General features: G+C 42.0%; 1 protein-coding gene across 1 annotated transcript; it reads right to left on the bottom strand.

Moving 5' to 3' along the window:
- Positions 1-546: 546 nt before the first annotated feature.
- LOC124606515 lies at positions 547-114,537 on the bottom strand. Its single transcript, XM_047138499.1, has 3 exons — positions 114,266-114,537; positions 113,625-114,175; positions 547-674 (listed from the first exon to the last, which is right to left on the bottom strand). Exons 1-3 carry the CDS (start codon positions 114,535-114,537, stop codon positions 547-549), a joined length of 951 nt encoding a protein of 316 aa, XP_046994455.1.
- Between the last annotated feature and the right edge of the window lie 29,642 nt (positions 114,538-144,179).

The following is a 144,179-nucleotide window of genomic DNA, read 5'->3' on the forward strand; positions in this document are numbered from 1 at the left end:
AACATTTTACCCGATTTCGTGATAACAAGCTTACTACTTCGTATTGGTTCAGGGATATTCACCTGCCTCGAGATGACTGGGTGTTTGTGTTGTCCTCATCATTTCATCATCATTCATGACAGTGACGAGACTGGACTGAGAAAAGTTTGGGACTTTGTACGGGCGCTGATAACCGCGCAGTTGAGCGCCCCGAAAACCAAACATCATCATCACTGCTTCTTACTGGAACGTAGCTGTATTCACTCACCACTCACGTGACCAAGCTTGCCCCTCTCCGCACTGGTCCACGTTTCACTTTGTCGAGAAACTCGCGACTGTTCTCGATAGCTCATAATTTACGTTCCGCGGGAACAGGACTCCAATGAGATAACAACTCTGAGGAATAGACCGCGAAATGCGTGCTTCCGTGTTAAACGTACGGCGAGCAGAGCACAGCTGAGCCCCGGCGTCGCCGTGCGCTGGTATACGTCCACTGCAGCGCGTGTGCCTGCCGTAATTGAGGCATTCTTGCAACAAGCTGTCTAATTGCCGCGCCTCGGCCGCTAATTAGGAGCGCGCCCCCTGCCCCCCGCCCCCCTCTTTCCCTCGTCGGCAGGCGGCCCTTGTAATGAGTCGCATTCCTGCGCCGTGTCCCGGGACGACACGGAGAGCGACGCTGCCCGCTAAACGGCCGCCTGTGGACAGCAGGAAGCAGGCGCGCACAAAAAAGGGAAAAGGGAAAAGGGTCGAGGCCGGGGGCAGATAGACATCTCCGCAGGGCCCGCTCCCCTATACCTGCCAACCGTTTTATTAGCCCTCTATGAGCCTAATCAATCGGCCCCGGCGCAGCGCGGCGCAGCCAGATGTTAAATCAACACCGTGTTTATTAGGGCGGTGATTCCCCACGCCACATGTTGCCCGTTCCCACAGCCGACTCCTCCGGTCTCCGACCCCGCTGATTTACAAAGTTCTTGGCGCCCCTGAGATTGACTCCCGTTTGCCATCAAGACGATGAGCTTGGAACGCTCACATTCTGTCCTCGTCCTCCATCTTTTGAATGAAATGCTAGAATCTAGAGGACGTATTCCACGGCAGATAAAGGTTTCAATGGGAGAACTGTTTTGCTGTTAAACTACTGTATGAACTTCGGTCCATGTATTACGCAAAAAAGCGGCGCCACTTTGACCCAAGAGGGGAAACTTCCTTCAATCTCTGAAAAAAGATTCAATTCTGCCTAGCATCCATTCTAACAAAAAAACATGTTGGAACAGTTTTGATTCTGTCCAACAGTTAACAGTTTCTTCTAGCTCATATGGTTGAGTTTTCTGCTACTCGCTATCTTGCATATTTTCTACCAACGAATTCTGTACTGTCTTTTTGAAGGAGTTTTTGTCAAAGAGAGGCAACAGCCTTGCCGCAGTGAATACACCGCTTCCCGTGAGATCACCGAAGTTAAGAGCTGTCGGGCGTGGCCGGCACTTGGATGGGTGACCATCGGGGCCGCCATGCACTGTCGCCATTTTTCGTGGTGCACTAAGCCTCGTGATGCCAAATGAGGAGCTACTCGACCGAATAGTAGCGGCTCCGGTCAGAGAAAACCATCGTAACGACCGGGAGAGCGGTGTGCTGACCACACGCCCCTCCTACCCGCATCCTCAACTGAGGATGACACGGCGGTCGGATAGTCCCGATGGGCCACTTGTGGCCTGACGACGGAGTGCTTTTTTGTCAAGGACAATTGGTATTTTGCTACCAGGAAACTAGATAAACAGAAAGCAAATTACATTCATTTATGTTGAAACACGTATGTAACGCAGCAGCGATGGCGAGGCATTGTAGCATCTGTGACCAGAGAGTATGCGCTTGACCGCGCGAGTGTTGCGAGCGGTTCTCAGTCTGTTAGTAGTAGTGGTTGCGAGTCAGTCTGTCGTTGCGAGTCTGTCAGTTTAGTCGTTGCGAGTCTGTAGCTCTGTCTAGTTGAGAGCAGTACTCAGTCTGTAGTCGTCATGCAGAGCGGTCGGTCAGTAGTAGCAGCCCAGTGCGGTTGTGTGATGTAGGCGGTCGGCAACACTGGTCAAGATGAGGAATAAGGTATACTGTTAATTAATATAATCATTAGATAATGAAAAATTTTATTTATTGTAATTATTCTCCAACAAGTCTCCCAATAATAATTTTTTTATTTCAAAAGCATTTTCTCAAAAATTTAATTTTTTATTGAACTCAAGATTTCGTTGCATTTCCCATTTCATTCCACTTCTTTTGAAGAAAAATTCCACTAAAATCACAAAAAAAGAGAATATTATTATTTGCAATGCAGCTCCTCCAAGCGTTGCGCAACAACAAGAGCAGATATGTGACATCCATTTATTCTGAGGTAAGACTTTAATTCTGATTGTTTTACACAGGGCCAAAGACCGATATTTCGGTTTAATTGAATTTCCTTATCACTGAATGGACTTTAATTTTTCATGAGGAATTTATATTTGAGTCAGATTGCGAATTTCACGTTTTTTGTTGCCATTGTCAGTACATTTCATTGTGGGCAGGTTACGCATAGAGCAATGTCCATTAGCATCCCTAAATAATATTGTCAATTATTATAAATTTTGCGGGGAGGTTACACTCGGCTCCCATTTGTATTAAGTATTGTCTTTTCTTTTTCTTTTAAATTACGGTGGGGAGGTTACACTTGGCGACACCCAGTCCAGGATCGAATTTCGTTGAGAGTCTTTTGAGCGACAGTCAGATATCTGCTCTTGTTTGCTTAGATATAATTAGGATTTAGCGCAACGCTTTTAATAATATTGTGACTTTCTCTCTACAGGTCAACGGCAATTTGTTGCTTTGTTGTATTTGTGTGTTGCTTTTGCATTGTGTTGATTTGTTTTGTGAAAAATTTTGACTATTGTAAAAATGCCGCGAAAGACTGTGAATAGTGTATCGCGAAGTATTGTGAATGAAATTACCGACTTAAACAACGTGACCGATAGTAATTGTGATACGCAACGTAATGATGACAATCCTGCGTTCACTAACAATCAGTGCATTCCAACCACTAATGATGACTTTCACCTTAATGATGAACAAACGAACTCAATTGTCTCGTCTGTTAATTTGACGACAATCGATGACGCGGGACGCTCTATTGTAATGAGCGCTGCCCAGCTTAATACACGCGATTTGGAAAATTCAAGTAACGTACAGACAAATTTGTCTAGTGAAAATGAACAATGTACCGAAAGTAGGACGGATTTATTTAATTCCGAAACAATGACTGATAGTATACATTTGACTGACAAACCTTTTTCTAAATCTCAGAATAACCAAATGGTTAAAGTAAGCGAGAAAGTTCCAAATCCACCACTAAACAGCACAGAGAATATAGTAGGTGGTGTTACTAAGAATGAAATTAGAGTATTGGCACAACAAATGGGTAATGTTACTGAGGCTCAAGCTATCGCATTTTTACTACAACTCAGTGAAGAACTAAATAAAATGTTCAAACAACAAAATGAAAATTTTAGACAACTTAGGGAAGGTAACAAACAAAAGAACGAAAAACTAGACAAACTTAGTGAGCAGTATAAACAACTTAATAAAAAACTTGATGAGCAGAACAAACGACTGGAAGAAGAAAACAAACAATTTAGAGAACGGAACAAACAATTTTCTGAAAGTATTAAACAGCCGAGAGAAAAACACGATAATGTTAATGAACAGAACAAACAAGTTAGGGAAGAGATTACAGCTGTTACCGTTCAATGTCAGGACAGTAAAGAACAATTACATGCGGATACTAAGGCTTGTGCTAATAACAGTAATGAAGAAGTTGGCACTGTTGCACAAGGCTTAGATAATTCAAATGCAACACAGATCCACGAAATTAATGCAGTCACTGAAGAATGTCCTAAAAACGAAGTACAGATTCGCGACGAAGTTAATTTAGAGTCAGTGGAAGTTTCATACACTCCGAATACGGAAGTTGACGAGAAAAGTGAACGACACAATAACCAGATTGACGAAAGTATTAAAGTAACAGAATTAACAATTATTTCAGTCACCAATACGTCACAGAATCTGCCACTTTGCGAGCATTTGTCAGAGTCACGCAGCGCGTATCATGTGAGCAATTTACAGAGACTACGAGACGTAAAATCCGAAAAGCCACGCGACTTAAAATCTGAAAAGCTACGTAACTTGAAATCCGGAATGACACAGACGAACAGATTCACACACAAACCCGAACGTGTTTTCAAATTCAATGACGAGAACGTAGATTACGAGCAATTTTTATCCGCCAGAAAATGTAAAGAAAGTAATAATGACAGCGTACAGGCACACGCTTTGCACTGTATACGACAATTTATCTTTGTACATTCACCGCTATTACCTGTAATGAAGAAACTAACTTTGAAACTGAGGCGACAATTAGCTATAGCATTTTCATCAGCATTGCCTGTAATGAGGAAATTTGAATTAATATGGATACAACTATTTGCTCTTGAATTTTTACCGCTATTGCGTGCAACGCGAAAGCTAAAATTTATTTGCAGTGCGTAAAAGACCTCAGGGGATTCATTACGCTTTAATGAATATGTGCCGTAGCGAGCATAGGGCCCCGAGCTGTAGTAGTGCTGTTTCGTCTTTAGTTTTCTGCACTGCTGCCTTCTCTTCTACTATCCTTTATATCTATCAAAATAGCTCTTTAACTATTGCTCTACCTAGGATTAAGAATTTGTAAAGAAAACCCGATGTGACAAATTTTTACCGAATGTGACAATTTTCATTAGGCACTCCAGAATCACGAGAACTTAAATAACAGATAAAAATCGTAATCATCAGTATGTGTAAAATTAACAGCAAACGCATTTTTTTGGTAACAATAGACCTTTTCACCGCAACAGCATGAAAGTCAGCCGCTTAGCACACGTAACCAACAATGACGTCTACAAGGTCAACCAAACTTTAATGTTTCGCCGCGTGCACGTATAGTCCTAGCTCCAACAAATAGTAACGCATGGCAGCAAAGAAATAACTACGTACAGATAACACACTATTTCAACTCGTATCGCAATGCGCCGTATAGAAATTACTATCATGACAGACGTAAAAAAATGATGAGCACAATTTTCAGCGTACATTTAATAACAGTCGATCTTATGAGCAGCAACAACATCAGCAACAACAAATAATCATGAATGAAACAGACAATAGGTGTCATCCATAGCGTAACACGTCAGTAAGAAATAACAGAACAGTTCATATAGTGGATATGCCACAGCATCCTCCCGTAAATAATAACACGTACGATAAATTTTAACCAGATACAGCACAGATTGCATATTATAGTAACGCAAACATTACTTTTGACACGCAGAATTTTGTTCACGAGAATGTTATTTGAAACATGCTCTGTTGAATGCACCACTTTTATCGCACCCAGATCTTACTAGAAATTTTTCCATTGCCACCGACAGTTCCAACACCGCCTTAGGCGTACATATTTTTCAGGAAATTGAAGAAGATGGTTCAATAGTAATCAAAAACATCGCATTTGCAAGCCGCATTTTGTCACCCGCTGAACGAAATTACTCTGTTACAGAATTGGAAACATTATGTGTTGTATGGGCTTTTACGAGATTTAGGCATTTTCTTTATGGCAGACATACCACCGTCTACACAGACCACAGAGCTATACAATTTTTGCTTTCGGCTAAATTTACTCACGACAGGTTAAGTAGATGGAAACTATATTTACAGGAATTTAATTTTACGATTGTTCACATTCCCGGCACACAAAATGTTATAGCAGACGCACTATCGCGTTCTCTCAGCAACAATCAGCAAGACGTAGCAACCCACTTCTGCAAAGCAAATTTCAGTGTCATGTACATTCAGCAAGTTGCATTTGAAAATTTTATTTCATCGTCATTACAGGACATAGCACAAGAACAAAACAAAGACAATGTGTGGAAAGAAATTAAACAGCTTTGGCAAGATAAGAATAATGTTACGATTAGAAACCACTACACTGTACGCAATGACATTCTGTTTCGCCGCTCTCATCCTGACAGCAACAATTGGTTATTATGCATTCCTGACGAACTGGTTAACAAACTAATTTGGTACACTCATTTAAGTTACGCACATTACGGAGCAAGAAAATGTTTTCTTATACTGAGACAGAACTGTTATTTTGCCAACATGGAGAAACGTATACGACGAGTTTTAGCGTCTTGTAAAATTTGCCAGAAAGCTAAATCAGACACCACTTCACATATTCCTCCTTTATATCCCATTATACCTGTTAAATTAAGACACATGGCCGCAGTAGATATTTTTGGTCCGATTCCCAGAACTAACAGAGGTTTTTGCTACATATTTGTCGCTGTTGAGCTCACTTCAAAATTTGTTACTTTCACTCCGTTACGCAAAGCTACTGCTAAAACTGTTTCGAAAGCATTTGCAAAACATTTTCTATCTCATGTAGGGCATGTAATGAAAGTAATTTCTGATAATGGATCTCAATTTCGTAGTAGTGTATGGACACGCATGTTACGAGCTAGAAACATTTCTCCGATCTATATATCCAAGTACCACGCTTCTTCGAACCCCTGTGAAAGATTAATGAAGGAAATTGGTAAACTGTGTAGAATATACTGCCACAAAAGACATATTGATTGGGATACACACATACTCTCATTCCAAGATGTAATTAATTCCATTCCAAATGAATCCACTATGCTATCTCCGACTGTTATACTGAAAAACGTTGAACCACCGAACAAAATTAAAGAATTAATAGAATTCCCCAAAAATCGTCGCCTACGACACCACGAAATAATTGACATTGCGCTGAACAACATCAAACGTGCCGCAGAGCGCCGGAGAAGACAGCAAAAACAGGTTTGTACACGCCGCGACTTTCACGTTGGACAGAAGATACTAGTACGTACACACTATTTATCCAGCAAATTAAAAGGTAAGTGCAGTAAATTTGAACTTCTATACGCAGGTCCGTATCGGATTCGCAGCATCCCTCACCCCAATGTTGTACACGTCGAAACTTTGAGAACCAGAAAATCGAAAGGCAATCACCATATATCAAACATTAAACCGTTTATTGAGTGAAACCACTGTATGATTCAACACACTATGATGCCATTTACTAAAGCAATTATATTTATGTGACTACTTATTGATGATTATCGTATTTTTTCTTGGCAAGTGCCCGGCAAGGTAAGGTTAGCAGGTCGCTCTTCTTGTCGTTACACATCAGACCGTGCATATTTTTCCAGATGAATTTACACATTTATGACTATTTTTGCAATTATATTTATGTGACTACTTATTGATGATTATCGTATTTTTTCTTGGCAAGTGCCCGGCAAGGTAAGGTTAGCAGGTCGCTCTTCTTGTCGTTACACATCAGACCGTGCATATTTTTCCAGATGAATTTACACATTTATGACTATTTTTGCAATTATATTTATGTGACTACTTATCGATGATTATCGTGTTTTTTTCTTGGCAAGTGCCCGGCAAGGTAAGGTTAGCAGGTCGCTTTTCTTGTCGTTACACATCAGACCGTGCACATTTTCCATTTTTTTTGTGTATATGACTGTACTCCAGTTTTGTTTGTATGCACTATGAAATAGTTAAGATATAACACACACCAGTCGACTTTGACATTTTTTTTTGCCTTATGACATCTCAACATCGTGACTGTTTCACATTTTTTTTTGCTGCTGCATTGTATTATTCTGTGTATATCTTTGTTTTTGAACACTGTCAATGTTTTTGACATATTACGTTTTCTGTCATGTTATGCTGTAGGGTTAATTATGTTACCATAAACCAGTCATTATCTAGAGGGTATATGATTTAAATGCAGGACATTAATCTTTGTTCATCAATTTCAGAAAGGAATGATGATTCTAAGAAATAAATTTAACATAAATGGGAATTTCACCTACGGAATAAACGAAAGGAGATGCAATAACTTTATGAGGAAGAGTAAATGGATCAGGATTAACAAACATTAACAAGAATATACAATACTCATCACAGAATAGCAGTCTTAACTAATTTTTTCTTTCAGAATACAAGGTGATTGATGCAGGCTGTCAGAGAGAACTACACATCTTAGTTTTAGTGATGAAATATGCTAGAGATAAGGAATAGTTGTATAATGAGTAATGAAGTGATTTTTTTTTGCAGATGATAATGAATACTGATGAATAATGATGAAGGATATGGTATTATGAATAATGGTTTTTCTTTACAGGTGATGATAATGGTGAAGTTATGATGATATGGATAATGAAGTTTTTTTCTTTACAGATGAGGATAATGTTGAAGTTATGTATTTATGCTACGTAGTTATTTAAGTATTTGTTGCAGTTTGCTTTGACAGCAGGTGTTACATTGCATAGTAGGATGACTGAAAGTTTTGGAAAGGACAGCTATGGAACACATTTTTATACACACTTCACTGCCTGTTAATTCGAAGTTCACTACTTTTCAGCATAGTGTGCGTTTCTTCTTTCAGGTCAATAATCCGTTTTTGTATTTTTTCCAGGAGAAGTTTTTCATGACACTTACTAAACGTGTTAGTTATTATACCTGTTCTAGTACTTGCATTTTTATATTTTACCCATTTGTGTTTATCACTTCTAAATGTGATCACATGTACTGCCTTGTTACATAATCTTGCTACAGCTGACTCATGACGAATGACGTTACCTATCCTCATTTGCTGCAATAGGTCAAAAGCAAATAGTGTTATGTTTCAGCAATTAATTATCGATCCCAACGCAATGCATTGCTGACAAAAAAAAAAAAAAAAAAAAAAAATAAAATGTATTAACAGTCCCAAATAGTGATACCAGTTTGAGAAAATTCTGAATAATACTGATCAACTCTGAATAGCATGTCACTTGAGTAATGACCTCTTAATGAGACTATATTCAAAATAATGCTTTGTCACTAGCTAATAACTGCCACTGTTTATTGTAATGATACCACTTATAATGCCTGTGATTATTAATGATTTGACTGTAATTAACTGATTTTAATAATGACTTTGTAATGGTCTGAATACTACTGAAGGAGGAACACTGTTTATTGTAATGATACCACTTATAATGCCTGTGATTATTAATGATTTGACTGTAATTAACTGATTTTTAATAATGACTTCGTAATAATCTGAATAATACTGAATGATGATTCTATTCAATACTTGCTGGCCACTGAGTGCCAATAATTAATGTCACTCCACGAATTGTGATTAATTATGCCATTGATTAGCTCTTGTTTCCAATGTTGATACTTTGTAACCAGAAAAGAATGTGACTGTTTAATAATGCTTTGTAATTAGAAGAAGGCTAATGATTCTTAATAGATTGGAATGACAAATGATTAATTAACTGTCATTAGGATGTTTTGTAATTAGAAGGCTAATGAATCTTAATTACTGTTTAATAATGCTTTGTAATTAGGAGAAGGGTAATAATTCTTACTACATTGGAATGACACAATTAATTAGCTATGGTACTGTTTACTAATGCTTTGTAATTAGGAGAATACTAATGATTCTTACTATATTAGAATGACAAATGATTAATTAACGACAAATGATTAATTAATTGTAATTATACAAATGATTAATTAACTGTAATTAGACAAATGATTAATTAACTGTAATTAGACAAATGATTAATTAACTGTAATTAGACAAATGATTAATTAATGACAAATGATTAATTAACTGTAATTAGGAAAAGGCTAATGATTCTTAATTATACTCTGTAACTGGAAAAGAATGCGATTATTTAATAATGCTTTGATACTAGGAAAAGAAGATTACTGATTCTATGTAAAACAATTAATGAACATTTTTCTGTAATACTACATACATGGTACAGAAATGTTCAATAACTGGGCTATGAATGCCGCACACTACTACTGTAATTGACAATATTATGTGACTTAATGTCCTTCACCTTATGAGCTAACTACCCTGAATTACTGCAATGTCCATTTGTCCTGTTTATCCTAGTGATCATGGAGCACTATCTTTGGTTTTGCACTAATTCTACGTTGGTGTGCCTTGTAAGAGTGTGGTGTTGACACGACATGCTGTCCACCACCGTGAGCAATGAAGACGTTATTATGGTCCCACTGTTTGGTGTACCTAATGTACTGCCAAAGTGAAAACATGGAACATTACTACGACAGTTCAGTGTCTTTGCTACACTGATGAATTCTGATGGGAAAAGATCTTCAAGTTGTGTCACTTGGTGTTGTACTTCTGTGGAAAGATATGGACTTTCAGAGCAGCTGTGTGCAATCTAAAGTGCTACAACCATGATGCAATCCTTCCCTTTCCTATCCTGATTCTTGTCACATAAAGAAAAAATTTTTTTGGTAACATCATTTATGTTCATAGGTTATACATTTTCGATTCGCTGAACTCCAATGCGAGTACACTTATGTCACTTGTCAACATAATATTTTTTGCCAGTCTGTTTATTTGTTCTGAATATGCTAAAGAATTTTTTCAGTGCCTGTGCACTTTATCTGTTAAATAATTTGTATATACTTTTCTGATTTGCTACTATGTTTTGTACTCACATTTTGTCTTTGTCTGATATATTTTGTACTTAGTGCGTGTGCACAACATATACTTTATGTACTACATCTAATTATTCTCGCCAGTCTGTTTATTTGTTCTGAATATGCTAAAGAATTTTTTCAGTGCCTGTGCACTTTATCTGTCAAATAATTTGTATATACTTTTCTGATTTGCTACTATGTTTTGTACTCACATTTTGTCTTTGTCTGATATATTTTGTACTTAGTGCGTGTGCACAACATTTAAAATACTCTGTAAGTTGTAGAATTTTGTTAATTAAAGAAAAATTTTGCCGCGCTTGGCAAGTCCAAATGACTCACCATCGCTGCCAAATTTTTGCCCCCCCAGTGGAGGGTTATGAAACACGTATGTAACGCAGCAGCGATGGCGAGGCATTGTAGCATCTGTGACCAGAGAGTATGCGCTTGACCGCGCGAGTGTTGCGAGCGGTTCTCAGTCTGTTAGTAGTAGTGGTTGCGAGTCAGTCTGTCGTTGCGAGTCTGTCAGTTTAGTCGTTGCGAGTCTGTAGCTCTGTCTAGTTGAGAGCAGTACTCAGTCTGTAGTCGTCATGCAGAGCGGTCGGTCAGTAGTAGCAGCCCAGTGCGGTTGTGTGATGTAGGCGGTCGGCAACACTGGTCAAGATGAGGAATAAGGTATACTGTTAATTAATATAATCATTAGATAATGAAAAATTTTATTTATTGTAATTATTCTCCAACAAGTCTCCCAATAATAATTTTTTTATTTCAAAAGCATTTTCTCAAAAATTTAATTTTTTATTGAACTCAAGATTTCGTTGCATTTCCCATTTCATTCCACTTCTTTTGAAGAAAAATTCCACTAAAATCACAAAAAAAGAGAATATTATTATTTGCAATGCAGCTCCTCCAAGCGGTGCGCAACAACAAGAGCAGATATGTGACATCCATTTATTCTGAGGTAAGACTTTAATTCTGATTGTTTTACACAGGGCCAAAGACCGATATTTCGGTTTAATTGAATTTCCTTATCACTGAATGGACTTTAATTTTTCATGAGGAATTTATATTTGAGTCAGATTGCGAATTTCACGTTTTTTGTTGCCATTGTCAGTACATTTCATTGTGGGCAGGTTACGCATAGAGCAATGTCCATTAGCATCCCTAAATAATATTGTCAATTATTATAAATTTTGCGGGGAGGTTACACTCGGCTCCCATTTGTATTAAGTATTGTCTTTTCTTTTTCTTTTAAATTACGGTGGGGAGGTTACAATGTGTAGAAATTAATTACTCGGTAAATAATATCCACAAAGTTGTAATCAGAACGTTATTTGTCACTGTATCATCGACAGCAGCCGTGAGGATTATTTTCTGGGAAAAATGGACAACTTTACTCCACTAACAAAGTGGATCAAAGTAGTTCCAAGTATTTTCGTCACTTTGTTGTAGATCTGATAGAGCTTGGGATGAATCTTATTACAATCCAAATGAGTACCGCTAAGAGATTAATGTTGTTTTAGATTGGTACATGTGTAAACGGGAACTAGGACCTCACTAACAAGCAGTTTACAACACTGACCGTCTGAGAGAAAGCCTGGAATCCATAAGAAATGGAACAGTTGCTTGAAACGTTCCAGAGTGCTTCTAAACAAGTGACAGGTACTAGTAAACAACTTAAGAAGAGAAAAATCCAGACAGTGCTTTATTATTATAAAAATGGTTCAAATGGCTCTGAGCACTATGGGACCTGACTTCTGAGGTCATCAGTCCCCTAGGACTTGGAACTACTTAAACCTAACTAACCTAAGGATATCACACACATCCATGCCCGAGGCAGGATTCGAACCTGCGACCGTAGCGGTAGCGCGGTTCCTGACTGAAGCGCCTAGAACCGCTCGGTCACTCCGGCCGGCTATTATTTTAGTGATGAAAGCCTAGTAGAAGACTGGGAAACATAGAGAATAAATCAAATGGAATTATTAGCAACATGTACCGAGAATGATGAGAGCCTATCGAAACGAAAGGAAAAAAAGATGCCAATCAGCAAAGTAGACTGGCTGCTTGTGGTTACGCAATATGAAAATAAACATCACCCTGATGTTATCGGAAAGATGGTGCAACCATAAATACCATGATGGCAATCTTGATAACTGTAAATGGCCTGTAAATAAGTATGTACTTTTTGACAAATGGGATGACATAGTTGAAGGTATAAACCGCCAAAACGCTTAACCGAAAGAGGCATTTTCTCAGTGCCAGAGTTCGTTGATGATGATGAATTTGTGCAGAATATTTTCCTGATGAAATCACTGATATTCTGACACAACAACATAGCTAATGAAACATAGGACTTTTAATAATGAATTAAGAATAGGTCCACCTTTTCTTTCAGAACAATACAAACCTAAATTTTGATGAAGTTTGTTACTTTTTTTACATATTAAGTAAAAAAGTTGCACTACCCTGATTTTTATTATTTTTGTTCCTTTAATACGGAAAATTATGTAAATGTTGGTTTACTATGGCGCTATACGATAACACAATAAATTTTAAAGAGGATAACAGCGGCTCAAGCTAGTGTTTATGTTAAGTGGCACGAAGTAGCCGGCACCAGGCAATTTTTAAGGTATTACAAAATTTCAAAAACAAGTCTCTGATGCCTTTGTATATTAATAGATGATTTTTACATCGTTTTAAAACAGATAAAACTTATTTACAAAGTTGTTTTGCAAAACTATTATGCATTACGTGACTATGTTTGAAAAACTGTCCATAGTGGATCAAAATAATCCCCATTTACTTCGTAAACTTTCCTTGGAGATTAATCTGCGATTCTCTTCTCGAGATTGACGATATTCAACAACACCATCGTCTCGCCTAAAGATGACGGCCAGGATGATCGTCGAAACATTGTGTCAACTTGCCGTGAAGATTCGACTCGAAACTCGAAAAAACTTTTTTCGAATATTTGTGCCTTCTTCATTGGGTACTTTTATTGAGTCGATAAAATACAAACATTTTTATGCAGCAACTATCGGAACGAAAATTAGGCCTAAAATTACTTTGTGTTGCGATTGTTACCGGTACTTTATTATTGGTAGCATGGTTCTATAGATCCTTCTTTATGTTACCATAGCTTGCCATCTGCAACAAAAAGATGTTTCTGTAAGGCTGGGTGCCAATTAGCAAATCATTTTATCTTCAAACATGATTATCACACTGAAATTTTAAACTATGTTCCTATACTTGCAGACTTCAACCGTGTCCGCCTTCTTCCAAGTGCAATTTTTTTTCTTTAATCCCAAACATGGTTCAAATGGTTCAAATGGCTCTGAGCACTATGGGACTTATCATCTGAGGTCATGAGTCCCCTGGAACTTAGAACTACTTAAACCTAACTAACCTAAGGACATCACAAACATCCATGCCCAAGGCAGGATTCGAACCTGCGACCGTAGCGGTCGCGCGGTTCCAGACTGAAGTGCCTAGAACCGCTCGGTCACAACGGCCGGCCTTCCAAACATGTTTCACTAAAGTTGCGGCACCCTCGATATTTTTGTTTCCTTTCATTGTTTCTGAAATAATATACATACAAATCTTAGGTAGATTAGGAACATATTGACATTAGTTTTGTTTTTGTTTAAATCACACATGTACCTTTCTAGGGTTTCGCACCTCAGTCGGCCATCTGTCTGGCTGTCTGGCTGTCTGCCGGTCTGATCGTCTAATAAGACCCTATTTTCTTAGGAACGGGTAAACGTATCAAGTCGAAATTCATGTCACATACTAAGGTGTATGGTCTCTTTGCGATGTAAAGAAGTTAAGGTACTACGTCAATGCAATCGAAAGATAACGTCATTTATATAATTTTGATACCTTGCACGTATTGACATTGATAACGGGCAAAAATCGTCGAAGTTGTTGATTCCCAGGATTGATGAACTTTCTCTATACGTACTTAAATTTGTACAGAAAACACGTTGCACGAGTCCTACTCGATTTTATCTGGATTTTTATAACTGTTTGTGTCCATGGCTACTTACAGAAATCAGTCAAAGTCTAAATTAACACACAATATAATCTGTAACACACGCTTGTTAGGACAAAGTCTGAAATGGTTTCTTGTTTCGAATATAATGTTTAAACTAGATTTTTCGGTAAAAGTTTGCATATGCCACTTTTTGGGTCATGTCACTGCTGTATGTGACTTGTCCTAAGATGCCTTGTTTTTAATTTGCCTTAGTAAATGTGTTTTTATTGTTGTTTTTATATTGAGATTTACCTGTGGAGAGAGGTAAAATTTTTTGAGGCTTCGGTTTGGAAAATGAGTACTCTTTGATTACTGATGACCTTTTTGCCCTGTATGATAGCTTTTTGGATGTGGTAATTTTCTTCTATTGTTAATAAGTGGTGCAGGTTGTTACATTGTTTTAATATCTAGAGTTGTTTTTATGGCACTGAAGTGGTAGTCGGGTTCATTGAGGTGGATTGCACGGCATAGAACGTGCGCTGTCAGTTTACTTTATGTTAACTGGTACATACCTACAATGCTGAATTTATCTGTAGTAACGTTGCGTGATGTTAATCTTTCCTGTAGTGTACTGTTTGTTCTGAATGTCACACGTATTTCTTGTTTTGTCATAATTTTTCCTATTCTGTGGGTTATTTTGTCGGCAAATGTCAGTTTCTGTTGTGTTTTCCTGTTATTTGTCGTTTTTTCATCTTGTGTGCTTTGTATGTTTTCTGCAGTGTGTATTTGATGACCGTTTTTCTTTAAATTTTGGGTCTAATTTAGTTAAATTTGACCAAAAGTTTTCAAACTAAACGCAGTAAGCAAATTAGACCAAAAGTTAAAAAAAAAACATACATCAAATACATACAGCAGTATTACAGCGTAACACACTGGTAGTGATCGCACTGTAAAAAACACACAAAGCACACAAGATGAAAAAACGACAAATAACAGGAAAACATGAGAGAAACTGACATTTGACGACAAAATAACCCACAGAATAGGAAACATTATGACAAAACAAGAAATACGTGACATTCAGAACAAACAATCCACTACCAAAAAAAAATGTTCAAATGTGTGTGAATTTCTAAGAGGCCAAACTGCTGAGGTCATCGGTCCCTAGACTTCCACACTAATAAGACTAACTTATGCTAACAACAACACACACACCCATGCCTGAGGGAGGACTCGAACCTCCGGGGGGAGCGGCCGCGCAATTAGTGACATGACGCCTCTAACCGCGCGGCAAGACACTACAGGAAAGTCTAATTTCACCCAACATTACAACAGATAAATTCGGTATTGTAGGTATTTTCTATGGTAGTCTGATTATGTTTAATTCCAGTGCATAGCTATCTTTCTTCACCGGAATTCTGTTTAGTGTGTGTAGTATGTATTTGAGGAAAGTTTGTGTGCTGCAGGATCGTTAGATCTGTTGCGTATTTTCTTATTGGTTACTGTAGATTTTTTGTACATTGATAATCGGATTTTTGTCTCTAGCGTGACGTCGAAGAAGCGTATTTTTGGTCTGTTTCGGTTTCCAGTGTGAAGTGGGTGTCAGGATGGGTAGTATTGACCTCTATGTGTATCTGCAATATGCGGTAATGTGTTTTATCTACCAAGCAAATTACGCTATCAACACAGCAGTGCCAATGTACTATTTATGTTTTATTATTTCTTCAAAGATTTTGTTTTCAAGATTGTTACGGAAGATACTGGCCAGTAAGCCGCTTATGGGCGATCCAATGGCGGGTCTCCCTTTTGGGTGTAGAATTCATCTTTAAACTTGATATAACTGGGTACTGCAGTTACTTCCAAAATGGCTGAGACTTCTTGTGCCTGTATTTCTGATATAATTCACGTCTTTCAACTATTTTCATTGTTTCTTCAGTTGGTGCGTGGGTGTGCTCTGACGTGATGTCGAATGAGGGCCGTGTAGCCGTGTCAGCTATATTCATGTTATTTTCAATAAATACAAACAAACACACAACAAAAATACACTTATCAGGAAAATGAAAACCAAGTGCAGTTCAGGACAAGCCAAACACAACAAAGCATCAAAAATGGCATTTGCCAATATTTTACCGGAATGTATAGTTTAAAGGTTATATTCTTAACAAAAATTCAATCTAGATATTAAACTAAGCTCCATGTGTTGCAGATGACTTTGTGTTCTAATTTGGAATTTGACCGATTTGTGTTGCCAGCTATCGGGTGCACACAGTGTAAAACAGAAGTACATATGTAATCTAAACAACAGAATTTTACGTCAACATATTGATAACCTGCATTACCTGCATATGTGTAGACAGTGGTCGGAAATCCCCATTACAAACTTCAAGGACTTGTAGAGGGGAATGAGCACAAAATATTTTGAATAGGAAACCCAAGTTCGAATACGCACCATCTCCGTGCTACAGCCGTTTGAAAACGTGTTTGCTTGGTAGATATGCAACAGAGTAGCCATAATGAGGGATGGTTACGTCGGGGATGTCATTTGACGCCTATGCTACATCTCTGACCTGGTTCTAGCCTCACTTCCGTGTCTGTGAGTGCTAAATCAACATGGTTAAGCTGTACGTGAGCAATTTCTTTGGTACTAATGAGTGGTACTGTAAAACAAACGATGTAGTGGGTCACTCCTGATCAATTACTTGAAAAAGTGGTCGAGTTACCAATATGTTTTAAAAGACTGACGTATCATGGAAACGGTACATTTCCGGACATGGGTTCCAATTCAAATCTACTCATTTCCCTCTTCAAGTTCTAGAAGTTGTAATGGGGATTTCCGAACACTCTGTATGTTTCAGAAAAAATAAAAGGAAAAATAAACACGTTGGATGCAACAGAAATCGTGTTCTTGCAAGAAGGCAGGTACTGTTTAAATCATTATTATGTTACACGTAATGAAAAGATGCTCCTACTGAACCTGACATCCTGATGAATCAGGTAACACAGTGGAATCTCGTTAATGTTGCTCTCACTAACCCGCATCGGTGTTTTATCCGAATCGTTGTTTTTTTACGGTAATTGTAGAATATTTGATATCCCGAAGATAATAACTGAGTTAAGCGCCACTCACGTATACTGATCGAGTAACAAGTTAACACTGAGTTAGTTGTACAATGCTGTATTGCTACCATTTATTGGAACTGCAGAAGACACCAAGTAGAAAAAGGCAGTAATATACACGGACAGAAAGTTGCATTCACTGCATAGCAAAGATAAAGGAGCAATACTGGAAAATATTGCAGGTCAATTTGATGTTCAAATTTGAACCATGTCCTGTCACTAGAATGAGCGGGGTGAAATTCAAGGCTTTTGTTTCAAAATGATGATTTGTAATGAAATTATAGCCGTTTGTTAATTTGCAGGCAATAACGATAGCGATGAAGAATTAGCTGACGAATTTGGCACTCAGTCTTGCGGCAGTGACACATGCTGGACAGAATAATAGCTTATCTGGAACGCTAGGTGCAAACAATTATTTCGACCGAACTAACGCTGGTGGAACGGCTGCGTTATCGTCATGCACAAAAAGGACATACGAATACGGCGTAGAACGATCTTACTGATTATTATAGTGTCTAAATATATTTCGATGTCTGATCGTGATTTACGTGAAAATAGTGTAAAATGATAGAGCTTGCGTGAAAAAAAAAATACAGGACGTGATGTTTAACCCATGTCATTCTAGTTTTTTTCTGAAACTGTGGATTTTCCGAATTTTCGATCATCCGAATAAACAGGGTTGCACTGTAATCGGAGTAGGCATAAAATGCTTAGGCCTAACTTTCTTTATAATAATTACAACTAAAAAAATTTCTATTTTACAGACCTGAGTGAAAGGGCCCTCTGATGATGGCACAAATATGCCGAAACACGTATGGAAAACGAAAACATTAGTTGTTCGCGTAAAGTGTGTACCTGAATTCCCATAAATTAGTTTGCAAGCACGACTCGGTTAGATCTTTAAAACAAACAGCTGGTGGTACGTTTCACTTATACTGCCCATCATCATTCCTACTAGCTTCACATCTTCCCCTTCAGGATACTATGCAAGAGACGTTACGAAGTGTGACGTATGTTTCGCGCACCACTACAATTCTCCCTCCCCCCTCCCCACCCAAGGCCCCTCTCCCCGGTTCCATTCGTGGACGGTGAACACAAAGAACGACTATCGTGGAGACTGTGTATGAGCCGGAAGTACTCTTAATCATATGGCCGTGGTCATATAGAGAAATGTATACGGAAGGAAGTAATTTGCAGCTGGCTCTTCTTCGAAAGGACTCACTCAGAATTTCAACAGTAAACCTCTCCGCGATTGAGAATGCCAACGATGCAACAACTGCCACTGCGGTATTTTGACCATGTTCGTAATGCTCTCGCTCTTGCTAAACAAGCGGAATCCACATGTCTTGTTTAGATATTCTACAACTCCGGTAGTAACACTACCAGGTATGGGACCCAGAAAGGCGAGTAATACTCTATAACCTGTCGTCGAACAGGTTTCTTGTAAATTTCTTCCTTCATGGGTGCATTACGTTTCCGTAGGGATATTCCAATGACTCTCAACCTCCCATCTGATTCTCCTGAAAATTAGTTTTAAGTGCCCGCCTAACTCTTCTCCTTACAAATTTGATCTTGTCGTACATTTCAGTAGATGATCCAAATGCTGTACGTGCAAAAACTCTAACGCCAAACGAAACCACTGAGAAAGCTAACAGTGTGGCACACAACTACTGGCGGTCAAATGTGCCTGAAACGTGAGACTATTGGAAGACTAAGCACAAAGAGTACGGTTCATCTCTAACATGCAGATAGAAATATATTTGGGGAATGATTTACGATCGAAGTTTTCACTGAACACACGTTCAACCGGACGCCCAACAAACATCCAGACAATAGTCAAACTCATATCCCGCTTTTTCATGTCTGTAGTTAATGCATTTACCACTGCTGCAGTACGGCGTCGGATTTCACTCAAAGCTCTTACAGCTATACGCCCTTGCGACGTATCTGTGGTTAAGCGGTACTCTCAACGAAAATCACGCCACACAGTTGTAACTGAACGGCAGCTGTTGAAAAGAAGAACACGAAACGCTTCCTGTTCGTGTGCTGTCGTCATCTCAACTCGACACACACCAGGCAACCAAGCTGACTGCGCCAGAGAGACACACACACCCACAACCACACGAGCTGGCAGTTTACACACGGCGCCAAGTTAAACTTTCAGCTTCGATGGGTAAGTTATTTCTGTCTTCATTTATGTAAAATACACAGTTTTGTGATATTGTATGGATGTTATGTCAGAATTCGATAGTGGCAGGATCATCGTGTATGGAGATTGCATTTTATCGTTCCCGTATATTGCTGGTCGCGTTGGCTGCGATGTCACCACTGTTACGCAAATATGAAACGATCAGTTCAGGAGCGCCATATTCAACGCCACGCAAGATCTGAACGACCCCACTACTGGCCATTAACTTTGCTACACCACGAAGATGACGTGCTACAGACGCGAAATATTACCTACAGGAAGAAGAAGCTGTGATATGCAACTGATTAGCTTTTCAGAGCATTCACACAAGGTTGGCGCCGATGGCGACACCTACAACGTGCTGACATGAGGAAAGTTTCGAACCGATTTATCATACACAAACAGCAGTTGACCGGCGTTGCCTGGTGAAACGTTGTTGTGATGCCTCGTGTAAGGAGGAGAAATGCGTACCATCACGTTTCCAATTTTGATAAAGGTCAGATTGTAGCCTATCGCGACTGTGGTTTATCGTATCGCGACACTGCTGCTCGCGTTGGCCGAGATCCAATGACTGTTAGCAGAATATGCCAGCGGTGAGTTCAGGAGGGTAAAACGGAACGCCGTCCTGGATCAAAGCGGCCTCGTATCGCTAGCAGTCGAGATGACAGGCATCTTATCCGCATGGCTGCAACGGATCGTGCAGCCACGTCTCGATCCCTGAGTCAACATATGGGGACGTTTGCAAGACGACAACCATCTGCACGAGCCTGGGTGCACCAATGGCAAAACGTCATTTTTTCGGATGAATCCAGGTTCTGTTTACACCATCATGAACGCACATTGCAAGCGGGTATTCGTCATCGCCATACTGGCATGTCACCCGTCTTGATGGCATGGGGTGTCATTGGTTTCACGTCTCGGTCACCTCTTGTTCGTATTGACGTCACTTTGAACAGTGGACGTTACATTTCAAATGTGTTACGACCCGTGGCTCTACCCTTCGTTCGATCCCTGCGAAACCTTACATTTCAGCAGGATAATGCACGACCCCATGTTGCAGGTCCTGTACGGGCCTTTCTGGATACAGAAAGTGTTCGACTGCTGGTCTGGCCAGCACTTTCTCCAGATCTCTCACCAATTGAAAACGTCTAGTCAATGGTGGCCGAGCTACTGGCTCGTCACAATACGCCAGTCACTGCTCTTGATGAACTGTGGTATCGTGTTGAAGCTGCATGGGCAGCTGTACCTGTACACGCCATCCAAGCTCTGTTTCACTCAATGGCCAGGCGTATGAAGGCTGTTATTACGGCCAGAGGTGGTTGTTCTGGGCACTGATTCCTCAGGATCTATGCACCCAAATTGCGTGAAAATGTAATCACCTGTCAGTTCTAGTATAATATATTTGTCCGATGAATACCCGTTTATCATCTGCATTTCTTGCTGGTGTAGCAATTTTAATAGCCAGTAGTGTAAAAACAAAACAAGAAATCTCTGCAGGTCATACAGTTTACACAAGCGAAACAGTGGGCGCTAAGCTAGTGTAATATATAAATAGGGGAAGTTCTTACCAAATGTCTTGCAAAGCCTCGGGCATGGATGTGTGTGATGTCCTTAGGTTAGTTAGGTTTAAGTAGTTCTAAGTTCTAGGGGACTGATAACCACAGCAGTTGAGTCCCATAGTGCTCAGAGCCATTTGAACCATTTTGTCTTGAAAAATTCTTGACCAATTTACTTCACATTTTTACTCGATTTCTCTAATGGACATTTGGGCGGAGAATTGCTATATTTTTCACAATATTTGGAATATATAAATATGTATGGAATATATAGAAGGGAAATGCTGTCAACAGAAGTTTCGAAACGCTGTTGACCATTTTACATCGAATTTTTACACGATAAACTAACAGACATTCAGACGTACATAAACTCTGTACAATATTTTGTAAACGATAATGTGCTGATTTTCTGTTAAAAGAGACTGCAAGAAAGAAAACGCTGTACGATGCCGTGAAAATGTTTTATTTCCTGCAGTCACTTTCAACTACGATAGCAAGATTTGTAAACCATTTCTCACATATACGTATATGCATAATTTAAAACTAAAAATGTATGCACTATAACGTTCCGGTTTGTTTTCTCCTTTGCCGTAGATTTTACAGAAAACAGGAAAGGTCTATTTATGGCTTATCGGTTTATGATTATTATCTCACTAAGAAATTTGAATCAACCAGAACTTTGTAGACCCTCCCATTTGCAGGTGAAAACTATGCGAGAAACTGTTGTTGAAGGGACTGTTCTCACAAATCCAGTGTCTGGAGAGGTCTCTCTCACATTCCGTATACCAACGATCCCAAGAGATTTACCCATTCAGTTCTAGCGACTGCAGTTCCCAGTGATGGTTTTGTTTGCAATAATAATGGCTCAAGGTCAGAGAGAAGTGCAAGAGGACAGAAACGGGGGGAGAGAGGTAGGCGGCGGGTGGAAATGGACGTAGAGAGGGGGGAGGAGGGAGGAGCTAATGTATAGTGAGAGGGCGAGGAGGAGGGGGAGGTGGACAAAGAGAGGGAGGAAGAGGAGATGGGCAGAGAGAGGGGGGAAGGAGTTTAGGTTGTATATCCAATTCACATACATATTTAGCAATTGTGAAACATTACCGGGTTCGCTAGTTTCCTGTAATTTCCATCTGTATATCGTTAGGAAACAACTCACATACTGGCACAGCCCACTACTTTCTTCATAACGATCATGTCTTCCTTACAGCTTCCTTCAATTCATTGTTGATAATTCTTCCGGGTTATATGGCCGTGGTCCATGGAATTCTTCTACTCCTAACGTTTCGTCCAATACTACGGTGGACAACCTCAGAGGTATGGGTGGTCCTGCTGGGTCCTGTCGACTAACTAAGGTGGAGAGAAAGGCCCTCAGGGATTTAAATGCGGACGAAGGAATAGTTGTTCTTCCATCTGATAAAGGCAATGCCACTGTGGTTATGAACAAAGAGGACTGCAGAAGTAAGATTTTGGATCTATTAGTGGCGGGACATTACAATAAACTTAGAGGAGACCCGACGGCTGTTATTGTGAGGAAAACTAATACGTTGATAAAGTCTTCTACTTCCATTCCACAGAAGGATAAAAAAGTTTTGCTAAGGAGTGAAGCTAAGTGTCCCAGACATTATGGTTTACCTAAAGTTCACAAAATAAATCTCCATCTGAGACCCATTGTTAGTGCAGTTGATTCCCCTACTTATCGAATATCTAGGTATCTAGCTACTCTTCTACAACCATACATTGGTAAGACTGATTCTTATGTGAGGGATTCACGTCATTTTATTGAGAAAATTGAAGGTCTAACCTTGGCTCCTGAAGGCATTCTGGTCAATTTTGTATCTCTGTTTACTATGATTCCGGTCAATGAAGTTATGATTTACATAACGGAAGTTTTCCCTAAACATTTGACCGCTCTGTTTAGACACTGTCTCACATCTAGCCAGTTTCAGTGGGATGAGGAGTTTTATGAGCAAGTGGATGGTGTTGCCATGGGTAACCCGTTGAGCCCTGCGATTGCCAATTTTTATGTGGAGAAATTTGAACAATTAGCGTTGAATAAAGCAAATAAGAAACCATGTTGTTGGTACCGTTATGTAGGCGACACATTCGTGGTTTGGACACACGGTAAAAAGCCTTAGACGAATTTTTTGATTATCTTAATAGCATAAACCCTAAAATTCAGTTTACCATTGAAGTGGAGAAAGACCAGGCTATTTCGTTTCTCGATGTGCTAGTCATGGGACAGACCGATGGCAGTCTAAAACATAAAGTGTTTCGGAAGAGGACATATACTGATAGATACTTAAATAAGAACTCCAATCATCACCAACAACAAAAAAGAGGTGTAATCAAAAGTTTAGTGGACAGGGCAAATCGTATTTGTGCACCGGAACATCTGGATACGGAACTGAATCATCTGAAACAGGCCTTAGAAAAGAATGGGTACTCAAACAAAGAAATTAATAGAGTTTTAAGACCTAATTACAGCAGGCCAAAGGACAAGGATGGTACACCGCAATGGAAGAACAAGGTGTCTTTGCCTTTCATTAGTAAGGTTACAGATCGAATCGGCAAAATTTTGCTGAAACATAAAGTAAAACCAGTATTCAAACCTACCAGAAAAATAGGACAAGTATTTCGTTCTCTTAAAGATAGAATGCCACCATTATCATCTAGCGGTGTGCATAAAATTCCGTGTACTTGTGGCAAGATCTATATTGGTACTACGAAAAGAAGTGTGGATACAGGGATAAAGGAGCATAAAAGTCTTTGCCGACTGGGAAAAATAAATAAATCGGCCGTTGCGGAACATGCACTTCAGTCAGGTGACCATGTAGTTAAGTTTTCTGAAACTACAGTTTTAATTACTACCACGAACTATTAACCACGACTGTGTAGGGAGGCTATTGAAATTTATAAACATGAAGATAATTTTAATAGAAAAGAAGAGGCCTTGAAATTAAGCGAGATATGGACAGTGGCGTTACAGAATCGATAAGTGATTCTTATCTATGATGGACTATTAGCGATAGTTACATTTTATCTTTGACTAGTTTTCTCTCTGCTACTATGTGCAAGCTAGACCACGCCCACTTTCCTCAGTATTTAGGCCGCTCTCCGACGTCCGACTCGTCAGTCGACAGGACTCAGCAGGACCAGCCATACCTCTGAAGATGTCCAACGTAGTATTGGACGAAACGTTAGGAATAGAAGAATTCCATGGACCACGGTCATATAACCCGGAAGAATTATCAACAACAGTACCATCCGGTCGTGAAAGCCTTCATTGTATGATTCCTTCAATTTGACCTGTTCTACAATTCCGTCACTGCCGGTTTCCCCTCGCTGCTTGAAAATAGATCATACTTATATCTGTAGCTGAACCATATTCACTAAGAAGGGAAAATATGTAATTCCGTTCCATGTCATCAAAAGCTTTCTCTAAATCTTTTATCTAAGGGGAAAAATTTCTCGGAGGAACACTGTCAGATCAGTAGTGACATACAAAACGGTGAGAAATGTGCTTTAATTTGTCTCTGCAGCATTGAGGATGTATAAAGCAATCGTGGCGACGGTGGTCAGCAATGTGAGTCGGAGATGCCCGCATTATAAGCATGGTTCAATTTCAAGAGCGTTTCAATCATCGCTCGTAGCTGCATGTCCGCAGCAGACGGTGTTTGGAATAAATAACAACGGTGATGCAGCTTTTCTCACTGTCGGTCCCCCCTCCAGCGGCTTGTCGGATTCATATACATATACGGTACGTCACTGAGCGGACTTCCACGAATCTTCAAACCCTTGCAGGCAGTATCCCATCTGTCCATGACAGAGCCCCGATGATTTCAGCCTTTGATTATCGTACCAGACGTCTCTGAAAATAATCTCTTCGCAGTTAGTGAACCGCAGTTTCTTTTCCGAATTACGTCTTAAAAATTCAAAACACGTAATGCGGGGTGTTTCAAAATGATACACCAGTTTCACTAGTTTAAACCTTCTACTTGTCGGGCGTGATGACCTAGCGGTAAAGCGCGTGCCCGGAATACGAAAGATCGATGCGCAGAGTCCAGGTCGCATCAAAGGAATTTTCAGTCTGTCTTCAATCCAGCCTTCCCCTCTCAGCGATGCGAGGACTCACCAAAAAATACGTGTAGTTTGGATTCCACGTTAAACTTTCCCTCGTTCGATAATTGGGATAGAATAGGGTCACGCAAGTGGCCTAAGTAGAATCGAAGTGAAAGGCCTGCACTTGTCCATTCAGCTACACGAAATTATCATCACCTTCTACACGAATGACGTTAGAAACTTGAGGTAAATTTCGGGTTACACAAAAGAGTACTGATTTTTATTTTCAAAAGAATCCTAAGATACTGTCGGAAAAAATAATTAATGTAGAGTAACGAAATTTCGGGAATAAATTTGTCTAGTTGAAATATTAAATTGGAAGATCATAGGTTACTGTAAGTACGAGATAAGCCATTGCAAAGGTGAAACAAATAACCGTTGTAACCGAAAGAATACAAACATGTAAACGTGCATGCATTGTGTTGCACAGGTGCCGGATGTCAGTTAGTGGGTTGGAGTTCCATGCCTGTTGCACTTAGTCGGTCAATACGGGGACGCTTAATGCTATTTGTGGATGATGCTGGAATTCTCGTCCGATGATGTCCCATATGTGCTCGATCGGAGACAGAGCTTGTGCTCGAATAGGCCAAGGCAGCATGTTGACAATCTGTAGAGCATGCTGGGCGGCAACAGCGTTATGTGGGCGAGCGGTATCCTGCTGGAAAGCACCTTCTGCAATGCTGTTCGTGATTGGCAATACAACAGGCCGAATCATAAGACTGACGTACAAACTTGAGTCGGAGGGCGTGGGATAACCACGAGAGAGCTCCTGCTGTCATACGAAATGAAGCCCCAGCCATAACTCCAAGTGATAGGTCCAGCGTGTTGAAATAAAACAACCCCTTGTTTTACATTCCTTTTTGGATATCCTAATAAAAACTCTCCGAAGAGCCAATTTATTGAAAGATCTGGAATTCCAGTTGTATCTAGTATACCAGAACAAAATAAGCGATTTCGTCTAATACATTGCTGTTGTTGTGGCCTTCAGTCCAGAGCCTGGTTTGATGCAGCTCACACAACCACACGAACTGGCAGCTTACACACGGCGCCAAGTTAAACTTTCAGCTTCGTTGCGTTAGTTATTTCTGTCTTCATTTATGTAAAACACGCAGTTTTGTGATATCGAATGACTGTTATGTCAGAATTCGATAGCGGCAGGGTCGTCGTGTATCGAGATTAAATTTTATCGTTTCAGTATATTGCCGGTCGCGATGGCTGGGATGTCACCACTGCCACGCGAAAATAGAACGATGAGTTCAGGAGCGCCATATTCAACGACACGCAAGATCTGAACGGCCCCACGCAACTACACTACTGGCCATTAAAATTGCTACACCACGAAGACGACGTGCTACAGACGCGAAATTTAACCGACAGGAAGAAGATGCTGTGATATGCAAATGGTTAGCGTTTCAGAGCATTCACACAAGGTTGGCGCCAGCGGCGACACCTACAACGTGCTGACATCAAGAAAGTTCCCAACCGATTTCTCATACACAAACAGAAGTTGATCGGCGTTGCCTGGTGAAACGTTGTTGTGATGCCTCGTGTAAGGAGGAGAAATGCGTACCATCACGTTTCCGACTTTGGTAGAGGTCGAATTGTAGCCTGTCGCGATTGCGGTTTATCGTATCGCGACATTGCTGCTCTCGTTGGTCGAGATCCAATGACTGTTAGCCGAATATGGAGGGTAATACGGAACGTCGTGCTGGATCCCAACGGCCTCGTATCAGTAACAGTCGAGATGACAGGCATCTTATCCGCCTGGTTGTAACGGATCGTGCAGCCACGTCTCGATCCCTGAGTCAACAGATGGGGACGTTTGCGAGACAACAACCATCTTCACGAACAGTTCGACGACGTTTGCAGCAGCATGGACTATGAGCTCGGAGACCATGGCTGCGGTTACCCTTGACGCTGCATCACAGACAGGAGCGCCTGCTATGGTGTACTCAACGATGAACCTGGGTGCACGAATGGCAAAACGTCATTTTTTCGGATGAATCCAGGTTCTGTTTACAGCATTATGATGGTCGCATCCGTGTTTAGCGACATCGCGGTGAACGCACATTGGAAGCGCGTATTCGTCATCGCCATACTGGCGTATCACCCGGAGTGATGGTATGGGGTGCTATTGGTTATACGTCTCGATCACTTCTTGTTCGCATTTACGTCACTTTGAACAGTGAACGTTACATTTCAGATGTGTTACGACCCGTGGCTCTGCCCTTCATTCGCTCCCTGTGAAACCCTGCATTTCTGCAGGATAATGCACGACCGCATGTTGCAGGTCCTGTACGGCCCTTTCTGAATACAGAAAATGTTCGACTGCTGGCATGGCCAGCACATTCTCCAGATGTCTCACCAAATGAAAACGTCTGGTCAATGGTGGCCGAGCAACTGGCTTGTCACAACACGCCAGTCACTACTCTTGGTGAACTGTGGTATCGTGTTGAAGCTGCATGGGCAGCTGTGCCTGTACACGCCATCCAAGCTCTGTTTGACTCAATGCCCAGGCTTATCAAGGCCGTTATTACGGCCAGAGGTAGTTGTTCTGGGTACTGATTTCTCAGGATCTATGCACCGAAATTGCGTGAAAATGTAATCACATGCCAGTTCTAGTATAATATGTTTGTCCAATGAATACCCGTTTATCATCTGCGTTTCTTCTTGGTGTAGCAATTTTAATGGCCAGTAGTGTAGGATCTGAGAGAATAGACTGATTTTTCGCTCGGCCGTTACAATAGCCATGGGACAGTGATATGCTCATACACAGATGGTGGTAGTATCTCGTACACAAGGTATAAAACGGCAGTGCATTGGCGAATCTGTCATTTGTACTCTGGAAACTCATGTGGAAAGGTGTTCGACGTGATTATGGCCGCACGGCGTGAATTAACAGACTCTGAATGCGGCATAGTAGTCGAAGCTAGACGGATGGGAAATCGTTAGGGCACTCAATATTCAGTGATCCACCGTGACAGAAAGTGCCGACAATTCCAAATTCCACACGTTACGTCTGACCACTGACAACGCAATGACCGAAGGCGTTGACGACCGAGAGCAGTGGCGGTTTTGTATTCAGTGCTAACAGACGAGCAACGCTGCGTGAAATAACCGCAGAAATCAATGTAGGAATTTCGACTAACGCATGCGCTAGGACGGTGCGGCGAAATTTGGCGCAAACGGGCAGTGGCAGCAGACAACCGACGCGAGTGCCTTTGCTAACAGCACGACATGGCGTGCAGCTCTTTTCCTGGGCTCGTGAACATACCGGTTGGAAGCTAGACGACTGGAAAACCGTGATCTGGTCAGATGAGTCCCGATTTTAGTTGGTAAGAGCTGGTGGTAGGGTTTGAGTGTGGCGCAGATCCCACGAAGCCATTGACTCAAGTTGTCAACAAGGTATCTGGTGGTGGCTCAATGACGGTATGAGGCATGCTTACATGGAATGAGCTGGGTACTCTGGTCAAACTGAACCGATCATTGACTGGAAATGGTTATGTTCAGCTACTTGGATACCGTCTGTTGCCATTTGCGATGGAATTTTTATGGATGACAATGCGCCATGTCAGTGTTCCACAGTGATTCGGGACAGAGTCGAAGAACATTCTGGACAATTCGAGAGAATGATCTGGCCACACAGATCGCCCGACATGAATCCTATCGAACATTTATGAATCATAATCGAGAGGCCAGTTCGTGCACAAAATCTTGCAAAGGCATGACCTTCGTAATTCTGGCTCACTATTTCTGCGGGAGAATTGTTGAGTCCGTGTCACGTCAAGTTTCTGCATTACTCTGGGAAAAAGGAGGTCCGACAAGATATCAGGAGGTATTCCATGACTTATTTCATCTTAGTTTACATCCGCATCACTTACCTTCAGTCAGCAAGGCAACGAGCCCGACGGACGATGTCTGGAACACCGCAGAGTGTCAGCAGGGTGAACACTGATACGGCTCCCGTTGACGCGGCAGCACAGGATGGAGCGCCTAGAGTGATGCTCCCAATGACAACAATGGACATAAGACTCGCCCCACGAAGTCTTTTCAGGCCACTTGCGGCTCTCCGTACAGCATCACGGTAGAGGCATCCGAGTCTGGAGGCACCAGAGAGAGCCAACTTTGTCAGATTGCGTTCGTTATCGTCTTACGAACCCGGGGCATGTCGTGATGGTATTGGATGCTATGGGATAAATGACACTGCCACCTCTGGTTTGCATAGTCATTAAGTCAGACAGCAGGCTGTGCCGTATCTTTGATGTCACTGTGACATAATGCAAGAACAGATCACGCAAGACTGTATGTTCCTGCGTGCATTACGTGTTCCTACCACCATCGTATGAGAGTACGTTCAGCACTGTCGAAAAAATGGTTCAAATGGCTCTGAGCACTATGGGACTTAACATCTTAGGACATCAGTCCCCTAGAACTTAGAACTACTTAAACCTAACTAACTTAAGGACATCACACACATCCAGGCCCGAGGCAGGATTCGAACCTGCGACCGCAGCGGTCGCGCGGTTCCACACTGAAGCGCCTAGGACCGCTCGTCCACAGCGGCCGGCTCAGTACTGTCGAACATGACCCTTTTGGTGGTCCTGGTGTTATGGGGTGGGGAGCCATAATAATCCATGGGCGCACTGGCCTCTAAATCCATGAAGCAGGTGCTCTACATCTATATCTACATCCGTATCTACATTCTGCAAACCACTGCGAAGTGCACAGCAGAGGGTACATCCCATTGTACCAGTTATTAGTGTTTCTTCCTGTTACATTCTCGTACGGAGCGGGGGAACAATGATTGATTGTATTGGTCTGTGCGTACCGTAATTATTCTAATCTTATCCTCACGTCCCTATGTGAGCAATACCTAGGGGCTTGTAGTATGTTCCCAAAGAATCCTTTAAAGCCGGTTCTTGAAAATTTGTCAATAGACTTCTCGGGATAGTTTACGTCTGTCCTCAAGAGTCTTCCTGTTCAGTTCCTTCAATATCTCTGTGACACTCTCCCACGGATCAAGCAAACGTGTGACTATCGTGCTACCGTTCCTTCTATTAATTCAATATCCCCTGTTAGTCCTATCTGATGCGGGTCCCACACACTTGAGCAATATTCTAGTACCGGTCGCACGAGTGATTTTTATGCGATCTCCTTCGTAGACTACTGCACTTCCCCACTGTTCTACCAATAAACCGAAGTCTACCACCTGCTTTACCCCGACTGAACCTATGTGATCAATCCACTTCATGTCCCTACAAAGTTTTACACCCAGGCATTTGTTTGAGTTGGCCGATTCCAACAGTAACTTATCGATGTTGTAGTAATAGGTTACTACGTTTTTTCGTTTTGTGACGTGCACAATTTTACACTTCTGATAATTTAAAGCAAGTTGTCGATCTCTGCACCACTTTGAAATCTTGGCAGCATCTGACTGAATATTTATGCAGCTTCTTTCAGATTTTACTTCATAACAGATAACAGCATCATCTGCAAAAAGCCTTATTTTACTATTAACATTGTCTGAAAGATCACTAATATACACCATGAACAGCAGGGGTCCCAACACACTTCCTTGGGGCACACCCGAAGTTACTTCTGCATCTGACGATGACTATAATATCCTCACTCCCACAAAGTCCTCACTCCAGTCACAAATTTGACTTGATACCCCATATGATCAAATTTTCGACAATAAGTGAAGGTATGGTTCTAAGTCAAATGCTTTTAGGGAATCAATAAATGCGGCATCTACTTAATGGCATTGATCCAAAGCTTTTAGTATGTCATGTGAGAGAAGTGCTACTTGGGTTTCACATTATCGGTGTTTTCGAAATCCATGCTGGTTGGCATTGAGGAGGTGATTGTGTTGAAGATACCCGATTATGTTTGAGCCCAGAATATGTTCTAAGATTCTACAACAAATCGATGTCAAGGATACTGGACGATAGTTTTGTGGGTCACTTCTACCATCATTCTTATAGATGGGCGTGACTGTGCCTTTTTCCAATAACTGATGACTGTTTTTTATTCAAGGGATCTACGATAGGTCACAGTTAGAAGAGGGGCTAACTCAGCCGAAAATTCAGTATGGAATCATACAGGGTTTTCATCGCGTCCTGGAGCTTTGTTCAGTATTAACGATTTTAGCTGTTTCTCAATATCGCTGACACTAATACTTATTTCATTCATCTTTTCGGTGGTACGAAGATTAAACTGGGACAATTCCCCTGAGTTTTCCTTTGTAAAAGAACATTTGGAAATGGAGTTAAGCATTTCAGCTTTTGATTTGCTACCCTCAATTTCAGCTCCTGTCTCATTCACTAGGGTCTGGACACTAATTTTGGTGCCACTAACAGCCTTTACATACGACCGGAATTTCTTTGGGTTCTGTGAAAGGACAATATTCTGCTACGGTAGTCATTGAAGGCATCATGCATTGCTCTCTTGACAGCTATACACGTTTCATTCAGAATCTCTCTATCTACACATGTATACTTTGTTTTATATCTGTTATGCAGTAATCTCTGTTTCTGTAGAAGTTTCTTTGCAGTGACTGTATACCATGGAGGTTCCCTTCCATTATGAACTGTTCTGCTGGGTACATATCTATCCAGTGGAAATGGAAATGAGCGTTTGGCGTCATTGGCCTGAAAGCCAATGACTGGGGCAGGTCCGTCCTCCTTGCTACAGGTCTTATTACATTCGACGCTACACTGGACGACCTGCGCGCCCTGTGGGGATGAAATGATGATGAAGACAACACAATACCCAGTCCCTGAGCGGAGAAAATCCCCGACCCAACCGGGAATCGAACCAGGGGCCCTTAGGCGGCAGTCCGTCACGCTTACCATTCAGCTATCGGGGCGGACATCTATCCAGTGCAAGGTCAACTATTCTTTTAAACTTGAACCAGAGATCCTCTACATGCCCCTGCCCTGTGCTGAAAGTTTCGAGTTCCTCATTGAGATATGACAACAATGATTTTTGTCTAGTTTCCACAAGTGCGTCGTTTCATGGGGTGCATTCGGCCCTGACTTAATTTTATGGATGACATTATTGACCGCAGTGAACAGCTCAGGTGGAAGAGCTTTTGTAAGCAGAGGATATTCGGCGGATGAACTAGCCTGCTCGTTTCCCTGACTTAAGTTAGGGAGACGTATTGCAGCAGGGCCGTGTGCAGTGCACCAACGACGATCCAGCGTTGTCAACTGCGCTACTGAAGGAATGGAACGCCCCACCGCAACAACTGCATAGCAGCCTCGTAGCGAGTATGGGAGCACGTTGCAGAGCATACAACGCCGCCCGTGCCGGCCGCGGTTTTTTATAGGCGCGCAGTCCGGAACCGCGCGACTGCTACGGTCGCAGGTTCGAATCCTGCCTCGGGCATGGATGTGTGTGATATCCTTAGGTTGGTTAGGTTTAAGTAGTTCTAAGTTCTAGGGGACTGATGACCACAGATGTTAAGTCCCATAGTGCTCAGAGCCATTTGAACCATTTGAATGCCGCCCGTGGGGCTCACACTCTCTATTAAGAACCGCGTTCTTCTCTTGTAATATCCAGGCGCCCGTCATGCATTGCGATGACTTCATCGTAATTATTGTCTTTCTATAAAAGAGCCATTGCTGTTCGTCTACAAATGATCATGCTTGACAATCATGGACATTTCCACACAAGGCGAGATGCCGGAACACGCAATGCCCCCAGGCACCGTGTGGAACGTGATAGTTTTGATGGTCCAGGAGTTATGATATGGGCAGGCATAATGTTACGTGGGTGTACTGCGCCACTTTTGTTGGGTAATGCCCTTAGCGTTGGACGACATGTGTAACTTACTCTCTAAAGTCCCTACGTACTGCTAAAATTGCACTCTGCAGCCTACCTTATGGTGTGTGGCAGAGGCATCTCTCCTTTCCTGTTTCAGTTACGAATGGTCAGCTGGAAGAACCATTGTCGGTGAGCGTCCGTGTGAGCTCGAATTATTTCTAAAGTAGGAACTTAGTGGTACTCCGTCTCCTTTTCCTATTGAACCTAAATCGCCAACATCCATCTTTTTTGTGCAAATAGAATTAACTGAAGGGTAGCATAATGGAAAAATCTGACTTGAAAAATAAGAGCCATCCTACTATCGAAACTGAAGGCGCAGTTAGTATGAGTTGGAACTTAACTAGACGAATAGAACAAGGTGTTCTGCTAGCCGCAAAGGAATACAAAGGGGTACGTCATAGAATGAATCGTCGATTTCTCTACTCATTGCCAACTTAAATATTACACTGAAGAGAACATTTTACTCCTAGTGAAACGTCCCCTTTTGAACAATTGTACAAGACTGTGCTTAAACTCACACACAATATTTTTAGCGCAACGCAATCTGACTTTCAATAATCCCTACAAAAGAATGGCCCTGACTAACATTAACCTATACCTTTCACAAATCACTTACCTCACAAAAATCTTCGTTACTCGAACTACTGCAATACAGCGAGTGCCACTACTGCCAGCTAAAGAAAAGATTCAAACTACGGAAGGCACTAACTACTGATAGACATAGTTAGCAAATGAAAGATTTTAATAGAGAACAAAAAATGTATTTACCTTAATAGTGTTGGAAACTGCCCAGCGCTACGCGCTGTTAACATCCAACTGCCCAACACTACAATGGCAGACAACAATCCAAACTGGCCACAGACTGCACACAGCACAGGCAGTGATTTTCATACAGAGTGCTACATAACATTGCCAATAAGAAAACATAAACAGCCTACTTACATAGCCCCCACGCTCCCCACAAAAAATTTTACAAATTGTTTTGGGCAGTGGCCAATAGTGATTTGATAAAACTTTTCATAATTACAATAACAAAGATATCAAATGCACACACTTATTGATACAATGTTGGTCAAAAGCTAAAATTTTCTCACAGTCCATAAAGACAGTCCTGATCATTCATCACAGTAAAATTGCAGTGTTTTTTTTCTCAAAGTCTGAGCAGTAAAAGAAAATGCACACGGAAGTAGTGGATTTCCATGCAATCTTGAAGAAGTAGTGTTGTCCTTCCAACGGAAAGATAGTGCTGACTCTTGACATGCAGACAGGTAATGGGCCACCACAGAGCAAACCCACAGCAGAGTCAGTCGAAATTTTGAACAGTATTGGTAGGTAGGTCAATACAGAGCACACCTCCTGTAATCCTGGTAGAGATTACGGTATTGGTGGGCCACCAGAGGTGCAGACCCACTGCAGTTCTTGTAGAAATAATGGTACTGGTGAGTCAGCAAAGGTGTAGACCCACTGTAGTCCTTGTAGAGATAATGGTATTGGTGGGTCATCAAAGATGCAGACCCACTGTAGTCCTTGTAGAGATGGCCAGCAGCCATCTGTTGTGACTGTGCAGGTGCACAATCACCATTGAAGAGTCTTGCGGATAATATAGAAAGTCTATAACCACCACTTGTGCACTCACAAAGTTTTTGGAATTGTCCTTAGAACCAGCAATACTGTTATCCAGTCCCTTGCTGAATTATTAATACACATACAAACACTAACAGTCCCTACTTCTCACATATTGTCCATATACTACGACCAACAGAAATGTGTGCAGTGAAATGTAACTTACAAGTTAATAATATGATGAACTGGTATCAATTACAATTTTATAACATAAGAATACAACAACAACGGTACATAATACATCATTAAAAACATAATAATACAGATAACATTTGTAGTAATTGGGGCTTTACAAAAGAATAGGAATAAACATATACATCAGTGTTACAGGAATTATGACATAAGTAAATACATAAAAGATCAGAGTAACTTTCGAAACAACAACTTCACACCTGAGCATTAAAACAGAACAGAATTAATAATGTCTAACATCTTTACAAAGTAAATAACATATTATTAATGCAAATTATATTTGAGGATAACAGTATTCCTCATCATAGTAAATGTAGCTTAGTACTAGAAAAATTCTACAACATAAATTTTATTGGCTAAACACATAAAGACAGGAAAAACACAAAAATGCAAGAGTACACAAACACATAGCAGAATAACACAGGGGGAAAGGACAGGGCTTGTTTTCAGTGTAACATTTGGTACTGCAGTATTTTGCAAACAAAACCTTTTTTTTCTTGGAGATCTCCCTTCATTAATGATTATTCCCAAAAGGTCCTATCTATACCTGCTTTCTGTACTTTTTTCGTATAACTTCTCAATGCATTTCTTCCAATTCATTGCAACTCATTCTCTTATATAGTCTACCCCCTCTTAAGCTAACTTAAATCTACTGAGCTCAGATGCTAAACTAAGGGTCGAGGCAATGCAGCAGTACAAAACAATTAACACAAACAGCAATGACAAAATATTCAAATTTGCCAAGCAAGCAGCAATATTACAACTAATATAACGCAATGAGCAGCAAACAATAGAAATAAATCAGTAGTAAAACTGGCTTAACAGAGTAATGTAAAGTGAAATTTAGTAGCACTATGCCTGGCAAACAGCAGCAGCAAATGCAATAAATTATATCTAAATATGACAAAGCTCAAGCAGAAAAATATTACAGTAAAGACATCAATGCAGATAAGGGAAATGTCTATTCACATCTTAATGTCTATGTAATTAAAGTGGTGCACCACAACTTATTCTACAAAATAAATTACCAAGTACTTGAAAAGAAAATTATGAATGCAGTTCCTGTGAAGGTAAATGTCTTTTTGTGCTCCCTCATTTTTTTGAAAAAAATTATTATTTACTCGATCTGTAGACAGAAAATATTTATATTAGTACATCTATAAATTTTATTTTAACCAGTGCTGCAGTGCAGCTAGAAACTAGATATTAATCAAATTGAGTAAATAAATACATAAAGCAAGCCATATGGCATTTCTCTCAACTAGCAAGACAATAGCCATGAAATGTTTCTCGTCATTTCATTAGGCAATTTAGTAAATATCATAAATTAAGAGCTCCACAGTGTAATCATATGTTTTCAATTTCGACCTTGTCGTTTTTGCGATGCTTTCTACAAAGGAATGTCAATAGCGAGGATAATGGCATCTTTTTTTCTCCACCTGTGCCTCTGAAAGGCACTCGCTAATGGCTTCTTTCCAGGCGACAGTCGCCCATCTGGGTGCCCACGACGCATTACGTGAAGGTCACTTAACTTTCTTACCGAAATATTTACGACACCAGTTTGCACAACAGTGACAGTCTCACATAAAAAATTTCACAGGTCGAGAATTAGCATTGCAAATGTGTAGAAACAAAATCCTATGAATATAAAAGTGTCCAAAAAATTTTCAGTGGCATTGTGATACATTCACACATGTACACACATTTCATAATTCTAAAGTATGATTCTTGGTTTCCAACATCCTTTTCCACAAATCAGAGTCCCTAACCACTACTCATTATTCCTTACTTCATTAAACATATACATATTCATCGACACTTCTTCAATATTTCATCATGAGAAATACGTAGCATAATAAACATTCCTCAACAACATAATACACATTGTCGTCATAATAATAGCAACATAACAGATCAATCATATCTCAAAATCGTCGTAGCTTTCTGAATATTTTAAAACCTACAAAAAATTCTCTGCTCATTTCAAAAGTGTCATCTACTTCAAACGTACTTTAAGAATCATGCTCCCTTACCAAATACATCATTCAAAGCTCTCATAGTATCACAATGGTTCCAATAAAATATGAACAGTTCACAAAGTACAGACAAAATACAATTTCATAAGTGTGAAGTTACCCAACTGTGTAATTGCGTAGACATGTGTCACTGATGTAGTAAAAAAATGTTTGTTTCTCTGTTAAATAATCAGGTAGCTGTGTAATTCTGTGTTGGAGAAATATGGTACCAATGTGTAAAGTCGTATAAGCAAATACCATATTAGCTAGGGCTCCTTGTGCTTGCCACACTCATGGTACACAAAGTAAGCGTGTACCCCCCTGAGGATTAATGTAATTATACCCTCAGGTGTTACAGATTCCAGCAATGGAATGAAATGTATCATGGAAAACTTTCTTTGTAATTCAAAAATCTTGAAAAATAAATGGCTTAAGTACAAAATTAATCTCTCAAATGTGTGTCCTGTAGCGCTAAATGTGCGTCTTGCTGTAAGATAATTCTGTGGAAGTGTCGTAGTTATCGTCCTCTGTAAGTAAAGTTCTGCTGAAGTCAATATACTTACCTCATCATAAACGAAAGTGAAATGCTTTGCGTATGGATACCGTATTTATTACGTACCTTACCATGATCAAGAAAGTATTATAATGTAACGTATTGTTGTGCTACGAAAAAGGCTGTCTCATTGTAGCTATACCACAAAAGTTACTACTAAAACATGTTTTACTTTCCAGAATAATACAGAAAAACTGTGCAGAAATAAAACAGAAACACTGCAAAAGCAACATTGTATATAGTCACTCATTAGTAGCGTCGTGATAAAATCGTGTAGCTGCCACATAAACTTACCACTGTGTCATCTGGTATCTCACAGAAAGTACTTTAAATCCAGAATGTATCTTCAAGTAAACCAAAATGTTGCATTAAAATCTCATTAGCAGTACTGGTAAATGTTCTAAGTATGTAAGCCTCATAGTCGTTACATAATCGTGCAACTAACAAGCAAGAATGTACACACACAATAACACTGTGACGTCTGTTCACTATAACAATGTATTCGTAATTTCTGTTTAAATAAGCTCTCTTGGTTCTTGATTGGGTATTTAACTTCAAACATTGTTGCATGGTAACAGTATCTAAGTCTGACAATGCATACTAGAAATGTGAAGTGAAGAGTTTTATGGCAAAGACAAAGTTAAAAAGTAGATTATCTTTCAATAAACGGTTTTACATGTGAAATGTGGTGTAAACCTTTACTCTTCCTAGTACGCTGAGTTTCAACTTCAATGCAATTATCATGCAGTATACGTCCATTGTAAACTAGAAAGAATTTGTGACTCAAGTGTTTCTTCTTATGTGACAATGACTGAGCTTTAATGAGAACTTTCTGACCAATATATAATTTCTTTGCATTTGCTTTACGGTGTAGTTTACTCCTTTTGTCTGCTGCAGAATTTATATTTTTAAGAGCCAAGTCAATTATGTCTTTGTGTCTAAGTTTACGTGTATTCGGGAAAGGTACAAGCTCTCTGATTCCGTTTGGTGGTTCTTCATTCTTCAGTACAAGAGTAGGTGGTAAAGCAGTGGAGTCATGAGACATTTCATTCAGCACGTTTTGAAATAAGTGTAAATATCTGTCCCAATGCTGATGCTTTCTGTGACAATAAAGTCTGCAAAGCTTATTGATTTCTTTCATAATCCGTTCGGAGGGGTTACAATGTGGTGAGTACAATGAAATAAAAACAGGTTTGATTTTATGATTCCGAAGCATGCGTGACCAAACAGCAGATCTGAATTGCGGTCCGTTATCTGAAATGACTTTACTAACGTGTCCAACTTCACGTAAGAAATTTTTAACAAAGGCGTTGGGTACAGACCGTCCAGTGGCTTTACGTAACGGAGTGAAAGAGACAAATGTTGAAGTAAGTTCAACAGGCGACTAGAACGTACGAAAATCCATTAGATGTTCTGACAAGCGGTCCCAAGAGATCAACAGCAGCAAATTCTTTTAATTTAGAAGGAATGATAGGAAACAGCGGAGCACGATGGGAGATAGTAGATGGTTTCGCCTTTTGACAAAGTTTACAAATAGACAAGACTCTTCGAATTCTCTTTTCCATATTGTTAAAATAACAAGTCGTCCGAAGAATATGATAACATTTTCGTGGACCAAAATGTGCGTAGCTGAAATGAATGTACCAAATGAGCTTATTAACAAAATCATCTGGAATGCAAAGAACCCATAGCTTGTCATCAACAGTGCAGCGTTTGAACAGTATGTTGTTACTCACCACATAATAATGCCGAATCTGTGTGTGTGTCTTTCATGCCATTTACTTTTGATGTCTTTCCAAATCGGATCTTTATCTTGTTCATGAGCAATGTCCTTTAAAGATGTGGTGATGAAGTTTTCAAAGGCGACTTGCTGAATGTAAAGAATACTGAAATTTTTCTCGAGGTTACCTTCTGTGTTACTTTTCTCAAGCCCAGCCGGTGCGCGTGACAGTGCGTCCGCAACAATGTTCTCCTTGCCGGGAATGTAGACTATTGTGAAGTGGAATTCTTGCAGAAACAATGCCCAACGTTTTAACCTGTCATGATTTAATTTTGAAGACATAAGAAATTGTAATGCACAATGATCACTGTATACTTTTACGTGCTTACCAGAAAGAAAGAAACGGCGTTTGTTAAATGCCCAAACGCTAGCTAAAGCTTCTAATTCAGTAACGGAATAATTTTTTTCAGATTTTGTTAGCACTCGGCTAGCAAAAGCAATGGTTTTCTGAACGGTGGTGTCATTTTCTATGGCTTCTTGAAATAAATGGGCACCAAGACCGACTTTAGAAGAATCCGTGCTAAGGCAGAAATCTTGTGACAGATCTGGATGAGCTAGTATTGGCGCGTTAAGTAACGCTTCTTTCAAAGAATTGAATTCCAACTGTGATTGTTCGTCCCGGTTCCAAATAGTATTTTTTCCAGCGAGAGAACAAAGTTTTGGTGTAACAAGAATTTGCATATTCAGAAAACGACGGTAAAAATTTACGAGACCTAGAAAACTGCGTACTTGTTTTTTTGTGGATGGAACTGGAATGGCTCTGATTGCTTCTAACTTTTCAGGATCCAGCTGAATGCCTTCAGAAGAAATAATATGTCCCAAAAAACTCACCTTTGACCTACCGAATTCAGACTTTTCCAAGTTAACTGTAATTCCAGATTCTGCAAAAATACGTAACAAACTGTCGAGGATGTGATTATGTTGTTCCCATGAAGCTTCTGCTATTAGAATATCGTCCACATATAAGGTGATGTGACGTTTTAAGAACTCAGGTAATATGGAATTTAGCCCGCGAATGAATGCTGCCGAATAAATTTTCAAACCAAAAGGAAGTTTCCGAAACTGATAACAAACGCCGAAACAAAGGAAAGCTGTGTATTTTCTACATTCTGGATAAAGTTCGATCTGATAAAAACTGGATCGTAGATCAATGGAAGACAACACTTTTACACCATTAAAATTTTGAAGAAGTTCTTCCAACGTTTGCGGCCTGTCTGTTTCAGGAATAATGATAGTATTGATTTGTCTCGAATCTAAGACAAGCCTGATCGATCCATTTTTTTCTCAACAACATGTAATGGATTGTTGTATGAGCTTACTGCAGGCTCAATGAGGCCCTTGTCAAGCATAGATTGTATTATTGTTCTAACACGGTCCCTATAATGTGCCGGAATTACGTATGGTCTAACACAAAATTTAGTATGCTCACGAACACGAAATTGGTATTGAAATCCCTTGATTGTTTCTGTTTTGTGAGTAAAAACTGTGGAATGTGCTTGTAAAATCTCAAAAAGGTCCTGCCTATCAGTGTCATTACAATTCTCAATTGTTTGAATTTTATTCTGAATTAACTCATTAGTATCAAATGTGTCGTCGATATCATCCCTGTCAGTACTTGCAGAGTAATTGTTAGTGTCTAGTTCCGTAGAAAATTCCGAACTGTTGTCTAACAGAGGGTAAAGCCGATTAATTTCCTCGTCATGGTTTGAGAGCCAATCTTCAAATTTCAAAGCTATTGACTTACCTTCTTTCTCTAAACTTATTTCAGCATCGAGAAAGTTTAAGATTGCTTTGTATTCATTCAAAAAGTCTACTCCCAGTATAATTTCCGTCGACAATAATGGAACAATAAGAAAGTTCATAGAGAAGCTGTGGCTTTGACAAAAGAATTCTAAGTTGGTTTGTTGGCGTACATCTATACGTTTTCCAACGATTGCACCTTGTAATTTAATCTTACGTAACGGAAGTGTGGGGCAATCGTTCGATTTGTTGCATTTGCTAAAGGCTGTTTCACTAATTACTGAAATGGGACTGCCAGAGTCAAATACTACAGTAAATTTTACGTCATTTACTGTAATGTGAATCACAGGATATGCAATGTTGTTATGTTTAACGTCGTGTTCCTGGAGTAAGATGTCCCTAATGTCTTCCATTTTTACGTAATTACTAGCTACGGCAGCTGCGTCGTCAGTTTCATACGTACGTTTTGTGGCTGCCAGCGCGTCGTTATTGGGATTTGGAGACCTAACTTCTACAAATTCACCTTGTCGAGAGGGCCCTGCTCTGTTTGAATCCCGCCAGTTCTGATGCAATTCAGATCTGTCGTTACGATCATATCGTGTGTCGTCATGTCGGTAGATTCCATAGTTTCTTTCTTGTCGGTCACGTGGTGGAGAATTTCTCCCTGAATCGTAACTCCGCGCTGGACCGTTGCGTCTAAAGTTATTCTGTCTCCCCTGATAATGTTTATTTTGGTTCCTATATTGTCTGTTTCTCTGATTGTCTCTGTGATAGTCACTACCACGGAGAGGTGATCTTTCCCTGTAATTATTACTACTCTGCCAACGGTTGTCATACGGGTGGTGTCTGTTTTGGTCACGATTTGTGTTGTGAGAATAGCCTTGTCGCGTCCAGTTATTATTTCTTTCATCGCGGAATTGCGACGGATGTGACCTGTAATTGTTGTGTTCCTGTTTTCGCGTTCCGCGATTATCAGTGTCAATTTCTAATTCTTGCAAGAGTCCCTGAAAAGCTTCAATGTCGTCTTTGCAACGTCCTGCCAGAATAATATGTCGTAAATGTTCAGGCAATTTGATTAAGAAAATGCGGATGAGTCCTGAGGGGCTGTATGGGTTTGACAGGTACTGATTCTTGTGCAACATGTCTTCAAAATATTTCACAAGACTGGAAAATTCAGGTTGTTCGAAATGTTTCATCATTATGATGCTATGTTTTACTCGGTCTTGTGTAGCTTGAGACCAATATGCTGAGAGGAAGGCATGATAAAATTCTCCTTCACTGTGACAATCGTGAATGACCGATCGCATTCTTACAGCTGGTTCATTCTCTAAATAGCCACACATAAATTCTAATCTGTGCTCTAATGACCAGTTGGGAGGAAAACAATGAGAGAATTGATGGAGCCACGCTTGTGGATGAATGTCGTTGCCTGAATTCTTAAACGTTTTGAATTTACGTGTAGTAATGAACAGCTTATAGTCAAAATCATCATGTCGGCGAGTCGCATGTCGGTCATTATTACATCGTGTCGGCGGTTCCATCTCAAAATTCGGTGGACCTTGCCAATTTCTTTCATAACTTCCGAAATGCGCTGTGTTATTATTTTGTGGCTGTTCCGTATTTCTATGTCCCTCTTCCCGTATTGGGGCGTGAGTGTCCTCTGAAATACGTAATTCTTGTATTACCTGTGTCAGCTGATCTTGTACTTCCCGGATTTCTCTTTTGTACTGTGTATTGGTTTGATTTTGATTTTGTTTGAATTTTCTAATTTGTTCGCACTCTTCTGTGTCATTAAAGACTACCAGTTTTGTGTCATTCAGATTATCATCTACCTTCGTAGATAAATTATTTAGCTGATCCGAAAGTTCAACTACTTTCTCTGATAATGAACTAATTTCCTCCATCTGTCTTTCTGAACCAATTTTCAGAGTATCTACTGTGACCTTTAAGTTTTCCTGAGTTTTTGCAAGTTGCATAACCAAATCGGTAGATGCAACTGAGTCAATTTTAGCTTGCAAGGTCTCATGATTTTCATGAACAATAGTTTGCAGTTCATTTATGGCTGCTTCGTGATTCTGTAATGCATTTTCATGCCACGAAAAAATAGGTTGAAAATGCTCACAAATATGTGTTTTTACGTCATTACAGACTTTTTGACATTTCGATTCAATGTTATGTAACTCAATAGTTAAATCTTCACGTGTTTGTTCAAGCGTGGTGTCTAACTTTTGAAGATTTTGTTCCATTGCGTCTAACTGTTGCTGTGTTTGTCTCTGGTGTTGTTCCATTGTGTCTAACTTTTGAAGATTTTGTTCCATTGTGTTTAACTTTTGAAGATTTTGTTCCATTGTGTCTAACTGTTGCTGTGTTTGCCTCTGGTGTTGTTCCATTGTGTCTAACTTTTGAAGCTTTTGACCCATTTGTCGCATTAATTGTAACAACAATGCACTGGTGTCTGAAACATGTTCCTCAGTGCTTTTCGGCAGTGAATTTGCACTGGCAACATTCACATTTTGACAAGCGGAAAATGTGTCTTGACTCGTTTGAGAAAACGGTGAGAACCCAAAACCTGAGTCTACAGTATTTGCAATATTGTGTTCTGTCATTCCCGATTCCCGAGGCGAGCTGTTGCCGACCGATCGATCGATAATGCTTCCCTGTTCACTACCTGTTTCACTGTCTACACCATTATTTGACGCCCGCTCCATTTCCCTATGCACAGTTACCAAATTACTACTTTGAATATTAGTTAATTCATTACATTGTGGCGCTAACACACTGCTTTCGTCTTCACTGTCATTTCTCAGTTTACTTTGGAGCCTAGTATTACGTTTTTCACACGCCATTATTGTCACAATATTTCACACGACAACACAGACAACACAGAAAAACACAATTTGAAGAGCAAAAATATGAGGACACATTAACATAGCACTGAAAATAATATCTCTTTAATTGCAACCGCAGATGCGAAATACTTGGTGCAAATCTACATGCATGCCACAACTGTTTACTGTACAACAATGAAAGACTGCAACTACAAAGGAGATTCTCTCTACAATTACGCGCTAGCAATAAACAATAGCTACACTAATTACACAAACTACAAGAAAAAAAGCAGAAGACTCCAGTGAGGTATCCTCGGCTAAGGGTCGACATATGAAACGTCCCCTTAGAACAATTATACATAACTGTCCTTAAACTGACACACAATATTTTTAGCGCAACGCAATATGACTTTCAGTAATCCCTGAAAAAGAATGGCCCTGACTAACATTAACCTATACCTTTCACAAATCACTTACCTCACCAAAAATCTTCGTTACTCGAACTACTGCAATACAGCGAGCGCCACTACTGCCAGCTAAATAAAAGATTCAAACTACTGAAGGCACTAACTACTAATAGGCATAGTTAGCAAATGAAACAATGTATTTACCTTAATAGTGTTGAAAACTCATAATATACATAGCAGTTCACGACATCCAGTCTTACAAATTTCAAAACTCCGCCATCTCTCTCCCCACATCCACCACTGCTGGCGGCTCACCTCCAACTGCCCAGCGCTAGCGCTGTTAACATCCGACTGCCCAACACTACAATGGCAGACAACAACGCAAACTGGCCACAGACTGCACACAGCACAGCCAGTGATTTTCATACAGAGTGCTACGTAACGTTGCCAACAAGAAAACATAAACAGCCTACTTACACTAGGCATTGAAGGTCCCACTCCTTGAGGTGAACTGGACCAAGCTGAAGCACAGCAATACGAAGTTAGTAATCGGACCTGTATGTTGTAAAAAGATAAAATGTAATGCTACAGTCGTACGTCCAAACTACCAACGGGCCCAGATATGCAGCCAATTCATAACTAATTTCAGTCTAAAGTTTGTATTTGGTGACAAACTTGAACTATAGTTCTTACACGAGAAGAGTTTATAACAAACAGTTTTTTAGGAATTCTTGTAAATAGGATGACAGCTAATGTAATCAGATCTGCCCTTAAAACTGTACGTATTTAAAACTGACTATTTCACCAAAATTTTGATAAAAGATTCGAGATTTAAGTTGAAGGTAACCGCTACTGAACTGGAAGACCTGACGTACTACTATGTGAGATATTATAAAACCTCTTAGCTTATAACTAGATAAAAACAAAATAAATGTTTTTACAAAAATTAGATAATTTTGATATTTGGGAACTACAGACACACTATAATCTAAACACCCATCAGCATTGATGAAAAAGTGGTACAAGTTCACTTATCGCCCTGAACCCTACGGCACATTACAAGTTCCCAAAGTAAACATAATTTGCAGTCAGACAAGCTGCAAATTCAAGTATCTCGCGTTGTTTACATCGTTCAGCAATCGGATACAAACTAATATCGCTGCTTCCCGATTCTTCCACATTAATGCCGGACGTATAGCTGTTCGCGTTTCGAAATAAGGTTATAGCGCACATTCGGTAAATTAAAATTTCACAAAACATTTAAGAATCACCCCTCAAAAGCACTGGAAAGTGATGTAGTGTCAGTAATAGGCAGATTGAGTATAATCAAGAAAATCGACTATTATTTGTAGTTCGTGAGATACATGACTCCATAAATGTCTACACACACATATTATACGATCACACGAATTTTTCACGTTTGTCAACTATTCAACTTGAGAGTTTATGAAACGTATATACAATTTTTGTTTTTTATCACTTACCTGTGATCGGCGACCTCCCACGTAGACGCAAGAAAGATACGCAACGTCAGCATGCGTGCACTTGAAGCAAAAGTTCTTCGTCAGAATATTTGGACGTTAGTCCTATACTACCAACAACAAAGTGCACGCCCATTCATATTACCAGTTTTGCTTCATATTTCAAAACAGCACTGGTTACCATGTAACATTGTATGAGTAGTCATCTTCCCAGAAACTCAAAATTCTATCTGAATGTTCCCTTCCCATTTCATTTCATTCGCGTCACGTAAAATATGTAAACCTGTCACTGGATGCATTAATAAAAATAGAACATTATCTTCTGAAAAACATGTCAGTCTTTTTGTATTCTGCCGATCTCATAGCACGCAAACAACCAAAGATAATTCTCTCTCTATTACAACTCCCCCGATTACCGTCTCTGGTGAGTAAATGTATCTATGAAGTGGGAATGAACATTGAGATCTCTGAATTGGTTTTGTGTTGTCAAAATACATTTCCACCGTGATCACGTGATCTCGGGATGGCGTAGATTAGTCCGTAATGTATCCTATAAGTTTTGAATGTCGCTAATACGGACAGATCCCCTTCGTAGGCGCTGTGGGTTTGGTACGGGCGTTATGTAGACACCATAACGATTTTCACTTGATATCTGGAATAACGTGGGGTCTTAGCTTTGAAGAGCAAAATGACCGGGCATCACGTAACGGTACCATCCATCAGCGTGCATTTCCGGTGCCCATCACGTCATGTCACCTCATTTCGCTTAGTCCGGTACCGAACGGTGAAAGTGGGGTTATGAATCACCATCCGTGATATAAAAAGTCAGAGTATAGTATCGTAATTAAGGAACTGACAACGACAACTTTTATTAACGGCCAAATGTAGCTTCATAAAGTATGTTCTTGACCAATTTTGTTTGTTAAAGTTTTGAGAAGCGAAAAAACATTTCAAAACAGGGACATTTCTTTTATAAGGCAATTATATCACACAAACACTTCAAACAATAGCTGTGAAGGAATAAATGGAGCCTGTTTACCTTATCCAGTATTTTTTTTTCCTTTTCCTAAGGCCACAAGCAGCTGTGTTTCTGTCTTTCGTTAAAGCTGACCTTTTCACTTAAAACGTTGTTTAAGGGAGACTACCTTGTTAACTTAAGTTATTATTTACGTACATTGTGAGTGTCATCTCTGTTATGTTATTGTAAAACCTAAATAATTTTTCGCTTTCCGCTACCTGATCTCGTTTGTGAAATAACAGTAACTAGAAAAAAATATTCAAGTCGCCATGAAACATCTGCAGTTTGCCGCGAAAACGAAGAATAAAACAAAATGAAAATTAAGAAGACACAAAAGCACGCACTACTATAACATGAGAAAGCGCGGCGAAAATAGCTTAACATACGACAATATCGTCAAAACGTTGTTCCCGAGAAACTTTGACGTGCCGTGATGTGACATGACAGTCTGTGGGAATGCCACCATTTCATAAGCATTGCGAAATATCTTTACGTGACGTGAAGTGAGGGCCAATATGAATTGACCTGAAACAAACAACGTCGTCTCAAGATTACGTGAAATTGCCGGGTAATGTTGACAACAAGCGGGTGCGCAATGCTCACTCCAGAGATATTTGTACTCTATCGCTGGTAAGCCAGCGATCATTTTAGGAACTTTTTGCCCATACAATGACAGTATCTGTCTTTACATGTTTAACTCTGCCTCGCTTAATAGTGCAGTAATGCATTTTAAATAAAAGAGAAACATTTTGCAGTTTAATCACAGACTAAGTGAGAAAATGAAATGTTAAGCAAAACGAAGCGAAAAACTTAGTAAACGAGAGTTTAAAAGATGTTATACACACAGCACGGATTCAGAACAGTATGAGAAAAAAAATGTTTTAGTGAACTAGATATATCCAGAATGAGATTTTCACTCTGCAGCGGAGTGTGCGCTGATATGAAACTTCCTGGCAGATTAAAACTGTGTGCTGGACCGAGACCTGCCAGTGCTTCGTCTCCTATCTTCCACACTTTACAGAAGTAAAGCTGTGAGGAGGGGGCGTGAGTCGTGCTTGGGTAGCTCAGCTGGTAGAGCACTTTCCCGCGGAAGGCAAAGGTTCCGAGTTCGAGTCTCGGTCCGGCACACAGTTTTAGTCTGCCAGGAGGTTTCGAACTAGAAATATCTTCAATATCTTCACAAATAAATCACTTTAAGACTTCTCCAATTTTAGTTGTTGACTTCCGGGCAAAATATGTACACTTTCTTGAATGCAGCTGAAGGAAACTTCTAACAAGTCCTACTTTTTGAATAAATGATTTTTACTGGCGTCTGACAACGGGCGAAGAACCGAAACTAAATAGGGTGAAATAAACCATTCATTCAAGAAATGTGGCTGGTTGCAGTTTTTTCTTCAGTGCTATTTACGAAAACACCTGTAGTGATCTGAAATCATCATGGATAAAATAAAACTTTTTACATTTATTTTAAAAGAGATTGACAGGATAACTCTGTCTTCAATTCTCTTTTAGCTGAGCCATGAGAATTCCACCACGAAATTGCTGGGGGGCTATCTCATAAACAAAGATTAAAAGCCAATGTACACAAGCCTGAGGTATTCTCACGTACCATCTGTTCGAGATATCCGGACCTACTCTCTGAATTATAGCTGCACCGAGCAGCCTATAAGTAGATGAGTAAGAGCCATATTTAGCCCCGTGGCGAACAGACGCTGAAATATTTAACGCTCGGCCGAGGCGGCGCTATTGCGGCCGCTGATAACACAAAACGACAGTAAATTAAGCGCCCTCGTGTGCCGCCATAATCTCGCTCATTTGCATCGGAATACAAATAACATTTCTGTGGCCACGGAAGAGAAGCGGTGTTGTGGTGGACAGGGAGAGGGGGGAGGGGGGGGGGGAAGGAGGGGAGAAGTGTTGTCGCCTGCGCTGCTCGCGACGAAATATTGGAATTCCAGAGCGCGGGGTGACGCGCCGGCCGGCGGTAATTATTCGTGCTGCCACAGTTGTTTATGTTTCGACAGTAAAGCTGCCAGGCGGGCAATCTGAACACGGCATCTCGCACGCCGCTCCAGCCGGACTCTGCTGCTGCCGCAGCCTCCGCCGCCGCTGCAGCCTTTGTCGCCCGGGGAGCGGTCGTTATCCACGCTCAGCTGGGAATACACGAACGCTCGCGGTTCTGGCTCTGCTGGTCTGCTCTACGGTTGCACCCATAGAGTAGAAATATCTCTGGAGTGAGCATTGCGTCGTACGCATGTTGTCAACATTATACTGGAATTGTCACGTGATCTAGGGACGACGTCGATTGTTTAGCGCCAATTCACGTCCGCCATCAGGTAACGCCACGTCTCGTCACATAACACCAAAACATTCTACAATACCTTTCGAATGGTGGCATTCGCAAAGGGCGACAACGGAACGTCGTCATTTCACGGTACGTCAAGGTTTCCCGGGAAGAAAATTTTAACGGTACCAGTCTGTTAACATCTTAAGTTAACATATTTTCGCCGCGCTTATTCTATTTATAATAGTGGATTTTGTACTGTTGTATCTTCATAATCTTGATTTTATAATAGCGCTTTGTTTTAGTGACAAATTGGAGATGTTCCATGACGACTGGGATATTTTTTCCACTTTCTTACACAACCGAGGTCGTATATCTGAAGGCGAAAAGTTATTTGGGTTTTTCAATAACACAACGGCGCTGACGCCCACAATGTATATGTATAAGAACATAAGTAGACGAAGCAAATTCCACCATTTGACATTTTAAGCAAAAAAGTCAGCTTTAATGAAGGAGTAAAATACATTTGTTTATGACGTTATTAATTACGTAAGAAAAAACATAATGGATAAATTTAACAGGCTTCATTAATTCGTTTGAAGCTTTCTCTCATGTGTATGAATGTACATATTTTCCCTACCAAATAATGGTCGATGTTTTGAAACGTTGTGTCACTTCTCACTAATTCACCAAACATAATTGATCAAGAACATAGGTTATAAAGTATGCTTCGGCCATTGACAAATTTTGTCGTTGTTAGCTCCTCAGTTCTGATACTATAACATTTTAAGCATATTAGGGATGGTGACTCAAAACCCCAATTTCACCGTTCAATACTGTGTTAAGCGACTTGACGAGATGTGACATGAAAGATATTGTAAATACATGCTGACGTGAGGCTTCTGCGACGTCATGCTCGTTTATTTTGCTCTTCAAAGCTAAGAGCCCAATTTATTTCAAATGTCAGGCGTAAACTGCTATGGTGCCTGCAAAACGTCTATACTAAATCCACAGCACGTACGAAGGGAATCTGTCTTTACTAGCGATATGACAACATTCAAAATTTATAGGACAAATGTCGGACAAATCTACGGCGTCCCGAGATCACGTGACCATTGTGGCAACGTATATTGACAACAAAAAATCAATTCTGCGCTTCTGAATGCTCACTCCTGAGATATTTCTACTCTATGGTTGCACCTGAGCAACAAATATAGGGTCAAATACAAAGTCTCCTCACGGTTTCAGAAATAAAATCACTAAATTTCGAATATACTACCTGACAAAGAAAGTGAATCGCTCCTAAGACATCATCGGATGTCATTGTGACTTCGTACAGATACACCATCGACGAGTATGCAAACAGACACATTGGGTCACATTTAATGAGCACGATCCCCTGCCATATGACGCTGAGACTTATCAACGACATGCTTTCGGATAGATACTTCCAGGTGATACAGGATAATGACATAGGCAAACAGAGGAATCTGAACAATGGACTGCCTCAAGGATCAGTTTTAGCACCAATGCTCTTTAATCTTTACATCTCTGACCTGCCTGAAACCATCTCAAGGAAGTTCAGCTATGCTGATGATATGGCCCTAGCTGTCCAAAGCCAGCAGTTTGAAGGCCCTGAAAACTTCCTCACAACTGACCTAAACAAAATGCATGAGTATTTCACCAAATGGAGGCTAATACCAAATCCCACCAAGACTGAAGTCAGCTGTATTCATTTCAACAACAGAGTGGCGGGATATGAGCTGAAGGTTCATATGAATAACAGTCAACTGCGATATCAGCTACATTCAAAGTACCTGGGGGTCACTCTACATAGAACATTATCCTTCAAAAGACACCTGGAAAATGTATCCAATAAAATAATCTCACGGAACAGCCTCATTCAGAGGCTCTGCAGCACTAACTGGGGAGCAGCAGCAGACACACTACGAACCTCCGCACTCGCCTTAGTGTACTATACAGCCGAGTGCTGTGCACCAGCGTGGTTAACCAGCAAGCATGTAAACAAGGTGGACACCCAGCTCAACGCTGCTATGAGAACCATACTGGATGCATAAAGACTACCCCACTACATTGGCTTCCAACACTTAGTCATATAGCTCCACCCTCCCTGCGAAGACAGGAAGCTCTGATGAAGGAATACACAAAAATAATGAATTACCCCCTACTTCCTATCCATGAAGATGTCCCAACTTTGGAAAGAATACGACTCCGCTCCAGAAATCCCCCTTTAAGACTGACCCAACAACTGTCAGCTGCCAACTTCAGCATAGATACTAAATAGCACGAGAGCTGGAGTGATAGTGCCTCCCTGACAACCGTGAACTTGTCTGTCCACCAGAGAAACCTAAGGGCTTTGAACTTCCACGACAGCTAAGGAAAAGCCTAAACAGAATCCGAACAGGACATGGACTATGTGCACACAATCTACACAAGTGGGGGAAGCTTCCCAGCCCTAGCTGTGACTGTGGGGCTCCTAATCAAACAATAAAGCACATCGCCCAGGACTGTGAATTAAGAGCCTACCAGGGTAGCCGAGCTGACTTCTTAAACGCTACACTGCCCTGCCTCGAATGGATCCCCAATTTGAACGTCAGAATTTGAAGACTTGTGTAACGAAAAATATCTGCTGCGATGTTACTTTTTATTGTATTTATGTATTATATTTTATCTGAATATGTATCCCTCACTTATGTATTTTATAGTGTATTTTATCATATAATTTCATAATGTAATAAGTGTAAACCGCGTGTGTAGCGCCATACGCTAAATAAATAAATAATGAGCACGATAGGCACACAATGATGCAATGACGTCTAAAACAGAGATGGGTCGGTCGTGAACAGGTCCAGAGGAACCGTTCAATAAGGTGAACGGAAGGACTGAGGAACGAGTTCTAAGGAACGGTCTTATCATCGTTCACTTCGGTCACGGCGGTCTACTTATGGTTCCCGGGAACGGGAAACAGTCGGTCTCGTTCCTGCAACAGCATTTCGATCGGTCTGGTTCAAGCCTCGGTCCCGTTCCTGTCTCGGTCTTGTTCGACCGGACTCGTCCTTTTCCGGATAGCCACTCGTCGCAGTTCCACTGCTCCTTTTTCAGTATCGAGTTGTTCGTGTCTTTCACTGCGCTCGCCCATTCTAGTTCTGTTTCAAACCGTTCTTGAGTTCTGCACTTCTAGTTCTTTGCGAATTGTATTAAGCGTCCTCGACCGGCAATTAACAAGTATTTTGCCCCGCGGGATTAGCCGAGCGGTATAAGGCGCTGCAGTCATGGACTGGGCGACTGGTCCCGGTGGAGGTTCCAGTCCTCCCTTGGGCATGGGTGTGTGCGTTTGTCCTTAGGATAATTTAGGTTAAGTAGTGTGTAAGCTTAGAGACTGATGACCTTAGCAGTTAAGTCCCATAAGATTTCACACACATTTGAACATTTAAATAAGTATTTTATAGTTACGTAAATTACGTAAAAGTTGCCTTATAATGTAATATGTACCTTGTTTCAGGCAACAAGAAGGCATACCAGCTTATTTCTTCGTCTTTTCTGTAAACAGCAGAAGACACAAGGCAAGCTTTTTATCATTCATACCTCTTTTGGTTTCATCTGCTTGATTTCAATCTAGTTTCTAAGATAACTTTCAACCCATTTTCTTAAGCTATTGTTTAAGACAATTTATAAAAACCTCAGGATTTTACTTTGTCTTTCGTAATTAAATATTACATTTGGGAAGGTTCAAACTTTAAAAAAAAACAAAGGTTGCTTATTCAGTTTGCACGACTTACTGCTTTGGGTTCTTTGTGACAAAAAATGAGTTCGGGATGATTTCAACTCATTGAGAAATAGGGGTGCCTCTCCAGCTGAAAAGATGTAGTTCGCCATAAAATCGCATTTGCTTATCACCCCAAAAATATTTGTTCAGAAGAAGCATTTAAACAAAAAATTTCATTGCTTTCCACGCAATTATTTATACTCCTGCATTGAATATAATAATACAACCTAGAAACCTACTATTTAATAAGCGAGTGAGGCAAATGTGACGAGAAAATCACAGTTTCTTTTAAAACTATTTATTTTTCAATAAAGTCCCCACTTCGCCTTGAAACCTCATGGTTCAGGGACAACGTGAAGTTCACTATGTGATCAAAAGTCTCCGGACACCCCGAAAAATATACGTTTTTCATATTAGGTGCGTTGTGCTGCCACGTACTGCCAGGTACCCCATATCAGCGACTTCAGTAGTCATTAGACATTGTGAGAGAGCAGAATGGGGCGCTCTGCGGAACTCACAGACTTCGAACGTGGTCAGGTGATTGGGTGTCATTTGTGTTATACGTCTGTACGCGAGATTTCCACACTCCTAAACATCCCTAGGTCCACTGTTTCCGTTGTGATAGTGAAGTGGAAACGTGAAGGGACACGTACAGCGCAAAAGCGTACAGGCCGACCTCGTCTGTTGACTGACAGAGACCGCCACAAGTTGAAGAGGGTCGTAATGTGTAATAGGCAGACATCTACCCAGACCATCATACAGGAATTCCAAACTGCATCAGGATCCACTGGAAGTACTACGACATTACGCGGGAGGTAAGAAAACTTCGATTTCACGGTCGAGCGGCTGCCAATAAGCCAAACATTACGCCGGTAAATGGTAAACGGCGCCTCACTTGGTGTAAGAAGCGTAAACATTGGACGATTGAACAGTGGGAGAACGTTGTGTGGAGTGACGAATCACGGTACAGAGTGTGGCGAATGCCCGGCGAATGTCGTCTGCCAGCGTCTGTAGTGCCAACAGTAAAATTCGGAGGCGCTGGTTTTATGGCGTGGTCGTGTTTTTCATGTAGAGGGCTTGCACCCCTTGTTTTTCGTGGCACTATCACAGTACAGGCCTACATTGATGTTTTAAGCAACATCTTGCTTCCACTGTTGAAGAGCAATTCGGGGATGGCGATTGCATCTTTCAACACGATCGAGCACATGTTCATAATGCACGGCCTGTGGTGGAGTGGTTAGATACAGTAACATCCCTGTAATGTACCGGCCTGCACAGAGTCCTGACCTCAATCCTTTAGAAGACCTCTGGAATGTTTTGGAACGCCAACGTCTTGCCAGGCCTCACCGACCGACATCTATACCTCTCGTCAGTGCAGCAGTCCGTGAAGAATGGGCTGTCATTCCCTAACAAACCTTCCAGCAGCTGACTGAACATATGCCTGCGAGAGTGGAAGCTGTCATCAAGGGTAAGGGTGGGCCAACACCATATTAAATTCCAGCATCACCGATGGAGGGCGCCACGAACTTGTAAGCCATTTTCAGCCAGGTGTCCGGATAGTTTTGATCACATAGTGTATATATCGACTGTAAACGGTTATTGCTTAGAACGTAGCACAGTGACGTAGAGGAAGTCGAAACGAACAATTTTATGCAAGTCACTTGTGATCCATTTTGTTAGGAAACAGCCACTAATTGACTTACAGAACTGCCTAAGCTACAGCCTACGTTCGTCGCGTGAGACTTTTCATGTACTCTTCTCTAGCTCTCTAGGCGCAAATTATTAATCCCAGAGAAAAAATGAATAGGGCCGTTTTTTTTGGAAACTCAATGTAGTTAAATTTTCCACCGGGATACGATTTCGATAAAGGCCACGGTTTTCCAGATGTTAAAGAAAAACGTGGAAAAGTCACCTTCAAACCTTTACCATATTACGTTAAACGTAACTATCAGCATTGACCTAGTAATGGATTCTTCTATTATTTTATTTTCATATACATCTGTGTGTAAAATTTATATATTAAGTACAAGGAAACGTAATTGTAAAATTTCATATTCGTTTCACTCTTGTCTTTTACTGGCTGCCTGACGGCTTGTGCTCGCTCAGAAGTTTTCTTTCTCAAATAACTGATCAATGATTCCATTCCCCATTACAACTGTTGAATGATCAAAAACTGGTTATATTTTTCAAATGGTTCAAATGGCTCTGAGCACTATGGGACTTAACATCTGAGGTCATCAGTCCCCTAGAACTTAGAACTAATTAAACATAATAAACCTAAGGACATCACACACATTCATGCCCGAGGCAGGATTCGAACCTGCGACCGTAGCAGTCGCGCGGTCCCTAACTGAAGCAGCTAAGCCGGCCGGTGTGGCCGTGCGGTTCTGGGCGCTTCAGTCTGGAACCGCGTGACCGCTACGGTCGCAGGTTCGAATCCTGCCTCGGGCATGGATGTGTGTGATGTCCTTAGGTTAGTTAGGTTTAAGTAGTTCTTAGTCCTAGGGGACTGATGACCACAGATGTTAAGTCCCATAGTGCTCAGAGCTATTTGAACCATGTTTGAAGCACCTAGAACAGCTCGGCCACAACGGCCTGCTATATTTTTCAATCGTAAACGTCTTCAGTGTGGAGACGTGTGATATATGGTCGTTCTTTTTTTTAAAAAAATGCCTCTGAGCACTATGGGACTTAACTGCTGTGGTCATCAGTGCCCTAGAACTTAGAACTAATTAAAATAACTAACCTAAGGAGATCACACACATCCATGCCCGAGGCAGGATTCGAACCTGCGACCGTAGCGGTCGCGCGGATCGAGACTGAAGCGCCTAGAACCGCTCGGCCACACTGGCCGGCGCTCTTTTCACTTATGACGATGTGACGATATTCCAGTATATTTATGTAGTTATCGCAGTTGCTGATAGAAAGCGTCTAATTTTATTTTCCTGTCTCTCGGCTTCTGTGTCGGAAGTCCTGATTTCTATAAATAAATTTTCAGTTCACTCACAGTTATCATGGCACTTTGATGCGTAAATAGTGTGCTATAGACACTAGCAAATTGTAAAAGAAAACTATTAATATTGGTTTGGCAGATGTCTGTCTACTGGCCAGTTATTTCATGTGAGTAATTCCCTAGCGGATCTGTATTACTTTACGTAAACGAACAGAAAACGAAGACATTGTACTTGCTAAGGTCTTCCTCTAAGGCGAAAAACGACTGGGCCATGGGGTGGTCACGCTGGGTCGGAAACAGGTTTTGATTCCGTAAATTCGTACTTAACCTGACCTTGTGGCACCGAGTAACATCTTTGTGTTTGTGGTCACTGGCCCGTCACATGACTATTGTGGTCCTTTCTGAAAAAACATTCAGCTAAGGAAGCCCTAGTAAACCACCTGTCTACATTAGATAATCAATGAATTTAGCATGCAGTCAAGTGGTCAGCATGACAGACTGTCAATCCTAAGGGCCCGGGTTCGATTCCCGGCTGGGTCGGAAATTTTCTCCGCTCAGGGACTGGGTGTTGTGTTGTCCTAATCATCATCATTTCATCCCCATCGACGTGCAGGTCGCCAAAGTGGCGTCAAATCGAAAGACCTGCACCAGGCAACCGGTCTACCCGCCGGGAGGCCCTAGCCACACGACATTTCCATTTATCCAGAATTAATACTTGTGCGCACATGATACTTTTTCTGGATTTTCCGATTTTTATGGTCCAGCCCCTCCTTTCCTCTTATCTTACTGAGCTCAAATTTCACACAGCGCGTTTCTATATGGAATGGAGCTCAATTGGGGAGAGGGGAGGGAGAGGTGGTAGCCCAACAAAAGAAATTATAAATTTTAAATATTTCATAAGAGCAACATAATGATACTCCGAATTTTTAATCATTACCTTGATCAACGCCATTTTCTGCTACACAGTTTCCAATTATTTTAATTATGTGTAATTATGTATATCAATATTTGTTCGTAATCGTTTGTGCAGTGTATACAGAGATTCTCCTTAAAACTTTTCCAAGCAACTTTTTAAGGAAAATTAGTAATGCAATTTTAGAAACATTACTTATTTTCAAAGTCTGTATTGTGGTATCACTACAATAAAAAAGAAGTGGATAGAGGAGAATGCAAATATTGCAAAGCCATCAGTATTGCTGGAGGCTCCTTGGGTGACTTAAAAAGGCATCTTATAAAGAAACCTTCCACAGTGCCCCTGGAGAGCACGGATTATCGATCTAGGCTCCATTGTAAACATCTGCAGAAACATGTGCTGCAATGTCAACAGCGCCTTGCTAGAAATCAACACCAGCTTCTACCGATTCAGCCTCTGTTTTCGCTACTGGAAGCGGAAAGAGTGAATTCGTCAGTGACGCTGATTTGTTGTCATTGAACATCATCTGTAGGACACCTGCATTTGCCACTTTTAAACCCGTTCCAATAGGAGTAGGACAGTCACCTTTGACAAATTTTGTCAACATTATTAAACCCTTCCTATTTTATAAAAGGAAAGAAACCGACTTACAGTTACTTACGGTTTGTAAGGAATACCATTCCTTCAGTATTGTGGAGGACAAAGAATTTAGGAAGCTTTTTTCCCTGCTCTGTTCCAATTACCAATTTCCAAATAGAAAAACATGTTCGCCGAACCTGCTGCCACAACTATCCAATCCATTGTTGCAATAATTTACAAGGAAAACTGAATTAAGCGACAGCAGTCGCTCTAACAACTGACCGGTGGACTTCCCCGAACAATCGAACTTGTATTGCGATTACTGCATTCTGTTTGGATCATAACACGAAGCGTCATTCGAGTGCATTGGGTTGCCTGCAATTTTCGTCTCGGCACACTGCTTTAAATATAGCTGATTTTCTGCATAGAGAAGCGACTAACTGCGTAACTCAAAACAAAATAGTGCAGCTGTAACAGACAGTGCCGTAACACGGTTGCTGGCGTCCAAATCTGTAAACGGACTCACATCCCCTGCTATACCCACACTATATGTTTAATTGTCAAATCAGATATGAAACCAATTGAGATTCTGGTCGGAAAGATTAAATCTCTACTTCAATTCTTCAAAAAAAGTTCACTTGTAATGAATAATCTGAAGGAAACGCAGGTGCAAACGAACCTCCCCATTCTAAAACGAAAACAAGAAGCCGGCCGGAGTGGCCTTGCGGTTCTAGGCGCTACAGTCTGGAACCGAGCGACCGCTACGGTCGCAGGTTCGAATCCTGCCTCGGGCATGGATGTGTGTGATGTCCTTAGGTTAGTTAGGCTTCATTAGTTCTAAGTTCTAGGCGACTGATGACCTCAGAAGTTAAGTCGCATAGTGGTCAGAGCCATTTGAATCATTTTTGAAAACAAGAAGACCCATCGTTTTTGGAAACACATAGGCCATAGTTCCTACTTTAGCTGTTCTCGGAAACGATGGCAAACTCCGTCGTTGCCTAAAAAGGAGGTTTTAACTTGGATGCTTTTTAACTTCATCTTTTCCCACAATAACAAATTTTAATTTGTGGAAAGCATTGGAATATGAAGTTGTAAAAACAACAGAAACTTACGAATCTAAGGGTATGGCTGTCACTGAAATGAGTAAGTATATTTCTGAGATGTTGCTCTCGAGGGATGGTGATCCATTGTTGTGGTGGGAACAAAGGAAACTTCTTTACCAACATTCATATCCTTTGGCCCTAATAAACTCCGTGTGCCATTGGGGTCAGTACCTTCAGAGAGAATATTTTCAAAATCACGACAAACTGTTATTGAGAAAAAGAGTCGATGGCGCCATCAAACTTTCAGTACTTTTATTTATCAATGGCAGTATTTAAGTTCGTGTATATGCGTTCTACAAGATGTTAAAAAAATAATTTTGAAATGAAGTGGAATGAATTTATCTAAGTAGTACCCTGTGCCATTTCCACAATGCAAATCCTATCGGTAATCCTTTGGATGAATTACAAGGCAGTCTGACTACTTGGAGTTCATTCTAATCTCATTTTCGTTCGCTCGTGTCACCAGTTTTTTAGCTCTTGTTTCGAAAATTTCTAATCCCATTTGAGTTTAGAGAATGAAAAATAGTTATTAAAATATTAAAATATTTGTATTACGTGTAACACGTTTTTATTGAAATGGAGTTTGTGTCATGAGAGAGAAATAATTACGAATTGTAATTTTAAAAAATTGCTTCTACAATTTTTATCCAATACTCTGAAACGAACTGGTTGGAGGGACATACTACTAGTCATGGGTATCCACAGAAATTTTTCCATGGAGGGGGGCGAAGACACTAAAATTGTCATTTTTGGTATAAACTAAATGCCGCTTTTGAGATGTGTCATGCCACTAGAATTAAGTGTTGGACACCGCCCAAAAATTTAAAATCTCTTCGAGAAATGATGAATATCCGTTCAAACTTTGTATTTGTTATAGATAGACTAATTTGATTTAACGCAGGCCTGATTACTTCCTTGAAGTGAACCTTTCTGTGTTATTAATATGATTCTGGATGTGACACATTTTTGAAGTTTACGATCTAAAGTTATATTATCTCACGATTACGTTTAACATGTCTTCAAGAAAATGATCAGTAAGTTCGGAAATAAAGCAGTAAAATATTCGAAAAAGATATTTTTATTACATACCAGTTACGTCAAACTGAGGCAGAAAGTGAAGAATGTGATATAAGAAATTATCAGAAATGAGAATCCTGTTGGTTATAAACAAAAAGAATCAGTCATGAATAGCCTTCGACTAATCTTCCTCGAATGTGATAACCCAGAAAACAAATTTTAAGGCATAGCGAAATGTATACAGCATTCTGTGAAACAAAACAATGCTCCAGGAAATGATATGTTTAGCTGTTGCTGTTAAGAAGACTGTGACGGGGAATTTGATTCCAGAACAGCGGGGAAACGCCTCGCAACCGCCTCCACAACGATACTTTGAAGAACACAGTGAAGGAAGTCGGCAGGACACACAAAAGCAGCTTTTCTCTTTCTTCTCTCGATCCAAGGTAAAGCAGCATGTTCATTGTTACGGAAGGCAAAGCGACTTACAGCCGAATATAGCCCGCGCTCCGTAATCGAGTGTCTGGTATCATATTTTGTAAAGAGAATATGATTGGCTGATTTTTCAATCTATTCTGAATTACACAGTTGCTGTTTCGCAGCCATGTTGAGTATTATTTCTCTAGTTCAGAAACAAAAAAACACCTAGATCCGGAGTTGAACTTTCGACCTCGAGAATTCTAACACAAAACGCTACCCACACCACTTCCTGTATGGCACAGCTATACGTTGCTGAATCAAGATAACGTGTACATATGATTACAGAGTTGCCAAGGAGTCTTCCTTTGGCGACCGTTCTCTACGGGAAACCCGCATAGGAAGTAATTTCGGTAGACACGTTTCTCTATTGGGACAGTACTTTGGTGGCCGATTGAGGGAATTTTCGTTTGCCCTATATACAGGGTGTCTGTCCGAAGACTCGTCAGGTCCATCTTTACTGGTGTTTCGGCAGATGTTTTCAATTTAGTCTTTGCAGTTTGTAGATGGGTTCTACCTAAGCAAATACTGCTCATCACATGTCACACGTAATTCCCATTGTTTGTCAGCTGTAAGCGTCTGTTAGGTATAAAATTATTTTTAAAGCGGGACTTCATATGCTCATTCGATAGTGCGGTCCCAAAGTGCACTGGGGTGACAAAGGTCATGGGATACCCCCTGATATCGTGTCGGACCTCCTTTTTCCCGGCGTAATGCAGTAACTCAGTGTGGCATGCAATCTACAAGTCGTTGGAAGTCCCCTGGAAAAATATATGTTGCCCATATAGTCAGCCATAATTGCGAAAGTGTTACCACTGCAGGATATTGTGAAAGAACTGACATTTCGATTATGTCCCATAAATATTCAATGTGATTCTTTTCTGGTGATCTGGCTGACCAAATCATTCGCTCGAAATGTTCAGAATGTTCTCCAAATCAATCGCGAACAATTGTGGCCAGGTGACATGGCGCATTGTGGTCCATAAAAATTACATCATTGTTAGGGAACATGAATAGCTGCAAATGGTCTCCAGTTAAACGGACATAACCATTTCCAGATAATGGTCTATCAGTTGTTGCAGAGTACCCAGTCCATTCCATGTAAACACAGCCTACACCATTTGGAGCCACCAATAGCTTGCGCAGTGCATTGTAGCTTGCAGTCTAGTACTCCGTCCCAGAATACTAGACTGCTCATTTTCACCTGTTAATTGAAGGGTTTCGTGCAAGAAGGAGGCAGCTCCACTTTTTCTAGTTTGTGGCAAATTAAAAAAAAAACGTATTAAAAATTCAGTTTTCACCAAAACGAAAAAGTTATCAGCCTTGATTTTGGCTATGGGGTATCTAATACTACTGACGAGAGTACACACAAATGCATGCACACAGGTACGTGCAATAGAGTTTTGAATTTTGGAGCTGCCTCCGTTTTGCTCCAAAGCGAATGAAAAACTCCTTGTAGGACCATTTTCTTCGTAATTAACCATATTTCAGTTTAAAAACATTTATTAATACAGAAAGTACAACATTATTGGCATAATACATTAATTCTACAGTCCGTCTTCAGTCTTCTAGCTCCCCTTCAGTCACCTCAGGATCGTCTGAAGCATCTGACGTCAACTGGTCGTAAAACCACATTTCGTTTTGCCCAACATACTTTCTGGCCATCTGTTTGTCATCTTTAAACTTTTGGCCTTTAAGCGGGAGGAGACAATCATAAGGTTTATGAAGGTGGTCCATTGTTATGAGACTCGCAGGTCCTTGGTTGCAAATTTGCGCATTATCGAAGACAGTCATCCCTACGGTCCCTTTACCGATGTATGGCCGTTCATAGAAGAATATTCTTACCTAGTGATTAAATATTTTCCTCTTTTCTTGTTCGATAATGATACGTAAGGGTTCTTTACAAAAAATTTCTTCAACGTGTCCACAAAGTGTGGGAAATAAATCTCGGGTCCACTTCAGTGACATGAAACGCACGATGTTTCCACCGGTCTGCTCAACAATACGTAACACAACCTCCTTCCTGCTATTGTTTGGGGGAAGAACGAGGCAGCTCCCGGAGCTGCCTCTGTTTTCATGCAAACTCGAAGTACAGGGAGCTCCATCTGTTGGATTTCTCTGAAACTAGTGGGTGGAGCTGCCTCTTTCTTGCACCAAACGAAGGGGCTTTTTTTTGTATGTGATAGAACGTACAACTCAATAGAGCCAAAAAGTGGAGCTACCTCCTTCTTGCTCCAAATTGGCATCTACTGCTTCGAAGCTATTACCTGAATTACCTAATTTTATTTCTTTATTGTCGAATTCTAACATATTCATCTATTTTTGTTGTTGTATGTGCTCGTGGCGGGCAACAATTCGTGCGTAATTGGTGAGCAGTCTGTACTCGGAGTCGGTTTTTCGTGCGCGACCCTATACTATTTCAAAGCGATCAGCCACATAATGCTGCAACTGGCCGAACGAGAGGTTTTGTAGAATCACGGACATTACTTTTAGATGTTTATGAGAATTCTATAATGAAAAAGAACTTTGTACTCCAGTTTCCAGAGGGGAGGCAGGTGCACCCTCTTGGCCTCCTCCGTCTTTCAGTCACTTATGCTACCAGTTTTCAATTTCCCTTAAAAACCATATACCGTGCACAAATAGATAGAAAGGGAAGGTGAAAAATCAAAAATTCCCAAGAAAGAACGATCACCAGTGAACTGTGTAGTTCCCAAGGATGAACGAGTTTGCCTACCACCAGTCTAAAAGTGTTCGCTCGCTGTCCCGTCCCACTTTACTTGCTCTTGTGGTCTTTATGCTGACGACTCTTGTCCTTCACACTGGTATCTCCTGTGGAGTCTGTTTGATCTCTCTTGTGCAGTCTGTTAGATCCTGCGTCTATTTGAAGCCTGCCTTCTATAATGAAGCCTTTGTCTGCTTCTACAATTTTTACCTTCTACCCTTCCTTCCGTCGACAAATTAACCACGCTTTGATGTCTCTGGATGTGTCATATCAAACAATGCCTTCTTTCAGTCATAAAATGCTTTCTCCCCAGTTCTATTCAGTATCTCTTCACGACGTACCCATTTAATCTTTAGCACCCTTCCGTGACACCACATCAAGGTAACGTAAGTTCTATTCTTGTCTTATCGATACAGTTTATCGTCCTCATTTCGCTTCCCCATAGGGCTACACTCCAGTCAAATGCTTTGAGAAAAGATTCAGAAATGTGTGTCAAATCTTACTGGACTTAACTGCTAAGGTCATCAGACCCTAAGCGTAAACACTACTTAACCTAAATTATCCTAAGGACAAACACACACACCCATGCCCGAGGGAGGACTCGAACCTCCGCCGGGACCAGCCGCAGAGAAAAGACTCCTGACACATTTATATTCTTACTATTACCAGTCTCAACTTTTTTTTATCTTCAGTTATGTTCCTGCTGAAATATCAGAACTCGTCTCCCACTTTCTGCGCATCATTTCCTGGTCGAAATCCTTCAGAATCACGTGACATAATTCTGCAACAGCCCAATACACTTTTTTTACTTTTATTTGTGTTTATCTTATCACTCTGTTCAAGGCAATATGAAATGTTCGTGTTGTTTGCTTCGGTCTGGTGCATGTAGTATAGCCTTACATACAATATTGTCAATATCATGTGACTGCAACGTTCGTTATGCATCATTTAAACAACTTATCACAATACCTGCACATAAACTGAAAGATATGTTTGAGCGCTGTATTACAATGTAATACCGTCGTAATGAGACAAAAATATTAGAAATGCAGATTAAGTGTTTGTTGGTGGACAATACTTTGGTTCTGAGATTCAAATCAATTCTGGTTTTATAAGTAATTCATTTGCCGTAAGGTCTCAACACGTATGATATTAAAATGAACATAAAGTCTCGTAAATTTGCTGAGAAGTTGCACCAACACAACGAACACGAAGTCATCCAAAATATTCAAATATAAATCTGTGTAAAATTTCAGTGCAATTAAGAATGTGCCGATAACACTGCAGAAGGTACCTCATTTACTTGGAAGACTACTTGGGAAACGCTAGAATCTTCTTCTTTAATTTGTGCAGGTCCCAAACGCAAAGCAAACCCACAAAACAATATTATTAATCAGGCAATAAAAGTTGCGTGGCAAATCCTGCAAATTGTGAGCTTCTCAGGATATGGATAGCGCTAATGCGAAATGCGACATTTACTCAAAACTCAGCAGATTTGCACCAGACAGCGCCGATCGCCACCGGATAAAAGTCGCCCCAATGTACGTCAGCAAATGTGTGCCCCACCCAACGCCAGGTCTGTCTCCCTCCGTGGCAGAATGCCAACTCCCCACCTTTTAAAAATTCCGCGCAGAAGAAATCGCTGCTGCCAATGTGACCACTGAAATGTTACTCCATTTATGTGAATACAGGGGAACCCGGAAGAAATTTCCTACTCATGGTTTACAAAGCGCATTTTAACGTGCAAGAGCGTGGTCTCGGAGCCGGCCGTGGTGGTCTCGCGGTTCTAGGCGCGCAGTCCGGGTCGCAGGTTCGAATCCTGCCTCGGGCATGGATGTGTGTGATGTCCTTAGGTTAGTTAGGTTTAAGTAGTTCTAAGTTCTAGGGGACTGATGACCACAGCAGTTGAGTCCCATAGTGATCAGAGCCATTTTCGTGGTCTCGGATGCTAGCCATGTTCCACTCATTGGCCGATCCCTACGCGCCCGAGGCACGGTGGCTGGTGAGACGTATTGATAAGATAACAAAATCGGGAATGTAAGATTTAAAATTTTCTCAAAGAGGCCGAGCAGAGCCACGGCGTCATACGTACTTGGAGGCCAGTGCATGACTCTCAATGATTCACTAGGGACATCCGGTGGCTAACCGGCAGACTGCCTTCAAAGGAGAACACCACCTTTGCTGACAAAACATGGCCCACGTCCCTTCTCCAGAGCGCCTGTGACTGACCTTCTGCGGTCAGCCTGACCACAGGACGAACACCTGGCCAAATCAAGAAAATGTGAAGCCTCCGCGCCCGGGTTCCTGGGTTCGATTCCCGGCGGGGTCAGGGATTATCTCTGCCTCGTGATGGCTGGGTGTTGTGTGATGTCCTTAGCTTAGTTAGGATCAAGTAGTTCTAGGTTCCAGGGGACTGATGACCATAGCTGTTAAGTCCCATAGTTCTCAGAGCCATTTGAACCATTTGTGAAGCCTTCTTCCTGAGTTACCAAGCTCTGTACTCTCCTCAAAAGTATCTAAGCAATAGGCAGAAAACGATCAAATATCCCTCAGCTCATGTACAGAATTATTTGCCATCTGTCTCAACTACAATGACATCGACAAATCTTAAAATTTTTGTTCTTCTCCTTGCATTATATTTCCTTTTCCAGTTTTCTCCTAGGTTTCCTTTATAGCTTACTCTGTGTTCAGGTCGAATTACATGTGGTTTAGGATACAATTGTGTTTCATGCCCTTCTCAACTACTCTGGTTCAGTTCCAATAACTGCAAATGTTACAGTTCATACCTGGTAAGTATTGTGTGCCAAATATTTACAAAATACAGCCAAAACCGCTGTATGTAAGACTTCTTCTGAAATGGATTATTACAGGCACACTGAGTAGTCTCTTTCTGAAGTTTAGGACTGTGATATGTTTCAGTTTTGTTCCATCTAGATCTGCCCCGCACAGTGCTAACACGATATCATGTTTGTTTACTGTTATCTCAAATACCTCTTAACTTATGGACACGGTTGTAGTCCAGGAATGTATGCGCGGTGTCCCTGGCACACAGTTCATCTGTCCAGATTTTAATATACAGAGCCTACAGGCCACTGTATAGATTGCCAGTAATAATACTGTGGTTCTACAACAGCAGCCTCGTGCCGAGTCAGTCTATCAGTTCACTTCTAGCTGAAAAAAAAAGGTTCAACTGGCTCTAAGCACTATGGGACTTAACATCTGAGGTCATCAGTCCCCTAGATTTAGAACTACTTAAACCTAAGGACACCACACACATCCATGCCCGAGGCAGGATTCGAACCTGCGACCGTAGCGGTAGCGCGGTTCCAGACTGTAGCGTCGAGAACCGCTCGGCCACCACGACCGGCTTTTTTTCTCAGGATCTGTTATAGATATCAATGTCAAATTTGGTCAAAATGTTTATTGATATTTTTTCTAGTAATTAAAAGTTTTTCGACCGGAAATGGCGAAGAGCAAAGGCGGAAGGGCCGTCGGAACGAAACAAAATTTCGATGTAGACCTCCACGCGCGGGATGTCACAGGTCAGCCGGCTCGTCTGAAATCAAAATTGAGTTGACGTTAGCGAAGTATATAAGATTCTTTAGGAGTTGTACATCGCTTAAGTTATTTGGCCCATAGGAAACAAAATGGCTGCCATTAAAAAAAAAGGTTTTTTCATCGACTTTTCCACTTCGTCGGCCAAGTAAAAACATTTATAGTTGATGGATCGGAATAAAAGTGGTACAACTCCTAGACAGTTTAGTTAGATCTATCGGAAACAAAGAATCATGCCAATCGGTTCAGTAGATTTGAGGTTACCATACCGCGCGATAAAAAAAAGTCATTTCGAGAAAAACGCGTTTGAAGTTTTGACTACATATAAATGCAATATTATGCAACTTACTTTCAATCTGCTATTCCGGGTCCATGAACTAGTCCTTCCTCTTCCTCATAGAGGGCATTCTGCTCGATCTGGTCCACCCCGCGCTGCTCCAGAGCCGCTCGTACAGCTGGTGACAAGCGGTTTTCGGCCGCTTGAATCCGGTGGTCGTCGGAATACTTGGCGAAGTGCGTCGAATAGAGTCGCAGGGTGACGTCCATCGTTGTCATGGTCTCCAGAATTGCTGAATACCCTTCGCTGAAGCTGCTCACAGCCAGGGAAGTCGCAATCTCCACAGTCTTCGCACCAGAATGCAAATGCTTGGGGGCTAACTTCCAAACACACGCGTTCAAACTTTCATTTGAATTTTGTGTGTTTCCTCCAGAGCACCGGCACAATAACTCGTCCTCCGAAAGAGAAAAACTAGTGCGTGAAAAAGGCCGATTTGAGGCAGGTGCATTTTTTTTGTTCAACCGCAAATAACAAACACTTCCGTTCCGTATTCGGAAAAACCGTTCCAGGGGTGGATTCTAAACACTTCTATGGATCCAAAAATGCAGGTAAAAAATCGATTTTTGAACCAAAAGATAGTAAACCTCCCATTAATAAGAAAAAGGAAGTCAATCGTATTGATCTTTGTGACAGCTGTCCGAAAGATTCATGCTGACACGCGTCCCCATTTCCGCTTTCCGTGTGATCCACACTGGAAGTGATCCAGACAGCAGTGTGGGGGAGCTGTCTCCGGCAGGTGCTTCCAGCGGCTTGTTCCTTACGTGAGCTACGCCACCACTGGGCTATAATTCCCGCCATTAGCCTGCAGACTCCCTATCCCGCGCCCTCAGTAGTATTACCGCTGAAAGATGGAATTTATTGATTCCGCCCCGAGCAGTTTATTTACACCTGTTTCGCTAATACCGAAATTACATGTAATTTCTATCAATTCGTCAAAGTGGCCTGTCACATGTGCAGCAGGTGGTATCTTAGGGAACGCCGCATTACAGCAAATACATCTACCATTTACTTTACTGGAGGGTATGATTTCATTCGATCGTAACACAGGGAAAAAAATATGGTGGGATTTACATTTTCACCCACATAACATGTTTTCAGTTTTTTGTGTGACTCTTGGCGAGTGAGGGCACGGGACAAAATGAATGTGTGGGCGGGGTGGGGGGAGGAGTTAAAGTTGGGACTTCACAGAATTATAGGTCGTATGATTTTATCAAAAGTGAAATGTTGCTGGTTGCTTGAACATTTTGCTGCAATTACTTAGAGGACACGTACAGTTCCAAGAAACGCTTGTTCAGTTGGGTACAAACACAGTGAAGAATACCTTTTTAGTAATTTTGTTTCTTATTTAATCTGTCCGTTTATGTGTATACAGGGTGGTCCATTGATCGTGACCGGGCCAAATATATCACGAAATAAGCGTCAAAAGAAAAAACTACAAAGAACGAAACTTGTCTACCTTGATGGAGGAAACCAGATGACGCTATGGTTGACCCGCTAGATGGCGCTGCCATAGGTCAAACGGATGTCAACTGCGTTTTCTTAAATAGCAACCCTCATTTTTTATTACATATTCTGTAGTACGTAAAGAAAAATGAATGTTTTAGTTGGACCACGTTTTTCGCTTTGTGATAGATGGCGCTGTAATGGTCACAAACATATGGCTCACAATTTTAGACGAACAGTTGGTAACAGGTAGGTTTTTTAAATCAAAACTGAACGTAGATACGTTTGAACATTTTAATTGTTCCAATGTGATACATGTACCTTCGCGAACTTATCATTTCTGAGAACGCATCCTGTTACAGCGTAAATACCTATAAATACCACATTAATGCAATAAATGCTCAAAGTGATGTCCTTCAACCTCAATACATTTGCCAATACGTGTAACGACATTCCTCTCTACAGCGAGAAGTTCGCCTTCTGTAATGTTCGTACATGCATTGACTATGCGCTGACGCATGTTGTCAGGCGTTGTCGGTGGATCACGATGGCAAATATCGTTCAACTTTCCCCACAGAAAGAAATCCGGGGACGTAAGATCCGGTGAACTTGCGGGCCATGGTTTGCTGCTTCGACGACCAATCCACCTGTCATGAAATATGCCATTCAATACCGCATCAATCCATCATGTTGCAAGTACACCGCCATTCTGTCATGCAGTGAAACATCTTGTAGTAACATCGGTAAAACATTATGTAGGAAATCACCATTTAGATTGCCATCGATACAATGGGGGCCAATTATCCTTCCTCCCATAATGCCGCACCATATATTAACCCGCCAAGATCGCTGATGTTCCACTTGTCGCCACCATCGTGGATTTTCTGTTGCCCAGTAGTGCATATTATGCCGGTTTGCGTTACCGCTGTTGCTGAATAACGCTTCGTCGCTAAATAGAACGCGTGCAAAAAATCTGTCATAGTTCCGTAATTTCTTTTGTGCCCAGTGGAAGAACTGTAGACGACGTTCAAAGTCGTCGCCATGCAATTCCTGGTGCATAGAAATATGGTACGGGTGCAATCGATGTTGATTTAGCATTCTCAACACAGACGTTTTTGAGATTCCCGATTCTCGCGCAATTTGTCTGCTACTTATGTGAGGATTAACCGCGACAGCAGCTAAAACACCTACTTGGGCATCATCATTTGTTGCAGGTCGTGGTTGACGTTTCACATGTGGCTGAGCACTTCCTGTTTCCTTAAATAACGTAACTAACTGGCGAACGGTCCGGACACGTGGATGATGTCGTCCAGGATACCAAGCAGCATACATAGCACAGGCCCGTTGGGCATTTTGATCACAATAGCCATACGTCAACACGACATCTACCTTTTCCGCAATTGGTAAACGGTCCATTTTAACACGGGTAATGTATCACGAAGCAAATACCGTCCGCACTGGCGGAATGTTAAGTGATACCACGTACCTATACGTTTGACACTATTACAGCGCCATCTATCACAAAGCGAAAAAAGTGGTCCAACTAAAACATTCATATTTCTTTACGTACTACACGAATATGTAATAAAAATGGGGGTTCCTATTTAAGAAAACGCAGTTGATATCCGTTTGACCTATGGCAGCGCCATCTGGTGGGCCAACCATTGCGCCATCTGGTTTCCCCCTTCAAGGTAGACGAGTTTCGTTGTTTGAAGTTTTTTCGTTTTAAGTTTATTTCGTGAGATATTTGGCCCGGTCACTATCAATGAACCACCCTGTTTATGTGAGTGTGTGTGTGTGTGTGTGTGTACGTGTGTGTGTGTGTGTGTGTGTGTGTGTGATTTCGGATGGGGGAGGAGAGATGTTGTTTTGTAGAGAGGCAGCTTGCCGACACTTTTAACCTGTATGTCAAGATAGCAGAAATGAGGTGTAATAAAATTTCATAGAAGGCACGAAAGCCCAAGGCTGGAAGGTACCGTTGGCACTATTTCAGAGAATATACATTGATGGGTCAAAGAATTATGACCACTATCTGCCGCAAGACAGAGTACCGCCTGGCGGCCTTGCGGCGCAGAGGCGAATGGGGAATCATTTTAGGGGCTTTAACAAGGCCACATTCTTATGGTCGGACACTTGAGGAAAAGCTACTTACGAGGGCTCACCAGCAACTAGTTAGTTCCTGTTTTTCGGGCACTTCTGTGAAAAATTGAAATGTATCAGTTTATTTTTCTGTGCAGAATAGTGTTTACTGACTTGCTCTTTCTACGGTTTTTTTGCATAAAAAATCAGAAATAGCGTAGCAGCAAAACCAAACATTAATCAGAATATTTAGTACTGGAACTTCCCTTGGGACACAAGATAGGGGTAGGCAAGCATCGAAAGCTGCATCCTCAAGCCAACAAAAAATTTTTAATTTCATTTTGAGCTTTTCTTCAATACAGAGGCTTATCTCCAACATAATAATTTTCTCGGAAATTACTATACAAAGAATAAAAGTTCTTATACTATATTTTCAAAATATTCCTCTAGCTGTTTCGATCTTGTGTGTCCTCTTCCTCTGCGCCCATTCTCCTCATTGTGTGCTGTACGTTTAGGAGCCAGGTGGTCATAGGTCGTCCTCTTCTTCTCCCCTCCGGTTCCCACTCCAGTATCAATTTTGGTATTCTGGCTTTCTCCATTCGTCGTACATGCCCGTACCACTGTAATTTCTTCCTATCCATTACGTCACATATTCCTTCTTTTATTTCCATTCTCCTTATTATTTCGGTGTTCCTTATCTTTCTTTCTTGGAGATTCTTGCCGATCTTCTCCAGAAGTCCATCTCTAGAGCTTGTAATTTTTTAATGTGCTTCATTTTAATTGTCCAGGTCTCCGTTCCATACAGAAGCCCGCGTGGGATTAGCCGAGCGGTCTAAGGCGTTGCAGTCATGGACTGTGCGGCTGGTCCCGGCGGAGGTTCGAGTCCTCCCTCGGGCATGGGTGTGTGTGTGTTTGTCATTAGGATAATTTAGGTTAAGTAGTGTGTAAGCTTAGAGACTGATGACCTTAGCAGTTAAGTCCCATAAGATTTCACACACAGTTGAACATTTTTTTCATACAGAACCACACTCTCTAATATGGATTTGTATATTAATTTTTTAGTTCTGCTCATTACATTCCTGCTGCATAAGACTGAGTTAAGCATCCCAGTGACCTTCCGTGCGCTACTAATTCTTTTACTGATTTCTGACTCTTGATTTTCCCTCGATTTCTAAAATGGATCCCAAACAACAGAAAGTGTTTATCTTTTCGATTTTCTTTTCTTCAATGTATACTTCATTTGAATCATTAGTCAAGTATTCTGTTTTTTGGTAATTAATCTTCAAACCCCAAGTTTTGTATGCTAGTGTTAGCTGATTGCACATATAGTTAGCATCCTCCCCATATTGTGCTACGACTACTTGATCATCAGCAAACAATAAATGATGTAGGTAAACTCCCTCTCTTATTTCTAATCCCATACTATTACATTTACGAGACCGTGTTCTAAGGCTAACAAAAATTAAGTAGATGTTAACATTACTTATACCTGTGGGTGTGCTCTTCAACTGAGAGATTTCCTTTTCTGATGTGACTTGTTGCTGGAACCGTCATTACTCACATTAGACTTTTTGAGGATTTAATTGTAGGGTATAGACCAGCAGAAGCTATAATTGGTTTTGACTCTTAGCCCATGAGTCTCTGGCATCAAGACTGGTATTCCGGCGTACTTATAGTTCACAGCGTTATTATTGAGAGTGAGATGTGGCTAACTCTTACGCAAGGCGTTACATGCCGAAGTTTAGCACAGCAGCAGCTGCAGGGACGCAGGTTTTGACGCCATATGAAAGGGAAAGACTTCTGGCCGGTAGGCTGCAGGTGCGATGCGGGGGAGCTGTCCCTTCTTTGTGGGTTCTCGGTCCTGATCGAATGGACGAGACACATGCCCAGCCAGCGTTACCCGAGATGACTAATGAGAGCCACAGTGTGGGTGGCGACGTTCCAGGGTAGGAAAATGAAACGTGTCACAACAATAGGGATCCCCAGGACCCATTGCAAAAGATGACCTGCATGATACTACAGTTTGCCATATACAGCACATATCCGTAACAATAAAATTTGATGATTAAATAGTATATAAGGTGACAATGGATTCGAAAGAGTAGGAATGGTTCAGAGAGAAAGAAGTTAATAAGAGACGGGACTGATCTACCATGGTACGCAAAACACGTCAGAACACTGTTGCAGAAGCAACGAAAAAAGCATGCCAAATTCAGAAGAACTGGCTAAGTTTCACGGAAGCTCGAAATTTAGTGCGGACGACAATGCGAGATGCTTTTAATTGTTTCCACAATGAAACATTGCCTCAAAATATGGTAGAAAACCCAAAGAGATTATGGTCGTATGTAAAGTACACCAGTGCCAAGAAACAGTCAATACCATCAGTGTGCGATAGCGATGGAAATGTTACCGATGACGGTGTCACTAAAGCGGAGTTACTAAATACAGTTTTCCGCAATTCCTTCACGAAAGATGAAGTAAATATTCCAGAATTCGAAACTAGAATAGCTGTTAGCATCAGTGACGTAAAAGTACATATCTTATGTGTTGCGAAACAGCTCAAATCACTTAACAAAGGCAAGTCTTCCCGTGCAGATGGTATACCAATCTGGTTCATCTCAGAGTATGAAGACACAACAGTGCCTTTCGTAGCAGTCATATACAACCGCTCAGTTGACGAAGGTCTGTTCCTAAAGACTGGAACGTAGCAAAGCTCACACCAATATTCAAGAAATGAAACAGGAGTAACCCACTGAATTACAAACCCATATCACTGAGCACAATTTGCAGTAGGATTTTGGAGCACATACTGAACCCGAACATTATAAATCACCTTGAAGAAAATGACTTATTGATACATAACCAACACGGATTCAGAAAATATCGTTCTTGTGCAACACAGCTAACTCTTTATTTCCATGAAGTAATAAGCGCTGTCGACAAGGGATCTCAGATCGATTCCATATTCCTAGATTTCCAGAAGGTTTTTGATACCGTTCCTCACAAATTGCGTACGTATGGAGTATCGTCTCAGTTGTGTAACTGGATTCGTGATTTCCTCTCAGAGAGGTCACAGTTCGTAGTGGTGGACGGTAAATCATCGAGTAGAACAGAAGTGATATCTGGCGTTCCGCAAGGTAATGTCAGAGGCCCTATGCTGTTCCTGATTTACATAAATGATCTAGGTAATAATCTGAGCAGCCCCCTTAGATTGTCTGCAGATGACACTGTAATTTACCGTCTAGTAAAATCATCAGACGATCAGTTCCACTTACAAAATGATCTAGAGAGAATTTCTGTATGGTGCGGAAAGTGGCAATTGGCACTAAACAAAGAAAAGTGAGAGGTCATCCACATGGGTACCAAAGGAAATCCGATAAATTTTGAGTATACGATAAACTGCACAGATCTAAGGGCTGTCTATTCAACTAAATACCTAGGAATTACGATTACGAGCAACTTAAATTGGAAAGACAACATAGATAATATTGTGGGGAAGGCGAAACAAAGACTCCGCTTTGCTGGCAGAACACTTAGAAGATGCGAGAAACCCACTAAAGAGACAGCGTACATTACACTTGTCCGCCCTCTGCTCGAATATTGCTGCGCAGTATGGGATCCTTGCCACGTAGGATTAACGGAGGACATCGAAAAAGTGCAAAGAAGGGCAGCTCGTTTCGTGTTATCCCGCAAAAGGCGTGAGAGTGTCACTGTTATGATACGCGAGTTGGGGTGGCAGTCACTGAAACAAAGGCGGTCTTCTTTGAGGCGAGATCTACACTCCTGGAAATTGAAATAAGAACACCGTGAATTCATTGTCCCAGGAAGGGGAAACTTTATTGACACATTCCTGGGGTCAGATACATCACATGATCACACTGACAGAACCACAGACACATAGACAAAGGAAACAGAGCATGCACAATGTCGGCACTAGTACAGTGTATATCCACCTTTCGCAGCAATGCAGGCTGCTATTCTCCCATGGAGACGATCGTAGAGATGCTGGATGTAGTCCTGTGGAACGGCTTGCCATGCCATTTCCACCTGGCGCCTCAGTTGGACCAGCGTTCGTGCTGGACGTGCAGACCGCGTGAGACGACGCTTCATCCAGTCCCAAACATGCTCAATGGGGGACAGATCCGGAGATCTTGCTGGCCAGGATAGTTGACTTACATCTTCTAGAGCACGTTGGGTGGCACGGGATACATGCGGACGTGCATTGTCCTGTTGGAACAGCAAGTTCCCTTGCCGGTCTAGGAATGGTAGAACGATGGGTTCGATGACGGTTTGGATGTACCGTGCACTATTCAGTGTCCCCTCGACGATCACCAGTGGTGTACGGCCAGTGTAGGAGATCGCTCCCCACACCATGATGCCGGGTGTTGGCCCTGTGCGCCTCGGTCGTATGCAGTCCTGATTGTGGCGCTCACCTGCACGGCGCCAAACACGCATACGACCATCATTGGCACCAAGGCAGAAGCGACTCTCATCGCTGAAGACGACACGTCTCCATTCGTCCCTCCATTCACGCCTGTCACGACACCACTGGAGGCGGGCTGCACGATGTTGGGGCGTGAGCGGAAGACGGCCTAACGGTGTGCGGGACCTTAGCCCAGCTTCATGGAGACGGTTGCGAATGGTCCTCGCTGATACCCCAGGAGCAACAGTGTCCCTAATTTGCTGGGAAGTGGCGGTGCGGTCCCCTACGGCACTGCGTAGGATCCTACGGTCTTGGCGTGCATCCGTGCGTCGCTGCGGTCCGGTCCCAGGTCGACGGGCACGTGCACCTTCCGCCGACCACTGGCGACAACATCGATGTACTGTGGAGACCTCACGCCCCACGTGTTGAGCAATTCGGCGGTACGTCCACCCGGCCTCCCGCATGCCCACTATACGCCGTCGCTCAAAGTCCGTCAACTGCACATACGGTTCACGTCCACGCTGTCGCGGCATGCTAACAGTGTTAAAGACTGCGATGGAGCTCCGTATGCCACGGCAAACTGGCTGTCACTGACGGCGGCGGTGCACAAATGCTGCGCAGCTAGCGCCATTCGACGGCCAACACCGCGGTTCCTGTTGTGTCCGCTGTGCCGTGCGTGTGATCATTGCTTGTACAGCCCTGTCGCAGTGTCCGGAGCAAGTATGGTGGGTCTGACACACCGGTGTCAATGTGTTCTTTTTTCCATTTCCAGGAGTGTATTTACGAAATTTCAATCACCAACTACCTCTTCCGAATGCGAAAATGTTTTGTTGACACCCAACTACGTAGGGAGAAATGGTCATCATGATAAAACAAGAGAAATCAGAACTCGATCGGAAAGATTTAGCTGTTCCTTTTTCCCACGCGCCATTTGAGAGTAATATGAAAATGGTTCGATGAACCCTCTGCCAGGCACTTAAGTGTGTATTGCAGAGTAATCATGTAGATATAGATGTAGATGTTCTCAATTGCAAAGAGATCCAGTGACCTAGCTGGACAAGGTAAGGTTACGCGTGAATGAAGACAAGCAGTGACAACTTTCAGCGTATGCGGGCGGGCGGTATCTTGTCGAACTCCAGGCGCAAGATGGCTTGCTATGAAGGGCAGCAAAACAGTGTAGAATGTGATCAAACTGCCGCTCTGCTGTAAGGGTACCGCGGATGGCAAGCAAAGGGATCGTAGTAGGAAATGAAATAGCAGCCCTGACCCTCACTTCTGCTTGTCGGACCGTATTGCAGGCGACGTTCAGGTTGGTATGCTCTCCAGGGCGTCTCCAGACACTTCTTCGACCTGAAATCTCATCGACTGGAGTAGAATTGTCTTCAGGGATGAGCCTGCATCGAAATGAGCCCCAATAACCAGCGAAGAGTCTTGTTTGTTGTTATCCGCAGCACTCCTACACCACAGCGGTACGTCGACGATATTCTACGCCCAGTTTTGTTGCCCTTCATGGCAAGCCATGCTGGGCTTGCAGTTCAGCGGTATAGCTCCCGCCGGCATACGACGGAAGTTTCCACTGCTTGTCTTCATTCTTCAGAACATTGGAACATTCTTCAACCAGCTCGTCATTCTGACGACCTAATCCAATTGCACAAAATTGGGCACCACATCCTTCAGAAGGACAACCAACAATTCTACCAATCAGTGTCAAGCCGAATAACTGCTTGCATAAGGACAGAGGTGGACCAACGTGTTATTGACTTGCTAAATTTATGAAGGTCTTTCTCTTGAATAAACTATCCAATTTTTCTGAAACTGTAATCATTTGTCTGTCTGTAAATGTACATCACATCTAACGATTTCCGTCCCATTCGGAGATTTCCTTATGGGTGCGTGTTATTTACTTTTCGTTCTTTCTTTCTTTTTGTTACAGTGTCCTAAAGGAAGCAGGTGTAGCCACATGTGAAAATTACCGAACTATCAGTTCATTAAGTCACAGCTGCAAAATACTAACGCGAATTCTTTACAGACGAATGGAAAAACTAGTAGAAACCGACCTCGGGGAAGATCAGTTCGCATTCGTAGAAATATTGGAACACTGAGGCAATACTGACCATACGACTTATCTTAGAAGCTAGATTAAGGAAAGGTAAACCTACGTTTCTAGCATTTGTAGACTTAGAGAAAGCTTTTTACAACGTTGACTGGCATACTCTCTTTCAAATTCTGAAGGTGGCAGGGGTAAAATACAGGGAGCGAAAGGCTATTTACAATTTGTACAGAAACCAGATGGCAGTTATAAGAGTCGAGGGACACGAAAGGGAAGCAGTGGTTTGGAAGGGAGTGAGACAGGATTGTAGCCTCTCCCCGATGTTATTCAATCTGTATATTAAGCAAGCAGTGAAGGGAACAAAAGAAAAATTCGGTGTAGGCATTAAAATCCATGGATAAGAAATAAAAACTTTGAGGTTAGCCGATGACATTGTAATTCTGTCAGAGACAGCAAAGGACTTGGAATGGATAGTGCTTGAAAGGAGGATATAAGATGAACATCAACAAAAGCAAAACTAGGATAATGGAATGAAGTCGAATTAAGTCGGGTGATGCTGGGGGAATTAGATTAGGAAATGATACACTTAAAGTAGTAAAGGAGTTTTACTATTTGGGGAGCAAAATAACTGATGATGGTCGAAGTAGAGAGGATATAAAATGTAGACTGTCAATGGCAAGGAAAGCGTTTCTGAAGAAGAGAAATTTGTTAACATCGAGTATAGATTTAAGTGTCAGGAAGTCGCTTCTGAAAGTATTTGTATGGAGTGTAGCCATGTATGGAAGTGAAACATGGACGATAAATAGTTTAGACAAGAAGAGAATAGAAGCTTTCGAAATGTGGTGCTACAGAAAAATGCTGAAGATTAGATGGGTAGATCACATAACTAATGAGGAGGTATTGAGCAGAATTAGGGAGAAGAAAGGTTTGTGGCAAAACTTGACTAGAAGAAGGGATCGGTTGGTAGGACATGTTCTGAGGCATCAAGGGATCACCAATTTAGTATTGGAGGACAGCGTGGAAGGTAAAAATCGTAGAGGGAGACCAAGAGATGAATACACTAAGCAGATTCAGAAGGATGTAGGTTGCAGTAGGTACTGGGAGATGAAGAAGCTTGCACAGGATAGAGTAGCATGGAGAGCTGCATCAAACCAGTCTCTGGACTGAAGACCACAACAACAACATATTCGTTCTCATTATTCTTAGATAATAATGGGAAAATGCGAGGATATAATTACGTGCTGTGTGTCATGGACAAGAGAAATTTACTAAAAATGTCAGTAATCTGCAGTACTGCATTTACGGAAGAAAAATGGGCGCCATAGTTGCTGTGGCATCCCCCAGCAACAACCAAGGAGCCTGTCATTGGGGGAAAGGTAGTAAGGAAGTTTCAAATACCATGTTTTTAAAGTAACTAAGGAATACTTACTTTATTAAATTTAATGCTGACAATGAGGGGAGGGATAAACATATGTCTACAGTTGTCAACGCGGAATGTAAATTATTTTCAGAACCAAGCTAGAAAAAAGTAACTAGTGGGAGCGTCCCTTGGTACGAGCTGTCTTGGGGGAAGCGACGCCACGATCGTCGCTAATGACAGAACCACTGGGGGAGACGCAGGTGGACTGTCGACTGTGATATCCGCACGCCTAGAGGGGAATGACCTGGAGGGCCGGCGGCACTCAGAGTGTCAACAACACTCATCTGAGCTCCGACAACGTGGTTTAGCGTGTGATCATCAGCTTCCACCACTGGCGAAACCAGAAACATGGAAGAGATCGGCTCGTGGCATACAGGCTGTACACGGAAGAGCTGTCAGCAGTTTATTGCAACATAGCTTCCAATAACTTCAGAGACTTGCTGAAACATCATCTGTGACTACCATTAACATCGCAAAGCGTAGTTTGAGAACTGTTTTGTCAATTAATGGGAAATACGCAGTTCAGAATTGGTTTCTTGAAATGCCAACTTTTATACCACCAAAGCCTTAAAAATTTCTAGCCCTAAACTTGAATATTTCCAAGTGGAACTTTGCTTGGGGCGCAAGATAGGAGCAGGTAGGACACAGCCTGACATCGCTGCATTGGCAGCTGAATCCTCAAGCTGATAAGCAGTTCACAAATGCCAACTTCTATACCACCAAAGCCTTAAAACCGAGCGGTTCTAGGTGCCTCAGTCTGGAACCGCGCGACCGCTACGGTCGCAGGTTAGAATCCTGCCTCTCGCATGGATATGTGTGATGTCCTTAGGTTAGTCAGCTTTAAGTAGTTCTAAGTTCTAGAGGACTGATGAACTCAGATGTTAAGTCCCATAGTGCTGAGAGCTAAAGCCTTAAAAATTTCTAGCCCTGAACTTGAATATTTTCAAGTGAAACTTTGCTTGGGGCGGAAGAAAGGAGCAGCCAGGACACAGCCTGACATCGCTGGATTGACAGCTGAATCCTCAAGCTGACAAAAAGTAAGTGGGCGTTACTTATAACTGATTCCTTGAATGAAGATGTCATAAGTATATGATTTATATTCTGACAAGTCACATCTTCCAGACTAATCGCTTCTGCTTGTTGGAACAAGTTTGAGCTTAACAGAGCTAGGCTGAACTGCTTGAAACTAACGAGTTTGTTTGCATGGACATAATCCGCAGCAAGTACGGAAATGAAATCCGACTTCGTCTGCTGCACTGTATTTTATTTCTCCCAGGCGCGTTTCGCCTTTTCACTTTACGGCATCATCGGTGGGACCTTTAAGTCACAACTTCCTGACCAGTCGCTTCTGTATCTTTCTATATCCCACTGATGATGCCGTAAAGTAAAAAACGCGAAACGTGTCTGGGAGAAATGTAATAGAGCTCAGCAAGAAAAGACGATTTTTATCTACAAAACAAATATTTGAAATTAGTTTAAACCTGTTAACTCAGCAGGAAGGTGGAATATGAAAGCAAAGCACTCGCTACGAGTAGCACATTATCGATGCTGGACCACCATAGGCATCATCATTGTCATTCAATACTTTCTTCTTTTTGGACAAGCGCGCGCACACACACACACACACACACACACACACACACACACACACACACACTCACACATACACACACACACAATTCGGGAAAAGTGAGCCTGTTTCCTGTCGTAATTACGGATGACAAAAATTATTCTGCTTCCGTGTCGTCGAATTTGAAACAATTGGGTTTGAGGGGAACCAAAGTACGCATGAAGTACTATTGAGTTTGGACAAGTAAGAGGCACCAGATCTTGAGCCCAAGTTGCGTCAACACGGAATTTGGAACAGCAGTGCTGTTTCATTTGAAGGACGGTAAAATATATCTACCACCAGTCTTCTCAGCCATCAGTGAATGTGAACATGACTTTCTCAATGTGTATGATTCGCAAAATAGAGTGAATAACGTGGACGCAGTTGATTTCGAAAATAGTCGTACAAACTAACGTAATTTCTAAATTTTTATATATGCCTGGTAGAAATCTGTGTATACATTTTTAGTGCCTATTACAAGGGTGTAGCCCGCAAGTACCTGTTCGTAAAATATCGCACACAGGAACTGTAAAAGAAATTAAAGTTCGCTCTCTAAAAGGAGATTGTTATAATCCTGTGTTTAAGTTGCAAGAGTATTTAGCCCTCACACACAATATCATTGGATTTGTTTATGATATGAACGCTTTTCCAACAGTGAATATGAAAATAATATAGCAGCTCGGCAAGGACTACGCTACAGACCATGAACACTTCATTGCTTCCGATGTCTATTGTAAATATGAATGTATTTATAACCCTGAACTGTTTCTAATTTTAAAAAAATGGTTCAAATGGCTCTAAGCACTATGGGACTTAACATCTGAGGTCATCAGTCCACTAGAACTTAGAACTACTTAAACCTAACTAACCTGAGGACATCATACACATCCACGCCCGAGGCAGGATTCGAACCTGCGACCGCAGCAGTCGCGCTGTTCCTGACTGAAGCGTCTAGAACCGCTCGACCACCGTGGCCGGCTTCTAATTCTTTATAACAAACTGTCTGATTGTTACATTAAGAATATACTTTTTATACCGTATACAGTTTGCCCACAACATGGAATTTGATTTTATTGAGGCAGATATAGCTGTCAATACTTGGTTAGCTGGTGGAGACGTTTCACAGATTTGCTCGAATTGTAACGCTATACTGCTTGCAACAGACGATATTAAAAAAAGTGTTGAACATAAACGTGTCTTAAATTCATATGATCATATGAATCCACTGAGTGACACTAGAACCTTTCTTTGCTTCAAGTCAAAGCGAACTGTGGTGGTAGTGCAAGTAAAAAAAAGTGTGAAAATATTTTTATAATAAAATTATATCTAGAATATTATGTAGATCTTAACCGTTTGCAGTTTTAATGAGTGACATTTTGATAAGTGCCTGCCGGAGTGGCCGTGCGGTTCTAGGCGCCACAGTCTGGAACCGAGCGACCGCTACGGTCGCAGGTTCGAATCCTACCTCGGGCATGGATGTGTGTGATGTCCTTAGATAAGTTAGGTTTAATTAGTTCGAAGTTCTAGGGGACTGATGACCGCAGAAGTTAAGTCGCATAGTGCTCAGAGCCATTTGAACCATTTGATTTTGATAAGTGACAAAGTTGCAAAAGGTAACCCATCTCCATTTTTTCTCATTTGTTCTTCGCTATTATTTAGTAGCAACACTCCGGTCTATAATTATTACAGTGCCTCATGATCTGTGACTTAATGTTTAAAATATACATTCGATTTTTGCTCACATGAAGCCTCATTCTTTTCTTTACCGCGTTGTAGAAAATAATACTCTAGCATTACATATTCAGATTTCACAGTAGTAGCAAGTGGATAGCATTGAAAAACTCAGTTTTTTTCTGTGAGTGACTTACGTCATTGCTGCTTTCAATCTTTGAGATATTTATGTACAATATTATACACTGTGGTTACAAATTTAGAAATTACATGCAGGAGAAGATTAGCTCCGTATTTAAAAGGCGACATTAACGACTAGGGTAGCTGTGGCTGGGATAGTAGAGGCTTAAGCAATGGTCGCTTAAGAAGCTAATGTCCCAAGAAGATACTGAATATAACGACACCACCAGCGCTGTCTGTTAGTAAAGATATGCAGCAGCAGGCACAATATTCCAGTGGAGGATACTCTTTATTTTGGTGCGAAGAGAATTTCTACACGCAAATGGATTACGTCAGCTCTTATGGCTTCTGCCATCAATGAAAGGAGATGAAAAAAATGGGCCTGCAGTCGTTCCTCTTCGAAATTCGAATTAACACAAACAACAGTTGCTGCCGGAGTTGATTATTTGATAAGCAGAAGGCTGCACTCTCGGGGCACTTTCGTCTTTCGACTGTGGATTTGGTGGCCCGTTTACCTCACAGGAACCTTTACGGTGCCTCATGACCTGTGATTTGCGCGTAATTTTCCCGCCGTTGCGCGCCGGCGCGCTCCGATATAACCAAGTGTAAACACATGCGGTGCCTGGCAAACCGTAATGGGCGCCGAGATTACACGGCAGCTAGCCGCCATTTTATCAGCCGGCGGGGCTGCGGGGTTATAGAATAAATTACACTTACCTACCTCTTCCTGGCCGCCGACGAGGAAAGAAACCGAGGGGGCGAAAGAAGAAAACAAGAACATAATTACACAGTCGGACCGCACGGCGTTGCCGCGCCAAATGGCGCCAGGAATGCGTGCTTAAGGTGCGCGGTTGGCAACACTGCTCGAGACGGAGGGTAAAAAGTGACGTTAAAGGGGGCTTAACAACGGGCAAATTATCATATCACGCTGCTGTGTAAAGACGCGGAGGGAAAGGGAGAACAGAGGGAGAGAAAGAGATAGACGGCTCAAATTATCTTAATACGATTTGTTGAGTTAGAGAAAATTACTTTGGCGATCTACATATAATTTTCAAGGGGCGGTTTGTGTTGTTTTGCGGTACAGTCTGTGGTCTGCCTTAAGTGGCCTCGGCGGCGTGAGCTGACCGGATGTTTAACGCATCCGAGACAAAGTGCTGGCGGGTGGGCTTTTGTTGTGGTCACCGGTGTGGGATGTGCGGTCCTCTTCGCGCATCTGGCGGCAAGAAGTCCGAGGCAAATGTTTCGGCAAATATTTGAACGCCCTTGCGTCGACCGCTGGTACTGGGGACTTAAGTACCCGTGAAATTTGGTGCCGATGTTTACTGCTGTGAGAATACGCGGGAGGCGTTTAAGGCGATTGTTAGGAGAAATACGCGTTTTTGTACTCCGTACCTAATGGGGCGGAATGAGCGGGGGAGACCGCATTCAGGCTACAAACTTTCAGTGGTTAATCAGGGCTGTATTTGATAAAGGCAGTCTCGAGTTCATGTGGCTCCATACCTCCCAATTTACTGCAGGGCTCTGAAACCACCTGAACTTCAATATACGGGGTGAAAAGTATTTAAGCCGACAAACTCTGGGAGGCTGTAGGGGACATCAAAACAAATATTTTCCCCTCATGTCATTTTTTCCTGTGAGCAGTATTTAAACCGGTGGAGGCCGTATTACGCTCTTCAGGCGTTAGAGTCCGTATTACGATCTTCAGTTGTTAGAGGGCGTATAACGCTTGCCAGTTGTAGGCAACTGTTGTCCACCAGTGTAGTAGTGCATTGTCTCTGTTTACTGATGGACGGATACACCTGGAGTGAGTACACTGATATGGTTGGTGCGTACTACGTAGCGCACCACAACAAACGAGCTGCACAGCGGGTTTATCAACAACAATATCCTAATTGCCGTGTCCCGCATCATACGACCTTTGTTGCTGTGTACCAACGTCTGCGTGAGACCCGCTCATTTAGTAGATTACCTGGACAGGGACGCCGTCGCACGGTAAGAACGCTGCAATTTGAGGAAGCTGTCTTGCAGCATGTGGAGCGGGATCTTTCAATCAGCACTCGTGCAATTGCACGTAACATGGGGACGAATCAGACGAATGTAAGAACAGTCCTTCGAGACCAATTGTTACGTCCATTTCACTTACAGCGTGTCCACAACCTGGAACCAGTTGATTATCCACCCAGAGCACAGTTTTCGCAGTGGCACCTGGAACAGTGTGAAATGCATCCTACATTCCCATCGTCTGTGTTGTTTACCGATGAAGCAACGTTCAGGCGTGATGGAGTCTTCAACATGCACAATTCTCATGTCTGCAGTGAGGATAACCCACATTCCACAGCTATTAGCGCTCATCAAGTGCCGTTCTTCGTTAATGTGTGGGTCGGTGTTGTTGGGGACTGTTTAATTGGGTCGTATCTGCTACCCAGGCCATTAAATGGCAGGCACTATTACAATTTTCTCGCCAGAGCATTGCCAGAATTGCTGGAAGACGTCCCGCTCCCTACAAGACAACGCATGTGGTTCCTACATGAAGGGGCGCCGGGACATTTCAGTCGTCGTGTGCGTCGATTCCTGGACCGACGGTTCCCAGGAATGTGGATTGGCAGAGGTGGTCCTGTACCATGGCCTACTGGATCCCCAGATATGTCCCCTCTGGACTTTTTTGCGTGGGGAAAGATGCGCAACTGTGTTTACGCAACCCCTGTTGCATCAGAAGAGGATCTGGTTGCCCGGATAGTAGCAGCAGCAGGAACAATTCAGGATACTCCTGGGGTTTTTGCCCGTGTCAGACAGAACATGATCCGACGGTATAACCTTTGTTTACGTGTCAATGGAGGCATTTTTGAAAATCTACTGTAATTGAAATTGGGTTGTGTTAATGTGTTGTCTCTTGGTCATAAAAAAATGGAAAAGTGTTTCTTGGTTTAATTAATTTGCCGTCCGAGGAATCTTCCTCTACCGGCTTAAATACACCTCATAGGAAAAAATGACATTAGGGAAAAATATTTGCTTTGATGTCCCCTACAATCTCCCAGAGTTCGTCGGTTTAAATACTTTTCACCCTGTATTTGCAAGTCTTACAATCTATATCTGTAGGGAAACTTTCAGTTCACTCGCGGTACAGGCTCCTCATAGAACAGTTCAGTGCGCTCTTGGTCTTCTGAATTCAATTGTGTAGTGCTACACCCACCTGGAATTTCCTTTCAGGCTAAGTTAGTTGATTTCAAGAAAACTTTTTCGGCATCTTCCACATAGAGGACATCATATCCATAAATTTATTAAATAAAATCTGAATTTTTCCACTTAGGCTATATTTCTTCTGACCTTTTTCCTGTTCCATTACTAGTTTCGGGTCTTTAAGCCATTATTGAGTGTTTAGCTAGAACAAGGTGTTATACGCTGAAACCCTAATACATCTTGAAAATGCAAACATGGATGTTCATGAAAATCCCTGAACATGGTTTTGCAGTGAAATTTACCTCAAAGTTATTAAATCTGGACCCTTGGAAACGCAAGGTGACTCGAACAATAATCCTGTTGATGTGACACAACCCTCTCAGGCACAACAAAAGGATATTTTTAGCATGGTGCAGCAAAGTCAGTAACTGTAAAAATGTAATTAAATTTCAGCTTCCAGTTGCAAAATCAAAGAAACTTTACCTAGGTTTCGGCTATAATAATGTAGCCTTCTTCAGAAATATCACAATATAAAATTAAACTAAGACATGCCAGATATTGGCCTTGTCACACTTAAAATGTTAGTATTACAGTACATAATCTATATGCAAAACATTAGTAGAAGTGACGCAGCCTTAAGACTGTGTATTGTAAAACTAACTATTTAAGTTTGACAAGGCCAATATCGGGCATGTCTTAATTTAATTTTATATTGTGATGTTTCTGAAAAAGGCTACATTATTATAGCCGAAACCTAGGTAAAGTTTCTTTGATTTTGCAACAGGAGGCTGAAATTCAATATAATCACAACAAAAGGGCAATTCTGAAATACTACTGAAATATCTTGCGTTTGAACACAAACTAGAAATACATCACAGCAACCTATCATTTTGCATTAAAGTTTTTCTTTACATACTCGGCTTCTGGAAGGCAAATGTCCTTGTCATCTGTAACATATAGTGCTTGAAAACATCCGCAAATCTACGAGCTGGTGTGGTGGAGAGCCGGCCGGTGTGGCCGAGCGGTTCTAGGCGTTTCAGTCTGGAACCGTGCGACCGTTACGGTCGCAGGTTCGAATCCTGCCTCGGGCATGAATGTGTGTGATGTCCTTAGGTTAGTTAGGTTTAAGAAGTTCTAACTTCTAGGGGACTGATGACCTCAGATGTTAAGTACCATAGTGCTCAGAGCCATTTGAACCATTTGTGGTGGAGAAAGTGAATCCAACGGCGCTGTTTCTCCAACTGCGTGTCTCGTAGATGTTGCAAAACGTAGCCTTATCGGTAATATTGTGAAAATTCTAAGAAAGAAAATAGCAAAAGCGCTGCAAACTTAACTGCGTTGGCCCATGATAATAACGCAATGTACGTAAGTGATTGGTTTCCACCATTGAATTCTCAATATGCGTGGAGCAGGTGAGATCACGTGGCTGGAAACGTAGATAAAGGCTAGTAGGTAAAGAACAAAATTAACGAACACTCGTGATGGCTGGGTGTTGTGTGCTGTCCTTAGGTTAGTTAGGTTTAAGTAGTTCTAAGTGCTAGGGGACTGATGACCATAGATGTTAAGTCCCATAGTGCTCAGAGCCATTTAATGAACACTAAAGTACTGGTAAAGCATTATAATTAACAGAGTGATTCCACAGAATGAGTAACCCCTCATGGGCTAATGTATTACATCCCATCTAGCAGGATCAACATCACACATTTATATCAAAACACAAGATCATTTCAGAATGATGTTACAAAGTTGAATATCATGATTTTACAACTGAATAGGAGAGAGAGAGATAGAAAGAGAGAGAGGTACCCATGAATACATGAACTTAAATCTGATACTTGCTTCCACAACCTCTTGTGCAATCGAATGGATCACAAAAATACCTAAGTCCCCCCAGAAATAGTAATGAAAACGCCACACGAGAAAAATTATTTCCATTTTGCATAGCTTTGAAGCATGCGTAAATTCGAGCAACGTAAATGAAACGCGAATGCTCGGAGCGAGCTGTAACCTCAACGAATCCTCCGATACACCATTCTGAATGAGCACATACCGAAACAAACAAGACAAGTGTGTTTGTTTATTCAAAAATGGTTCAAATGGCTCTGAGCACTATGGGACTTAACATCTTAGGTCATCAGTCCCCTAGAACTTAGAACTAATTAAACCTAACTAACCTAAGGACATCACACACATCGATGCCCGAGGCAGGATTCGAACCTGCGACCGTAGCAGTCGTGCGGCTTTATTCAAACACGCGAGTCCTGTAAAATGAATTTTGTTGGCTCGCACGTTGATTTTCCGTCACTGATCAAAGCTTCGAAAGCGATCAGGACATGCGACGCGTTTGCTATCCGTAGACATGGCTCGCTACTCTCCCTTGAGGGGCGGATGCGCGTAATATGGAAGTAGGAAAGGCAAGAGCTCAACCTATGAAATTGGGTGAATGAGTTTCCGTTCGTCCTGGTTTTGCAAACCGACCGTCGGCCAAACCATCAAGAACAGTATAATCTGTAAACCAAAACGGACACCAGTACGTCATGTGGATACGCTATTATTTTCATGCCTGTGCCACCTTCTTCCAGCTAAACACTCGATAATTGGCTTAAAAACCCTCAGATAGTTGCACAACCAAAAATATCGCCTTCATTCAAAATTTTTCCTTGCATGGGACCGAAACTTCATTTCTTATTATAGATTATCGTTATGCAAGTGGACAATACGTTGATATGTAAAACAACATGACGTTGAGTGTCAAATACATGGAAAAGTATCGTTGAACATTCCAGTTGCTGCGGAAGCCTTCACTCGCAGTGGCACTTCTGAAATAGCACTGATGTATAATACTCCCATCTCCAAGGATTCCTGAGAAGTAAGGGACTATTGTGTGCCACTGTACGATCACGATAACCGACTTTATGAACAACTTTTGCACACTGCCGTCCATACAACATATAGTGAGACCTCTCTTACACTTTATCTGGTTGAAAAAACGATTGCAACATCTTAAATCGTTACGTCAATATTTGGAATTAATAGCTGGAGTGCCTCACCCTGAAAACCACATAGGCGAAGGCATTACCATGGTATTATAACTAAAAGCGTCCCATATTCCTACAGAAGGTAGTACGGGTCAAAACTAGGAAAAATCCTATAAAGATATATCTGGAAGAAAAAGTAGATATCGTCCATTCTGTGCTAAGCCATATGTTGACGCTATAGTAAATGCTCATTGTTACCACTCGTTCTTACACGTCCTTCAGCCCTGGTGTTCAAAGAATCACGAACTCGTGCTAACACACCCGGGTGCCGTCTGATTTGCTCGCATGCATAGAACACAGACACCAAACGCGTCAACGGTATCAACGGATGTGACAAACACCAGTACGTTTAAATACCCCCACAGCAAGAAATCTAAGAGATTACGATCCTGGTACTTGATCTCCCAGGCCATTCCACTGTACATTACACGTTCCTTTTACGTATTGTACGAAAATGAGATGGTGGCGTGTACTGCGTAAATATCATGCGTTATCATCCTACATTGGTAACATCCCCAACTGCGCAGATAATTTCTCGCGCAGAAGCTGATGATCAAAAGCAACAGTCAGTTTTTTCCGTGCAGGGTACGGCTCTATGATCCTGTCGCCCAGAATTTTTGTCCACACAACGATACTAAAGCGAATCTGATGTCCCGCAGCCGCGACCGCGACCGCGACCCACGTGTGAATAATTTTTTATCACTCTCAGTGTGCATCCAGCCTCAGCCGTAAATAAAATGCAAGCTGTGACCTATGGATCTCCGGCGCTCCGTCTTAGCATACGTTCGCAAAGCTATAATCTGTTACGGTGATCTTGTTATTTGAGAGCTTGCACACGCTGTGAGCGATGCTTATAAAGTAAACACCGGTCCAGAACTGACAACCGGAAGAGCGTGGGTTATGCTTCCAGTACTTCCAGTTATTTGAATGCTTATTCCGCAATCACCTTCTGGTCATCTCAACAATCGCTCCTCCATATCCAGCGATCTCCTTCTCTGCAAATCGCTGAAAGAACCTGCTGAATATTTTCTCAGATGGAATGTGACATTGAGGATGCCGTTCGCTGTGCGTGAGATGTACCCGTCGATTCACGCCGCTGTTTAAAGTATAGCAGAAATCAATCTTGCTATTTAAGTTGTTCACACTTCACAGAATTACTAGTCGACCTGTGTTGCCACCTGAGCCTCAAAATGATGTGTACTGAATGGCTGATGTGCAGGGGTTGAACAAGTATGGGAACGCCAAAACATAACTGTTTACCATGCCTAATACAGTGTAGCAAGACCGATGGCATTCAAAATAGCTTCCAGTCGTCTCTGAATGCGTAAGTACAGGTCCTGTGTGATTTTTAAGTGTGTCTTACAGCATTCGTCCTGCAAAATAAAGGCAATGATGACGATCAGGTGGATAGCGGTCACTCACTCTTTTCTCCAGAGCAGACGACGAAGGCTCAATAACATTGAGGTTGGCTGTTGCGACCAGGGGAAATGCGAAAATTCATCCTTGGGTCACAAAAACCATTCCTGGACGATGCGAGCTCTGTGAATAGGACCCTGAAGCGTTACAACACAGGGACAGCACTGGGGAACAAATATCAGGTGGACCTATGGATGGATGCGCAAATCGTGATCGAACCCCCGCATGTTTCACTCATGGGACGTAAACTCGGCCACAAGTTGGGAACAATGCGAAACAAGACTCACACGCCCAAACGACATTCTTCCATATCTCCATGGCCCAGGTTATATGGTATCGACAGCACATTTTCCTGTTCGGGCATTAGCATCACTGATATACGGTTTTGGAATTTCAGCTCGCCCTCCAGTTGCCAGGTTATGGAGCTCCCTTAGCGTTATTTTGGCGCTGACAGGATTCGCGGGTGTGACATTCTGTTCTGCAGCGACTTCAGCATCTGTCGTCCTCTTATTTTTCGTCACAATCCTATTCAGTGACCGTTAGTCACGATCGCTCAACACGCACTTACGTCAACGTAATGACTTAGCGGATGATATTTTTCCGCTTCATATGTATGCGATATAAATCTTAGACACGGTAACCGTTGAAACACCAAGCACTTCTTCGTATATCCATAGTTGAAATGGAGGACAGTGGGACGTCAGATGGTATAAATTTATATTAAAAATGAAGAACTTCCTCCAGCTGTATTTAAGGTGTCGATTGTATTTTGGCAACTAGTTTCAACGTTGTAACAACGTCATCTCCAGGCCCAAAATAAAATCGACACCTTAAATACAGCTGGAGGAATTTCTTCATTTTTAATATAAACCAAGCACTTGGGCTGCCTTGGTTATGAAAGCATCCACCACATGGGAACCAACAATTTGCGCACATTCTAATTTCCTTATCTCCGAGATAATGCACTACTCGCAACTACAAAGAACACTGTTCTAACCAAGATTGAGACATGCAACGCATTGAGGACATCGCACTGGTGCTGTTCGTGGTCAAATACAACAGCATAATCTGCAGGCTTAGCTAGAATCATGATTTATCTTCAACTATGCGTTTCTGGTGGAGTTTCCATATTTTTGTCCAACTGCTGTAGTAGACCGTTGTAAGTCCTACGTGTGACAACGGCATCACAGGCAGAGGAATCACTACAGGGACAAACACAATTTACATCAACAGCAAGATAGCCTCTACCACTGAATACTAACCTAGAATGGGCCATATCACAACAACAGCTCCTTCCAGGCATTGGTTTGTAGGACTTGGTTTCCAGTTTTGATTAGTGCTACCTCACGTAAAAATATGTGAAAGGTATGTGCTAGGGTCTGGTCAGGGTAGATCCAGAAAATAAAGTCGATAGTTGCCAACCGAAAGGTGGAATCTTTGAGTAGGAGGAGCTTTGATTGTTAAGAGAGCCGGGCGCATGCAGTGAAAAACTAGGTAGTCGCAGCTAGGTGCCCGGAGGAAGCAGACGTGTGGTGACAGCTTTAAGATAGGATTCGCGCTACGCAGTTTTCAGGTTGTACACTGAGCAAACTTTAGCACGTTAATGGGAGAAGCTATAAAATGATTTCAAAATGGTTCTTGTTAGATAATGTTCAGAGTTAGGATTTGTATGTCCAAGTTTTGACGCAGTAAGCGTTTTGTAAAAATTTTTGTGAGAGTGGTTCGTGCTGCAAAAATGTTGGAAATGGTAGTTTCTGTATATGACTTAAATTTTTAACAATGTATATATATTGAGATCAACATCGTGTTTACGTCTAACAGCGTGAATCATAATCCACAGCCTTTGCTTGTACTGAATATGAAAATGAGTAGTAAACTAATGTTACCCACCAAATGAAAGAACGTAAAGAAAATGAGGTCTCTATACAATATATATGTGCAGTTTATGGTTTGAAATCGATTTTGGTATAATTAAAGTTATCAGAACAAAGTTATTTCAAATGAATAATTTTATGCCATTGCACAATTGGCATTATTCAAGTCAACATATAATTTCATTAAGTAAACATCAGGGCCAAAAGTTAATTTTTCAATACCATCTTAATGCCATTGCACAAACGGCAATATTCTCTTTAACTTGATTGCTGAGTCAAATACGTGTTTCATTACTGGCAAAGTGGAGGAGTGCAAGAAACAAGTTCCCAGATGCAGTCAGATGCAGGTTTGTTGAGTAGTTATTTTGGATCAATTTTATCTTTGGTACTTTCACTAATTAAAAAGGAAACAATTTTGGTTAGATACTTTCACTTTTAAACATAATTTTGGACATGATACTTTCATATGTAGCACTTTAAAACGCACCTTATATATTGCCATGTTGCGTGCAAACCACTCACAAAGTGTACCCTGAGACTCTGGGATTGCAGTTGGAGGATGTGACTTCTTACCTGGATAACTGGGCAGTCAACCAGGCAGCCACTTACAGGTGAACTTTGCGACTGGGGACTTCTAATGAAACTTCTTTGCTTTTATTTGCTTGCTTCGTTTTTGGCTACTAATGAAATAGAAGTTCCGTGCAGGTACGCTTACGTTTAGTGTCTCACTGAACTTACTGTAAGCAATTCCTGTTATTGAGAAGCGACACCTCCTCTACTATGGACCATAACGTAGCTGCATTAATAACTCTTCTTATAGGCCTGAAGTCACAACACTGAAATTATTCAACAGTCAAGAAGAATTTACGCTATGGTTCTCCCTCTGTACACCTACCCCATCCCATACGCTATGGTTCTCCCTCTGTACACCTACCCCATCCCATAGACTAATTCGGGGACAAACTTACCCCATAAACTGAAAGAAAGAACATTTATGTACCTTGTTGTGTAACAGTACATACAAGTAGCTCATCTATTACAAAAAAAGGGCGAAATAGGGACCTTGGCAAAGGTAGGCCGTAGATTGCTGAAGATTGTGCTGAGGGTCTGTGAAATCAATAACAACAGTTTTGAATAAATCCGTATTGAGACGGAAGTATTAAACGCAGTGGGGGTTCGAATCGCCATGTGAACATGCACATGCCTAATGCTGGAGACACAGTGTGTGACCACGTGTTACAGAGCCTGAAAAGTCATCGCGAAGGCAGTCTGAAGAGAATCTACAGCCGCACTACAAGCACAAGAGGAACCGCACCTACGTTTTCTGGTGCTGCATACGACAGTACTGGGCACTACACACTGAAGTCTGAATAGTTTGGCTCGAACCCCCACGCGCTATGGCACGAAAATGTATATACTTGCCACACTCAGTTTAATTGAGTGGCCCAGAGATGTGGCTGGTCTCAATGTTTGGCTACGGTTTCGTCATAGAGTGCCAGCTCACACCTGTCGTAAACTCAGTTTTTAAACTGAAATAAAAGTAAAACCTCGTTAACAAGAATCCGAAGAGACCGAAAAATCAGGAGTTCGTGTTAAAAAAATTCGTGTTAAGTGAAAAACACAGATTTTAATAAGGATACATGTACAGCAGTACACTACCAGTCACGTTATTGTAGAATTATAACACTATATAGAGATTGTAAAATTACAAGTACTCACAAATTATGTTCGTTACTTTCTTGGAAAAAATTCGGTCATGGTTCGCTGACGTTCATGGGAACGATAATATTTTGTAATTTTACAATCAATTGTAACTATAGCGTCCGTAAACCCAGCAGTGACGTCGGATGTTGAAGCGTACCGTTCTGAACAGTCCAAGGCTGTAAACATCTCCTGACGGGTAGGTGGAATGGCATCTGTATTCTCTTCCTCTTCACTCTATTCTGATGGCCCTTCTTGCACCTCGTTCACAGCTTTTGGCACATCCGATTCCACAGAAGCACATACGGCAAATCGTCGTCTACACTAATGAATTCTTCGAAACTAATCGCAGGGATCGCAACGTCCTGCAGAACTGTCCATTCATCAGGTGAAGTGGCATCTTCTAACTCGTGGACATCTTCAGTGTTGCTATGTCTCCAAGCTCTGTTAAAGCACTTCCCTATATTATGTGGCGATACTGAGTTCCAGGCTGCTGCGATGGCTTTTATTGCATCAAGCAGATTCCAATTTAGGGTTGCACTATTGTTTTCAGCAGCACGAATTGCAGCTATTACAAGTCGCTTACGATGAGCTCTCTTTATGAGAGAGATTATGCCTTGGTCCAAAGGCTGAAGTCGGCCTGTGGCGTTGGGTTGAAAAAACTGAACCTTTGTGTTGGATAGGTTCAGATCATGAACGTTATGGGCAGTACATACGTCCAATGTAAGAATAACATGTCTATTTTGAGCAACCATTCGACTGTTGAAACGAAGAAGCCACTTGCGATATGATGTACCATAGATCCAATCTTTCTCTTGGTGAGAGGAGATGCAAGGTAAAGTGTCCATATTTATGTTTTTAAAACAACGTGGTTTCTCGGATTTACCGGTAACCCAGGGACGAAACTTCTCACTGCCGTCAGCATTTGAGCACAGTACAACAGTCACACGCTGTTTGCTTCGTGCTCCACCGTGACACTCATCAACTTTTACCCCAGGGTGTGATTCGGAAAAAGATTGTAGAAAAATCCAGTTTCATCCATGTTAAACACATCACACGAGGCATACTTTTCTCTCACTCGGTCGAATTCATGCAACCAGCTGTTCGCATTTTTTTCATCAACTTTATTTGCTTCACCACAAATTTGTACAGATGAAATTGAATGTCTCTTTTGGAACCGATACAACCATCCAGCAGAACAACGGAAGTCTTCGATGCCCATATCTTTAGCAATATCATTTGCTTTTGACTGAATCACAGGGCCAGTTATAGGTATGTTAGACGCACGCATATGATTGAACCACTCTAGCAGTAACGTCTCGATGTCTTCATACTTGGCGGTACGAAGTCGTTTGGATTTGTTTCCAGAACCTGATGCTGCAGCATTAATAATTTTTTCTCGATTTTTAATAATCGTAGATAAAGTAGATTTAGGTATTCCAAACAGCTCTGCAATTGCTGTTTCCTTGGTACCACGGTCCACTTCATCCATAATCTTAAGCTTTAACTGTACATTTAGAGCTGTCTGTTTCCACTTTGCCATTTTCGCGTGCTACGGTACCGGTTGTAACTGTAGTTTATATTCAGTATTTCAACTCGATACGGCTACGACTAACAGAACACCTGTCAAATCTGGCACTGAGTACAATCCTAAATGCTGCTGCACACATTATTGAATGTCTTACAATGTACAGCATACGCTGATTGTTGAGGTGATAATCGCGGCTACCGACCTACAATACGTTAAAAACGAGTCAATAATAAGTATAATTAACTTTGTAGCTACTTTTACTACATTCATTTCGGAAAAAATTACGCTTTAGAATACTCTAAGGTCGGAAGTTTGTGTTAAAGTGAAATTTAATTACGCTAGGAACTGAAACAGAATTCGTATTTCGTCTTAACCGAAATTAGTGTTAACCGATAAAACATATCACAAGGGCTAATGTATTCCTGGTGGGACCAATATTTTTTTAGCGTTAACCGTGAGTTCGTCTTATGCGAGTTAGCGCTAACGAGGTTATACTGTATAAGAAAACAATGCAGGCAAGTATTGCGGTGAAATATAAATTATTGGGTCACCCAAGTCAATTTAAAATTTGAACAAGTAGTTTATTTTTCTTCAATATATTCAGTAAACACTCAAAGTGCAGTCTGAGGGGTTTTTACGTAAGGGCGGCCTTTAACAACTGATGCTACAGCACTTCACTATAAAATTCATATGACGCGATCACGGCACTCGACAGTCTGTTCACAAATTCACAGAATACCCTCTTGTCTGCTGTTCTAAACCACTATATTGCACTCCACTTGATCGCTTTCGAACGTGGCTACCAACCCACTACTACCCCCAGATGCGCGGCACGTCCGGCTCTAAGCGTCGCTCAGAACCAACTCCACAAAGGTGGCCGCTCTATCCACCCTCGAAAGGACTGCTTAACTCAAAACAATGTTTGACAAAAATTACGAATATTCTAAAACTAAACACAAAAACATATACCATATACTGAAAAATATATAAATTTTCCGGGCAATAACAATTTAAGGTTCAATTTTCTGTACCTGCTACCGTTTTTTCACAAATAATATTCTTGAGGTGTGATATTACTCTTTCCAGATTTTTAATACTAAACATAAATAAACAAATAAAAATACATACTTAATTACTCACCTACCTGTTTAAACTTCAGAATGCTGCCGCTAGTTTCGTATCTTTAAATTTGTTTATTACCCAAAACACAGTTTCTCCCAGTCGAATCCTATATTCCGATCTCTCATTAAAAAATGTTACAGATTCTGCTAAATTGGGTATGATTGCTAGCTGCAGCTCTACTATTCGCATTTTGAAAATGTCCCTTCACAGCCCCGCGGGATTAGCCGAGCGGTCTTAGGCGCTGCAGTCACGGACTGTGCGGCTGGTCCCGGCGGAGGTTCGAGTCCTCCCTCGAGCATGGGTGTGTGTGTTTGTCCTTAGGATGATATAGGTTAAGTAGTGTGTAAGCGTAGGGACTGACACCTTAGCAGTTAAGCCCCATAAGATTTCACACAGATTTGAATATTGGTCCCTTCACACCATAGTTATACTTACGTCTCTGCACCACTAAAAGTTATCTTTAGATCTTCACATTCTCTGTCCAACCTAACTAATACGCATGTAGTCCTGGTGCCCAAAGAGTGTCCTACTTCAGGAATATCGAAACTGGGTCGGTACAATTGCTTCAGCACACAATTCGTCTACTGAAGGTAGACGAAGCACTGGAAGCGTGCCGATAATTTTCTGAATGTTTATTGCAGTGCATAGAGGCAACAAAGCCAGCTTTCACCAGTGATACCAAACACCGATGTGGTGTCACGCGATCATAGATATGTCTTCGATACTTGACTGCCGTCTGTCAAATATAGCGCCCTCTGTCGAATTGTGCTGAAATTGAAGAGTTCTGCGCATGCCTAACGCTGTGTGTACATGCACGCAACCGCGGAGTTAAAACTCGGTAGTGACTTTTACTCTAGTTGTGGCGCGGGGCATATGATTTTGTTTTCGTGAGCAAATTAAAGAAATGTGCGGGTTCCAAGCCTTAACAAGTTGTTTCACCAACAGGATTTCTACAGGTTCCTTCTTAAGTGGGGCAGGACGTCAAATGGCCCGACTTGGAGCAGGAGAGGCACCACAGGACTTTTTGATTTCCACTGTCTACACTTTTACAAATTAATACATAAAACTTTGTCAGCGTGACCAGGAAGGATGCAGGATTCGTATTCGTAGCAGTGGAAGTGCAAAACCACAACAAAATGATTTTTTTACTTGTGAATTTCCATCATTTTTTCACTTGCTGTTGGCAGCATTTGTTGCTGTAGATGCACTTTTCTTTCAAAGTAAGAGATATTATTCAATGAATTTTGCACAGCATACAAACCATACTTTCAGATGTACGAAACTCTAGAATTTTCCAAATCTATTAAAAACTGTGGTAAAAATTGAGAAAATTATAAAATCTAAGTTTTTCTAAACACGAAGTTTGGAATGTAACAGCTCATTCATTTTTTTCATAAATTAAATAAATTATAAAGTTTCATACAGCTCTAAGTATGGTTTCTTTGCAGTGCAAATTCATCGAAGAATCTCTCTTACTTACGAAGAAAAGTGTACCTATAGCAAAAAAATGGTTCAAATGGCTCTGAGCACTATGGGACTCAACTGCTGAGGTCATTAGTCCCCTAGAACTTAGAACTAGTTAAACCTAACTAACCCAAGGACATCACAAACATCCATGCCCGAGGCAGGATTCGAACCTGCGACCGTAGCGGTATTGCGGTTCCAGACTGCAGCGCCTTTAACCGCACGGCCACTACGGCCGGCTGTACCTATAGCAACAAATGCAGCCAATAGTAAGTAAAGAATGATGAAGTTTCACATGTAAAAAAAATACTTGGTTATGTTTTTGAACTTCCACTGCTATGAGTGTGAATGCTGAATCCTTCCTGTTCATGCTGAAAAAGTTTTATGAATTTATTTGTAAAAGTATAGACCGTAGAAATTAAAATGTCCTGTGGAGCCTCTCCTGCTCCAAGTCGGCCCCTTTGACGACCTACGCCGGCCGCGGTGGCCGTGCGGTTCTGGCGCTGCAGTCCGGAGCCGCAAGGCTGCTACGGTCGCAAGTTCGAATCCTGCCTCGGGCATGGGTGTGTGTGATGTCCTTAGGTTAGTTAGGTTTAAGTAGTTCTAAGTTCTAGGGGACTTATGACCTAAGATGTTGAGTCCCATAGTGCTCAGAGCCATTTGAACCATTTTTTCTTTTTGACGACCTACGCCCCTTGAGTGAATCACAAAAGAAAGTCATCGCAGCCATGATATTCGTGCTAGAATAGTTCATGGAATGTTCTGCGCGAAGATTCACTGTTCCATTGTGGCTGAAATCCCAAGGAATATTCTCCACACCGAGGAAACTTCAAGACATACACTTGGGTTACACACATTCCGTCCTGGGGAGTGGCAACAGGAAGGCCAGCTAGCCACCCCTTGAAATGAGCCATGCGAAATCCGTTCTTAACCACGCAGACCCTGCACTGATGTGGGAAAAGAGCACAAGAAAAAGAAGTGTATTTCAGATACCTCAAAAACTTCCTACTATTACAACCTACTCAAAGCTTGAAAGAATGGGCAGATGTTTTCATGCTAACATTAAATTAAGGAAGAGAAACATACTTGGCATTGGCAGTCACTCAGCAGCATAAACACGTCTAGCTGCTTCAGACTGTCAAAAGTAACAAAAACTGCGTGTATCGTTCATTTCTCTGTAGTTGTGAAACCGGCCACCGGTATCGACAAAAAAAACAAAGATAATGACATAAACAGGCTGCGTTTAAACGGGGAAGGTTAGCCGGTACTGATCGTAGCGATTATTCAACATTCCTCGATTCACAGCGTCAAGCGTATGCCAGGAATACACTACTTTGTACGCAACACCATGCTCTGCGAACAGCGTAGTCGTGAACAACGCCTACATCGAGCTTCCCGTCAGCAACGACTACCAAGAACCGTCTGAAACTACCAACAAGACGCACATTCCAAGGTGACGCCAGATTTTAAAGCAGGAGCTGCCAAACATGGGCTGGACAGGACAAGTCTCACGGTGTAAGCTGGGAAAAGTCACAGCCTAGGTGGGTCTGTCAACATAATATGTTGATGAGCCAGCGCATTAGCTATTTTTCCTCTATTATTCTGTCATGAAACGCTTGTTAGATCAACCACAGTGTCCATCCCCTCGGGTAATTAGCATATGGTGCAGATCACGTGAGACGATGCACGCAGATTTTACTTTAGCGCGTGCGCAGGATAACATTACCTCCAAACATGTGGGGAATGCAGATCATTTAATTAATGCACTGAATGACGTTAAGACGCTGGACGCATTCTGAAGCAGGAAGATCAAAAGTCCCATCTCGAGATCCTACTCAGAAATTGATACACTAAGAAGAAATGCAGATGATAAACGGGTATTCATTGGATAAATACATTATACTAGAACTGGCATGTGATTACATTTTCACGCAATCTGGGTGCATAGATCCTGAGAAGTCAGTACCCAGAACAACCACCTCTGGCCGTAATAACTGCCTTGAGTCAAACAGAGCTTGGATGGCGTGTACATTTACAGCTGCCTATGCAGCTTCAACACGGTACCACAGTTCATCATGAGTAGTGACTGGCGTATTGTGACGAGCCAGTTGCTCGGCCACCATTGACCAGACGTTTTCAATTGGTGAGAGAGCTGAAGAATGTGCTGGCCAGGGCAGCAGTCGAACATTTTCTGTATCCAGAAAGGCCCGTAAAGGACCTGCAACATGCGGTCGTGCATTATCCTGCTGAAATGTAGAGTTTCGCAGGGATCGAATGAAGGGTAGAGCCACGAGTCATAACAAAATGGTTCAAATGGCTCTGAGCACTATGCGACTTAATTTCTGAGGTCATCAGTCACCTAGAACTCAGAACTAATTAAACCTAGCTAACCTAAGGACAACACACACATCCATGCCCGAGGCAGGATTCGAACCTGCGACCGTAGTGATCGCTCGGTTCCAGACTGTAGCGCCTAGAACCGCACGGCCACTCCGGCCGGCGGGTCGAAACACATCTGAAATGTAACGTCCACTGTTCAAAGTGCCGTCAATGTGAACAAGAGGTGACCGAGACGTGTAACCAATGGCACCCCATACCATCACGCCGGGTGATACGTCAGTATGGCGATGACGAATACACGCTTCGAATGTGCGTTCACCACGATGTCGCCAACACGGATGCGACCATCATGATGCTGTAAACAGAACCTGGATTCATCCCAAAAAATGGCGTTTTGCCATTCGTGCACCCAGGTTCGTCGTTGAGTACACCATCGCAGGCGCTCCTGTCTGCGATGCAGCGTCAATGGTAACCGCAGCCATGGTCTCCGAGCTGTTAATCTATGCTGTTGCAAACGGCGTCGAACTGTTCGTGCAGACGCTTGTTGTCTTGCAAACGTCCCCATCTGTTGAGTCAGGGATCGAGACGTTGCTGCACGATCCGTTACAGCCATGCGGATAAGATGCCTGTCATCTCGACTGCTAGTGGGATCCAGCACGGCGTTCCGTATTACGCTCCTGAACCCACCGATTCCATTTTCTGCTAACAGTTATTGGATCTCGACCAACGCGAGCAGCAATGTCGCGATACGATAAACCGCAATCGCGATAGGCTACAATCCAACCTTTATCAAAGTCGGAAACGTGATGGTACGCATTTCTTCTCCTTACACGAGGAATCACAACAACGTTTCACCAGGCAACGCCGGTCAACTGCTGTTTGTGTATGAGAAATCGGATGGAAACTTTCAGTACGTTGTAGGTGTCGCCACCGGCGCCAACCTTGTGTAAATGCTCTGAAAAGCTAATCATTTGCATATCACAGCGTCTTCTTCCTGTCGGTTAAATTTCGCGCCTGTAGCACATCACCCTCGTGGTGTAGCAATTTTAATGGCCAGTAGTGTAATTTATAGTTTCCTAAATCATTTGAGGCAAATGCCGAGGCGATTCTTTTCTAACGACGTGGTCGATTCTCTTTCCCTTTCTTATTCAACTGTGTTATTGTTCCGCGTCTCATAACTGCGCTGTTCTGTAAAATTTTAATTGTATTTCCTCTGTGTTTAAAAAGAATGCAATTGTTTCAGAATCAAATTAGGACAACATGTTGCAAGCCGTGTGATTGTACCACAAAATTATCCCCCTTTCCTTACTATCAGCTGTAGATATCTTTAATCCCATACCTTGATCCAATAATGAAATATTTATATACTAAGATGGTATCTGTCCTTTCGGACATGTCCGAAAAAACAGATACCATCTTAGTATATATGTAGTTAAGGCTCACCGGCCACTTGACCATCTTATTCTCCTGTGCGAATGCACAAGCAGTGCCCGAACTCTTACGGGAATCGGCAACGCGCCGCGAGTAATGAGTATAATAGGCGGAGGCACTACGAATGTAGTGCGGGACAATACGTTGAGAATGTGGGTTTCGTGGGAGGCGTGTCAGAGATAAATAAATCCCTGCAGTCGCGCTATTCTCTGTGAGGGGTGGCTCAGTTGGATAGAGCGTCTGCCATGTAAGCAGGAGATCCAGGGTTCGAGTCTCGGTCGGGGCACACATTTTCATCTGTCCCCGTTGACGTATGTCAACGCCTGTAAGCGGCTAATGGTGTTCATTTCATTGTAAATTCAACGAAATATTTGGCATGTGTTTCAATAATTCCTAACATATTAACAACAGTAAGGGACTTAGAAGTCGTATTTCTTATACTATGTAGGGTGTGTCCAAGCAATGTGCATTGTGTGTATTGAACCGGGAACCGGCGGATAGGCCTCGTCCCGCAGTAGCCCTCATCACACCCCAATGGTTGCGTGGTAGAGTAATTATGGTGTTCCTGTACGTGGGGACATAGTTTGCGCAGCAATCGCCGACATAGTGTAACTGAGGCGGAAGGAAGGGAACCAGGCCACATTCACCGAGGCAGATGGAATACCGCCTTAAAAACCATCCACAGGCTGGCCGGCACACCGGACCTCGACACCAATCCGCCGGCCGGATTCGTGCCGCTCGGGAAGCAGGGCGTTACACCGCTTGTCCGAACATTAGTAATAGTAAGTTGTAAAGTTGGGGTAAGATCTTATGGGACTAGACTGCTTAGGTCATCGGTCCCTAAGCTTACACACTACTTACAGTAACTTACTCTATGGACAACACACACACACACACATGCCCGAGGGAGGACTCGAACCTCCGACAGGGGGAGCCGCGCGGACCGTGACAAGACGCTTCAGACTACGCGGTACTAATAGTATTTCAAGGATTGTTCAGGTTCATTTGCTAAGCGCTTCGATATGAGGAACCCTTGTTCTCCAGTGGCTCATCACAGAGTTGCTGATTAGTTTATCTTAATACCCGCATCCTCTGACATCCGTAAACAGTGATGTGTGAAGTTCGGTGAGCAAGTAGTTTATGTAAGTGCGTAGAACGTGCGCAGAAGTTGTGGCTACGGAAAGCACGCTTCTGATTTGTTCCGTGTGAAGAAACAAGTATACCATTGCAGTTGAATGTATTCAACAAATTCCTTTACCTTGAGTTTTTATAAAGAATGCTTCCTTGTTCATGTTCTAGAAGCTAAAACGGAAGTCAGCAAGCAATTTATACAGAGGTCTCTCCCAGTATAAATAGCGTGCGTACGTATCTTGTTCTTTATAATTATCTGCTAATTTTAAACGTAAGGCAACATAAAAAAATTCCATTATGTGTACATTATAAGGACGCTTAAATTTTGTTTTGTGTAGAAAAATTCAGCAGTCACTTTACTTTTGTTGTATCTCTCTCCATGTGAAATGAACTATCTGGTGCGTCTTGAGTGTTTACAAAGAATGCTTTCTTGTTCATGTTCTAGAAGCTAAAATGGAAGTCAGTTAGCAATTTATGCAGAGGTCTCTCCCAGTATAAATCTCGTGTGTACGTGTGTTCTTTATAATTATCTACTAATTTTAAGAAAAATTCAGGAGTCACTTTGGTTTTGTTGTATCTTTTTCTATGTGAAATTAACTCCCTGGTGCTTCTTAAACCCCACAAAAAAAAAAACCAGTTTTACTAACGCCGGCTTTTGACAGATCTTTGTGCCATCATTATTACTTATCAATGAGTTCCACATCGTGATCTGAGAGATTTTCTTGTAAGTAAATTCCTTAGCGAGATAAATGCAGTTTTAAAAACCAAGAATAGTTGTAAATCTGTCTTTTTTATGGTTAGCAAAATTTCTCCAGCTGAACATATTTTTACATTTTAATGATGACAGTGCGTTCTAAAATACAATGATGATTATGATCTCAAAAAATAAAATATCTGAATCAACATTATTAATAGTTATCTGTTATCGTTATGGATAGTTTGTGAATAAGCTGTCTAGAGCGCTTAATATATTTCATAATTTATAACGTGTTTTAGGCTGCTGCCGTCATCAGGCCAAAAAATAGAACTTGTGAAACAGGAGAGAGAGAGAGAGAGAGAGAGAGAGAGAGAGAGAGAGTATGACTAATTTGCTGTTAATTGTTCTGTTTGCAGCGTCTGAATGCGTTGTTTGATAGTGAGAGAAGTTATGAAGAACCGCCTCTTAAGTGATCTGCACAAGTTCGTCGGTTTCACGATTACTTCTCCCTGGTCCACGACTAATGCTATGCGGAAATGGCTTGATTCCCAATACGGAAAAGTAGAAATAAATGTGTAACGTGAGCAAAAACTGCAGAGAACTCGCAAAGTCTCAAGAACAGACTACTCACTACATAGCGTCAAGGAAAACGTGTAAGTAACCTCTTTAGCGCTATAAGTTACAACCAGAAGTAAGGACAAGATGTAAAAGGACACGAAGGAAAGAGAGAGAAATCCGGCAGAGTGCAAGGAGTTGGTGATTAGTATCTAACGATCCTAATCAAGTTAAATACCGCGGAGAGTACAGCTAGTGCGTTGTGAAATCTCGGTGTATTTGTGACGATAACGATGCGTGACGAAAGGTGCGTTCAGAGCGAGGTACTTTTAACGTAATTCTGAATCAGCGGAATGTAGCCGGAATCTAGCGGTCATTATTTATGGTGCCATTAGGAGCTGCTTCTCCTGCGGTCCCTGTTAATTAATATTTCTCCTGCTCGAAGTCCTCCGTAATGAAGTGTGTGAGTGAGTCGGTAATGGTGTAAATCAGAGCGCCAGATACGCAACGGCGACCATCCTAATTGCTCGTTTAAACACGAGACGAGTGTTGTTGAGCTTTCCGCAATTACGCGTAATTACGTGTGTAGACCGCGGTGTAATGGCAGCGAAACACTTTGCTGTCGCGATACACCTCGGGCTTGTAATTAATCCGCTGCTGCGACGCGGAAAATGAGTAACACGGCTCCGGGCAGCTTATTATTTCTTATCCTACTGTGGATACAGTACGCACGTTGCCCGCATCACTTGACAACATGCCGAATGTTTTTAGCTACTTCAGCTATTCACTACAAGACACTGCTTTTTTTTCGAAATGTTTCCTTTTTATTCTTAGGACCAAAACAGTGTGAGTACGCACTTCTTGTGAATGTCGTTTGAAACATTGTAGAATGTCACATGTGTAGACCGGTGTTTAGCAAATTACTGTAAGTTTTTGTTTTTGTGCGCATATCCTTCTGTATGGTGGCTTCCTAGTGTAATTTTCCCGCCGTCAGACGCCCACGTCACGCCACTAAGTTTAAATATCATGCTAGTACACAGCGTATACTCTGAAGCGCCAAAGATAGTGGTATAGGCATGCGTATACAAATACAGAGATATGTAAACAGGTAGAAGGCGGCGTTGCAGTCAGCAACGCCTATATAAGACAAGAAGTGTCTGGCGCTGTTCTTAGATCGCTTACGCTTCTACAATCACAGGTTATCAAGATGTGAGTTTGAACAGGGTTTATAGCCTGTGCTTGAGCGATGGGACACAGCACCACAGCACCCGTACGACCATTTCACGAATGTACCGTGAACATCAAATCTCCAACATCGCTGCGGCCGCAAGAAGATCCTACAAGAACGGAGCCAACGAAGACTGAAGAGAATCGTTCAACGTGACAGAAGGGCAACCCTTCCGCAAAATGCTGCAGATTTCAATGCTGGACCATCAACAAGTGTCAGCGTGGGAACCATCTAACGAAACATCATGGATGTGGGTTTTTGAAGTCGAAGGCCCACTCGTGGACCCTTGACGGCTGTACGAGACACAGCTTTACGCCTCATCTGGGTCCGTCAACACCGACACTGGGCTGTTGATGAATGGAAACATATTGGCTGGTCGGACGAGTCTCGTTTCAAACTGTATCGACCGGATGGAGGTGTACAGGTGTGGAGACAACCTCATGAATCCATGCACCCTGTATGTCAGCAGTGGGCTGTTCAAGCTAGTGGAGGCTCTGTAATGTTGGGTGCGCGTGCAGTTGGAGTGACATGGGACCCCTGATACGTCTACATTTACTCTGACAGGTGACAAGTACGTAAGCATCCTGTCTGATCACATGCATCCATTCATGTCCATTGTGCATTCCGACGGGCTTGGGCAGTTCCAGCAGGACTACGCGACACCCCACACGTTCAGAATCGCTACAGACTGGCCACAGGAACACTCTTCTGCGTTTAAACACTTCCGCTGTCCACCAAACTCCCCAGACATGAACATCATTGAGCATATCTGGGGTGCCTTGCAACATGCTGTTCAGAAGAGATCTCCACCTCCTCGTACTCTTAGGGATTTGTGGATAGCTCTACAAGATTCATGGTATCAGTTCCCTCCAGGACTACTTCATACATTAGTCGAGTTCATGCCGCGTCGTGTTGCGGCACTTCTGCGGGATCGCGGGGTCCCTACACGACATTAGGCTGGTTTACCAGTTTCTTTGGCTCTTCAGCGTATTTTCCCGGTAACATACTTTGCGTACGACCAGAATCTCGTTGGATTTTCTGGCAGCTTTCGAAACAAAGTTTCGTTGTTTAAACTATTAGAAACATCTCGCATTGAAGTCCGTGCTGATTTCGAGCTTCTGTAAAAAAAATTGCCAATCTTGGGGGTTTTGCGTTCCTTTAAATTTGGCATGCTTGTGTCGTTGTCTCTGCAACAGTGTTCTGACCTGTTCTGTGTACCGCGGGGGATCAGCTCCGTCGTTTGTTAATTTATTCGGTGTAAATCTCTCAATTGCCGTCGATACTACGTATTTCCTTGAATTTCATTCGATATCTGGAATCAACATGATATAAAGTGTGACGAGATAAATGCAAGAGCACTGTTGAAGACAAGCTCCGACGTCACTTTTTGTATGAAAAGAACGAGTTATCACAGCATTTTTTGTTTTCTCTAAACTTAATCGTATTTCCGAGCTTGTGTTTTAATAAATCATGCTCTGGCGTAATTGCAGAACGTTAATGTGAGAGATTCCTCAAAAAAGAAAAAAAAAGTCCATGTGGAGTAGCGATACGTAGCAAATTAGCTATTACGGCATATTTTTAGGTGCGAAATTCTTCTGGTTTTTCTTTATGATGCAGTTATGCTGAATGTTTTTCATTCACCTAAAATCAAATTATTAATCGCGTTTACTCATTTTCCTCAACATGCTATAGTTCTTATCACTAGTTTCGTATTGTGGTTTCTTTAATACAAGAAGAATGGTCTGTAGAGTGATACAGTACTAGAGCAATGGTTCAAACTGTCGCATATAAATCTTGCCTGCAGGCGAAAATTGACCGAAAAGGGTGTTCAGTCAACAGACGAACTGATTGCACAGTCCTACACCATCAAATTTTTCTAGCAATAATCTCATAAATGTATGGCCACACTTTCATATAAATTAGCTCCAGGACATTAACTTTTTATTACACTGTTTATCTGTATTTTATACATACAAGATGTTCTTAGGTTAGTTAGGTTTAAGTAGTTCTAAGTTCCAGGGGACTAATGACCTCAGGTGTTAAGTCCCATAGTGCTCAGAACCATTTGGTTCCACGAGGCAACAAATCACCAAAAAAAAAAAAAAAAAAGACAAATGGTGCTTTGTGGTCGCGTTTACTTCAGAAACCTTAACTCGTGAACATACTCTGGATACATACCTCTTCCACAATCTTGAAATATACGAGGGTTGACTGAAAAGTAATTCCTCCACCTTCGTAACTCGTCGACAGTTGGCAGCATTGGTATGCGCCAGGTACTGGCTTCTTCCGTAGCCTCTTCTCTACAGCTCCAGTTGGCGGGAAGCCTTAGCATTGAACGGCTGTGTTGTTACAGTGTGAAGTATGGAACCCTGCGCTGACGGTCGGTCAATGCGATTTAAGCAACGCGCAATCATTGAATTCTTGGCAGCAGAAGGTGTCACCCCAAAGGAGATTCATCAGAGAATGAAAGCAGTTTATGGTGATTGTGTTGATGTGATTACTGTGCGTCATTGGGCGAGTAAGTTTACAGACGTTGAGGCAGGAACACCTAACCTTCGTGACAAACAAAGAGTTAGACGTCCTGTGACAGCAATCCAAGAGTTTCACAAGCAAAATGTTTACAGACTAAATCAGGACGATCGTCGTATCACTCAGAGAGGAAGTGCAAGCACAATCGGCGTTTCACGAGAACATATGGGTCACATTGCTTTGCTTGGCTATCGGAAGATCTGTGCACGACGAGTACCCCGAATGTTGAAATGAAAGCGCACAGACCTGAAATTTGCCAGGAACTCTTCGCGCGTTACGAGAATGAAGGTGACGCCTTTCTCTATTCAGTTGTGACAGGAGAGGAAACATGGGTAGAGGACGTTGAGAGAACTGTGAGACTGTGGTTGCGCAAACAGAGCGTCGACTTCTTCATTGACGGCTTCAGAAAAACTTGTTCATCGTTGGCAGAAATGTATCCAATTGGCTGGTGATTATGTGGAAAAGTGAATATTAGTAATTAAAGATCACATTCTAAGGACTATTTCTGCGTTTGATTTATCAAAATATTCCCACCCAAACCCAATTAACGAAAGAGGAGACACTGCTTTTCATTCAACACTCGTACATCCGAATAACTACTTTGTTTTCATGGCTGTCCTCCACAGCAGATATACAAATATTGTTTTTTTGCCTCTAAAATCCCTTTTCTCTTCTGCAATACGATGTTTATTTGTGTTCCAGGCTCGTTTTTTTGAAAGGTATCTTCGGAACAGCAATGAACCATAATTTTACTCTACATAGGTTCCTACAGCTTACAAGTCCAAAGACTCATTGCTGCACATCTTCAAATACGGTGATAGCAGTAGACATATCCTTTCTCACACTACAGTATGCATAGGGTATATTACATTCTGTGATCAATAGCTTTGACCACAGTTATGAAATTCGTGGATCTCTACTACGCCCACTACTACATTTATGTAGACAACACATATATCGAGTAGCACTTACGTTTGAGTCAACTTTCGAAGTGAAGCGAAATAATAGTAATTCACCGATCAGATTATGTGAATTGTCACAGCAGCGCTGTCGCTATGAGAAAGAAATTCTGAGAGTGAGAGGAAGGCATTTACAGACAAGAAAACAGGTAGACATACTCCGGCCATATGACATATTCTCCACTCTGCGAGTTAACCTAACGGAACTCTCTGCCGAGTAGTTGCTCTCTAAACAGCATCCCACGCGTGCAAACCGGTTGCGTCTTTACCTGGTGTTGCTGGAAACTTACATTATTGAAATATGCACGGACTTGTTTAAAAGGAATAGCTCGATGCACTCGTAGGTCCGAGACGCACACTTCTGCTTCCATCCCCAGTATGCGAATCATTGACTGTGATTCTGCAGTCAAATAGTCAATGCATCGGCTAGACTTGCGAATTAATAAAATACACATAAATGTAAAATAAAAGGTAAATGAATAATTAGGGTTCTGTGCTAAGGCCTACAAATCATGTATCCAGAATGAGATTTTCACTCTGTAGCGGAGTGTGCGCTGATATGAAACTTCCGGGCAGGTTAAAACTGTGTGCCGTGCCGAGACTCGTACTGGCACAGAGTAACATATACAGAGAGGAAGCCCCCCCTAAACCACTGTCCCGGGGGTGTGCTCGTAGTTCCGTTAGACGACAGTAGATGTCAGGCGTGTCGCCTGCTTAGTTTCGGAAGATCACGCTAGAGGCGCTTCGGCAACGGCCTCCCTGACGTCGAGGGTAGCAAGGTGGGGTGACAGAGGGGTGAGACCGAGAGAGCGTAGCCGCATCTGTGTAGGCAGCAACAAGCAATACTTACATAGAAAATTTGGGCCAACGCTTTTGGCAGCGAGCGCTTCCGCGTGACGTCACTGTCGAGAAGAGACGATTTTTCACGTTCGTTCATGGCCGTGTTCCGCTTAAACCATCACTAATTTGCTAAACTGAAGGGCGATGTAATAAGATATGAGTTCGATTGAAGCTTACCTACACAGGGACTTAATGCTTCCTACGGTAATGAAATTATCATATTGTCTTTCTAGTTATGACAGGTGTATAACTACGTATTTTGGATCACCTTGACATATACATTCTATTGGTTAACATTTTCTATGAGATAAGTTATAACTTGGCATCCTTCAGTCGTTCTTAAGTATTACACATTTTTAATAGTACAGGAAACGCAACAATCATAAGAGCTTTCAGTTTGTAAACGCAGTTTTTTCGTCAAAATCAGCAATAGTGTATAACTTTTTTTTCGTGCAGATATTAAGTAGAAAGGAAACGATATAATTCCATTTCCTTGTCATTTCAGCGTTTGATGATCCTGAAGCTTCAGTATTGATCGCCGTACTTCAACAACAACAACAACAAATTAAATACCTTAATCCCATCTGGAATGAACTGCGGAAGCTCTCCATGTGTGTGCTCCTTTCTGCAGCTGTTTAGCCCTCATTGTCTTTGCCGACGTGTTAGGTGCCTTATCCGGATGTAGGTACAGTAATGATCTTGGTGTAAATTGCGGAGATCTCTTGAGAAATAGTTTGAAGCTTTCGGTTAAAAGTTTTGGCAGGTTTTTACTCACATCTGCTTCTTTACACAGAGAGCTGCGTTTGAAGAGACGATTAAGCTAGGACGAGATAGTTCCTCAGTTGCCGCAGAGCTTATAGGACCTTTTGATATTACTATTACCTTGTCACTATGATATCCAAGTGATTGCTCTATGGAGTCGGATCTGGAAGAAATACATCCAGTGATGTATTTTTGCGTCTCTTTCGTGGCCAGCAGTGTACAGACTGCTTCCAGGCTCCATATAAACCACATAACCACATGCAATAACAACCTGTACCTTTCAAATAACTTCTGGGAATTCAGCCAGGTAACACTTTCAGCGACCGCCGATATTTCGGCGGGAGAACACCCCGCGATTTTCAAGGCAAACTGCTTAAAGTGTTACCTGGCTGAATTCCCGGAAGTTATTTGAAAGTTGTATACGGCAGGAGAAACTCAGGTCTCACAACCTGTACCTGGCTATGTGGTCCGTATACGGCGTCACTTTCTTAGTCGTAGCATATGCCAATCATTTCATCAAATTCTCAACACACACAAATTTTCTGCTTCACTTAAGCTTGTTTTTTGCTTACTCGTGAAGTGCTTTTAGCAAAACTTTTGTGTACTTTAGTCGTCAGCACTGTGTAGATACTTAATGCTTTGCATTACTTCCTCTCTTTGCTTAACGCGTGAAACAGTAATAGCGGATAACAATATACTGAGAACGAAAAGCAAATTAAACACTGAATTGTTTTCTCTCAATGGTGATAATTCTTCATTAAGTTTTTTTCATTTCATCCTCGATAATACCTTTCTCTGATTCTATGCTTTGATCTACTTTTTCTAGCATGTTAAGTGCACGTTTACGAGTTTCACGAGCTTATAGAATTTGCAGTCGGCTTTAAAACCTATTTTGGTTGAAGTTTCTTTATTTCAGCTTGTAGATACTGTAAACAAACGTCCTCTCTAAAGTTTTTGCTACAGGCAGTAGCATTTTTAATGTTAATGCTGTCACTACTGCTACAGAGCTGAACCCACTGAGCAAATGTTTCAGGAATTCGAGGGAACTTATGACAAGTAATACTACTGCCTTTTAGTCTTCTGATTACAGTTTTCACACACAGCCGTAGGACAATTCGGCATTATTAATGTCAAACATAACGAACAAAATCGAAAGAAGACAAAAATAAACAGCAACAACATGAAACTTATTCGCTTCAACACGTAACAGTGCGCGCGAACCGTGCCGAGCTTCTCGACTGTGACGTATTGCGCAGATCGGAGCAGTTCTGCGCAGACACTATGGGCCCTACCTGAGGCAGCAAAGCCTGAGACAAGTTCTTCACAGTACGTGAAGACAGACCTTTTGAAATAAGCAATGTTGGAAAATACTTCTAACAAATAATGGAAAGGAGCGCCGCAACAAAATTTTGCGCTTCTCCGCTGTGCGCAATTTTGGCTGTAGCAGCTGGCTTATTCTCTAATAGGGAGCCGTGATGAGCCAATATTCATAACTAGGTTTTATGCCGAAAACTGGCCTTCTATAACAGACGTTACAACATAGTGTCACAAGACAATTCTGTTGCATAATTCTGCATACAGCTGCAACTGGCGGCAGTAACATGCGTTGCAATTAATGATATCTACTATATCCTCATTTCATAGGACATAGGAAATGAATAAAAATGCCGACCAGTCACATAAGGATCAATAATCTGCTTGAATACGATTACACAAATAATCGCTCCTTTAGTCAGCTCATGCCGATTCATAGAATGATTTTAGGTTCGGTTTGTTACGAAGAGTGCGTTTATCGTTGCAAATGACTGAGTTAGGTGTCTGGGCATTTCACTAATTCGTTTTCCGAGTCTTGTACATTGGCTAATGCTCGCTTTTATGTTCTAGCCTCTAACAGAGACAGTGTGCAGTTTTGATCGATCGTTTGTGAAATAATTCCAACCTACTACAATGAAGAGAACATTAATATTGTTGAATGAAATACCAATTTTGTTGTACAATGCCAACAGTAATACGCTGATAACAGCTTGATTTGCTTTTTCCTTATAGTGCTGTCAGGTCACAAAATGCGTTTATCCCCTATATTACGGAAGACATAACGAGGTTCTTCTCTGTAATATAAGTCCTAACGGTAATATTACAGAAGTTTTCCGTTTAAATTAACTACTCGTTTCTACACAGTAAAGATAGAGATGAAAGACCAGTTTTTGCCGACTATGACTAAAATGCCAGGATGGCTTAGTAAAACTGTCTCTACGAAGCAACTATGTCCCCTAAAAGAAAAGCCATACAAGAGGTAGCAGGGGCAAGTGTTATAAAGAAACATCGTTTTCTTTTCCTTTGAGGGCGGATTGTTCGAAAAATAAGAAAATTTGAATAGCTTAAGTTACTTGTGGAGGGACGGGTACATGGACGTGCAAATCAGAAAAACGTTACATTGTGATTAAGAGGAAGATCTATTTCATCACATCACATAGAAACTGACATCGATTTATAACATGTTATCCATAGATATTAAATTCTTTTGCGCCCAAAACATCATGTTAGGAAAAATCGGAGCTTCCACGAAAAACACATCAGATCTAAACAAAATCATATGATAGATATGGTATTAAGTATAACTGTTCTCATGAAATAAAGGAAATTAAGAAAGTAACAGACGTGTTGGACAGACACAGCAGTTCATAAATAAGCAAACCGCAGATAGAAAATAAACACAGTAAGATATAATACATAACAAGATAAAATTAAACTTTAGCTTTGCAATAACAAAGTTATGGTCTGAATTTATTTATTTACCCCGGGAAGTTTGGATGCTTTCGAGTCTTTTGCTGGATACATTTCGTTTGAAATCCAAAGTAGCTCCTTCTGTAGCCGTACTTTACAGAGCAATTCTAGGATATACTGTCGATGCATTGAGCATGGATCAAGCTGAAGCCATTGAGGATACAAACGTTCAGTGTCCTTCAACATTGAGTTCACTAGGCTGCAGTTTACGCCAAACTGGTAATGGACAGTTCTGAACACGTCGTTGAACACTTTTAAATTAGATCTAACTACGGCAGTCAGATTTTCTGAAGGGGCTCTTAATTCGCCCAAGTCTTCCGCTGACGTTTCATAAGCTTTATAAAATATATAGAGTTCATCCGCACATTCCAGAGTCTTGTTGCCTTTAAGCAGTTCCGACACACAAATGTCACAATTAAATTTTTTGATGCATTTATGTGCCAGGTAGCCTGCTAAGTAGCGCACTGCACAGTCCTCCACAGACGCTGGCTGACTCTGTAACTCTAATTCAGCACTGTGCACAAACTCAGGTGCTTCATGTGCAGCTTCTTTCGGAACTTGTTTTCCGCTGTCTCCATTCACACTAACGTTAATTGACGAAGAGGTCACACAATCGTTCCCTTCCAGCACAGAATGGTCCTCATCGGGTTCACAGTTCGCCGAATCAACAGGTTTCATTAGTGACGCTACCACGATGTGCTGCAAGTTTCTGCGGAATTCCTGGCAGCTGGGATTCCTGTTGAAACCTGATCGTTGCCGGATAACTGAAAATACATTTTCTATGGGATCTTGGTTCACCCGTGATGTTAAGAAGAACTCATAGCCATCGCTTTTCAGGTCATTCCACAGCGTTAACAAAGCACGAATTGTGTGCTGAAGGCCTGTAAAACATGGAGGAATCTCACAGTTTTTTTGGGGAGGGTTAACGACCCTCCAAGTTTTTAACCAATCTAGGGAGTCCTGTAGATAATCCTCTAACCAACTTTTTTGAGTGCTTAGAGCACAGGCGAATGGTTTCGAATCATAGAGAGTCTTGCTATTCATTGCGTCGAACAAATTGTTCAGTCTTGCCAGAAAGGAAGCTGTATTCAGCGCTGTTTTGCTCTGAAGCTCCGACGTGGAATACGCTGATAGAATAGCGGCCGAGACGGAATGACTGAATACTTGTGTTGCAAGTCGAACACTCATTTTTTCAAAATTATTGGGATTCATGTGCTTGTTACTGAGAGAGCAGCACATTCTTGCCTTGCCGCCCTTCCGATCTAGTTGATACATTTTGACAATGTCTTGCCAAGACACAACATCATTCGAATCAGTTTGTATATCTCTCTCCAGCAAACGGTTTCGAATGCTTTTCAGGAGATGACACACATCGTACATGACGTATAAAACATTGTTTCGATAATGAAAGAATGGTTTTTCAGTTGTAACACCGAGATCACGCACTAATGAACGGTTATTGGACCCTTGGTCACAAACAATGCAACGAACCTTTAAACCAACAGTAAAAAGTTTCTCTAATACAACGAACAGCAACTGTTTCATTACATCAGATTTGGTCTGTTTACAAGACGTAAAATAGGCAACAGGTAATTTCCATTTTTGACGCAGCCCACGAACAAGGAACATGAGAGCCTGTGTTGCCACCTTAGACGTACGTCCGAGGCTACCAAAATCTTCATAGCCCTCAACGACATCATACTTAGCGCAGTAGCTGAGACACTTCCTCACACTCATTTCGTCGAACACCAATACACAATCTCGGCAACTATCATCCATTGTCTTCACTTTTACTACAAGATGTTCAAATAGTTTAGTTTCTGTGCCCGCTATAATATCCATTTCACTGACCCACTTCTGAATAATTTTTTTCGAAGGTAGTTTCATTCCAACTTCTCTTCTTAAGTGGTCATATGCAGCAGGACTTTTATAAAATAAACTCAACGACAGCCGTCTCTCCGCTTCTGTCCAAGGAGTGAAAGGCCTGAAAACAATAAATGCGACTGTTTAATTCAGTTATTAAGAAAGTTGACGCTAGTTAATGTGTTTGACGTCATCGGAGGACGTTACTTACTTGTGTAGAAGCTGCATACCAAATAATGTTCCACATTTTGGAGACATATGCTTAACAGCCTCTGTTGCCACAGCTTTTACATCAGGCTTCTTCGTGGCAAGATGTCGCATTCTCCACAGTTTTTTCCTCTGCTTTGCCAATTTTAACTTTTGCTCATTAATTCTTTGTGTCAGCTTTCGTTTTCTTGGTGTTAAATCTGTTGGCAGCGACGTATCCGGCGAACTATGGACTGCCTCGCGGGCAGGTGGCGAACAGCTTCCTTGTTGGTGCATTTCGTAATCGCTGTGTTGTCTACTGTCGTCTTCGTTTTCTGCGTCTGCAGGCTCTTCCAGAGGTTCTGGATTTGGCACAGCGTTAAATACTAGTTTTGTTTTCAACTCATTCATAAAAGAATTGTCAGTGAAGTGAAGAGCACAAAGGAATTTATTACGCAGCTGACTCTGCTGCAAGTCAAACAATGAAAAGTTTCCACTGCGCAGAATCCACTCTTGGCACCTGTAATGTAAGGGTGAATTAGTAATGCGAAATCGCATCTGGCTAACTAAATGAGACTGAGACATTAACAGATGAAAGTGCTTGGAAATTACGGTGTCTACATATGTGGCTATTCATCAGCACCTTTCTAACTACATTTCACTTTTTAATGCTTTGTAAGAGAAACAGCAGATGCACCGATGTTTTAAAGAACATCGCTTTGCTGTAAGCAAAGAAATTATTTTTCGAAATGGGGGACTGAAGCAGAGTTCCCTTCGGGTAGTAAGTGCAGAAACTGTTGAGGAAGAAACAACGGGACAGAATGTTAGTGAATGGACGTGGAAACAAATGAAGTTGAACGATAAATGAAAAATACATGGCTCTCGAATGACACATTATCATACAGCACCCACGAGGAATGTGCAAAAAAATGAGGAAGCATGAAATTCTAAACGTTTCGCTAAATTTATAAACTCTGTTCAGTGTCTAATTGGACCTGGAATTAGACGTAACATTCAAAATAATACTTAGGAGCGACAATTACAGGATGAGTAAACGGAGTTATGCAAGTTTTGTAGGGGTTATTGATAACGGGAGGCATTGGTTCGTTGATAGCATGCAAAAGACTGCAGCTTGCCTGCAAAACAAAGAATTTTCAGTATTTTTATGAAACATTACTCTATCTACAAAATTGCTTGAATACTCTACTAATCACTTAATTGATGGCAGAGGATACTCTTGCTTCTACCATTATGGTCTCCTTCCATTCGATTAAGAAGTAGTGCGGGGGAAACACGACTGTTTATATGGCATTCTATGTATTGCGAGTAACGTAATTATATCCTCATGATCCCTACGCGAAAGCTATGGAGGCAGCAAGAGATTTTCAGATTCCTTACTGAAATTTGAGAGAGATCTTACCGAGGCTAGAGTGAGTATCCGAACCATTTTCTTCCGATTACATTACGAGGATAGTTTGGTAAGTCTGGTAAATTTCATGAAGAATGGAACACTTTTGTTGAGCCTCCATGGCTGGTAAGCTTGATTAGTCAAAGTATCATATAAACAATTTCAACAAAGTCAAGCATCCGGTTCGTTGTTGAAATGTTGACAGCCATCTGAATTGTTCAGTCTGTCGACTCCGACTGCAGATGGAGAGATCCGAGTTTCGTGCTGTTATTGAACATGTTGATTTGAAGGATTGGACTGCCGCTCAAATCAGAACTGAATTGAATTAAGTTTGCGTGAACTCTGTTCCATCATTGAAGACTCTTTACTTTTGGATTAATGAATTTAAACTTGGTCGGCAAGCACCGAGGACGAAGCGTTCAGTGACTGTCCAAGTGAAGTAATCACAAAGGAAATCCAGTATATGGTGATGCAAGACCACCAAATAAAAACTCTTGAGATTTATGAGACTGTCGGCATCTCAACTGAGCGACAGGATAATATTGTGCATGAAGATTTGACTATGAAGGAGCTGTGGTGCCACGATTGCTCACAATCTACCAATAACGTATCCAGCGCAACACTTCAATACGATGTCTGACGATGTTTGATCACGATCAGTAAGTTTTTATGCGGCGATTTGTAACTGTCAGTGAAACCTGGATCCATCGTTACACACCAGAGTAAAACGGCAGTCAAAACAATGGACAAATGCTCGTGAAAGAGCTCGGAGAAGGCAAAGACCATTTTGTCACCTTATAAGGCGATGGCCACTGTTTTTTTAGAATTGTCTTGGAGTAATCCAATTAGTTTACTTCGAAAAATGCAGAACCATAACTGGACATATAATTACTTTCAACGCTGATGTGAAGACGTTAATCTGCAGACAGTGTAGAAAGCTCATTTAACATGTAATATTTTCTGTGTTGAGAACTCTAGGGCGTGCACTATTTAACACACAGACTCTTCATCAGTGAAAATGACTTTTTTGATCGCACTTACAAGGGAACTTCATCAACTCGACCTCATATTTTCATGTGAAAAAAAAAAAAATTTGCCAGCAATCGACCTCACGCAAAAATTTGAGCCATTATGCAGACACGATGTACTTATGGCCTTCTTATTCCTTTACTTTACTTCTATTTGTTCCTTTACTTGAAGTGTGGAACATTGCTTGTTGTCAGAGTTCACGATTCTAGGTCGACTGGAAGTGACCTAGATTTTCAAGAGTGAGTTTGCGAGTAACAGAATTTGTGACGTAAATAGCCGTATCTTTTGATTGCGTAGACTTAGATGTTCAAATATTTTGCACCACCTTCGCACGGTACATAAATTTCGACTCGATATCTTATCGCGATCTTTAGAAAACGGAGACTGAAGCCTGCCTGACAGACAAGAAATGACAAATATTTTTTTCGTGTGACATAATTTCACAATTTTCGAACTTTTTCTTTTGCTTGTTTTATGAAGCCTTGCTTCATACCAAATTTTATGATTCTGGGTCAACAGGAGGTGCCCTATAAGTTTTGACGAGTGACCTTTGACGTATAAATTTCTTTTACATAAATTGCCGTATCTGTTGCTTGCGTTGACGCAGAAGCTCAACTTTTTTACATAACGAAGTGACCTTATACCGTATTATGTGACATAAATTTCCAATAATTATCTCTACCCATTCTCAAGAAAACGCGTTTTAAGGGTCGGACAGACGATAAAGTGAGACTACAAGAGTTCCGTTTCTACCGATTTAGTATTAAGATTGTAGATGTTGTGTATCTGTTGGAGTAGTGCAAGACAGAATGCATTCTCACTCTGCAGCTGATACGAAACTTCCTAGCAGTGTAGGGTCTTGGTGTGGCACACAGTTTTCATCTGTCAGGGAGTTCTAGCACAAGACAGATACTCATTCTCAAAGGAACAACAGCTAAAGTAATACAATTTGTTTAAAGGTACCTTGTCTCATCTTTCACAGGGAAAGAAAAGAATTTCATCGCCGTGTCTTTCCGGTTGGATCCGCACCCCTTATATGCACAATTTCTTCCTGACATGACGCACCACAGATTCCCAAAAACACTTCCAGAAAATACTCGGTAGCGATAATGTAACCTTCCGTAGCGACTAAAAGTCTCAGAACTGGATGGTGCCCTGTGCCGGCATTTGAGGGGAAGTGGTGGTGGGGATTTCCACTGCCACGGCCTCGTGTGCAGTTACCTGCTGTCCGCTGTCCGAACAGTTTCGCACCCCAGCGCCATCCCGTGTCATCTGACAGAACTGCTGTAACCCCCCCGTCCCGCACCCCTGTCCGCGTCAACAGGCCCTTACGGAGGTTGCCTGTCTGGATATCTTTGTCTGTGGTACTGGGGACCTTTGCCTTTCGCGGGCAAGCGCTCTACCAACTGAGCTACCCAAGCGCGACTCACGCCCCGTCCTCACAGCTTTACTTCTACCAGTTTGTAAATGATGTAGACGACAGAAAATTGTGCTGAATCATGTTTATTTAAGAAACTGTATCTCAAATTAACGGCAAATGGTCTTGTAACGCCGGAAATGCATATCCTCGTATTTCCATCTATTGTACTATACTTTTTTTTCCTTGTTTTGTTACCTTAAGATATGACGTTTCTGTGTCTTTATATATTGTAATTGTTTTACTGTTTGTTTATATATATTTATGCACTTGTGTCGATGTATAATTGGTTTGTTTCGTAAATATTATTTGTATTTTTACGCTGGGTCTTGCCTAGGGAAAACTGCTATCTAACGATTACATCGATAGGTCGTGTGAAGAATCAAAGTGTGTAGGATCTTTGGTAGTGTTAACTCTGCCGCATGGAGCGCGGGCAGAGCAAGAGGGAGTCTGGCTGGAGTAGCGAGTGGAGCAGGTGTGTTGTGTGACGCTCCCGCGAGTTGCCGCGCTTTCGGGGTTTGGCAGCATTTAATTCCGCTCGACTTGCGATGATAGCTTCTGACATGGTGTCGCGGACGGGAAGCATTAGCTGGCGCACATCAAGAGCCCGTTTCGTCTGGTGACCGTGTCGAGAAGAAGGCGTGCCAACATCCAGCTTCTGCAACAGCGACGGCCGACAATGAGTGACTGTCGCCACCTCCTCGATCGACGGCTTCAAACCACCAATCAACCAACAAGGAAGACTAAAAGCACGTAAAGTTTCAGAACTGTATGGCAGACCTCAGCTTTTCAAACTGTTCAAATCGCAAAATTACAGCAACGTAGCATGGACCTTTGTTGCTCATTGTCCCAATTGCATTGCCAAGCAGGGTCCCTTCCTTTTCCGAAATGAACCTGAGTGTCGTTGAAATTCAAACGCCAGCATTAAAATAATATAATTCAATTTCACTGCTATACTTTCAAGGTTCAGTTGAAGTATTCATAGCTGGCTACAATATTTAGATTACACGAGCACAAATTAAGAGTGCGAGTTTTGTTAGCATATTTTAGCTTACCTGTGACTGCAGCTCAGCTTGGTACGTACAAAATTTTACTATTGTTAATTATTCAGAATCATTAAATTCAAGTTCAAAGTTAAATCTCTTATTTCTAAATTTCGTAGATTCAAGTAGCTTTTGAAATGATTGTTGAGGTAATCCAAGACTAACCGTATTTTACTGAATTTCGATGTGCTTCAGAAAGAAAGCTCAATATTAACTTCAGTCACTAAATTAACTTTCGATTTTCCGGTTTTATTAATTCTTTTGCTAAATTATGTCAGAGTGTAGCGAAATTTATTACTTCTGACAAACTTTCAGTTTTCACACTACACGTGTCAACCTTCAGTTGCCACGCTTCTAGTGCTAATTATATGTGTAATAACCTTTCTTTTTCAGTTACTATAGTAATTGTCCTTAGGACTGGCGACCGTAATTTCCCCCAAATCTCAAATATCTAATTACCGCTAGTTAATTGTTAACGTAACGCCCGCACATTTACTTTCTTTATTAACTTTACCCATTTTCAAAATTAATTTCCACCAGTTTAATTTGCATTTTTCCTTTCATTAAGATGTAACCCTTTCCTCCCTCTTTACCAACAGATTAACTTCGGTGACGATTGCTTTTCCCAAATTTCCATTAGGTACACGCGGTTTAATTTTTCACTGTCATTAAGTTCGATAAGTGAGAGGGAGGTTACAGTCTTACTATTTCCGGTTAAATTCAGACAGGAAATAACTTTATCAAATGCAGTAAAGCTAATTAGTGATATAAGACGTGCGAAAAAATAAGTCCAATTCATGATCACAATACCCGAAGTATTCACCAGCTCAGAACAGTTCAGAGATTAACATGGCGGTTTACAAATTAACACACGCGAGATAACAAGTAGAAACTGCTTATTCTCAATTCCGTAATGCCATCAGAAATAGTTAAAGTATGGCAGTGGCCGGTCACTGTTCAGAATCAGTCACCCATACAACCAGATCACTCACGTTAGCAAAAGCAGGTCTGCCTTCTTCCAGAACGAGCATAAAAATGTCCAGAATCGCTTCCTTGGGCGCACCACTCGAAAAAGTCTCTCTCCACTTGACTCCAGTGGTGTTCCACCAATCCCTGTTACTCCGTTGGTCATCTGCACAAAACGTACACTGCACAAAAAGTACACAGTTTGAAGTTCTACAGACATAATTTGTTTCAACTTCACTGCTTCTCACTCTAAACTAATATATTACAACAATATTTACTTACAGAAATGTTGTTACCATTAGGTCACACTCAAACCATTAACAATAATTACAAATAAAGATTTTTTCACAAATAAATAAGCTAGCATTCTTGCACAATTGCACTCACATTAAATGACAGCAAATTTCTTTAAATATTGTTTAAACAATTATTTTTAAATGCTCAACGGAAGCTGCTTTTGGTGCTCTTTACAGCGATGGTGTCACCTAACTCAAGCAACTGATCACTTTTGAAATCACCATGATTTTGTATTAGCAATTGTAATCAATAGTTAAATAAATTTCTAGCAGAAATAGTGAAATATTACTTCATAAGTATGACAAAATATGAGGTATTCGTGCTGCATTCAGTTTCTTGTGGTGAATACGATATCGTGACAGACATTTTCATAATGAAGAAAGTATAAAAGATGTTGTGAATCAATAAATAGAGTAGATACAGATACGTAGCTTCCAGGGATGATATCTATACTGCAATGCTGTCATCAGAGATATAGTTTGGTGAAATCGCATGAGGCATTTAAAAGTAGTTCATTCAGAGGTTAATTGTGGAAACGTTCTGTCACTGTAAAATATTGTCTACTGTAGTTTTAAAAATACTGAATTTATTATTGTGTCACTGGAAGCACTTCTTTTGTCTGAGATCGACGATGTGTTTAGATTTTCTTTATTATGCAATTGTTAAGCTGCTAAGCAAGCTACCACTGTCCAGCTGCCATCTTCTGAGGTTTCCCTCATTTCTGGCCACGCTGCACATCTTCATACCTGGCTGGCTCGTACTGGCCTCTTAGCTGGACCGGCCGTGTCACGTTCTCGCCCCTGCGGCCTCCAGCTAGTGTTCAGCTGTACAAGAAATTCACCTCACCTCGTACCAACTCTATCCGACCGATTAACTCGCCGACATATGCATAATATTGCAATTCCTGGCGGATAACACTTTAAACACCAGGGCCGTACTTCGGCTAATAACTGCAGCAGCCAGCTCCACGAGCAATACCGCAACATCATACCACAATTTTGCTTGTACTGTAGTGAAATGAAGTAATTGAATGACATTATTGGCCGGGAGATCCATCTGTGGTAGTTAAGCCGCCTACTGCAAGTCTTTCTACGAGGTAATTCTGAAAAGTAATGAGTCCGAATTTTTTATGTGAAAACTCTTCAATCTTCCTTAATAAAACAAACATTATTACCATTCTGCATCTTCATTTTTCATGTCTACATATTTTCAGCCGCTAGATTCTTCAGAATTGTAGCCTGTAGCATGGCGGACTGTAACGTAACAATGTCGGTGAGTGATACGCAGCTTGCTGTAATCGAGTTTCGAATTCGATGAGTTCGTCCACGCTTGGAGTACCTACTCCTTCAGCACGCCAGTGTCAGAGCCCACACGAGTGCACAACATGTGCACAATCCAGTGCGTTGGGTTCATTGTCATCTATCATTCTGCATACAGTCCCAACTTGACCCCCGCGATTCTGATCTGTTTCCAGAACCTACAGACCGCCTACGAGGACTTTACTTTGATAGTGATGAAGCAGTTCAAACAGAGGTGAGGTTATAGCTTGGTCAACAAATATTCTACTGTGGTGGTGTCAAGAAACTGGTCTCTCGTGAGCAGAAATGTGTTCGTCAGCAGGGCGACTACGTTGAGAAATAAATATGTAGACATGAAGAATAAAGATGCTAACAGTGATGTTTTATTTAAAAAGCTTTAAGAGGAGGTTTACCTGTTCAGCACGCCCTCGTACTTGACGCCACTTTGGCGCCTTGTGCGTCAATGAAGATGTGGTGGTGTGGTAAGGACCTTACAAAAATCCAGTTCCCAAGCGAAGAAAATCTTCGTCTCGGCCGGGAATCGAATTCGGGACTCCGCGATCTAGAGGGAGTGACGTTACGCGTTAGACTTCTTTTTTTGTCTTTTCGCATTACATTTGTTTCTTTGTCATTTTTATCACAGTGGTTAGGTGCTAATGTCTCATCACACCTTTCAAATTTCCTCGGTAAGAATTTAATTCCTCTTGTTTATTACAGATGGCGGCCAGTCCCCTGACTGAATACGATGAGCTACCCTGCCAGTGGACGACGACCTGCAGTCATTGCAGTAAAGGCAACAGAAGCCGGCCGCTGTGGCCGAGCGCTTCTAGGCGCGTCAGTCCGGAACCGCGCTGCTGCTACGGTCGCAGGTTCGAATCCTGCCTCGGGCATGGATGTGTGGGATGTCCTTAGGTTAGTTAGGTTTAAGTGGTTCGAAGTTCTAGGCGACTGATGACCTCAGATGTTAAGTCCCATAGTGCTCAGAGCCATTTTGAAAGGCAACAGAATCTCTATTGCGTCACTCATTGACGTAAAATATGGCCCGTGTATATGCACTCTTATCTTAAAATGAAACGTGTTATAGACTCTCAAGAGCCAAAGAAACTGGTACACCTGCCTAATATAGTGTAGTGCCCCGCGAGAACGCTGAAGTGCCGCAACACGATGTGACGTGGACTTGACTAATGTCTGAAGCAGTGCTGGAGGGAACTGACACCATGAATCCTGCAAGGCTGTCCATAAATCCGTAAGAGTATGAGGCAGTGGAGATCTCTTCTGAAAAGCACGTTGCAAGGCATCCCAGATATGCTCAATAATACTCATGTCTGGTGAGTTTGGTGCCCAGCGGAAGTATGTAAAATCAGAAGAGTGTTCCTGGAACCACTGTGTAGCAATTCTGGACGTGAGGGGTGTCGCATTGTCCTGCTGGAATTGCCCAAGTCCGTCGGAATGCACAATGGACATGAACTGATGGGGCTGATCAGACAGGATGCTTACGTACGTGCCACCTTTCAGAGTCGTATTTAGACGTATCAGGGGTCCCATATCACTCCAACTGAATACAGTCAACACCATTACAGAGCCTCCACCATGTTGAACAGTCCCCTGTTGACATGCAGGTTCCATGGATTCACGAGCTTGTCTCCATACCTGTACACATTCATCGGCTCGATACAATTTGAACGGAGACTTGTCCGACCAGGCAACATGTTTCCAATCATCAACAGTCCAATATCAATGTTGACGGGCCTAAGCGACACGTAAAGCTGTGTCGTGTGGTCATCAAGAGTACACGACTGGGCCTTCAGCTCCGCAAGCCCATATCAACGATGTTTCATTGAATGGTTCGCACGCTGACACTTGTTGATGGCCGAGCATTGAAATCTGCAACAATTCGCGGAAGGGTTGCACTTCTGTCACGTTGGACGATTCTCTTCAGTCTTCGTTGGCCCCTTCTTGCAGGATCTTTTTCCGGGCGTAGTGATGTCGGAGATTTGATGTTTTACCGGATTCCTGATATTCACAGTACAATCGTGAAATGGTCGTACGGGAAAATCCCCACTTCATCGCTACCTCGGGGATGCTGTGCCCCATCGCTCGTGCGCCGAATACTACACCACTTTTACACTCAATTACATCACCTGTCATTGTAGCCTATCTAACAACTGCGCCAAATTTTTTTTTTTTTTTTTTTTTTTTGGCGTGTTGTGCCCAAAGAGTGATCGCCTTTGGCGATTTTTTCTTCTGGAAAGGCAAGGTGTGAGGAATGGTTTCATTTTAGTGTGCATTCGCTTACAAAGGGGCTTGGGCCCTCTGGGTCATTGAGTCCTTTGAGGGTGTTGGTTAGGTAGTCGTACGAGTGATGGACAGTAGCTACACCGAAAACTGAAGATTGCATCATCTTTGATGGTCCTGTCGGGGTGCAATGATGGCTCGAGGCACCTTGTATTTGTGTCATTGTTGTGGTAGGGCTGGCCTACATTCGCAAGTTGGCGGACATTTCCCCGAGGCTCGTCTAATTTGTGAAAAAGACGAGTTGCCTGCTCTTTTATCTATCAATCAATTCGTGTATTTCTCTCGGCCTGGCCCATCGTGGAGCACCTAGACTCCACTTCAAACACCTGTGCTGTAATGGTTGCGAACTACGTATATTAGAGTCACGAGTTGTTCCCCAAGACGTCAAGACGTACAGCAAGGAGGGGGGCATCGTTGCTCTATAAAGTTTTAATTTCGTTGACGGGTTTAGATTACTGCTCGTGAAAAACGGCGTGAGTGCCCGGATAATCTTCATAGTATTCAGTGAACTGCGCCAGACACTTGTTGTCTTATATAGGCGTTTCCGGGCGGCAGCGCCGTATTCAGCCTGTTTACATATCTCCGTATTTGGATACGCATGCCTATACCAGTTTCTTTAGCGCTGAAGCGTATACATTACTGGCCATTAAAATTGCTACACCACGAAGATGAACTGCTACAGACGCGAAATTTAACCGACAGGAAGAAGATGCTGTGATATGCAAATAATTAGCTTTTCAGAGCATTCACACAAGGTTGGCGCCGGTGGCACATTGGAAGGGTGTGTTCGTCGTCGCCATACTGCCGTATCGCCCTGCGTGATGGTATGGGGTGCCATTGGTTACACGTCTCGGTCACCTCTTGTTCGCCTTGAAGGCACTTTGAACAGTGGACGTTACATTTCAGATGTGTCACGACCCGTGGCTCTACCCTTCTTTCGATCCCTGCGAAACTCTACATTTCAGCAGGATAATGCACGACCGCATGTTGCAGGTCCTATACGGTCCTTTCTGGATACAGAAAATTTTCGACTGCTGCCCTGGCCAGCACATTCTCCAGATCTCTCACCAACTGAAAACGTCTGGTCAATGGTGGCCGAGCAACTGGCTCGTCACAATTCGCCAGTCACTACTCTTGATGAACTGTGGTATCGTGTTGAAGCTGCATGGGCAGCTGTACCTGTACACGCCATCGAAGCTCTGTTTGACTCAATGCCCAGGCGCATCAAGGCCGTTATTACGGCCAGAGGTGGTTGATCTGGGTACTGATTTCTCAGGTTCTATGCACCCAAACTGCGTGAAAATGTAACCACATGTCACTTCAATGAATACCCGTTTATCATCTGCATTTCTACTTGGTGTAGCAATTTTAATGGGCAGTAGTGTATTTATCATGTGCCAATTTCGATACGATGCTGACGACATGCGCGGTAAGCTGCGTCCACTCCACAGTCCTACAACAGCCGGTACGGTAGCTGCGGGACAAGCCGTCGACAGCGCCCCGGCAAGACATCCGCCGCGGAGTACGGTAGCGGCCAGAGGATGCGCGGCGCGGCGCCTACCTGTCCGCCGCCATTAGCGGGCTCTGATGGACGGCCCGGGCCTAAACAGCCGCGTAAACATACAACGGGGCCCGCTCCTCCACCACCGTAATCGCTCCAATAACATTTTTAACGTACGCTAATAACGGCGGGCCTTTTTAAAATTTCAAATACTTCTAGATTGCGGGTCTTTATCGAGCTTTCCACTTTGAGAGGTTATCTAAATTCTGGACCGGCTGGTAATGATAATGATGGGTGTGTTGAAGCTACGTCCGTGGGTGAATGTATAGGTTTTATTGGCTATTCCGTTCGATATTGGTATTTTAGGTGAAAGCATGCAGGCATCACAGTCGCCAAAGATGGTTCCTGATGTTACCCACCCGCGTGGGCAAAGTTCGTATTAACGTCAATCAGTCATAATGGCGGGATCGGGAAAATGACGTCGTTGACAGAAATAATAACCGTGGAAAGTTGCATGGCAGGAAGAAAGGAAGAAAGAAGGGAGAAATGTATGAATTTATAGCACATTGACGTCGACACTGTTACAGATGGTGCACTGGTTTACCTGGAACTGGATTGAGGGAGAGATGATAGTGATCACATTGAAGGAAAAATTGTAGAATTTGCTTCAAGTGAATCTCTCGTTTCGAATAAGAATTCAGTGTCCTAATTACGATGTCTGACAAAAATGAAACGAAACTCTTCGTGTTAGCAGATAACAATTGGACATCAGTTATTATTGGTTTCCCATCTTGAGCTCATCTCAATTTAATTAAAGAGAATTACACCAGACGCGTTTCGCTTTTATTTATAAATCATCTTCCGTGTTCATTTGACAGGTCGTATTATTGCCCAACTGCTTTGCCACCCTTAAACCCTCCTAGCACGACACGTGAAAGTGTTCGTGGTCGAGGACCTGGGCGAGTTCTGTAGCATCAGACGGTGGATATTCATGTTCCCCAAAATTCCGGAGCGTGAAGCATTGGATAAGAATAAGACATGTCAAAGTTTGCTTCTTGGGGGGGGGGGGGGGGGGGGGGACACGTAGGTGGCCAACAGTACATGCAAGACGCCATATTAGATTACGTTATTTGCTGCTGAAAAGTCCATATTTGGGGAATTATTTAACTTCCGTCCTGTGAGTATAGGGCTATACTGTTTCAGAGAAGTGGCGCAATGAACATTTCTCAAAACGTCTCTTTTTTTGGTACGATTTATTGCAATAAAATGGCAGGAAACGTCATATTTAACTATTTGCGTGTTATACCCTGTGTGTTATGAGAGTAGACTATTTAAAGGCAACGGCATATTGAAGATTTATTAAAAAAAGTGTTTGTTCTTGGTACGATTTGTTACAATTACATGTCCATTAATGATTTATCGGCAAGATACCATTACATCAAAGACGTACTAACACCAGTTCAGATCAACGTTTTTAAAATGTTGTAATTCATTGTATTTCAGTACATTATACGAGGAGCGTTCAGTAAGTAGTGCAACACATCTTTTTTCGGTAGCCGAGTAGATTTTATTCAGGATTCCAATACACCGTATTATTCTCCACTCATCTGGCTACAAATCCTGTTTTTCAACATAATCTCCATTCAATGCGACGGCCTTACGCCACCTTACTGTTAGGGCCACTATGTACTCATGGTAGCCCGCATCTCGTGGTCGTGCGGTAGCATTCTCGCTTCCCACGCCCGGGTTCCCGGGTTCGATTCCCGGCGGGGTCAGGGATTTTCTCTGCCTCGTGATGGCTGGGTGTTGTGTGATGTCCTTAGGTTAGTTAGGTTTAAGTAGTTCTAAGTTCTAGGGGACTGATGACCATAGATGTTAAGTCCCATAGTGCTCAGAGCCATTTGAACCATACTCATGGTACCACTGTACTGGTCTTCCTACATCAATAACCTCGTCATCATCCAGGTACTCCTTGAAGCCAAGTGCATCCTTCACTTGGCCAAACAGATGAAAGTTGGAAGGTACGAGATCTGGACTGTAGGGTGGATGAGGAAGAACAGTCGAATGAAGTTTTGTGAGGTCCTCACTGGTGCACAGACACGAATGAGACCTTGCGTGGTCATGAAGAAGGTGAAGTTCGTTCGCATTTTTGTAGCAACGAAAAATCTGTAGTCGTTTCTCAGTTTCTGAAAGTAGCACAATACACTTCAGCGTTGAGTGCTGCATCATGTGGGAGGACATCAGACAGAATAACCCCTTCAGAGTCCCAGAACGCCTTCGCCATAACATTCCCGACTGAACGTTTCCTCGGGACGAGAGGTGGTGTGGCGCTACTTCACGGATTTGCCGTTTTTGCTTCCGGTTCGAAACGATGAACCCGCGTTTCATCGCCTGTGACGATGTTCGACAAAAAATAATCACGACCATCTCTGGTTTCCCGCCAGATGAAATCCTGTGACAGCTCACCGCTTGGAACGTACCTCCGTTACAGACGCCATTTTAAAGGCTACGTGTAGCCCCGACAGCTATCGGAACCTCGTGAAACTATAGGGGCTGAAGCGGGAATATTCCACGAAGTCCCACAGCAAATTCCGCATTTTCACAACTGAAATCGGCCGAGTAAAAAACGTGTTGAATTGCTCATCGAATGCCCCTCGTAAGATTTTAGTTTAAACTAAACTGTAATGTAGTGCGTAGGAGCTTGGAGTTGTAGATGTAGTTAATTTTTGGGCACTGCAATCCCTGACACAGTACTCGTTAAAGCCCGTGCTATGGTAAGTGAGCGGGATTCACCTTATGAGAAAGGATTTTCGCATAGATATCTACCTTGTGTACCTGAATGGTGGCAAATGAGGCTTACATCCACTCTGCAATAACAATGATCCGTCAAGTATGTTCGAAATGTAATCACACGTCGGGATGGATCAAAAGCAAACCAGAGGATGCTACCAACGCGACAATAATACGGTCGCCAGCCTAATTAGGCATTAACTGAGGTTCTTCCCTGTACAAGCTGGTATATATTCATGCAAAACAACAAGTTGTTACACCGCATAATATAGTAGAAGTTTAGAACTAGAAAATCTATTGAACTGATAGTTTCACGTTCTGTACTGATATGTAAAATAATGAATACATAACACTACACTATAATGTTCACTACAAACCTTTTTACTGTCTATTAATCTGATTAAAATCGGGCATAAGTTATCCTAGAAATTGTACTTTCATGCCACACACAAAATGTCAATTTTGATAAAGGTAAAACACTGACGAATTTTGACTTTTCTATTGACTCTAACTTTTCAAATGAATGAGGGGGGGGGGGGGGGGGGGGAGGGAGAGAAACTGTTATGATCGCTGTATTTAAAAAAAAAAAAAAAAAAAAAAAGATTACTGAATTTATTATTCATTCAAGATTTCCATTATATAAGTTACTACTCTTTTCATCTTATTTACTGCTCATTTAAATACCTTTAAATCTGTCTCGAAATAATAAACTTCATTACTATATCAATACTAAAGTTATCTTTCGACTTCGTTAGACCTTCGCTATTCATTTACTGGTTCATTAACAAAACATTTCTTTAAACACCATTCCAATATAGCTAGTTCTGCAAATAATTATTATTAACACAATTTTTAATTTTCATTTCGGGACACTCGGATTGCACAACGTGTCGAAAGGATCCTGTCTAGGTTAGTTGTGAGAGTAATTAAATGATGGAAAAGTTCTGGTAAAATGTAGGTTATTATTGCACCAAACAAACACAGTTCACTCTCTGATCCATACGAATACAGTACTAAAAGTTTCAACCTGCTTGCATCGATGCGGCGGTTGGCAGGCGGCAAGATGGCGAGGCACAGAGCACACATACAACAACAGCTATGGCTCTTGACGTATCGGCACTGTAATTCTTCTTAGCGTCGCAATACTTTTCCATTTAGTGCCTATGGAATTTTGCCATGCTGTATGGGCGTTGGAACGGCGTACCCGAGGCTCAGTGAAGCTATGTCTTCCAGGAGAGCCTCCTCGCTCCAGAAGGTGTTGCTCAAACCAGTGCCAAACTCCAACTACTACTACTGACAAGGGAACCTCCCCATCGCATCCCCCTCAGATTTAGTTATAAGTTGGCACAGTGGATAGGCCTTGAAAAACTGAACACAGATCAATCGAGAAAACAGGTAGAAGTTGTGTGGAACTATGAAAAAAATAAGCGAAATATACAAACTGAGTAGTCCATGTGCAAGATAGGCAACATCAGTGAGAATGTGGGCTCAGGTGCGTCGTGGTCCCGTGGTTAGCGTGAGCAGCTGCGGAACGAGAGGTCCTTGGTTCAAATCTTCCCTCGACTGAAAATTTTACTTTCCTTATTTTCGCAAAGTTATGATCTGTCCGTTCGTTCATTGACGTCTGTTCGCTCATTGACGTCTGTGTTCACTGTAATAAGTTTGGTGTCTGTGTTTTGGGACCGCACCGCAAAACCGTGCGATTAGTAGACGAAAGGACGTACCTCTCCAATGCCTCTCTACTAATCGCACGGTTTTGCGGTCCGGTTGTAAAACACAGACACTAAACTTATTACAGTGAACACAGACGTCAATGAACGAACGGACAGATCATAACTTTGCGAAAATAAAGAAAGTAAAACTTTCACTCGAGGGAAGACTTGAACCAAGGACCTCTGGTTCCGCAGCTGCTTACGCTAACCACAGGACCACGGCGCTCCTGAGCGCACACTCTAAATGTTGCCTATCTTGGACACTAACTACTCAGTTTGTCTATTTCGCTCATTTTTTTTTTCATAGTTCCACACAACTTCTTCCTGTTTTCTCGATTGATCTGTGTTCAGTTTTTCAAGGTCTATCCACTGTGCCAACTTATAACTAAATCTGAGGGGGGTGCGATGGGGAGGTTCCCTTGTGAGCCCGTTGTGCCGTGCAGTGCCAGTGCGCATTTTCCCGCGCTCGCCTGCCATCCACCTTTTACCGCTCCCTGACAGACCGGGTATTCACCCGAGGTTTTGCATTATATATATCCTAACACATTGCCTACGTATGGACCAGACGCACAGTTACAATTTTAAACATCCTACTACAGTTTCAACATTTGTTACATTTCAGTTCTATTACAACATTACTTGACATTTGACATAAACATTAATATTCACATTGAAACTTATTTACAGTTTTCTTAACATAATGGTATGAAACAAAAAGAAAGGAAATCAGAACATCAATTACACAAGTTTATCGTAAAATCAGATGAAAAGAATTATTTATATGTACAACACTACAGAGTCGTTGTTGTTACAGTACTGTCGTTGTTGTTACAGTACTGCTGTCTCCAAATATTTTTTAACTTCCTTTCGCGTTTTCCAAAATATTCTGAGACTTTCCTATTAATTTAGTGCATATATGTTCAGTAATATTCAATGTTATATAGGCCCATGTATAAGAGCACCCCGTTTCTTGCTAGTGTGCATGTTGGATTTTATCAAGATTGTAAGACTGCTTTCTAAATAATTGCCTGAATCTATTGTAATTCTTTACATATTTCATGAAGTAGTTTTCTAAAATACTTACAGCAAGTCTATGGTTTTTTGGCTTTATCTACAAGAGAGCATACAGTAGGAGATTTGTGCTTTTATTTATTAATATCTTGCACTTTACATGCTCTAAAAATTTTGCTGCGAAATAGAAGTAGTGATCTAATAAGAACGACCTTAAGATTTTAGTAAAAACTGAGAATGGTGTAATAATTTTTATCGTGTGTGGAACACTATTGTAAACTTGTGTAGCACTGTTTGTAATGGAAGTTTTGAAGACTGATAACCTTATTGATGACACGCGATACGGCCACTTTGAACATATTCCGGCGTATCGACAAGTGCTGGTACGAAGATGAAGAAAGCTAGAGCAGAGACGGCGGTGAGACGGCGTCAGCCAATAGCCCGCTGACAAGGACCGCAACAACGACAGGAGCGGCCTCTACAAGGGGTGAATATAAGCGCCCCTCCTGCCAGCCTCGGCCGCACAGTATTTACACAGTACTAGGGCCCGGCACAGTACTAGGATAGCAGTGACGTGAGACCCATGTCAGTTTCTTATATGAACGTTGTATGCAGCTAAGAGCAACGGCCTTGCCTCAGTGGACACACCAGTTCCTGTCAGATACCGCAGTTAAGCGCTTTTGGGCGTGGCCGGCACTTGGGTGGGTGACCGTCCGGGCGGCCGTGCGCTGTTGCCATTTTTCGGGGTGCACTCAGCCTCATGATGCCAATTGAGGAGCTACTCGACCGAATAGTAGCGGCTCCGGTCACAGAAAACCATCATAACGACCGGGATAGCGGTGTGCTGCTCGTTTAGTTTTTATTGCCGTTTCAAATATACCGGTCATTTTTAAAACACCCTGTACATACTACACATACCACCCAAGCCCTACATTATCACCTGGTAGCAGTTCCACACCACTTTCAGCCCTCCAAAGGTGCTGTTGGATGGGATCACTAATATTATGCCCGGTAAGCTTAGTTCGTTTGCAACGCGAGCAGTCCCCTCCCTTTTCTGTCAGGTCTCGTATCTTGCCACCTCCTGCGGTCTGCGGACAGTTTTGTTACATGATGACACCCAGGCTTTGTTGTCAAGTTAATGGAATGTTGCTGATTCGAATCATGCTACCTCGGAGTCGTAAGTCGGCAACTGTTCAGTAATGAGAAAATTTGATAATGCGTATTCGTTTGATAAACTTATTCAAACGTTTCTGGCAAGTTATCTACACGTGCCGTGGAGTACGTATTATTTGTAACAGACTCTTTTGTAATATAGTCTTATATAACGATATATTACCGGAATTTTGATATAATACTTTTACCTATGATTTTACGCTTGTGTGAAAAATGTACAAGTAAGGTTTTCGCTTTGAATCCGGCGTTCACGCCATGGATGATGACTGCTTCGAATGATGCTTAGTATGGTACTGTGCAACTGTGGGTTTCTTATCAAGAGTTGTATAAACAATTCAGTTTGAATAATAAGATGTTACTTTTATGTTTTTCTTATTTTATTTCTTTAGACAGCATGTGGATAATATGCAATAAAAAGCATATTTTAGATTTTAGCATTGACTTCCTCTATGGAATGTAGTAATTTTGTCACTGTACCATACAATAAAAATACAGGGTTATATGCTTGAAGCGCGTAATGTCATCTCCTAGCTTTGTATGTTTTATTTGGACGCTACTTTATTTGGTAAAACAGAATTATTGACGTTTCTTGTAATGTAAAATTGGTGTTTTCATTTGGATGCTATGTGATTTTATAAAACAAAATTATTAACATTTCCAGTACTGTAAAATTGACTTTTTTCTACTTTTTAAAAATGTTATCAATAAAAGACAATGGGTGCGGCAGCGCCATAGAAAACTAACAGGCATCCAAATGCCTATTCCCATATGTGTGAGGGCGACAGCTACCAAGGTGTTCTGTTGACTACTGAAAGTAATTTTCTCAGCTGGGTTGTGTCATTCAGATGCAACGGTAGACACATAGTTTAGCTCATCAGTGAGAGCACTCGTTGCCCACAGTTTGACTTTCTGTACAGAATCTATTCGTGCCTTTTGGCACCATACTGTATGACTAGTTACAGTTAATAAAAACGTATGTCTACAAGCATGTGGTAAGTCCCCGTAATATGGACATGCATACTGTATGCAAACATTCTTGTACGACATGTTCTTTCTAATTCTTAGGTGTGTTTTAGGAATGGCCTTGTCAGCCCAAAATCGGTAACCACTGTAGCAAAAATTGTGTATTCATGCAACTTTGACGGGTTCAAATGGTTCTGAGCACTATGCGACTTAACTTCTGAGGTCATCAGTCGCCTAGAACTTAGAACTAATTAAACCTAACTAACCTAAGGACATCACACACATCCATGCCCGAGGCAGGATTCGAACCTGCGACCGTAGCGATCGCTCGGTTCCAGACTGCAGCGCCTATAACCGCACGGCCACTCCGGCCGGGACCAACTTTGAAGGAAAATGATAAACTATCGAATTTTCTAACTAATGGAAATGTTGGACTCTGTTGTCACCCAGAGTTTGTAAGCTGATGTGCCACAGAAAGCAAACGAATCCTTCGTTGGATAAATGTCAGCTGCTGAAAAAAACAAAAACAAAAAAAAACTCAATCTGTAAGCAATCAATCAGGTAAGAGTCACAAGCAGTCGTAGAGAACTCAGCCCCTCGATAATGACAGGGGGAAATGGCCAGTAACGCGGGGCAGTCTCCGAGGGAGGGTTATAGGGCCGTTACTGTTGATGATAGAAGTGACGCTGGAAATTTCGTGAGGCTGTGTAGATAAAAATTCCTCAGCACTCCCCTAATGGGAACTGACCTCTAGATATCACGAAAGCCCGACTCGCCAGTATACGAGTAAAATGCGACGATTGTTGTGTTGTCAGTAGAGGGGCAGTAAGAGCAGAGTGTGTCGGTCAGAATAGCTCAGTGACTTCGAATGCGGATCAGTCATTGGATGTCACTTGAGTAACAAACCCGTCAGGAACATTTCAGCCCATGTAAACCTGCTCAAGTTGACTGTCGGTGATATGACAATGAAGTTGTAACGTGAAGCAACAACCATTGTTAAATAAAGACCAGGAAGACCTCATGTGCTGACGAAAAGGGTCCGTCGAGCATTACACCGGGAGAGTGTAAGAAATCGTGGGACATCAGTGGCAGTAATCACTCGTGACTTCCAAAGTGTTACCTGCTGTTTAGCTGTAACAATAACTATGCTCAGACAGTCACAACAAGAAATAAAAGATGGGGATGCAATGGTTGAGCAGCTCCTTGTAAGGCACACGTTTCTTTAGCCAGCGCTTGAAGTGCTATGAAGACCGAATCCACTGTGCTGTGGATGGCAGGAAACAAGCGATTTCGACTGATGAATCACGGCACACATTGTACATCCGACAGAAGGATCTGGGTGGTGGGGTTCCTCCACTTAACTTATGATCCACTTAGCAACTAATAAATACACGAAACCCACCGTTGCCAAATTTACCTTAATTGTAATTTTAATTAACGTGGAAGCCATAAAAACACCAAACATGGAGGCAAAATGTACGCATCTAATGGTCACTTAAAAAAGGAATAAAATCACTTAAATTTGTTTCCACAAGAGGAATTCGGACCTCGCCAACACATTTTACTGACAATAAACATAATAAGATAAATAATCATACATGTGACGAGAACAAATGAATAACACTATCAATCTTTACAGATGAGAATACGACTATATCCATGAAGGTTCGCGCCCTGGCAAGGGAGATACTTAACCTCAACATATAAGGTGATTACAGTAAGCCCTAATTCCACTCGACAAACGTAACAATATAAGCGAGAGAAATGTACTGAAGGAGGACAGCCGGATGTGCCGTAGTAAAAAGGACCACTATCAACCCCGCCAGGACGCGACCCCCCGTGGACACGTCAGTTTCAGCTACCTGCAACATACACAGAGTCATTTGTAGCTTCTTGAAAACAATTAACATGAGAAGGCACAAACTAATAAAATATTAACGACTACTTCATAGAACTAGCTCCTCTTTAGACAAAGCAAACAGCAGAATATTAATAAGACGTAAAATACTTCTAACCTATAACAAACTAAGGTACCACGTAATAGAATATCGTCTTGAGCTCATAGAATACTCAATCTGACTTGCCTGTTTATAGGTCTTACAACTCAACTCAACAGTGTCAGCTTAAGCAAAGAAGCGAATACAAAACTCGAAGTATGACAGGAATAATGATTGAAGCCACTGACGATGTTAGGCTGCCACACAGAGAAGACAATAGCAATTTACGGCGGCACACAACCGACCTTACATCTCCAATTTAGTATAATCAGAATAAACAATTTTGTGTATAATAATTACTTACAGTACCGTGACAAACTCCGAATAACACTTATTACCCAAGGTAGGTGCTGGCATCGAAAGGCACCTTTAGTAATACAGAGTGCGAGTGTATTCACTTATTGGAAGGGTTTCAGCTTTACATCCCTTTCCACATAGCTCTCTGTTTACACACTTCTATAACTTCTAGGCGCTTCAGTCCGAAACCGTGCGACTACTACGGTCGTAGGTTCGAATCCTGCTACGGGCATGGATGTGTGTGATGTCCTTAGGTTAGTTAGGTTTCACTAGTTCTAAGTTCTAGGGGACTGATGACTTCAGCCGTTAAGTCCCATAGTGCTCAGAGCCATTTGAACCATTTGATTCTGCAACTAAAGGAGGGCATATAAATGCACATAAAGCTGACACAAATTTAAGCAGAATAAAACAGTACCTTAGTATGGCGCAAATGGCTTCATTTGCTTTAGACGTGGGATATCTACACCATTCAGCAATTCCGAAATATATTCAACAACGCGTGAGAGCAAGACGTTGGTGTGATATCAGCTACTTACTTCACATAATTTCCTGCACAGACAAAAGGCAGACGAAGCGTTTTCACATGCAACAGCGGCGAGCATCACGCATTTCCTCCGTCACGCCATAGACACATCTCAATTTCAGTGGCCAGTAACAAGAACCTATACATGCCCTCTCAACAGAAAAGCTCTAAAACACAACAGTGCACACTGCGATACCAAGCCCGAGGTCCCGTCAAGTCAATGCCGGTATCTCTCGCTGACCCTGCCCACAGCGTACAGGCGTCGTACCACAGGCCTCACGGTAAACGTCAACAAGCCACCTCCGACCCTGCGAATCCACTCCGCTGTCTCCTATCTCTCCCGTTAACCATCCGACCACCGGCCTGAATCGCGGAGGCCAAAGATGGTGGCCCTATAATCGATGGATGGCAGCGATGCCATTCTAAGTGCGAGAACACTGGCGCCAGCCGCCCCACGGCTCACTGGGTTTTGCGAATCCCTCGAGTACGTTATTTTCCGTCACCTGTAGTACCAATAGTGAAGTACGGAGGAGACGGTGTTACAATATGCCGCTGTTTAACGCGGATAGGTTGTGGTCCCATTATTGCGCTTAAGAATTCGCTAAATGTGGAAAGATACAAACACACTTCACAGCATTATGTACTGCGTACAGCAGAGGAACACCTCGGAGACAACTACTGTTTGTATGAACTTTATAATGCACCATGTCATAAAGCAGCATCGATGAGGCAGTGGTCTGTGCACAATAACGTTACTAAAACAGACTGGTCTATCCAGAGTCCTGATCTGAACGCAAAGAAACCCATTTGGCATGAGTTAGAATGTCAGCTTCGCTCCAGACCCTAGCGTCCAACATCACTACCGTCTTTGTTTGAGGCTCTTGAGCAAGAATTGGCTGCCGTTTCTCCACTGACATTCGGATATGTCACCGAAACTGCCCACAGCTGAGTTCAGGGTAAATGGTGGAGATGGCTAGTAACAGCTGTATGGAGACTTTTGATCACTTAGTGCATACACAGAAGGCGCAGTGCCATGAAATTTGAGTGAAATGCAGGAAGACCAGCAGAGCATCGAAACTTGGTTTGGATGGTGACAGTTGACACTCAATATAAACAAATGGACCATGTTGCACCTAAATAGGCGGAAAGAATATAGTTGATCGCTGCAAACACTCACAGTTGTTAGGTACGTGCATGCAGCCGGAACAACTTAATCTGTAATTTATAACAAGTTATTTCTAATGCAGATTCCAGACTGCGTGAATCCGAAGAAAATATAATTCATTCAAAAAAGAGTAGCATACAAAACTCTCGTGCGACCAGTTCTCAAGTAGGCTATTTCTTCTCATTCAGGTTAGATTAGTAGAGGAGTATATGAGAACTTTACAGCTCTTTTCTGAAATATTGCTGAGAAAGAGAACTGCAACCAGCCAAACTGTCTAAGTAAGTAACTTATTTCACCGTAACCAATTTTGGGCATAGGCCTTTCGTGAGACAGCAGTGAGGATTTCTCGTACAATTTTCATAGGTTTTTCACAGTAGTTTTTTCCACGAAAATATTGCGAAAAAAACACGGAAAGGGGGAAATGATACACTCCTCCACACGACGAGAAGGCGATTGTGAAGTATAAAAGTGGAGAAGAGTATCACTCGAGTAGGAGCTGCAAGTACCTCGCTACATCGATAAACGAACTGCGAATTCCAGAAATCACGTGTCGCTTTCCTTTTAATATTCGTCTTTCAAGTGCTTTCATGGTTTTCTCCATCTCTTCATATCTTGCGTTGATATTCTCATCAGTGTGTGCTCTGTATCTACTATAGTCGATATTTGCGATAGTCAGTTCTTCTCCGTTAGGTTTCACAGCCGCTATGAACTTGTTAACAGTTAAAAACCGTGGTACCACTGGACACTAAAAATTAAAATTAATTGACTTATCACATTTGGTAGTTTTTCCCTGAGACATAATTTTCAAGCATGTGAGTAATGGAATAACTTGTGAACGGACCCACTTTCCAATGTTACCACATGTATCCAAGATGCGACGATGACGTCATCCAAGATGGCGGCGTGTAGACTTGGCAACATTGTATCATGTCATCCAAGATGCCAGCTATGACGTCATCCAAGATAGCGGATTTTGGCGGGAAGTTTGTATTTTGGCGGGAAAGTGCCACGCCCCCCTAACAGAGAAAAGTGGTGGGAAGTTCAAATTCCAACAGGATAATGCATCACACCGCGGTTATGTCTACTAACCTAAGAAAAATCTGTCGAAGATGGGTCACTTGGGCTACCCACACTAACCTAAGTCACCTGACCGCCAATTCTCCCTATGAACTGGCGCCAAGCTTGAATTTTGGCTGTAAAGAAAGGTCAATTGGGGTATCTCTAATAAGCTAAGAAAATGGCGCGAAAGAAAGGACACTTGGACTAACCTCAGTCACCCGACCGCCACCTCCTCCTAAGGATTTGGTGGGAAAAGTACTCGACTAGTACTGGATCTAAGTCTTTATTTAAACAATTTCATGCAGTACAGCTATCTGGTGTGTTCACTACAAGGTCCAGACTTCAACTAACTTAGTACACAGCGCCACCACCATAGGGTGTAAAGAAAGGTCACTTGGGATTTCTCTACCAACCTATGAAAATTGCAGGAAACAAAGCTCACCTCCACTAACCTAATCATCCGACCGCCACCTCCTCCTAAGGATTCATGGGAGAAGGACTGAGCCAACACTGGGCTGGTGGAGAGAGGAAGGATTGTACTTTATTTATTTTGGAACTGATCCCACTACTCGTGTTTGTAGCTCAAGAAACAGTAGGGTATTGTTGCGAAATGAATGTTTTCTGAATGAACTAGTCTTCCCGTCAAATACAGCCAGACATCGTTATATGCATCGAGCAGCCAGCCTCAGGTTCATAGGCGTGAAGTAGTGTTCCACTTTTCATGATATATGGACAACAAATCAATCTAAGACCACACCTTTCAGTACGTTAAATGATTTGGAAAGACATTCATATACACTGAAGAGCCAAAGAAGCTGTTACACCTGCCAAATATCGTGTAAGGCCCCTGCGAGCAAGCAGAAGTGCTGTAACCCGACGTGGCACGGACTCAGCTAATGTCTGAAATACTGCTGGAGGGGATTGACTCCATGAATCCTGCAGGGCTGTCAATAAATCCCTTAAGACTACGAGGGGGTGGAGATCTCTTCTGAACAGCATGACATTCCAGATACACTCAATAGCGTTCATGTCTGGGGAGTTTGGTGGCCAGTGGAAGCGTTTAAACTAAGAAGAGTGTTCCTGGAGCAACTCTGTAGCAATTCTTTACGTATGGTGTGTAGCATTGCCCTGCTGGAATTGCCCATGTTCGTCGGAATGCAGAACCGACATGAATGGATCCAGGCGATCAGAAAGGATGCTTACGTACCTGTCACCCATGAGAGTCGTATCTAGTCGTATCAGGAGTCCCATATCACTCCAACTGCACACGGCCCATATCATTACAGAGCCTCCACCAGCTTGAACAGTGCACTGCTGACATGCAGCATCCATGGATTCATGAGGTTGACTCCATACCCGTACACGTTCATCCGCTCGATATAATTTGAAACGAAACTCGTCCAACGAGGCAACATGTTTCCAGTTATCAACAGTCCAATATCGGTGTTGACGGGCCCCGGAGAAGCGTAAAAGTGTGTGTCGTCATCAGGGGTACACGAGTGGGCCTTCGGCTCTGAGACCCCATATCGATGATGTTTCGTTGAATGCTTCGCACGCTGACACTTGTTGATGAATCAGCATTAAAATCTGCAGCAGCCGGCCGCGGTAGCCGAGTGGTTCTAGGCGCTTCAGTCCAGAACCGCTCTGCTGGTGCGGTCGCAGATTCGAATCCTGCGCCGGGCATGGATGTGTGTGATGTCCTTAGGTTAGATAGGTTTAAGTAGTTCAAAGTCTATGGGACTGATGACCTCAGATGTTAACTCCCATACTGCTTAGAGCCATTTGAACCAAAATCTGCAGCATTTTGCGGAAGGGTTGCTCTTCCGTCACGTTGAACGATTCTCTACAGTCGTCATCGGTCTCGTTCTTGCAGCATCTTTTTCTGTTGGAGATTTGATGTTTTATCGGATTCCTAATATTAACAGTCCACTCGTGAAATAGTCGTACGGGAAAATCCCACTTCATCGCTGCCTCGGAAATGCTGTGACCCATCGCTCGTGCACCAACTATAACATCACGTTCAAACTCACTTAAATCTTGATAACCTACCATTGTAGCAGCAGTAACTGATTTATCAACTGCACCAGACCCTTGTTGTCTTATGTAGGCGATGGCGACCGCTGTGCCGAATTCTTCCTGTTTACATATCTTCATATTTGAATACGCACGCCTATACCAGTTTCTTTGGCGCTTCAGTATATAATCACTGCTCGTAAAAAGTCTGTAACGTCCCCTTAGATAAATTTATGAATTACTGTGCTGATAAACCTCTTGCATTATTTGATTTTCAAACAGCTGAGCAAAACTGAACTTACTCAGACATTTCGCTCCTTACCTATTCTGATCAACACTAAAGTGACACACAGTATTTTTTAGCACAACGCAATCTGACTTTCAAAAATCCCTACAAATGAGTGGCCGCGACTAACAATAACCTATACCTTTCACAAATCACTTACCTCACAAAAATCTTCGTTACTCGAACTACTGCAATACAGCGAGGGCCACTACTGCCAGCTAAGTAAAAGATTCGAACTACTGAAGGCACTAACTACTGATTGGCATAGTTAGCAAATGAAAGATTTTTATAGAGAACATACAATGTATTTACCTTAATAGTGTTCAAAAGTCATAATGTACACTCCTGGAAATGGAAAAAAGAACACATTGACACCGGTGTGTCAGACCCACTATACTTGCTCCGGACACTGCGAGAGGGCTGTACAAGCAATGATCACACGCACGGCACAGCGGACACACCAGGAACCGCGGTGTGGGCCGTCGAATGGCGCTAGCTGCGCAGCATTTGTGCACCGCCGCCGTCAGTGTCAGCCAGTTTGCCGTGGCATACGGAGCTCCATCGCAGTCTTTAACACTGGTAGCATGCCGCGACAGCGTGGACGTGAACCGTATGTGCAGTTGACGGACTTTGAGCGAGGGCGTATAGTGGGCATGCGGGAGGCCGGGTGGACGTACCGCCGAATTGCTCAACACGTGGGGCGTGAGGTCTCCACAGTACATCGATGTTGTCGCCAGTGGTCAGCGGAAGGTGCACGTGCCCGTCGACCTGGGACCGGACCGCAGCGACGCACGGATGCACGCCAAGACTATAGGATCCTACGCAGTGCCGTAGGGGACCGCACCGCCACTTCCCAGCAAATTAGGGACACTGTTGCTGCTGGGGTATCGGCGAGGACCATTCGCAACCGTCTCCATGAAGCTGGGCTACGGTCCCGCACACCGTTAGGCCGTCTTCCGCTCACGCCCCAACATCGTGCAGCCCGCCTCGAGTGGTGTCGCGACAGGCGTGAATGGAAGGACGAATGGAGACGTGTCGTCTTCAGCGATGAGAGTCGCTTCTGCCTTGGTGCCAATGATGGTCGTATGCGTGTTTGGCGCCGTGCAGGTGAGCGCCACAACCAGGACTGCATACGACCGAGGCACACAGGGCCACACCCGGCATCATGGTGTGGGGAGCGATCTCCTACACTGGCCGTACACCACTGGTGATCGTCGAGGGGACACTGAATAGTGCATGGTACATCCAAACCGTCATCGAACCCATCGTTCTACCATTCCTAGACCGGCAAGGGAACTTGCTGTTCCAACAGGACAATGCACGTCCGCATGTATCCCGTGCCACCCAACGTGCTCTAGAAGGTGTAAGTCAACTACCGTGGCCAGCAAGATCTCCGGATCTGTCCCCCATTGAGCATGTTTGGGACTGGATGAAGCGTCGTCTCACGCGGTCTGCATGTCCAGCACGAACGCTGGTCCAACTGAGGCGCCAGGTGGAAATGGCATGGCAAGCCGTTCCACAGGACTACATCCAGCGTCTCTACGATCGTCTCCATGGAAGAATAGCAGCCTGCATTGCTGCGAAAGGTGGATATACACTGTACTAGTGCCGACATTGTGCATGCTCTGTTGCCTGTGTCTATGTGCCTGTGGTTCTGTCAGTGTGATCATGTGATGTATCTGACCCCAGGAATGTGTCAATAAAGTTTCCCCTTCCTGGGACAATGAATTCACGGTGTTCTTATTTCAATTTCCAGGAGTGTATATAGCAGTTCATGACATCCAGTCTTACAAATTTCAAAACTCCGCCATTTCTCTCCCCACATCCACCACTGTTGGCGGCTCACCTCCAACTGCGCAACGTTACGCGCTGTTAACATCCAGCTGCCCATCACTACAATGGCCAACAACAATGCAAACCAGCCACAGACCGCACACAGCACAGCCAGTGATTTTCATACAGAGCGCTAAGTGGCGTTACCAATAAGAAAACCTAAACAGCCTACTTACATAGCCTGCATGCTCCTCACAAAAAATTTTACAAATAATTTTGGGCAGTGGCCAATGCAGATGTGAAAAAATTATCGTAATTATAATTACAAAAACAAAGCAATCAAATGCACACACTTATTGATACAATGTTGGTCAAAAGCTAAAATTTTCTCACAGTCCATAAAGACAGTCCTGATCATTCATCGCAGTAAAATTGCAGTGTTTTTCTCAAAGTCTGAGCAGTAAAAGAAAATTCACACGGAAGTAGTGGATTTCCATGCAGTCTTGAAGAAGTATTGTTGTCCTTCCAATGGAAAGACAGTGCTGACTCTTGACATGCAGACAGGTAATGGGCCACAACAGAGCAAACCCACAACAGAGTCAGTGGAAATTTTGAAGAATATTGGTAGGTAGGTCATCACATAGTAGACCCACTGTAGTCCTGGTAGAGATTACGGTATTGGTGGGCCACCAGAGGTGCAGACCCACTGTAGTCCTTGTAGGAATAATGGTAATGGTGAGTCAGCAAAGATGCAGACCCACTGTAGTCCTTGTAGAGATGGCTAGCAGCCATCCGTTGCGACTGTGCAGATGCACAATCACCATAGAAGAGTCTTGTGGACAATATAGGAAGTCCACGAACCACCACTTGTGTACTCACAAAAGTTTTTTTGAAATATCCTTAGAACCAGCAATGCTGTTATCCAGTCCCTTGCTGAATTATTAACACATGTGCAAACACTATCAGTCCCTACTTCTCACGTATTGTCCATATACTATGACCAACAGAAACGTGTGCAGTGAAATGTAACTTACAAGTTACTTAATTTGATGAACTGGTGTCAATTACAATTTTATAACATAAGAATACAATTTCGAAGGTACAAAAAACATCATTAAAGAAGATAACAGTACAGATAATATTTGTAGTAATACGGGCTTTACAAAAGAATAGAAATAGACATATACATCAGTGTTACAGGAATTATGACATAAGCAAATATATAAAATAATGAGAATAGTTTTCGAAACATTAATTTCACACATGAGCATTGAAACAGAACAGAATTAATAATGTCTAAACATCTTTACAAAGTAAATAAAATATTATTAATGCAAATTATATTTGAAGATAACAGTATTCCTCATCATAGTGAATGTAGCTTAGTACTAGAAAAATTCTACAACATAAATCTTATTAGCTAAACACATAAAGACAGGAAAAACACAAATTCACTTAGTGTAATGACACAAAAATACAGGACAGGGTTTGTTTTCAGTGTAACATTTGTTACTGCAGTCCAACCTAAAACTTCATTCCATAGATCTTTCGATTTATTTCAACATTTGTTCCCACCAAAAAAAATCCAATCCAAGCATGCTTTCTGTATTTATATGGTCACATATTTCTTACCTCATTATTTATTTTCCATTATCTTACCTCATCATTTATTTTCAAGAAAATCCTACCTAAACCTGTTGTCCCTAAACCCTACTTTTTTGTTCGTATCCTCTTTCAAAATACTTTTTTGGCCAAACCATTTTCTTATAGCTTCTCAATGCATTTCTTCCAATTCATCACAACTTGTTTTCTCATATAGCTTACCCCATCTTAAGCTAACTTAAATCTACTGAGCTCAGATGCTAAACTAAGGGACGAGGCAATGCAGCAGCACAAAACAACACAAACACCAATGACAAAAAA

This window comes from Schistocerca americana, chromosome 3, assembly GCF_021461395.2.
Source record: "Schistocerca americana isolate TAMUIC-IGC-003095 chromosome 3, iqSchAmer2.1, whole genome shotgun sequence".
NCBI lineage: Eukaryota > Metazoa > Arthropoda > Insecta > Orthoptera > Acrididae > Schistocerca > Schistocerca americana.

Excerpts from the sequence above, each read along its gene's own strand:
- LOC124606515 (XM_047138499.1), bottom strand. The coding sequence starts at position 114,537 with ATGCACCAACAAGGAAGCTGTTCGCCACCTGCCCGCGAGGCAGTCCAT. Across the intron at positions 114,176-114,265 it reads GGTATGCAGCTTCTACACAA|GCCTTTCACTCCTTGGACAG; the intron begins GTAAGTAACGTC and ends TATTGTTTTCAG. Across the intron at positions 675-113,624 it reads TTCATTAGTGCGTGATCTCG|GCGGCCGTTTAGCGGGCAGC; the intron begins GTGTTACAACTG and ends TGCTGTCCACAG.